The sequence below is a fragment of the Pongo pygmaeus genome, chromosome 9 (genome assembly GCF_028885625.2).
Source record: "Pongo pygmaeus isolate AG05252 chromosome 9, NHGRI_mPonPyg2-v2.0_pri, whole genome shotgun sequence".
Lineage (NCBI taxonomy): Eukaryota > Metazoa > Chordata > Mammalia > Primates > Hominidae > Pongo > Pongo pygmaeus.
This window is the reverse complement of record NC_072382.2, coordinates 62,402,440-62,546,618: the sequence shown is the minus strand read 5'-3', so window position 1 is coordinate 62,546,618 and position 144,179 is coordinate 62,402,440. Positions and strand designations below refer to the sequence as shown.

Genomic DNA, 144,179 nt, shown 5'->3' with positions numbered 1-144,179 from the left:
TCCTCCCGCCTCAGCCTCCTGAGTAGCTGGGACTACAGGTGTGCACCACCATGACAGGCTAATTTTTTGTGGTAGACACAGGGTTTTCCCATGCTACCCAGGCTGATCTCGAACTCCTTGGCCTCCCAAAGTGCTGGAATTACAGGCATGAGCCACAGTGCTTGGCCACTTTGGCATTAATCTTAAAGTTCAATTTTCAGTTAGAAAACTCTCACATATGTTCATAATCCTTTTTTTCCAAAAAGAAAAAGAGAATACCTGTGAATCCATCAAATATAACACTTTTAAAGTAGAATGATAAACTGAGCCCCTGTAGTATGTCCGCCCATCTCTTCATTGTGAAACTTAAGTTATCTACACTGGTCACTTCTTTCTGACCCAGATAAAGTGTTTCTTTAATTGTTGAAGGTGGCTTCCTTACCTCACTATGCAGACAGTTCTTGCCAAGGACTCCTGTGTTGCCACATCCAATGATCAGTTTTCCTTTGACCCATGTAACCTTTGCACTTTATTAGACACAATTGCCTGCTCCCTACTTTGTGAACTCCCCTCCACAGCTTCTCTGGGATCACGCCACCTGGATCTTCTACTTCTGACCACCTGGTCTCTGTTTTCTCCAGTACTCTCTTCTCTCCCTCCACCACACTCCAGGCACATGCCCTAGGCTACCCTAGTCCTTGCTCACAGGTTTCACAACCATTCCTACCCTGACCTTATCTTCTCACCCAGGCTCACACCTCCTCCTTCCTACAGGACAAATCTATTTGGACATCACTTCACCTCAAATACAGTATGTCCAGTATGGACTCTCTTGACACTCCAAACCAATTTTCTTTTAACTTCATTTCTTAGTGGTAACACCCATTTCCCAAGGTCATTAGATTTCAGCATCTGCCCCCTGCTTATGCCCTGTATTCAATCAGTTGCCATGAAGTCCTGGCCAGGTGCAGTGGCTCATGCCTATAATGTCAGCACTTTGGGAGACCAAGGCCGGTGGATCATTTGAGGTCAGGAGTTCGAGACCAGCCTGGCCAACATGGTGAAACCCCATCTCTATTAAAAATACAAAAAGTAGTCAGGCATGGTGGCAGACACCTATAGTCTCAGCTACTCAGGAAGCTGAGGCAGGAAGATCACCTGAGCCCAGGAGGCGGAAGTTGCAGTGAGCTGACAGCGCGCCACTGCACTCCAGCCTGGGCAGCAGAGGAAGACTTTGTCTCTAAATAAATAAGTAAATAAATAAATAAAGTCCCACAGATATTTTTTGACAGAATTCTCAAACCAATTTATTCATCTTCATTTCACTTCTACCACTTCTTCACTTGTTTATGAAGCTTCTTGTGCGTGAGGTCAAGGGTAGCATGGTAAGAGCTCTAATCTAACAGACATGCACCAACCTAGAAGGCAAGTTGGACCCTAAAAACTGGGTCAGATAAAATAAGCTGTTGATCAATGTTGAGGGTCATTTTCAGATGATATCAGGAAGAACTGATGCAACTGTTACCTCATGATTGTTTTTCTACAAGTCCCCAACATGTCCCCCTGATAGCCTATGATACTACCATGTTTGGCTCACACACACTTCTGTACTTTTATTTATTTGGTTAGTCTGGCTTAGTGGTACTAGTTTAGGATTATCACATTTAAAAGTGCTAATTAATGTAAAGCTTTGGTGTCATGGTCAAAGCAAGAATGTGGTCAAGCACATCCCTAGGTTGGTTTCCATGTGAACCAGCAGGTGGACAGGCACAAAAAGTTATAATTCTTAAGACCACAGACTCAACAAGATTGTTTCAGAAACTGGAGTTGACATGGAGTTTTCCAGAAATACAGGGGACGAAAGCCAACAGACAAACTTTGGCAGGAGTTTTTCTAAACTTTCTGGCAGCTATAAAACAATTCTTTACACTGAGTCAGTCCTATCTGAACTTTCCTTGTCTTTGACGTCTAACAGGACTCAGTATTCCCTGCATATGAGTAGCTATCACTTATATAGCACTTTCCATGGGCTAGTGTATTTATCACAGATTTTCTATTTTATGATGTTTTGACTTCTTGTGGGGAGGCTAGCTTGGCAGAAAGAGACTGCCCCTCCCAGGGTCAGCTAACTTTTAGAGATAATAAACAACTGGCCTGCACACATATGTCTCATTTTCAGACCACCAATACCAAGTCCATATCCCCAACCTCCTCCTTCATCTAACTGATACACGAAGCCAATATTTCCCGCCCCAAATCACCCAGAGCCAGGTACTAGACAACCAGAGATCATCCTATAACCCACAGCCCACAAGCATTATTCAAAGTAACCCATTCTAACTTGTATCCTCTGCCTTGCCTTGTTTTCCCATTGAAAACCCAGGAAAGGCTCTGGGCCAGGCTTTCCCGTTGCTCCTTTCTGACTCTTCATTGACACTGATGCTTCCCCATGTGGTCCTGCATGGTAGGGCATGCTCCCTCCTCTAGCAAGTAAATAAAATCCTCCTTCAGTGAGATTATCTTTTGTTTGTGTTTACTCAATCACTTCCGTAACTTAACATCCTATAAGTATAACTGAGACAGCTAGGAACCATTATAAATACCTTGGATAGATAAACTCCTTTAATTTTCAGAACAACTCTCTGAGGCATGTACTACTATATCCTCATTCTGACAAGGAGGACATGAAGGTACAGAGAGGTTAAGGAAGTTGTTCCAGGCCCTATGAATGAATGGAGAACTAGGATGCAAACCCATTTAGCCTGTTGTCAGCCAGTCTGTGATTTAACAACTGACTATACTGTCCTCTTGAGGAAGCTGAGGTGTGTTATGTGCTCAAGATGCAAATCGCTAGCATTCTCTTCACCATTGCAGGTCTCTTGCAAGAATCGCCCTTTTTGTTTGAAATTCCGCTTTAACTTAGTCATCAGAATGAGGAACAGACATATCTGAGGCCAAAAAGAATCATTGTTCCTATTCCAATTGGTTGACTTGGGATGAATAAAGAAAAGAACATCTAGATACAATTACCTAGAAGACTATTGTCTTCTAGACAATCTTACTCTGTCCCTTGGATTTATCTTTTGATAAGAATGTAGTACCAGTAATGAACACATAAGAGCACAGTTCTTTGAGCTGCCCTAGAAGTGAACCAAATGCCATGTGTAAGCCAACTACAAGCCATCCAGTATCTCTAGGGCATAAAGTGCCAGAGAGCCCTGGTGCTAGATGAGGCCAGAGAGATCCACAGGAGCCAGGCCAGGGATGGGCCACAGGACTTGCCAAGAGCCTTGTAGGGAATAGGAAGCTAAGTTCCCTCCCTCTCTCATGCTTTAGGAATAGGGATCTCTTAGTGATTGCCCAGTGGCTACTACATAAACAATCATTTAGATTACCCAACATATAGAGAAAACTTTTTTATGACACTAATAAAAGTTAATATCCACATTTGACAAGCATTACTATTTTATTTTCAATTACTGCCTTGGGCCAATTCCCAGAATAAGATTGAGTCAAAGAAAATTATTATTGATTGTCCTCATTACTTTTAATCTTTTTAACTTCCAAATTGCTTTCACCAAGCCCATCACTGTACATAATATACACAGACCTGCCAGCATTGTTATGCCCTGTATATTTATGCTGTTACCCTATGTTCTCTGAAAATCATGTTCACCCTTCTCCATCTTCAAATCCTCAACATCCCATTCCCTTTTCTTACTCTCAACTGATCATCATGTAACTGCCCATCACAAATCTACCCAGCCAAATCTACCAAGCCTCTAGCATTTACATTCGTTTAACTCTATTGTCCCTTGGATTACAATGAATGGAATTGCCATTCTCTTATCTATGGACAAATCCTTACTTGTGCATCCTTCTCTTCTCCTCTGCTCAGAACTCTGCTCCCCTCTCTTTTCTGAATGTCTCATGACTTTAGTGAGCTTGCAGGTCTCCCCTGAGCTTAAAGCTTTACTTAATATATCTAACTTATTTTTTAATTTCTCCACTTGCATGTCTGACAGGCATTTCAAATGTAGCATATCCAGAGCAAGACTCTCTTTCCTCCATCTCCCAAATCTGCTTCTCCTCCAGCCTTCCTCATCTCAGATAATGCCACAGTCATTTATTCAGTTGTTCAGACCCCAGACTTGAAGTTATCCTTGATCCTTTCTTTTTAAATTTTTTAAAAAATATTTGTGGGTACAGAGTAGATGTATATATTTATGGGGTACATGAGATGTTTTGGTGCAGGCATGCAATGTGAAATAAGCATGTCATGGAGAATGCGGTATCCATCCCCTCAAACACTTATCTTTTAAGTTATAAATAATCCAATTGTATTCTTTAAGTTATTTAAAAATATACAATTCAGTTATTATTGACTATAGTCACTCTATTGTGCTATCAAATAGTAGGTCATATTTATTTTATTTTTTTGTAACCATTAACCATTCCCACCTTTCCCTCAACTCTCCACCAACCTTCTCAGCCTCTGGTAACCATCCTTTTACTTTCTATCTCCATGAGTTCAATTGATTTTGTTTTTTATTACACAAATAAGTGAGAATATGCTGCTTGTCTTTTTGTGCCTGGCTTATTCCACTTAACATAATGATCTCCAGTTCTATCCGTTTTGTTGCAAATGACTGGATCTCACTCTTTTATGGCTGAATAGTACTCCATTGTGTATATGTACCATATTTTCTTCATCCATTCATCTGTCGAGGGACACTTAGGTTGCTTCCAAATCTTAGCTATTATAAACAGTGCTGCAATAAACACAGAAGTGCAGATTATCTCTTTGATATACTGATTTCCTTTCCTTTGGGTATATACCCAGTAGTGGGATTTCTGGATCATGTGGTAGCTCAATTTTTAGTTTTTCTGAGGAAACTCTGAACTATTCTCCATAGTGGTTGTACTAATTAACATGCCCACCAACAGTGTATGAGGGCTCCCTTTTCTCCATATCCTTGCCAGCGTTTCTTATTGCCTGTCTTTTGGATAAAAGCTGTTTTAACTGGAATAAGATGATATCTCATTGTAGTTTTGATTTGCACTTCTCTGATGATCAGTGATGTTGTGCACCTTTTCATACAGATGCCTGTTTGTCATCTGTATGTCTTCTTTTGAGAAATGTCTATTCAAATCTTTTGCCCATTTTTTGATCAGATTATTAGATCAATTAGATTATTAGATTATTCCTGTAGAGTTATTTGAGCTCCTTATATATTCTGGCTATTAATCCCTTGTCAGAGGGGTAGTTTGCAAATATGTTCTCCCATGCTGTCACTTGTGTCTTCACTTTGTTGATTGCCTCCTTTGTTGTGCAGAAACTTTTTAACTTGATGTGATCCTATTTGTCTGTTTGCTTTGGTTGCCTATGCTTATGGGATGTTGCTCAAGAAGTCTTTGCCCAGAACAATGTCCTGGATATTAGATTTTCCCCAGAGTTTCATAATTTGGGGTTTTAAAGTGTTTAATTCATTTTGATGTGACTTTTGTATATGGCAAAAGACCGGGGTCTAATTTTATTCTTCTGCATATGGATATCCAGTTTTCCCAGCACCATTTGTTGAAGAGACAGTCTTTTCCCCAATGTATGTTCTTGGCACCTTTATGGAAAATGAGTAGGTGTGTGGATTTGTTTCTGGATTCTGTATTCTGTTCCACTGGTCTATGTGTCTGTTTTCATGCCAGTACCATGCTGTTTTGTTACTAAAGCTCTGTAGTATAACTTGAAGTCAGGTAATGTGATTCTTCCAGTTTTGTTGTTTTGCTTAGGATAGCTTTGGCTATTCTGGGTCTTTTGTTGTTCCATATAAATTGTAGGATTGTTTTCTTCTCTGTTTCTGTGAAGAATGTCATTGGTATTTTTTGATTCTTTTATGCTCTCATGTCCTACATCTAATCTATGTGCAATTTCTGCTGCCTCTAACATCAGAATATATTCCAAATCCAGGCATTCCTCACCTTCTCCCCCACTGTCATCTCAGCCCTAGCCACCCTCATTCCACATCTGACTGTTGTAATAACCACCTACCTAATCATTCTGCTTTCACCCTTACCTTCTATATAGTGGCCAAAGTATTTCATAAAATAAATCAGATCATATAACTGCCTTTATCTTAGAGCTCAAATGACTTGCCATCTCCCTACATTATCTGCCCTCTGATTGCCTCTCCAGCCTTGCCTCCTCCACCTCTTTCTCTTCTTACTCCACTCCAGCCACAGCATTCCTGCTGGTCTTCAATACATCAAGCTTGTTCCCATCTCATAGTATTTGTGCCTGCTGGGTTTCCTCTCCCAGAAATGCTTCCAGTCGGGTCACATGACCTGCTATCTCACTTCAGCCCAGTCTTCATTGATCACCTCCTTAGAATGGCCTTCCCTGTCCATCTTATCTAAATAACCTCTTGCCCCTCTTCATTCTGTAATCGCTCACTCAGCTCTATCTGTGTTTTTGTTTATTCATTTATTTTCTGCACCCTTACCCCCACCTTCCTGAGCCTAGAACATAAGTGCAATGAGAAAAGGGATTTAATTTGTTCACTTCTATAGCCAATGCCAGGAACATAATATTTGTTAAGTTATGGGTAAATAATTTAATAAAAGGAATCAACAAGGTAGTTTGCATTTTTAAGAAATATAATAGGATGTATTGATAGAAATGTAATCTTGGAGAGTTCAGATTCTGTTCATGAGTGGCGTTACCCTCCAGCCCATTTGCAAGAGGTGTGTGGCCAGATGAATTAGGATCGTCATCTTCCCACATATGTCTAGTTGTATCTGCAATTTAAGAGAGGCATAAAGATATTGAAAGATGGCTGATGGACCAGAGTAGGCCTGACTGAGGTCTAAATAAAGGATAGGGGGACAATGCCTGTAAAAATATACTCCCCATGAGAACCAAAGTTGTATGGATCAGAGGGTCAGCTTTCACATTGAGGCTAGAGGGGAGCATTCCTTACAGAGACTGTTTCTACCTTACACACTGAAGCTGTGGGTTGTTAGGTGAAAAATTGTTTTTATGTGTGAATTGAAAGAGCTGTACCACTCAAGAAATGTACCATGTGGAACTAAGGCTGTTTCTGTCATGGGAGATTGTGTCAGAGATTGTTACTTGTCCCCAGTAGCCCTTCTTTCTTTTTTCTAAAGCAAGTTCAGCAAACTTTTTCTGTAAAGGGCCAGATAGTAGTTATTTTTGGCTTTGAGGGCCATGTAATACATAAACAAATGGGCAGGCTCTGTTCCAATAACTTCATTTACAAAAATAGGTGCTAGTGGAAGTTGGCCTCTAGCCATAGTATGGCAACCCTTGTTATAGATAACAGTAAAATTTTTAGCTGAGTACATGGCTGCCTAGCTAAAGGCTATGTTTTACAGCCTTTGAAATCAGAGTTTCTTTCTTTTTGAATCAGTTTCTTTCTTTTTTTTTTTTTTTTTTTGTTTAACACAGAGTCTCACTCTGTCGCCCAGGCTAGAGTGCGGTGGTGCAATCTCACTGCAGCGTCAACCTCCTGGGCTCAAGTGATTCTCCCACCTTGGCCTCCCAAGTAGCTGGGACTACAGTCACATGCCAGTACCCATAACTAATTTTTGTATTTTTTGTAGAGACAGGGTTTTGCCATGTTGCCCAGTCTGGTCTTGAACTCCTGAGCTCAAGTGATCTCCCCACCTTAACCTCCCAAAATGCTAGGTTTATAGGCATGAGCCACTGAGCCTGGCCTAGACAAGGTTTCTTAATTTTCAATACTATTGACATTTTAGGCCGTATAATTCTTATTTTATTTTTATTGATATATATTTATACTATTAAAAATTTACTATTTTAAAGTCTACAGTTCAGTGGCTTTTTAGTATTTTCACAAAGTTGTGTTCAAGAATCACTATTATCTATTTCAGAACGTTTTTCTCACCCCAGAAAGAAACCCTGTAACCATTAGCAGCCATTCCTCATTCCTGTTCCCACCCACAAGCCCCTGGCAGCCACTTACCTACTTGCCTATTCTGGACATTTCATATAAATGGAATCATACAGTATGTGCCCTTTTGTCTCTGGCTTCTTTCACTTAGTGTAATGTTTTCAATGTTCATCCATGTTGTAGCATGTATCAACAGTCCATTCTTTTTTCATGGGTGAATAAATAATATGCCATTGTATAACTATATCACATTTTGTTTACCCATGCATCAGCTGATGAACATTTGAGTTTTTTCCACTTTTTGGCTACTATGAAAAATACTTTTGTGAACATCACGTACTAGCTGGCCATATGCTAACTCTATGTTTAACCTTTGAAAAATTGCCAAACTGTTTTCCAAAGTAGCTGCACCACTTTACATTCTCTCTAGTAATGCATGAGGGTTCCAAATTCTTTACATCCTTACCAACACTTGTTTACATTTGCTTTTTGATTATAGCCATGCTAGTGGATATGAAATGGTATCTCATTATGACTTTGATCTGGAAATACTGAAATTCATTTATCCATTCTACTACAATAGCTTTTGAGTAATAGTTGGTTTGAGCTATAATGAATAATGCTCTGTGAACATTCTGTTACATGTCTTCTGATATGCATATTCATTCATTTCCTATATAAAGAACTGAAATTAGTTGCACCATTATGCATTTCCACTAGCAGTGTTTTGAGAGATACAGTTGCTTTGCAATTTCCCAGTAATGGCATTTTCACTGTTTTTTAGTTTTAGTTGTTCTGGTGAGTGTAAAGTGGTATTGCAGTGTGATTTTACTTTGTATTTCTCTAATAACTGTGCACCTTTTCAAATGTTCATTGGCCACTTGATATCCTCTTGAGAAATGCCTGATCAACTCTCTTGCCCATTTCTTAAACTGGGTTTTCAGTTTTTTTCTTCTTGATTTATAGGCATTCTTTATGGATTCTAGGCATAAGGCTTTGATTAGATTTAGTAATTTATGCATAGAAAGACACATATAGTAATATCTTCTCAAAGCTTTTTCTCTCTCTTTTTTTCTCAAGCCAAACTGTATCCAGCTTTATTAAAGATACTTTCCAAAAACAATCATGGTGTTTCAGGCAGGACATGGGCAGAAATTGTTAACAGTGTACAGCAACTTTCAAACTCCTTTCTTCAATGGACTACCAAAAATTAGAAAGCCACTATGAAACTAAATAAAGTCTTCATCTGATGCTCTGAACAGGGGAAGTTTAGAATGAGGGTTGACATTTCATATTTAGCATGTTGTTTAACAACTTTTCACGAGCTGGCCCTGACTCTCAGGAACTGAAAAAAAAATGGCAGAATTTATCTGAAGATCCACAATCTAGAAACAGAACCACTGCTGTTTTGAAGGGCACCATCTCAGTAGCATCACTGGGAAGTCCAGATTGCCTCACGCACTGGTAACCAATGACTGGGGGTCAGTCCCAACAGGTGTCTGGATTTAAGGGAGTTAATTCTATGTTGAAAGGTGGAAAGGGAGAAGATTACATAAAAAATGAATTTGTTTTTTCATACCACAAAGTTTTTGTGCCAAGGTGGCCATGTGTCTCAAAGTCATGGAATCCCTCCTCCTGGGAGCCAAGAGGAAGTCTCTCAAAACTAGAAGGGAAAGGTGTTTCCTCCACATCAATCCAACTTTGGAGACATTCTATTAGTGACATATGTCCCTTCCCCCCAAAACAAGTGTTCTGTGTGCTAACAGCGTAACTTAAAAGTAAAACAGAATTCTGCATTTTTGTAAAACATGATAAAAATAATATTTCAAACTGTATAGTCACCAGGAGTGCACAGTTATCAAAAATGCACATACTTCACTTGGCATCTCCAGCGCCTTCAACTTTCTGTGCCTGGTCTGTTTTGGCCTCTCCATTTTCTGCAGGGTTATTCCCCTCCTTGCCAGCATCAGCTTTTCCCTTTTTCCCTTTGAGTACCTTCTCTCCATTCTTTGCAGGGCCCTTTTTAGGCTTGGACCCTGGCTTTGGAGGAGCAGGTTTAGCAGTCAACCTCACAGATCTTCTCTGTGGTTTGTCCTTCACCTTGGCTTTAACTCTTTTAGCATCCCCTTTAGCCTTTCTTCTAGGGCATGGTGTCGGAGATCGTGGCGGGTGGTAGGTGCTGGGCGTGGGATGCAGTGGCCGCAGGATGCAGTGGCTGTGGTTGGTCCAGGAGCCATTCTCACCTCTTCTTCACTCTAAAGCTTTTCCTCCTAATGATGTCTTTTCATGAACTATATTTCTTAGTTTTAACCTAATTCAATTTATCAAATATTTTTGTATATTCTAAAATCATGATAATATTCTCTGTAATACTGTCAAGGCTTTATAGGTTACTAGTTTCCACATTATACCTACAATCTATTTGGAGTTTATTTTGTGCTCAATGTATGGTAGAGATCAAGCTATATCTACATATTATTTATTGATATTTAATTAACTTAGCACCATTTATTGATCTTCAGTAAAACCTTCATCATAAATCAAGTATCTACATTCCTTGGGTCTATCTGGATCTTCTATTCTGTTCTTTGGTCTATTCGTCTACCTTTTGACAATTCCACACTGTCTAAATTACTGTAACTTTATAAGAAGTTTTGCTGTTTTACAGAGTAAGAACTTTGTTCTTTTATAAAAGTATGGTGCTACTCCTAGCTCTTTGTTTTTCCAAATAAATTTTTAAGTCAGTTTGTCAGTTTCCACATATACAAAAGTACCTACTGGCATATTGATTAAAATGACACTAAATCTAGGAAAAATTTGGGTAAGAACTGATATTTTTATAATATTCAGTTTTATAACATGCGTAATTGTATCTCTTTAACTTCTTTCAATAATGTTTTGTGATTTTCTTTTTTTTTTCTTTCTTTGTTTTTTATGAGATAGAGTCTCACTTTGTTGCCCAAGTTAGAGTGCAGTGGCACGATCTTGGCTCACTGCAACCTCTGCCTCCTGGGTTCATGCGATTCTCCTGCCTCAGCCTCCCTGAGTAGCTTGGACTACAGGCATGTGCCACTATGCCCAGCTAATTTTTGTGTGTATTTTTAGTATAGACAAGGTTTCACCATGTTGGCCAAGCTGGTCTGGAACTCTTGGCCTCAGGTGATCTGCCTGCCTCGGCCTCCCAAAGTGCTGGGATTATAGGTGTGAGCCACTGCACCCAGCCATATGTGATTTTCTATGTAGAGGTCTTGTGCATCGTTTGCTAGATTTATTCCTAAGTATTTATGGGTTTAAATTTTTTTTAATTCTAAGAGAAACTATCCCATCTGAGGAGTTGTCCTAAAATACTGCTACTAGTAGTAATATTATAATAACTAACATTTATTGAGTGCTTACCATGTTCCAGGCACTGTGGTAGATGCTTTTAAAACACATACTAACTCATAACAAGCTTATGATATGGGCACATTTATTATCTCCATTTTACAGGTGAATAAATGGAAGTTCAGAGAGAATACCATAGACACATGGTCATGGCAGGACAAGATTTCAGCCTTTGCAGTCTGATTCCACAACCTATAATTTTAACCAGATGTGTGCTCTCTCTCTCTTTCTCTCTCTCTTTGAATCTGAACCCTAGTCGTGGGCAATCCCAATCCACAGACTGACTATAACCTATGACATTGTTTGCTGTGATGCTGTGAAAATATGAGCTTGGATAATCAGATTTCCACTCTCACATCTTTGAATCAACAAATAGTAAGAAACAGAAGCATATTATTAGTGGGAGCTAAAGGAGAAAGTTTTCGATACAGACAGAATCTGTCAAAACCATGCTAGGCCATGTGTAAAGTAAAGACAAGAGAAATTTAAAAACTATGAATAAGCCAAAGTCATGAGGCACACAAACGGCAAAATGAGAGTAGAAGAGGAGGAAGTCATCAGTAAAGAAATGGGCATATGAAGAAAATAGCTGACTTTTATTGATGACAGAGTATTAAAGTGAGGATCAATAAACTCCTGTGCTGAGGTCTGAAGGACTGCCTTGGCTCCAATTTCTGCTCCTGGGAAGCTTGGCTGTACTACAGCTCCTGCTCTTCTCATAGTCTGATTGACTCTTCCTGGGTTCCCAAAGCACATGAAGGCTTAGTATAAATGTGCTTTGTCAGTCATGATCCAGCTAATTAATTAAATGGGTTATGGAAGCACTGAGAAGCCAAATAGGATATGATAAGTAAAATCAGAGATTAACGATAGCAGGGATCTACTACCATGTCTAGGGCCAGAGGACAAAGGAAAGAAGTGGAATTGCAAGAGCCCAAAAATGTTGCCCAGAGGGAGCTGGGACCACAGAGAGAGGAGCTATCTATCAGGAACTGGAACCAGAGACACTGCCTGAGATAGAGCAAGACATGGAGAAAAATCTAAGTTTCCCCCCTCATCTTCTGAACTCCAATTTCTCCTAAGGCCTCCCATTGGCTGAACCTACCTGGAAGGCAGCTGGCAAGGAAACTTGGGACATAGAGCTCCCTACAATACAAAGTAAGGAATAGATTGCAGTGCAAACAGCAAAAGACCAGCATATCCTCTATTATTTGAGTTAAACCGAGGCTGTTTCTTATCCCCAAAGAGTATAATTTACAAAATTTTGTTATCCTAGTGTTCTCCCCTCATAGATGATGAATGTCTTGTTAGCTATTGTGTGCATTATCTAGAGGCACAAGATATGACCCACACCTTGGAAAACATAAACTGCTCTGTGGTGACTATGCAATGGATAGCCCAGGAATGTAAGCATCAGGAGTTCCTATAAGGCTAGTTCTGGGGAGGAAATCAGATTTCATTTAATAATTATATTATGATTATTCATTCTACATCCCTTCTTACCCCCACCTTGAAAAATTATTATCATAAATTGTTTAAAACTGCTAGTGTTGCATGGACTGAAGGACCTAAATATGTATATTGGGAAAGTCATCTTCTATTGGTGGTCTCCTACAGTTGGATATAATTTTTTTTCTAACCTGAAGGCCTGTCTTTGTGAAAACATGAGCCCCTCTGAGTTGGTTTGCTAAATTGGAAATATGTGGGAGTTGGCATTGGGTCATTTTATCACCACATTAAGGACTGACAGTCTTAGAAGAACTGTTGCTTACAATGTTTAATTTTTCTAAAGACGACAGTACTCTTTGTGGGCATAATTAAGAACCTAATAAATGCCTATATACATTTATGTTTATAATGTCCCAGAGGAAATGAACCTCTGGCTGTAAGTAGGAATGTTTTATTTTATTTATTTACACATTAACCAAAATTTTGTAAACATCTGCTACATGCTAGCCACTGAGAAGATTGGAGTGGTCAAGACTGTCTTCATCCATTTCATTTTGCTGTAACACAATACCACAGCCTGAGTAATTTATAAAGAAAAGACACATATTTGGCCCACAGTTCTGGAGGTTGGGAAGTCCAAGAGCATCTGCTTGACATCTGACAAGGACCTTCTTGCTTCTTCAAAACATGGCAGAAGGCATCACATGGTGAGAGGGCAAGAGCAAGAGAGCCAGAGAGAGCTCACATTTATTATAAAGCCATTCCTGTGATGATGAACCCACTTTGGTGATAGTGCCATTAATCCATTCATGAGAGAACTCTTATTATTCATGAGAGCAGAGGGATTAACTTTCCAACACATAATCTTGTAGGGGACACACTTAAACTGTAACAAAAACCAATACAGTTTTTTCCTTCATGCTGTATATAGGAATTCAGGTTCTAATAATACAGCTGTAATTGCAGTGGAAGAGACTCTTCCACATCCAACTGTGAGGACATGAAGCTCAGTATCAGTTTTAGGGTTTTTACCAAATACAGCCAAAGACAAACAGGAAACATGTTCAGTGGATGAGGATAAGTTGCCTGGAATATATAGTCCATAACAAGTTCTATTTGGGCTGTCTCATAGTATCTATCCTTATTCAACATGTTTAACAGATCCCTTTGCAGGAAATACAGACAGGCCAAGTAATTTTTGAGGATGGTCTTCATTGGTAAATTGTATGATAAATTATAATATTTTTAGGTTTTATATTTTCAGAGATAACTTAATTTGTACTTTGGTTGATTCTCTGTGATTAACGCATTTACATGGAGAACTTAACAAATGATGACGTTATAACCCATAATTTTTTTCTTTCCAACTTTTATTTTAGGGTCAGGGAGTACATGTGCAGTTTTGTTACATGGGTAAATTGCATGTTACAGGGGTTTGGTATACAGATTATTTCATCACCCAGTTAATGAGCATAGTAGCTGAGAGGTAGTTTTTTGATTTTCACCCTCCTTCTACCCTCCAACCTCAAGCAGGCCCTGGTTTCTATTGTTTCCTTCTTTGCATCTATATGTACTCAGTGTTTAGCTCCCACTTATAAGTGAGAACATGCAATGTTTGACCTTCTGTTCCTGCATTAATTTGCTTAGGATAATGGCCTCCAGCTATATCTATGTTCCTGAAAAGGACATAATTTCTTTCTTTTTTATGACTGTGTAGTATTCCATTATATATATATATATATATATATATATATATATATATATATATACACCACATTTTAAAAATACAATCCACTATTGATGGGCACCTAGGTTGTTTCCATGTTTTGCTATTGTGAATAGCATTGCAATAAACATATGAGTGAAGGTGTCTTTTTGGTAGAACAATTTATTTTCCTTTGGATATATATCCAGTAATGGGATTGCTGGGACATGTGGTTGTTCTATTTTTAGTTCTTTGAGAAATATCCAAACTACTTTCCACAATAGCTGAATTAATTTAGATTCCCAGCAGCAGTGTATAAAAATTCCCTTTTCTCTGTACCCTCATGAACATCTGCTTTTTTTTTTTTTTTGGTTTTTTTTCTTGACTTTTTAGTAATAGCCATTCTGACTAATGTGAGATAGACTCTCATTGTGGTTTTGATTTGCATTTCTCTTATGATTAGTGATGTAGAGCATTTTTTATAAGCTTGTTTTATAGGCTTGTTGGCTGTGCATATGTCTTCTTTTGAGAAGTGTCTGTTCATGTCCTTTGCCCATTTTTTAGTAGGGTTGCTTGTTTTTTGCTTGTTAATTTGTTTAAGTCCCATATAGATTCTGGATATTAGACCTTTGTCAGATGCATAGTTGGCAAATATTTTATCTGATACTATAGGTTGTCTGTTTACTCTGTTGATAGTTTCTTTTGCTGTGCAGAAGCTCTTTATTTTTTTTATTATTATTATACTTTAAGTTTTAGGGTACATGTGCACAATGTGCAGGTTAGTTACATATGTATACATGTGCCATGCTGGTGTGCTGCACCCATTAACTCACCATTTAGCATTAGGTATATCTCCTAATGCTATCCCTCCCCCCTGCCCCCACCCCACAACAATCCCCAGAGTATGATGTTCCCCTTCCTGTGTCCATGTGTTCTCATTGTTCAATTGCCATCTATGAGTGAGAACATGCGGTGTTTGGTTTTTTGTCCTTGCGATAGTTTACTGAGAATGATGATTTCCAATTTCATCCATGTCCCTACAAAGGACATGAACTCATCATTTTTTATGGCTGCATAGTATTCCATGGTGTATATGTGCCACATTTTCTTAATCCAGTCTATCACTGTTGGACATTTGGGTTGGTTCCAAGTCTTTGCTATTGTGAATAGTGCCACAATAAACATACGTGTGCATGTGTCTTTATAGCAGCATGATTTATAGTCCTTTGGGTATATACCCAGTAATGGGATGGCTGGGTCAAATGGTATTTCTAGTTCTAGATCCCTGAGGAATCACCACACCAACTTCCACAATGGTTGAACTAGTTTACAGTCCCACCAACAGTGTAAAAGTGTTCCTATTTCTCCACATCCTCTCCAGCACCTGTTGTTTCCTGACTTTTTAATGATTGCCATTCTAACTGGTATGAGATGGTATCTCATGTGGTTTTGATTTGCATTTCTCTGATGGCCAGAAGCTCTTTATTTAACTAAGTCCCATTGGTCAACTTTTGTTTTTGTTGCAATTTCTTCTGGAGTCTTCATCATGAAATCTTTGCCAGGTCTTATGTCCAGGATGATCTTTTCTAGTTTTTCTTCCTGGGCTTTTATAGTTTTAGGTTTTACATTTAAGTCTTTAATCAATCCTGAGTTAATTTTTATATGTGGTGAAAGGAAGGAGTCCAGTTTCAATCTTCTTCATATGCCTAGTCAGTTATCCCAGGACCATTTATTGAATAGACAATCCTTTCTCTATTACTTGTTTTTATTGACTTTGTCAGAGATCAGATGGTTGTAGGTGTGCAGTTTTATTTCTGGGTTCTCTAATTTGTTTCATTGTTCTATGTGTTTTTGTACCAGTACCATCCTATTTTGGTTACTGTAGCCTTGTAGTATAAGTCTGGTCAGGTAGTGTTATGCTCCCAGCTTTGCTCTTTTTGCTCAGGATTTCTTTGGCTATTCAAGCTGTTTTTTTGGTTCTACATGAATTTTAGAATAGTTTTTTCCTAATTCTATGAAAAATGTCTGGCAGTTTGATAGAAATAGCATTGAATTTGTACATTGCCTTGGGCGGTATGGCCATTTTAACAATATTGATTCTTCTAATTCATGAGCCTGGAATGTTTTTCCATTTGTTTGTGTAGTCTGTTATTTCTTTCTGCAGTGTTTTGTAATTCTTTTTGCAGAGATATTTCACCTCCCTAGTTAATTGTATTCCTAGGTGTTTTATTTTTCTGTGTGTGGCTACTGTGAATGGGATTGCATTCCTGATTTAGCTCTAAGCTTGGAAGTTATTGGTGTATAGAAATTTTATATTAATATTTGTAATTGATTTTGTATTCTGAAATTTTGCCGAAGTTGTTTATCAGCTCTAGGAGCCTTTGGGCAGAGACTATGGAGTTTTCTAGGTATGGGATCATACTGTTTGTGGAGAGAGACAGTTTGACTTCCTTTCTTCCTATTTGGATGCCTTTTATCTCTTTCTCTTGCCTGATTGCTCTGGCTAGGATTTCCAGTATTATGTTGAATAGAAGTGAGAGTGGACATCCTTATCTTGTTCAAGTTCTCAAGAGGAATGCTTCCAGCTTTCACCTGTTCAGTATGATGTTGGCTGTAGGTTTGTCATAAATGGCTCTTATTATTTTGTGATATGTTCCTTCAATGCCTAGTTTGTTGAAGAGCTTTAACAGGAAGGGATGTTAAATTTTATTGTAAGCCTTTTCTGCATCTATTGAGATAATCATGTAATTTTTGCTTTTTGTTCTGTTGAAACAATGAATCACATTTATTAATTTGCATATGTTAAACCAACTTCACATCCCAGTGATAAAGCCTACTTGATCATGGTGGATTAGCTTTTTGATGTGCTGCTGAAATCAGTTTGCTTGTATTTTGTTGAGCATTTTTACATCTATGTTCATCAGGGATATTAGCCTGAAGTTTTCTTTTTTCATTGTATCTTTGCCAGGTTTTGATATCATAGTGATGCTGGTGTTATAGAATGAGTTAAGGAGTCTCTCCTCCTCAATTTTTTGGAATAGTTTCAGTAGGATTAGTACCAGCTCTTCTGTATATGTCTAGTAGAATTTGGCTGTGAATAAATCTGGTCAGTACTTTTTCTGGTTGGTAGATTTTTCATTATTTATTCAAATTTGAACCTTGTTATTGGCTTATTCGGGTTTCATTTTCTTCCTGATTCAATCTTGGGAGACTATATATTTCCAGAAATTTGTCCACTTTTCTAGATTTTCTAGTTTGTGTGTATAGAGGTGTTTAAAATATCCTCTGAAGGTTTTATGTATTTCTATGGGGTTTGTGGTAATGTCCCCCTTTCTCAATTCCAATTGGGTTTATTTGGATCCTCTTTTTTTCTTTATTAGTCTAGCTATGGATCTATCAATCTTATTTATTCCCTCAAACAACCAAATTTTTGTTTCATTGGTCTTTTGTGTGGTTTTTCATGTCTCAATTTCATTCAGTTCAGTTCTGATTTTGGTTATTTATTTTCTTATGCTAGTTTTGAGGTTAGTTTCCTCTTGATTTTCTAGTTCCTCTAGATGTGATGTTAGGTTGTTAATTTAATATCTTTCCAACTTTTTGATTTGGGTATTTAGTGCTATAAAATTTCCTCTTAACACTGTGTTAACTGTGCCCCAGAGATTCTGGCATGTTGTATCTTTGTTTTCATTACTTTCAAGGAATTTCTTCATTTCTGCCTTAATTTCATTATTTACCCAAAAGTCATTCAGGAGCATGTTGTTTAATATCCATGTAATTGTATGGTTTTGCAAGATCTTAGTATTGATTTCTATTTTTATTGTGCTTGGTCTGAGAATGTGGTTGGTATGATTTGGGGTTTTTTGAATTTGTTGAGAATTGCTTTACAGCTGTGTATGTGGTGGATTTTAGAGTATCTGCCATTTGCAAATGAAAAGAATGTATATTCTGTTATTGTTGGATGGAGCGTTCTGTAGATATCTGTTAGGTCCATTTGATCAAGTGTTGAATTAGGTCCTGAATATGTTTGTTTGTTTTCTGCCTCAATGATCTGTCTAATACTGCCAGTGGGGGTGTTAACATCTATCATTTTTATTGTGTGGTTATCTAAGTCTCTTCTCAGGTCTCTAAGAACTTGTTTTATGAATCTGGGTGCTCCAGTGTTGAGTGCATATATATTTAGGATAGTTAAGTCTTCTTGTTGAATTGAACCCTTTATCGTTATGTAGTATCCTTCTTTGTTCTTTTTGATCCTTGTTGGTTTAAAGCCTATTTTGTCCAGTCTACAGACATACCACCCTGAATGCTCCCTATCTTGTCTGATCTTGGAAGCTAAGTAGGGTTGGGCCTGTTACTACTTGGATGAGACAAACTCTATTTTGTCTGAAATTAGAATATTAACTCTTGGCCTTTTTTTATTTTCCCTTTGCTTGGTAGATCTTTCTCCATCCCTTTACTTTCAGCCTATGGGTGTCACTGCATGTGAAATGGGTCTCTTTAAGATACCATACAGTTGGGTCTTCCTTCTTTATCCAACTTGCCACTCTGGGACTTTTAAATGGAGCATTTAGCCCATTTACATTCAAGGTTAATATCAACATCTGTAATTTCATCCTGTCATTGTGTTGTTAGCTGGTTGTTATGTAGACTTGATTGTATAGGTACTTTATAGTGTCAATGGTCTATGTACCTAAGTGTGTTTTTGTTGGGGCTGGTAACGGTTTTTCATTTCCATATTTAGCACTTCCTTAAGAACCTCTTATAAGGCATGTCTGGTGGTAATAAATTCCTTTAGCATTTGCTTGTCTGAAATGGATTTTATTTCTCCTTTGCTTGTGAACTTTGTTTGGCTAGATATGAAATTCTCAATTGGAATTTCTTTTCTTTAAGAATGTTGAATATACACCCCCAATCTCTTCTGGCTTGTAGAGTTTCTGCTGAAAGTTCCACTGTTAGTCTGATGGGGTTCCCTTTGTAGGTGACCTGCCCCTTCTCTCTAGTTGCCTTTAATATGCTCTCCTTCACATTGACTTTAGAGAATCTGGTGAGTAGGTCTTTTGGGGATGGTCATCTTGTATAGTATGCCACTGGGGTTCTCTGAATTTCCTGAATTTGAATATGACCTCACTAGCAAGGTTGGAGAAATTTTTGTGGACAGTATCTCCAAATATATTTTCCAAGTTGCTTGCTCTCCCTCTCTTTCAGGGACACCAATGAGTTGTAAATTTGGTCTTTCCATCTAATCCCGTATCTCTCAGAGGTTTCGTCCATTCTTTTTCATTCTTTTTAAATTATTTTTTTCTGAGTTGATTCAAAGAACTAGTCTTTGTGCTCTGCTATTCTTTCCTCAATTTGGTCTTTTCTCCTATTAATACTTTCAATTATATTATGAAATTCCTGTAGTGAGTTTTCCAGCTCTATCAAATCAGTTCGGCAGTTTGGTTCTTTCTTAAAATGGTTATTTCATCTTTCATCTCTTGTATCATTTTACTGTATTCCTTAGATTCCTTGGATTGGAAAGTTTCAATTTTCTCCGAAATCTTGATAATCTCCATTTCCATCCAGATTCAGAATTCTAAGTCTGTCATTTCACACATTTCGGCCTGATTAAGAACCGTTGCCGGCTGGGCGCGGTGGCTCACGCCTGTAATCCCAGCACTTTGGGAGGCCAAGGTAGGTGGATTACCAGGTCAGGAGTTCGAGACCAGCCTGACCAACATGGTGAAACCCCATCTCTACTAAAACTACAAAAAGTAGCCAAGTGTGGTGGCGCCACCTGTAATCCCAGCTACTCAGGAGGCTGGGGCAGGAGAATCACTTGAACCTGGGAACCAGAAGTTGCAGTGAGCCAAGATCGTGCCATTGCACTCCAGCCTGGGCAACAGAGTGAGACTCCGTCTCAAAAAAAAAAAAACCATTGCTGGGGAGCTAGGTCAATCATTTGGAGATTTGGAGGTAGAAATACACTCTTGGTTTTTGAGCTGCCAGTTCTTGCACTGCTTTTTCTCATCTGTGTGGGCTGATGTTCCTTTAATCTTTGAAGTTGCTGTCCTTTGGGGAGGGGTTTTTGCTTTAATATTCTTTGATGCCCTCGAGGGTTTGACTATGGTGTAATTTGGGTTCAGTTGACTGGCTTCATTTCTGAATGATTTTAGGGTGCCTAACCTCATCTCAGCACTCCTGGGCTATGTGCTGTGACCACAGGGGCCTGGGACCAGGCCACAGCTTTGTTCTCTGGCCCCCAAAGTTAAGCACCTGCTGTGCTAGAGAGGTCAAGATGTTTCCAGTCTGCTGGCAACAAAACTCTGATGGTGGGTGCCAGCTAAAGTGCTTCATCAGGATGGTGGCAACGAGGTCTATGTTCATGTGCTGGCAGTGGCATGGCAGGGTCTGCATGCACATATGCCAATGGTGGCAGTGCAGCAGGGTCCCTGTACACCAGTAGCAACAGAGTGGCAACACAGTGAGGTCCACACACGTGTCAGCAGCAGCAGGGCAGTGAAGTCCATACACATAACACATACACACACATGGAAACCAATAGGGATAGGCTGTGGCCAGGTACGTGCAGGCACAGTGGTAGGGGGAAGCTGCTGGTGGGTGCACATTGGCAGGGATCCATCTGCTGAAGCTCTCCAATGTTATACAGGGTTTGCTGATGAAGGAGCTGTGGTGGCAGCCACCAGGAAGTACCCTGGTTGGGCCTCCAAGGCTGAGCTGCAAGCAGGCATGGCTGTGGAGGGACCCCAGGAGAGACTGGTAGACAGGGCGATGCTCAGATCAGACTGGCCCCATCCCATGGACAAGATAGCCCTGTTCTGACCAGGTCTAACAGTCAACAAAGGCCAAAGCCATCTAAATAAGCATGGTGAACCATGGGGAATGGGTGTCCCTGGCCATCCTTCACTTCAGTTGTTTCCACACCAAACCCTCTGGGCCCCACACAGGCTGGAGTCCTGTCCCTGCCACTTCTCCAAGCAGCTCTCCCTTCCAGCTCAAATGTCTGTGGGGGGTCATGGGGTCTCCTGCAGTTAGGATTCTGGAGGTTCGTGGTAAGAGTGGGCCACTCTTTGCCTATTTAATTCACACCTTTTTCAGGAGCCAGTAGGGGCCAGGAACAAGTCCTGGTGCTTGGCAGCTCCATACAGGGTTCCCAGCTTCCTACCCCTTCATCCTAGGGTCTGCATCCACTCTCAAAGCCTTCCTTCTGAAGATCTGTTCAGATTGTGCCAGTCTTCTTCATGGTCTGGTCTCTCAGTTGGAGACACTTCCTGGCTGCATCTAGTTAGCCATCTTGGCTCAACTTGCCCATAATTTTAAAATAATTAAATGTAAGTCTTAGATTTAAGTAAGTGGAATTTTTTTCTTTTTCTCACTCTTGCCTCTGGAATCAGAAAGTGCAAACCCTTCTTTAATGGTGTTAATTTTAAATGTAATGATATTTTCACCTTGAAGAAGAAAGGGGCCTTAAAAAGGGAGAAAACAATCTCATGGTCTTTTGCTTATTAACATACAGTGCAGCGAGATATATATGTTTTTTATATATATATTTCTCACATTTACTCTCTATGTGAGATATATAACATAGTAGTGTCTTTAAGAAAATATACTGATGTATTATATGCTTTAATATATTAAAATAAAGACACTAATATATTAATAAAGAGCTAACATTTATTGAGGGCTTAATATGTGCTAGATGCTGTTCTAAGAAACATTTGTTTCCTTCTTTCACTGCCTAACATTTCTAAATATTGGGCACATTTTTTAAATTTTATTATTATTATACTTTAAGTTTTAGGGTACATGTGCACAATGTGCAGGTTAGTTACAGATGTATACATGTGCCGTGCTGGTGTGCTGCACCCATTAACTCATCATTTACCATTAGGTATATCTCCTAAAGCTATCCCTCCCCCCTCCCCCCACCCCACAACAGTCCCCAGAGTGTGATGTTCCCCTTCCTGTGTCCATGTGTTCTCATTGTTCAGTTACCACCTATGAGTGAGAACATGCGGTGTTTGGTTTTTTTGTAATTGGGCACTTTTCTTAAGCCATTTTACTGAGGCAAGGAGAAGTTAAGTAATTTTTCCAAGCCTACATATTTGTTAAGGTGTGGAACTCACCTTTGAATCAACGCAATCTCACCCAACAATCCCCATCTTATTTACATTCTGCTACTGCATCACTTGAACACATAATTCTCAAAAACATGTTTTGGGTATATGAGAGAGACTGATATATTTTAGTTATGTCAATGAACCTGTGAGATAGGAATGGCTGTATTGATAGAAATGATTCAGCTGGTGATTGCAGAGCAGTTTTTCTGCCATGATCTGCAAAACATGGGCATAATCCTTGGCAGATTACTCTAATAGGCAAAATATAAAGAATAAAGCTGTACTGGTTTAAAATTAGTTTCTCTGGGACAAATCTGTCCCAAGTCTTTTGGCAGCTCTTCTCCTGAGGATTTTATGTTATTGAGTTGATCTCTTTCACACTTTTCTCTTTTGAATTGTTTTGATCTTGTTAGTACTTTTCGGTTTATAATGCTTTTCTCAGCAACCCAGTGAGGTAGGCAAGGCAAGTATCCTTATTCTTATTTTACAAATCAGTTAAGTGTTTTGCCTAGGTCACACAACTAGAAAGTGGCAGAGTCAAACTTAGCCTATGTTATTGACTCCAGATCCTGTACTTTTTCCCATTGTGTCATAATTAGCATTCTAAAACACCACTGCCACCTCTCTTTTTTGCAATTACCCTTTTTGCTTTTTAATTTGTTCTCCTTGCCCCCTACCCATAGTTTATTATACTAAATAATTATATGCAGCAACAACAGCCCTTCCATATATAGCATCTGTGTCTATATTATTAGAAACTTTGATGACCCAATTCAAGGATTTTTTTTTTTTTTTTTTGAGATGGAGTTTTGCTGTTGTTGCCCAGGCTAGTGTGCAATGGCGTGATCTCGGCTCACTGCAGCCTCCGCTACCCGGGTTCAAGTGATTGTCCTGCCTCAGCCTCCCTACTTGCTGGGATTACAGGCACCCGCCAACATGCCCAGCTAATTTTTATATTTTTAGTAGAGAGGGTTTCACCATGTTGGCCAGGCCTGTCTCAAACTCCTGACCTCAGGTGATCCACTCGCCTCAGCCTCCCAAGGTGCTGGGATTACAGGCATGAGCCACTGCACCAGGCCCAGTTCAAGGATTTTTGCAAGAGTATTCTTCCCTGATAATTTTTCAGGTTTTAGATGTTTGGAAAAACTTTTCTAATGAATTTTCAGTATAACTAAATAATTAATTCAAGTGTTTTTTTTCTTTTTTTCTTTTTTTTTTTGAGACAGTCTCACTGTCACCCAGGCTGGAGTACAATGACATGGTCTCAGCTCACTGCAACCTCTGCCTTCTTTTTTTTTTCTTTTTTTTTATTTTATTATTATTAAACTTTAAGTTTTAGGGTACATGTACACAATGTGCAGGTTTCTTATATGTGTATACATGTGCCATGTTGGTGTGTTGCACCCATTAACTCATCATTTAGCATTAGGTATACCTCCTAATACTATCCCTCCCCCGCCCCCACCCCACAACAGTCCCTGGAGTGTGATGTTCCCCTTCCTGTGTCCAAGTGTTCTCATTGTTCAATTCCCACCTATGAGTGAGAGCATGCCGTATTTGGTTTTTTGTCCTTGCGAGAGTTTGCTGAGAATGATGGTTTCCAGTTTCATCCATGTCCCTACAAAGGACATGAACTCATCATTTTTTATGGTTGCATAGTATTCCATGGTATATATGCGCCACATTTTCTTAATCCAGTCTGTCGTTGTTGGACATTTGGGTTGGTTCCAAGTCTTTGCTATTGTGAATACTGCCGCAATAAACATACGTGTGCATGTGTCTTTACAGCAGCATGATTTATAATCCTTTGGGTATATACCCAGTAATGGGATGGCTGAGTCAAATGGTATTTCTAGTTCTAGATCCCTGAGGAATTGCCACACTGTCTTCCACAATGGTTGAACTAGTTTACAGTCCCACCAACAGTGTAAAAGTGTTCCTATTTCTCCACATCCTCTCCAGCACCTGTTGTTTCCTGACTTTTTAATGATCACCATTCTAACTGGTGTGAGATGGTGTCTCATTGTGGTTTTGATTTGCATTTCTCTGATGGCCAGTGATGATGAGCATTTTTTCATGTGTTTTTTGGCTGCATAAATGTCTTCTTTTGAGAAGTGTCTGTTCATCTCCTTCGCCCACTTTTTGATGGGGTTGTTTGTTTTCTTCTTGTAAATTTGTTTGAGTTCATTGTAGATTCTAGATATTAGCCCTTTGTCAGATGAGTAGGTTGCGAAAATTTTCTCCCATTTTGTCAGTTCCCTGTTCACTCTGATGGGAGTTTCTTTTGCTGTGCAGAAGCTCTTTAGTTTAATTAGATCCCACTTGTCAATTTTGGCTTTTGTTGCCATTGCTTTTGGTGTTTTAGACATGAAGTCCTTGCCCATGCCTATGTCCTGAATGGTATTGCCTAGGTTTTCTTCTAGGGTTTTTATGGTTTTAGGTCTAACATTCAAGTCTTTAATCCATCTTGAATTAATTTTTGTATAAGGTGTAAGGAAGGGATCCAGTTTCAGCTTTCTACATATGGCTAGCCAGTTATCCCAGCACCATTTATTAAATAGGGAATCCTTTCCCCATTGCTTGTTTTTCTCAGGTTTGTCAAAGATCAGATGGTTGTAGATATGCGGCATTATTTCTGACGGCTCTGTTCTGTTCCATTGATCTATATCTCTGTTTTGGTACCAGTACCATGCTGTTTTGGTTACTTAGCCTTGTAGTATAGTTTGAAGTCAGGTAGCATGATGCCTCCAGCTTTGTTCTTTTGGCTTAGGATTGACTTGGCGATGCAGGCTCTTTTTTGGTTCCATATGAACTTTAAAGTAGTTTTTTCCAATTCTGTGAAGAAAGTCATTTGTAGCTTGATGGGGATGGCATTGAATCTATAAATTACCTTGGGCAGTATGGCCATTTTCATGATATTGATTCTTCCTACCCATGAGCATGGAATGTTCTTCCATTTTTTTGTATCCTCTTTTTTTTCATTGAGCAGTGGTTTGTAGTTCTCCTTGAAGAGGTCCTTCACATCCCTTGTAAGTTGGATTCCTAGGTATTTTATTCTCTTTGAAGCAATTGTGAATGGGAGTTCACTGATGATTTGGCTCTCTGTTTGTCTGTTATTGGTGTATAAGAATGCTTGTGATTTTTGCACATTGATTTTGTATCCTGAGACTTTGCTGTAGTTGCTTATCAGCTTAAGGAGATTTTGGGCTGAGACAGTGGGGTTTTCTAGATATACAATCATGTCATCTGCAATCAGGGACAATTTGACTTCCTCTTTTCCTAATTGAATACCCTTTATTTCCTTCTCCTGCCTAATTGCCCTGGCCAGAACTTCCAACACTATGTTGAATAGGAGTGGTGAGAGGGGGCATCCCTGTCTTGTGCCAGTTTTCAAAGGGAATGCTTCCAGTTTTTGCCCATTCAGTATGATATTGGCTGTGGGTTTGTCATAAATAGCTCTTATTATTTTGAGATACGTCCCATCAATACCTAACTTATTGAGAGTTTTTAGCATGAAGCACTGTTGAATTTTGTCTTTGTCAAAGGCCTTTTCTGCATGTATTGAGATAATCATGTGGTTTTTGTCTTTGGTTCTGTTTATATGCTGGATTACATTTATTGATTTGCATATGTTGAACCAGCCTTGCATCCCAGGGATGAAGCCCCCTTCATCATGGTGGATAAGCATTTTGATCTGCTGCTGGATTTGGTTTGCTAGTATTTTACTGAGGATTATTGCATCAATGTTCATCAAGGATATTGGTCTAAAATTCTCTTTTTTTGTTGTGTCTCTGCCCGGCTTTGGTATCAGGATGATGCTGGCCTCATAAAATGAGTTAGGGATGATTCCCTCTTTTTCTATTGATTGGAATAGTTTCAGAAGGAATGGTTCCAGCTCCTTCTTGTACCTCTGGTAGAATCCGACTGTGAGTCCAACTGGTCCTGGACTTTTTCTGGTTGGTAAGCTATTGATTATTGCCACAATTTCAGAGCCTGTTATTGGTCTATTCAGAGATTCAACTTCTTCCTGGTTTAGTCTTGGGAGAGTGTATGTGTCGAGGAATTTCTCCATTTCTTCTAGATTTTATAGTTTATTTGCGTAGAGCTGTTTGTAGTATTCTCTGATGGTACTTTGTATTTCTGTGGGATCGGTGGTGATATCCCCTTTATCATTTTTTTTTTTTTTTTTAAACCAGAAAACCACTTGTAATCTCATTTATTTCTTTTTTTTTTTTTTTTCTTTTTTTTTATTATTATTATTATTATTATTATTATACTTTAGGTTTTATGGTACATGTGTGCAATGTGCAGGTAAGTTACATATGTATACATGTGCCATGCTGGTGCGCTGCACCCACCAACTCGTCATCTAGCATTAGGTATATCTCCCAATGCTATCCCTCCCCCCTCCCCCCACCCCACAACAGTCCCCAGAGTGTGATGTTCCCCTTCCTGTGTCCATGTGTTCTCATTGTTCAATTCCCACCTATGAGTGAGAATATGCGGTGTTTGGTTTTTTGTTCTTGCGATAGTTTACTGAGAATGATGATTTCCAATTTCATCCATGTCCCTACAAAGGACGTGAACTCATCATTTTTTATGGCTGCATAGTATTCCATGGTGTATATGTGCCACATTTTCTTAATCCAGTCTATCATTGTTGGACATTTGGGTTGGTTCCAAGTCTTTGCTATTGTGAATAATGCCGCAATAAACATACGTGTGCATGTGTCTTTATAGCAGCATGATTTATAGTCCTTTGGGTATATACCCAGTAATGGGATGGCTGGGTCGAATGGAATTTCTAGTTCTAAATCCCTGAGGAATCGCCACACTGACTTCCACAAGGGTTGAACTAGTTTACAGTCCCACCAACAGTGTAAAAGTGTTCCTATTTCTCCACATCCTCTCCAGCACCTGTTGTTTCCTGACTTTTTAATGATTGCCATTCTAACTGGTGTGAGATGGTATCTCATTGTGGTTTTGATTTGCATTTCTCTGATGGCCAGTGATGGTGAGCATTTTTTCATGTGTTTTTTGGCTGCATAAATGTCTTCTTTTGAGAAGTGTCTGTTCATGTCCTTCGCCCACTTTTTGATGGGGTTGTTTGTTTTTTTCTTGTAAATTTGTTGGAGTTCATTGTAGATTCTGGATATTAGCCCTTTGTCAGATGAGTAGGTTGCGAAAATTTTCTCCCATTTTGTAGGTTGCCTGTTCACTCTGATGGTAGTTTCTTTTGCTGTGCAGAAGCTCTTTAGTTTAATTAGATCCCATTTGTCAATTTTGGCTTTTGTTGCCATTGCTTTTGGTGTTTTAGACATGAAGTCCTTGCCCATGCCTATGTCCTGAATGGTAATGCCTAGGTTTTCTTCTAGGGTTTTTATGGTTTTAGGTCTAACATTTAAGTCTTTAATCCATCTTGAATTGATTTTTGTATAAGGTGTAAGGAAGGGATCCAGTTTCAGCTTTCTACATATGGCTAACCAGTTTTCCCAGCACCATTTATTAAATAGGGAATCCTTTCCCCATTTCTTGTTTTTGTCAGGTTTGTCAAAGATCAGATAGTTGTAGATATGTGGCATTATTTCTGACGGCTCTGTTCTGTTCCATTGATCTATATCTCTGTTTTGGTACCAGTACCATGCTGTTTTGGTTACTGTAGCCTTGTAGTATAGTTTGAAGTCAGGTAGTGTGATGCCTCCAGCTTTGTTCTTTTGGCTTAGGATTGACTTGGCGATGCGGGCTCTTTTTTGGTTCCATATGAACTTTAAAGTAGTTTTTTCCAATTCTTTGAAGAAAGTCATTGGTAGCTTGATGGGGATGGCATTGAATCTGTAAATTACCTTGGGAAGGATGGCCATTTTCATGATATTGATTCTTCCTACCCATGAGCATGGAATGTTCTTCCATTTGTTTGTATCCTCTTTTATTTCCTTGAGCAGTGGTTTGTAGTTCTCCTTGAAGAGGTCTTTCACATCCCTTGTAAGTTGGATTCCTAGGTATTTTATTCTCTTTGAAGCAATTGTGAATGGGAGTTCACTCATGATTTGGCTCTCTGTTTGTCTGTTATTGATGTATAAGAATGCTTGTGATTTTTGCACATTGATTTTGTATCCTGAGACTTTGCTGAAGTTGCTTATCAGCTTAAGGAGATTTTGGGCTGAGACAATGGGGTTTTCTAGATATACTATCATGTCATCTGCAAACAGGGACAATTTGACTTCCTCTTTTCCTAATTGAATACCCTTGATTTCCTTCTCCTGCCTAATTGCCCTGGCCAGAACTTCCAACACTATGTTGAATAGAAGTGGTGAGAGAGGGCATCCCTGTCTTGTGGCAGTTTTCAAAGGGAATGCTTCCAGTTTTTGGCCATTCAGTATGATATTGGCTGTGGGTTTGTCATAAATAGCTCTCATTATTTTGAGATATGTCCCATCAATTCCTAATTTATTGAGAGTTTTTAGCATGAAGGGTTGTTGAATTTTGTCAAAGGCCTTTTCTGCATCTATTGAGATAATCATGTGGTTTTTGTCTTTGGTTCTGTTTATATGCTGGATTACATTTATTGATTTGCGTATATTGAACCAGCCTTGCATCCCAGGGATGAAGCCCACTTGATCATGGTGGATAAGCTTTTTGATGTGCTGCTGGATTCTGTTTGCCAGTATTTTATTGAGGATTTTTGCATCAATGTTCATCAAGGATATTGGTCTAAAATTCTCTTTTTTTGTTGTGTCTCTGCCAGGCTTTGGTATCAGGATGATGCTGGCCTCATAAAATGAGTTAGGGAGGATTCCCTCTTTTTCTATTGATTGGAATAGTTTCAGAAGGAATGGTACCAGCTCCTCCTTGTACCTCTGGTAGAATTCGGCTGTGAATCCATCTGGACCTGGACTTTTTTTGGTTGGTAAGCTATTGATTATTGCCACAATTTCAGCTCCTGTTATTGGTCTATTCAGAGATTCAACTTCTTCCTGGTTTAGTCTTGGGAGGGTGTATGTGTTGAGGAATTTATCCATTTCTTCTAGATTTTCTAGTTTATTTGCATAGAGGTGTTTGTAATATTCTCTGATGGTAGTTTGTATTTCTGTGGGATCGGTGGTGATATCCCCTTTATCATTTTTTATTGCATCTATTTGATTCTTCTCTCTTTTTTTCTTTATTAATCTTGCTAGCGGTCTATCAATTTTGTTGATCCTTTCAAAAAACCAGCTCCTGGATTCATTTATTTTTTGAAGGGTTTTTTGTGTCTCTATTTCCTTCAGTTCTGCTCTGATTTTAGTTATTTCTTGCCTTCTGCTAGCTTTTGAATGTGTTTGCTCTTGCTTTTCTAGTTCTTTTAATTGTGATGTTAGGGTGTCAATTTTGGATCTTTCCTGCTTTCTCTTGTGGGCATTTAGTGCTATAAATTTCCCTCTACACACTGCTTTGAATGCATCCCAGAGATTCTGGTATGTTGTGTCTTGGTTCTCGTTGGTTTCAAAGAACATCTTTATTTCTGCCTTCATTTCGTTATGTACCCAGTAGTCATTCAGGAGCAGGTTGTTCAGTTTCCACGTAGTTGAGCGGTTTTGAGTGAGATTCTTAATCTTGAGTTCTAGCTTGATTGCACTGTGATCTGAGAGACAGTTTGTTATAATTTCTGTTCTTTTACATTTATTGAGGAGAGCTTTACTTCCAAGTATATGGTCAATTTTGGAATAGGTGTGGTGTGGTGCTGAAAAAAATGTATATTCTGTTGATTTGGGGTGGAGAGTTCTGTAGATGTCTATTAGGTCTGCTTGGTGCAGAGCTGAGTTCAATTCCTGGGTATCCTTGTTGACTTTCTGTCTCGTTGATCTGTCTAATGTTGATAGTGGGGTGTTAAAGTCTCCCATTATTAATGTGTGGGAGTCTAAGTCTCTTTGTAGGTCACTCAGGACTTGCTTTATGAATCTGGGTGCTCCTGTATTGGGTGCATATATATTTAGGATAGTTAGCTCTTCTTGTTGAATTAATCCCTTTACCATTATGTAATGGCCTTCTTTGTCTCTTTTGATCTTTGTTGGTTTAAAGTCTGTTTTATCAGAGACTAGGATTGCAACCCCTGCCTTTTTTTGTTTTCCATTTGCTTGGTAGATCTTCCTCCATCCTTCTATTTTGAGCCTATGTGTGTCTCTGCACGTGAGATGGGTTTCCTGAATACAGCACACTGATGGGTCTTGAGTCTTTATCCAGTTTGCCAGTCTGTGTCTTTTAATTGGAGCATTTAGTCCATTTACATTTAAAGTTAATATTGTTATGTGTGAATTTGATCCTGTCATTATGATGTTAGCTGGATATTTTGCTCGTTAGTTGATGCAGTCTCTTCCTAGTCTTGATGTTCTTTACATTTCGGTATGATTTTGCAGTGGCTGGTACCGGTTGTGCCTTTCCATGTTTAGCGCTTCCTTCAGGAGCTCTTTTAGGGCAGGCCTGGTGGTGACAAAATCTCTCAGCATTTGCTTGTCTGTAAAGTATTTTATTTCTCCTTCACTTATGAAGCTTAGTTTGGCAGGATATGAAATTCTGGGTTGAAAATTCTTTTCTTTAAGAATGTTGAATATTGGCCCCCACTCTCTTCTGGCTTGTAGGGTTTCTGCCGAGAGATCCGCTGTTAGTCTGATAGGCTTCCCTTTGATGGTAACCCGACCTTTCTGTCTGGCTGCCCTTAACATTTTTTCCTTCATTTCAACTTTGGTGAATCTGACAATTATGTGTCTTGGAGTTGCTCTTCTTGAGGAGTATCTTTGTGGCGTTCTCTGTATTTCCTGAATCTGAATGTTGGCCTGCCTTGCTAGATTGGGGAAGTTCTCCTGGATAATATCCTGCAGAGTGTTTTCCAACTTGTTTCCATTCTCCCCGTCACTTTCAGGTACACCAATCAGACGTAGATTTGGTCTTTTCACATAGTCCCACATTTCTTGGAGGCTTTGCTCGTTTCTTTTTATTCTTTTTTCTCTAAACTTCCCTTCTCGCTTCATTTCATTCATTTCATCTTCCAGGGCTGATACCCTTTCTTCCATTTGATCGCATCGGCTCCTGAGGCTTCTGCATTCTTCACGTAGTTCTCGAGCCTTGGTTTTCAGCTCCATCAGCTCCTTTAAGCACTTCTCTGTATTGGTTATTCTAGTTATACATTCTTCTAAATTTTTTTCAAAGTTTTCAACTTCTTTGCCTTTGGTTTGAATATCCTCCCGTAGCTCGGAGTAATTTGATCGTCTGAAGCCTTCTTCTCTCAGCTCGTCAAAGTCATTCTCCGTCCAGCTTTGTTCCGTTGCTGGTGAGGAACTGCGTTCCTTTGGAGGAGGAGAGGTACTCTGGTTTTTAGAGTTTCCAGTTTTTCTGCTCTGTTTTTTCCCCATCTTTGTGGTTTTATCTACTTTTGGTCTTTGATGATGGTGATGTACAGATGGGTTTTTGGTGTGGATGTCCTTTCTGTTAGTTTTCCTTCTAACAGACAGAACCCTCAGCTGCAGGTCTGTTGGAGTACCTGGCCGGCCGTGTGAGGTGTCAGTCTGCCCCTGCTGGGGGGTGCCTCCCAGTTAGGCTGCTCGGGGGTCAGGGGTCAGGGACCCACTTGAGGAGGCAGTCAGCCCGTTCTCAGATCTCCAGCTGCGTGCTGGGAGAACCACTGCTCTCCTCACAGCTGTCAGACAGGGACATTTAAGTCTGCAGAGGTTACTGCTGTCTTTTTGTTTGTCTGTGTCCTGCCCCCAGAGGTGGAGCCTACAGAGGCAGGCAGGCCTCCTTGAGCTGTGGTGGGCTCCACCCAGATCAAGCTTCCAGGCTGCTTTGTTTACCTAAGCGAGCCTGGGCAATGGCGGGCGCCCCTCCCCCAGCCTCGCTGCCGACTTGCTGTTTGATCTCAGACTGCTGTGCTAGCAATCAGCGAGACTCCGTGGGCGTAGGACCCTCTGAGCCAGGTGCGGGCTATACTCTCCTGGGGGCACCGTTTCCTAAGCCCGTCGGAAAAGCACAGTATTTGGGTGGGAGTGGCCCGATTTTCCAGGTGCTGTCTGTCACCCCTGGAAGGGGAACTCCCTGACCCCTTGCGCTTCCCGAGTGAGGCAATGCCTCGCCCCTGCTTCGGCTGGCGCACGGTGCGCTCACCCACTGACCTGCGCCCACTGTCTGGCACTCCCTAGTGAGATGAACACGGTACCTCAGATGGAAATGCAGAAATCACCCGTCTTCTGCGTCGCTCGCGCTGGGAGCTGTAGACCGGAGCTGTTCCTATTCGGCCATCTTGGCTCCTCCCCCTTTATCATTTTTTATTGTGTCTATTTGATTCTTCTCTCTTTTCTTCTTTATTCGTCTTGCTAGCAGTCTGTCAATTTTGTTGATCTTTTCAAAAAACCAGCTCCTGGATTCATTAATTTTTTGAAGGGTTTTTTGTGTCTCTATGTCCTTTAGTTCTGCTCTGATTTTAGTTATTTCTTGCCTTCTGCTAGCTTTTGAATGTGTTTGCTCTTGCTTTTCTAGTTCTTTTAATTGTGATGTTAGGGTGTGAATTTTGGATCTTTCCTGCTTTCTCTTGTGGGCATTTAGTGCTATAAATTTCCCTCTACACACTGCTTTGAATGTGTTCCAGAGATTCTGGTATCTTGTGCCTTTGTTCTCATTGGTTTCAAAGAACATCTTTATTTCTGCCTTCATTTCGTTCTGTACCCAGTAGTCATTCAGGAGCAGGTTGTTCAGTTTCCATGTAGTTGAGCGGTTTTGAGTGAGTTTCTTAATCCTGAGTTCTAGTTTGATTGCACTGTGGTCTGAGAGACAGTTGGTTATAATTTCTGTTTTTTACATTTGCTGAGGAGTGCTTTACTTCCAACTATGTGGTCAATTTTGGAATAGGTGTGGTGTGGTGCTGAAAAAAATGTATATTCTGTTGATTTGGGGTGGAGAGTTCTGTAGATGTCTATTAGGTCTGCTTGGTGCAGAGCTGAGTTCAATTCCTGGGAATCCTTGTTAACTTTCTGTCTCATTGATCTGTCTAATGTTGACAGTGGGGTGTTAAAGTCTCCCATTATTATTGTGTGGGAGTCTAAGTCTCTTTGTAGGTCACTAAGGACTTGCTTTATGAATCTGGGTGCTCCTGTATTGGGTACATATATATTCAGGGTAGTTAGCTCTTCTTGTTGAATTGATCCCTTTACCATTATGTAATGGCCTTCTTTGTCTGTTTTGATCTTTGTTGGTTTAAAGTCTGTTTTATCAGAGACTAGGATTGCAACCCCTGCCTATTTTTGTTTTCCGTTTGCTTGGTAGATCTTCCTCCATCCCTTTATTTTGAGCCTATGTGTGTCTCTGCCTGTGAGATGGGTTTCCTGAATACAGCACACTGATGGGTCTTGACTCTTTATCCAATTTGCCAGTCTGTGTCTTTTAATTGGAGCATCTAGCCCATTTACATTTAAAGTTAATATTGTTATGTGTGAATTTGATCCTGTCATTATGATGTTAGCTGGTTATTTTGCTCGTTAGTTGTTGCAGTTTCTTCCTAGCCTCGATGGTCTTTACAATTTGGCATGTTTTTGCAGTGGCTGGTACCAGTTGTTCCTTTCCATGTTTAGTGCTTCCTTCTGCAGCTCTTTTAGGACAGGCCTGGTGGTGACAAAATCTCTCAGCATTTGTTTGTCTGTAAAGTATTTTATTTCTCCTTCACTTATGAAGCTTAGTTTGGCTGGATATGAAATTCTGGTTTGAAAATTATTTTCTTTAAGAATGTTAAATATTGGCCCCCACTCTCTTCTGGCTTGTAGAGTTTCTGCCGAGAGATCCGCTGTTAGTCTGATGGGCTTCCCTTTGTGGGAAACCCGACCTTTCTTTCTGGCTTCCCTTAACATTTTTTCCTTCATTTCAACTTTGGTGAATCTGACAATTATGTGTCTTGGAGTTGCTCTTCTCCAGGAATATCTTTGTGGCGTTCTCTGTATTTTCTGAATCTGAATGTTGGCCTGCCTTGCTAGATTGGGGAATTTCTCCTGGATAATATGCTGCAGAGTGTTTTCCAGCTTGGTTCCATTCTCCCCATCACTTTCAGGTACACCAATCAGACGTAGATTTGGTCTTTTCACATAGTCCCATATTTCTTGGAGGCTTTGTTCATTTCTTTTTATTCTTTTTTCTTTAAACTTCCCTTCTCACTTCATTTCATTCATTTCATCTTCCATCACTGATACCCTTTCTTCCAGTTGATTGCATCGGCTCCTGAGGCTTCTGCATTCTTCACGTAGTTCTCGATCCTTGGCTTTCAGCTCCATCGGCTCCTTTAAGGACTTCTCTGTATTGGTTATTCTAGTTATCCATTCGTCTAATTTTTTTTCAAAGTTTTTAACTACTTTGCCATTGGTTTGAATTTCCTCCTGTAGCTCGGAGTAGTTTGATCATCTGAAGCCTTCTTCTCTCAACTCGTCAAAGTCATTCTCCTTCCAGCTTTCTTCCATTGCTGGTGAGGAGCTGCGTTCCTTTGGAGGAGGAGAGGAGCTCTGCTTTTTAGAGTTTCCAGTTTTTCTGCTCTGTTTTTTCCCCATCTTTGAGGTTTTATCTTTTGATCTTTGATGATGGTGATGTACAGATGGGTTTTTGGTGTGGATGTCCTTTCTGTTTGTTAGTTTTCCTTTTAACACACAGGACCCTCAGCTGCAGGTCTGTTGGAGTTTGCTAGAGGTCCACTCCAGACCCTGTTTGCCTGGGTATCAGCAGCGGTGGCTGCAGAACAGCGGTGGCTGTAGAACAGCAGATATTGGTGATCCGCAAATGCTGCTGCCTGATCATTCCTCTGGAAGTTTTGTCTCAGAGGAGTACCCGGCCGTGTGAAGTGTCAGTCTGCCCCTACTGGGGGTTGCCTCCCAGTTAGGCTGCTCGGGGGTCAAGGACCCACTTGAGGAGGCAGTCTGCCCAATCTCAGATCTCCAGCTGCGTGCTGGGAGAACCACTACTCTCTTCAAAGCTGTCAGGCAAGGACATTTAAGTCTGCAGAGATTACTGCTGTCTTTTTGTTTGTCTGTGCCCTGCCCCCAGAGGTGGAGCCTACAGAGGCAGGCAGGCCTCCTTGAGCTGTGGTGGGCTCCACCCAGTTCAAGCTTCTCGGCTGCTTTGCTTACCTAATCAAGCCTGGGCAATGGCAGGTGCCCCTCCCTCAGCCTGGCTGCTGCCTTGCAGTTTGATCTCAGACTGCTGTGCTAGCAATCAGTGAGATTCCATGGGCGTAGGACTCTCCGAGCCAGGTGCTCTCCTGGTGTGCCGTTTTTTTAAGCCCGTCGGAAAAGCGCAGTATTAGGGTGGGAGTGACCCGATTTTCCAGCTGCCGTCTGTCACCCCTTTCTTTGACTAGGAAAGGGAACTCCCTGACCCCTTGTGCTTCCCAAGTGAGGCAATGCCTGGCCCTGCTTCGGCTTGCACCCAGTGCGCTGCACCCACTGTCCTGCACCCACCGTATGGCACTCCCTAGTGAGATGAACCCAGTACCTCAGATGGAAATGCAGAAATCACCCATCTTCTGCATCACTCACGCTGGGAGCTATAGACCGGAGCTGTTCCTGTTTGGCCATCTTGCAACCTCTGCCCTCTGGGTTCAAGTCATTCTGACACCTCAGCCTCCTGAGTAGCTGGGACCACAGGTGCATGCCACCATAACCAGCTAATTTTTGTATTTTTTTTGGTAGAGATGGGGTTTCACCATCTTGGCCAGGCTGGTCTCAATCTCCTGACCTCAAGTGATCTGCCTGCCTCAGCCTCCCAACGTGTTGGGATTATGGGCATGAGCCACTTGGCCCAGCCATATGTTCACCATTTAAATCTTGGTTTTTGAATCTAATTTTTCTTGTTTTATTATTATCATCATCCCTCCATGTAAAATATATTTTAGATAAGGCTAAAATTCTCTTCGATTACCATCAATAATCTGGATTCTTCTGCTTTCACCATAAGTAACTACTGATATTACTTAAACTTTTGACCTTCTAGACTTCTTTCTCTGCATTTATATACATTCATCCATACATTTCCATGGGGAATAAATAATTTTGTAGGTTAGTTTAAATTTTATATAAATGAAGAATGTTCTGAAACATGGTTTTTCTCATTCAATATTATATGTTAGAGATGTTTCCATATTAACATTGTTTATTTTAAGATTACATAGTATTTTATGGTGTGGCTCTACCACAATTTATTTCCCCACACTCCTTAGTCTACTTCTTATTTTTGCCTACACAATGCTACAACGAACATCTTTGCATGTGCATCTTTGTTCACTTATATTGATATTTCTTTTGAGCAAATATGGAGAAGTAGAATTGCTGAATCACAGGGTGTATATGTTTTAAAGTTTTATTAGTTTACTGCCAAATTGCCCTCCAAAATGACTGCAATTTACTATTGGCAGTGTATGAGATCATCTTTTTCCCACCCTTAGCTACCCTTGATATTTTTAAACTCTTTCAATTTTGCAAATCTACTACTATCTAATTGATAATTTGCATCTTCCTGTTTTCTAGTGAGATTCAGTCTCTTTTCATATCTTTCTGGGCTACTGAGTTGTCTTTATATCACCTACCCTTTTTCTAGACAGGCCATCTTTTTCACACTGTTATTGTCTTGTAACTGAAAAAAAGTTTTACAGATTGATGAAGCAATTTATGACTTTTGATTTTTTTTTTTTTTGAGACAGGGTCCTTCTCTCTCTCCCAGGCTGGAATGCAGTGGCATGATCTTGGCTCACTGCAGCCTCCACCTCCTGGGCTCAAGTAATCCTCCTGCCTCAGCCTCCCCAGAAGCTGGGACTACAGGTGAGCCACCATGCCTTGCTAATTTTTGTATTTTTTGTAGAAACAGGGTTTTGCCATATTGCCCAGGCTGGTCTCAAACTCCTGGGCTCAAACCATTCTCCCACCTTGACCTCCCAAAGTGCTGGAATTACAGGTGTGCACCACCACACTAAGCCAATTTTTAAAAATTGAGGTAAAATTTACATTAAAAAATCTACCTTTGGACCCATTTAAAAAATATACAATTCAGTGATTTTAATATGTTCACAATGTTGTGCAACCATTATCACTAATTCCAGAACATTTTCATCACCCAAATGAGAAAGCCCCTAGCCATTAGGGTTTCGTTCCACATTCCACCCTAAACCTCGTCCTCAGCCTCTGACAACCAGTAACCAGCTTGTGTCTCTGTGGATTTTCCTGTACTGGACATGTCATACAAATGGAGTCAAACAATATGTGGCTTTTTGTGTCTGGGTTCTTTCACTAGCGTAATGTTTTCAAGGCTCATCCATATTGTAGTATGTATCAGTACTTCATTTCTTTTTATTGCTGAATAATATTTTATTATATGGATATACCACATTTTGTTTAATTCATTCATCAGTCATGAGCATTAAATTGTTTCTACCTCTTGGCTATCATGAATAATGCTGCTATGAATATTCCTATACAAGTTTTTGTCTGAACAATTTGTTTACAATTCTCTTGTGTGTATACTTAGAAGTAGAATTGTTGGGTCTTATGGTAGTAAGTTTTGAAGTCTGGAATTGTGAATCCTCCAACTTTTTAATTTTTTTCAAGATCATTTTGGCTATTGTGGGTCCCTTGTTCTTCTATATGAATTTTAGGACCAGCTTGTCCATTTCCACAAAATGGGAAGTTGGAATTTTGATAGGGATTGCATTAAATCTGTAGATAAATTTGGGGAAGATTGCCATCTTAATAATAGTAAGTCTTCCACATGACTAGAGGAAGGTTCACTTATTCATAAGGTCTTCTTTAAAGACAGTATTACAAACAGCAGTTTGTAGTCTTTAGTGTACCAATTTTGCATGCCCTGAGTTAAATTTACTCCTATTTTATTATTGTTGATGATAATATAAACAGAATTGTTTTCTGCCACAGCCTCCCAACTAGCTGGTACTACAGGCATGCACCACCATGCCTGGCTAATTTTTGTATTTTTGGTAGAGACGGGGTTTCGCCATGTTGTCCAGGCTGGTCTCGAACTCCTGACCTCAGTTGATCCACCCACCTCAGCCTCCGAAAATGCTGGGATAATAGACATGAGCCACCTCGCCCAGCCTTATTGTGATTTTTTTTGTCTGGCTTTGGTATTGGGTGATACCAGATCATAGAATGAGTTAGGGAGTTTTCATTTTCTCTTCCACTTTTTGGAAGAGTTTGAGAAGAACTGGTGATAATTCTTTAAATGTTTGATAAAATTCTTACTGAGTCATCTGATCCTAGGCTTTTCTTTTTTGAAGGTTTTAAAATAACTGATTCAATCTCTTTACTTGGTATAATCCTATTCAGGTTTTTTATTTCTTCTTCCATCAGTTTTGGCAGCTTGTGTATATCTAGAAATTTATTCATTTCATTGAAGTTATCTAATTTGTTGGTGTATAACTGTTCATACTATTCTCTTATAAACCTTTTTATTTATATAAGATCTATAGTGAGATGATCTAGGGAGGGAAGATATATAGAGAAAGAGGCTGGGCATTGAGCCCTGGTGGACTCCAACAAATGTTGAGGACAAATCAACAATGGAACCTTTGAAGGAGCAGACTATGAGGTAGAAGGAAAAAATCAAAAGCATGTAATGTCATGGAAGCCAAGTGAAGAAATATTTCAATGAAAAGTAAGTGGTCAACTGTGTCGAACACAGCTGAAAGATTAATAAAATGAAACTGAGGAATAACCATTGAATTTGGAAACATGAACGTTGATAACTTTGCCAAAGTTGTTGGAACAAAAGCCTGATTGAGTGGATTTTAAGGGAATTGAAGGATTGGAAATAAAATAGAATAGATGGCTCTTTTGAGAAACGTTGCAATAAAGTGGGACTGTGAAAAAAGCAACATTTGTAGGGAGAAGTGAGGTAAAGAAGCATTTTTTGTTGTTGTTAAGATGGGATGCACTAAATGGCATGGCTCTGAGAATCTTCTATTTAGTTGACCCGATATTATATCACTCCACAACCTCCCTAATACACTCTTTGGATGTCTTAAGCAAGATACTCAACCTGTTCGCTGAACTTTTTCCCATTTATGTGAATCAAACCCATGTACACCAAGTTGGGCTGAGAGTAGAGCAGGTCAAATCCAAACCCCTGATTCTTCTCCTTCATGGTGAACTCATCAACAGATACTCTGGTTTCACTGACATCCTTCCCAGGGATTCTCAAAGTAGAATCACTTCTGGTCTTAATGATGGAGATATCTTGCCTCAACTCAGGCCTATGGATCAGAATCTCTTCAAGACTACATGAGTTTGAAAACTGCTCCTTCTTACTCTTCCTCATTGCTGGTTCTCCTTGCTTCTTCTGTTCTGAACCTAGATTCCTTCCTAATACCTGCCTCTGGCACTTTTAACTATGGAAAAGCCTAGGTCAACTTCAGGTACAACTTTAATATTCACTATTTGGCTCTAGGATCTTTGACAGCATGCAAAGGATACTCCATCTCTTGCCTCATAGCCTCCCAGTTCAGGGAATTAGATAACAGCCTTAAACCTATTTGAGTTAACGTGGAAGACAGCTGGACAGAAAGCTTTGTGTTTATCACACAAATGTGTTATAGTGCAGTAGAAATTGAGTTAAATATGCCACTTAAACTTTTAATATGTAAAAAATAATGGCATAGTGGAGTCATCTAAGAAAGTGTCATCTCTTAAAGAAGAAAGTCAAAAACATTTTAAAAAGTGATCAATTTTTCTCAAAAGCAGAGTTGGAGTTGGCTAAGGAGGTATTATTTCAGGTCATGGAGAAAGGCTCTTCAGACATATAGTTATGATTAAGCAAAGATTAAAAACAAAACAAACAAATTTTTTAAAAACCCATGTGTTAGTCTGTTCTCACATTGCCATAAAGAAATACTTGAGACTGGATAATTTATAAAGAAAAGAGGTTTAATTGTCTCACGGTTCTGCAGGCTGTACAGGAAGCATGGTGGCATAGCTTCTGGGGAGGCCTCAAGGAATGTACAATCATGGTAGAAGGTGAAGGAGAAGCAGGCATGTCTTACATGGCCAGAGCAGGAGAAAGAGCAAGAGTGGGGAGATGCTACACACTTTTAAACAACCACATCTCATGAGAACTCTATCATGAGAACAGCACTAAGGGGACCGTTCATGAAGGATCCACCCCCATGATCCAATCACATCCCACCAGACCCACCTCCAACATCGGGGATTACAATTCAACATGAGATTTGGGCAGAAATGTAGATCAAACCAAATCAACCCACAAAAGCAAAAATCTTGTTAGAGGGGAGGTAAAAGGAAAGGAATTGTGAAACCTTTTCCATCCTTTGGCTTTTGTCTGTTAACTTGTCATTTGTTTAAACTTAAACACAAAGCAAAGTAAAAGAAAACAAACTGCAAACTACTGTCCTGTTGAAAGTGGTTCTAAACCAGAGGTGTCCATTTAACAATTCATCCCACTTGCTTTTTTCTTCCTGCCTGCACAAAGAAAACCCGAAGGACCAAATGGAGGGCTACATTCCTAGTGCTAGAAAACCAATCACCTCAGTCCTGTCAAACGACTTGATGCTTGTAAAGCCCCATTCCCATTTTGTGAATTCCCTTCTTTCACTTACTCTGCTCTAATCTCCAGACAGTGGTCCTTTCTCTGCTATATTCTGCAGTAAATACACAGTATACTAATTAGAAGCAGAAACTCCAAGGAAGAATTTGGCTTGCTTCTTGCATCACTGTTTATGGAAGAATAGGGACCCATGCTAACTCTTAGAATACAGTGTTTTTCTCGCACCAGTTAGAATGGCAATCATTAAAAAGTCAGGAAACAACAGGTGCTGGAGAGGATGTGGAGAAATAGGAACACTTTTACACTGTTGGTGGGACTGTAAACTAGTTCAACCATTGTGGAAGTCAGTGTGGCGATTCCTCAGGGATCTAGAACTAGAAATACCATTTGACCCAGCCATTCCATTACTGAGTGTATACCCAAAGGACCATAAATCATGCTGCTATAAAGACACATGCACACGTATGTTTATTACTGCACTATTCACAATAGCAAAGACTTGGAACCAACCCAAATGTCCAACAATGATAGACTGGATTAAGAAAATGTGGCATGTATACACCATGGAATACTATGCAGCCATAAAAAATGATGAGTTCATGTCCTTTGTAGGGACGTGGATGAAATTGGAAATCATCATTCTCAGTAAACTATCGCAAGAACAGAAAACCAAACACCGCATATTCTCACTCATAGATGGGAATTGAACAATGAAAACACATGGACACAGGAAGGGGAACATCACACTCCGGGGACTGTTGTGGGGTGGGGGGAGGTGGGAGGGATAGCATTAGGAGATATACCTAATGGTAAATGACGAGTTAATGGATGCAGCACACCAGCATGGCACATGTATACATATGTAACTAACCTGCACATTATGCACATGTACCCTAAAACTTAAAGTATAATAATAATAAAATAAAATAAAATAAAAAGAATACAGTGTTTTTCTCTGTGTCTGCAATACTAAGCTTAATGTTATGGTTGTGACATAATATTAGATACCAGAGAGAGCCATTGAAATACTTGACATGTTCTCAGCCCTATCCATGCTCATGCTGACCAGTAACCTTGTTTTACATTATGTGATCACCTCACCCTAACTGGAGCCAGAGAGGGCTCTGACTGCAGAACAACCAGCACATGACCTGGTCCATGTCTGTACAGTAGGATGGCATGAAATGCTTTGCATTAACTGAGGTAGGGGTTTGGATGCTAAAGACTAAACTTGAAAAAAAAAAAAAAAGGTAGATAAAGGAAAAGTTTCATTTTATATGTTGCAAGCACTTTCTGCCATCCAGGATGGAAAAACAGCTTGCTTTACAAGAAGAACCTTCTTTGTGTGTTGGGAAGTATCATTTTCACATGGCTTTTTAGTTACACGGATACAAGTTAAACATCTGGCAATTTTTCTTTGGGAAAATAATGAAAATACCCAAATTGGGTGGGTTTAAGTTGAAAAATTTTAAAAATTTAGAAAAATAAACTGGTCTTTTAGCAGACCCATATTTCTGAAAAATGATATGAAAAACATTTTCCCCTAATCTGAAACTAGAATAGCCTATATCTCAAAATCACTGTTTTGAAGAAATGGATGTGAATTTGTCCAAACAATTAAAAATAGAATATTAGACCTGGAGATAAACCATAATAGTTCAAAATGAACTTAAGTTGGGAGCCTATATGTGATATTATTAAAAATCAAATTATTCAAATTTTAGAAAATGCACCACTTATTATTTTCAGAGGAACCTTCTGGTGAGAGCTTAAGGTAAGAAATGACAGACTTGAGGGTGGAAATGAAGAGAATTTGTGGCTCCTACCTTCAGTCATGGTAGGATAAGACAAATTTTCAAGCATTAAAGTGAGGACTCTGGAGGAAAATATAAAAGTAATTTCCCTCCCATTGAGCCTTGGAATTTGAGGAATGCACCTTAGGAAGGAGAAATTTGTGGAAAGGTACTTTGACAAGAATTCGGCTGGCCCTTAGCATAAGGAGAAATTTGTGGAAGGGTACTCTAGCAAGAATTTGGCTGGCCCTTAGCATGTGGATAGAATAAGGGATAGCTTCCCAAACACCGGGCTGAGGCAGCCAGGGCCAGCAGGGTGAAGCAAGTGAGGTGTCCAGGGTGGGACCTTTAAGGAGGTGCTTTCTCTCAGGGCTGTTCAGTTATAGGGTAAGCACCACAGACTGAGTGACTTTGGAAATGTTGAGCCCTGGTGCCTTGCTTCCTTTACCCTAGCGGTGGCCTGGTGTGGTATTCTGGATTTTAGGGGAATGAGCTTGGCAAAGTCTGAATTTCAGAATACTGAAAGTTCCAGTAAGTGAGAGATGACAGTAGAAGCTCAGAAATCCAAAGAAGAGGCTCTCAGGTGTGATGGCATTTAGAACATGCCACCCAAAATAGGCTCTTTTGGCAAATTCATTACTTTGAGCTGCAGATGTTTGAGAAACAGCAGATGCAGGAAGGGCTCTCTGACTTCCCTGTTTCTACCTACAAGCAGATCATAAACTTTTCCATGAGAACAATGCCCTCCATGGACCAGGAAGATAACATTTTTATCACCAGAGAATGGAAGTCAATGCTGCAATGGATCTATACAAATAAACCTACCAAAATAACCTTTATCTTCCTTTAGCTTCTCTATATTTTCTAGTCACTTTCTAGAAATTTCTTCACAATTTGCCACTCCTAGAAGTGGTAAATTTCCTATTAATAGTAGAAATCCTGTTCTGTCTTGCCACTTCTCTGCAAATTTATTGTTCTTTATTTTTAAACAAGTATATAAGCTCTCAGTCCTAATTGCTTCTTCAGGTCTTCATTTTTTCCTATGAAGGCTCTTATTAAATAAAATATGCACATTTTTCTCCTGGTAATCTATTGTATACCAGTTTAATTCTCAGGTCCAGCCACAGAACCTAAGAGGGTAGAAGAAAGGTTTTCCTTCCCTAAGGCATCATGAGTGTGTTGAAGAGAATAACTGAAAGTTTGAGTGTACAGAAACAGTGAGCTAGAGAAAAGATAAAAGGTGAAGAAATTGATTGGTGATAGAGACACAGATTCGGAGAGCAGCAATTAGGCAAAGAGTAGCTGACCATGTCACACTGGAGAAATGGTTCTGAATTTCTCCTGCTGAGGACCTGGGGGCTGCTTTGGATTCTGCATGATCATCCAGTCTCACCAGACCCAGCCCTACCAGAGTTCCTGCCATTCATGAGTGAATCCTTTTGTGGCAAACCACAGAAAATGGCTCTAACTTAGGCAGAGGAGGATTTATGTAAAGGAATTAGGAATAGAACCAAATTGACAAGAGCCAGGAGAATCAGGCTTAGGAACTGGTGAGAACCAAGACAGCTCTGGAGACAATAGCCATCTCATGGCAGGAACGGTTTGGTCAGGGTGCTGCTATGCAGACTGAGGGGAACCTTTAGTTTCTTTATCCCTGTGCCAGAGATTCAAATTCTAGGGAGAACTTACATAGTTGCCCTAGCTTGGGTCACAGACCTGCTCCCAAACAATAACAAGTCAAGTCCCAAACAATAACAAGTCAAGTCCCAAACAATAGTTTTACTAATTAAAGTGGACAAGGCAATGGAAAAAAATGGAAATTGGGGTGCTGAGAAGGGGAAAAAGAGAAAAAGATGAATATTGGAAAGCTAAAGCTAGAACTGTCCACTGCCAAGCAACATGGCTTATTGTCCTTTCCTGATTTGCCATAGGCCTTCTCACATGATTGACATTTCTGTCTTTGTTCCTATGAGTATCTTACACCAGCTATCCCATAACTGTTACTTGACGATTCTCAATGTCTTGCAACCAAAACAGCTGAGTCAGACCACTGAGGAAAAGGGTGCTGCTCTGTTTTTCTTTGTATATTTTCGACAGCAATGATTATGGCCTCTCAAAAAAGACTCCAACTTTCTTCTGGGAGTATTTGGTTCTGCTGGATTCTCTTAACTTGTCTTTTCTGTCAGCTTTCTCTTGGGGCATTTTTCATGTGGGAAAGGAAGGGGTCATAATATTATAGTTATTTCCTTTCCCAGTTAATGCTTTAGGCTAGTATGGCTCAGAAGACCAGCCCAAACAAGGGCAATACCATGACTCTCACACTCCCTCATTCTTTTTTTTAACTGAGATATAATTCACATGCCATAAAATTTACCCTTTTAAGGAATAAATTTCAGTAGTTGTTAATATATTCATAAACTTGTGCAAACATCACCACTGTATAATTCCAGAATGTTTCCATCAGTTACTTCCTATTCTCCCCTCACTCTACTCTTGGCAACTACTAATCTACTTTCTGTCTCTATGTATTTTCTTATTCTGAACATTTCACATAAATTGAATCACATAATATGCAGCTTTTTGTGCCTGTCTTCTTCTACTTAGCATAATGTTTTTAAGGCTCATCCATATTATAGTGTGTGTCAGCACTTTATTTCTTTTAATGGCTAAACAATATTCTGTTGTATCATTATACCACAATATATTTAGCCATTCATTGATATTTGGGTTATTCCCACTTTTGGCTACTGTAAACAATGATGCTATGAACATCATGTACAAGTTTTTGTGTAGACATGTTTTCAATTATTTTTGGGTATATACCTAGGAGTGGAATTATCGTAATTCTATGTTGAACATTTTGAGGAATTGCCAAACTGTTTTCCGTAGTGGCTGTGCCATTTTACATTCTCGAAAGCAATACATTGGGGGTTCCACTCCACATCATCAACACTTGTGTGTCTAAATTTTACAGATGCTTGTCTGAATGTTAACCATCCTAGGGGGTGTGAAATTGTATCTCATTGTGTTTTGATTTGCATTTCCCTAATGGCTAATGATGTTGAGCATTTTTCTCATGTGCTTATTGGCCATGTGTGTAACTTCTTTGTAGAAATGTCTATTCAAATTTTTTACCCATATTTTAATTGGATTGTCTTTTCATGGTTTAGTTGAAAGGATGAAAGTATCTTTTACATATTCTGAATATTAGTCTTATCTGATAAATGATTTGCAAATATTTTCTCCTATTCTGTGGTTTGTTAATTTTTTTTTTCATTTTTGAGACAGAGTCTCTCTGTGTTGCCCAACCTGGAGGGCAATGGTGCAATCATGGCTCATTGCAGCCTTGACCTCCTGGGCTGAAGCAATCTTCTCACCTCAGCCTCCTAAGCAGCTAGGACTACAGTCACACGCCACCACACTTGGACTTCTATTCTCTGGTTTGTTATCTTACTTTTCTGACATTGAAGTACAAACATTTCTAATTATAATGAAGTTCAATCTATCTATTTTTTCTTTGGTTACTTGTGCTTTTGGTGGCATATCTAAGAAACCATTGCCTGATCCAAGATAACAAAAACTCACACCTGTTTTCTTCTGAAAGTTTTATAGTTTTAGTGCTTATATTTAGGTCTTTTGTCCATTTTTAGTTTATTTTTGTGTGTGGTGTGAGGTAGGGGATCCAAATTCACCCTTTCGCTTCTAGATATTCCATTGTCTCAGCATCATGTGTTGAAGAGATTTTTCTTTTTCCCATGAATTAATTGCTTGGCACCCTTGTTTAAAATCAAATGACTATAAATGTAAGCATTTATTTCTGGACTCTCAATTCAATTCTATTAATTCATATTTCTATCCTTATACTAGTACCATGCTGTCTTGATTACCAGGCTTTGCAACTAGTTTTAAAATCAAAAAATTTGTGTCCTCAACCTTGAATCTTTTTCACGATTATTTTTGCTATTCTGAGTCTCTTGCTATTCCATGTGAATTTTAGGATTAGCTTGTTCAATTTCTGCAAAAGCTAAGCAGCTGGGATTTTGATAAGGATTACACTGAATCTGTGGATTAATTTGGGAGTACTACCATCTTAATAATATGTCTTCCAATCCATGAACGTAAGATGTCTTTGCATTTACTTAGATCTTTAATTTCCTTCAAATTTTTAAATAAGTTTTGTTAAATTTCTTTCTAAGTGTTTAACTTTTTTGATGCCATTATAAATGGAATTTTCTTAATTTTATTTTCTGGCTGTTTATTGCTGCCGCATATGAATACAATGGTATTTGTATATTGATCTAGTATCCTGCAAAACCTTGGCAAATTAATTCATTTGTTAATTTTAGTGGTTTTAATGGATTCCTTAGGATATTCTATGTACAAGAGTATGGCATTTGCAAGTAGAAGTAGTTTTACTTCTTCTTTTCTAATACAGATGCTTTTTAAATGTCTGTTTCTTGCCTAATTGCCCTGACTATACTGTCCAGTACAATGTGGAATAGAAGTCGAGTGGCAGAAGCAAGCATCCTTGTCTTATTCCTGATCTTATGGAGAACGCTTTAAGTCTTTCATCATTAAGTATGATATTAGCTGTGGTTTTTCATATGTGCCCTGTATAAGATTGAGGAAGTTTCCTTCAATTCCTAGTTTGTTGAATGTTTTTATCAGAAATATTGAGATGATCATATAGCTTTTTACAAATTTTATTCTATCAATATGGTTGATATTAAACCAACCTTGCATTCTTGGGATAAATCTCACTTGGTCATAATATATTCCTTTGTATATTCAGCTGAATTTGGTTTGCATATATAAAACTATGCTCTCGTATTTTGCTGAGGATTTTTGTGACTATCTTCATAAGGAATATTGGTCTGTAGTTTTTTTTCTTTATTTGTGATGTCTTTGTCTGGTTTTGGTATCAGAGTAGTACTGGCCTCATAGAGTGAGTTAAAATGTGTTCCCTCCTTTTATTTTTCAAAGAGTCTGAGAAGACCTATAGTTTCACAACTTAAGACCAAGAAAATGATAGATTCTGCTTTGTCTACTCTTCTGGGTTAAAAGGATACAAAAGTATTACAAAGATACTCTTTTGAACAAGATACAATAATTTAAGCTATATCATAAATGTATTTTTATAATGATTGTATCTATGAAAATAGAAATATAGCATATTCTTGGATAAGCATTCAATCAACAGAATGACATATTAATGAGAACATAAAAAAAAGTCAAAGTCCTACTACCTAGCAATAATCATTGAAAGTATTTGGTAAATACCATTTCCGACCATGCTTTGTATCACAGCTGTTTAATTCTATATTTAAATGTATTCATTATTTACCACCAATCTTTTTTCTTACTTTGTCTACACTCAAATCACATGGATATATGGATTTTATTGAAAGTAGTTTTGTTCTAGAACTTCTGGGTACTGTAGTTTCCGAGTTCTTGGATGCTTAGGAATGTAAATAGGCTTCTTTTACATGCAACAACTTGGCTATGAAATATTCTCATATCACATTTTAACCTTCCAGATTTTGCTCTGTTATCTTCTGGCATTGAATATTGCTGAGGAGGATTAGAGGATAATCTGATTTTCCCCTCTTATTTTTCTGTATGGATGCCTGAAGAACATTCTTTAATCCTCAAAATTTAACTTGATTTGATGTGTCATCTCAGCTCAATCACTTTTTTTTTTTTCTGGAACAAGATGGCCCCTTTAATTTTCAGATTTTGGGGTTTTTTAACACCTTTTTGTTCTGCTGCATGTTTTAGGCTTGCTCTTTCAGGAACAGTTATTAGTTTTATGCTGTATGTTTGTCTTTTACATTGACTAATTTATCTCCAATTGATTTAACCTTGATTTGCTTTTCCTTCACCATTGTAGTGAGTAAGCAGGCTTGCTTTTGTGTTAGAAATCTCATTTCAGTTGTGTCCATTCCATTTCATGTTACTTTATTAACTGACAGTTGTTACTTTGATCCTTGAATTGTTTTCTTAAATCTGCTATTCCCCTTTCCATCTTCTGTTGTTGTTTTATCTGATATTTGAGTTCTTGCTTTATTGAATTGCTATTCTTATTAAATTTTCCTAGGTAAAGCACTCATTTACATTTTCTCCTGTTCCTTAGTACTGAATATGCACAGTATTTGAAGTTATGTTTCTTTTTATTTTCTTTGTTTATGTTTACTCTAATCCCATTACAGATTAATACTTTTTTTTCAAAGACAGAATTTTAATACTTTGCCCAGGATGGCCTCTAACTCCTGGGCTCAAGAGATCGTCCACCTCAGCATCCTGAGTAGCGAGGACTACAGCTATAGGCATTCACCACCACACCCAGTTTTGTTTCTTTTTAAACACCTCACACCTCTCTACACTTGTACCATTTGGGTATTTTTCAGAGAGTGGCAGAATTCTTAATATAGATCCCTAGTCATATTATGTTTTAATCCTATCTGTTACAGTGCTTTGGGCTGCAAATGACAGAATCTCTATCTAACAGTTTAAACAATAAAGACATTCTCATATATCTAATATCTAAAGGTAGTCAGTTCCAAGGTTGATTCAGCAATCTAACTATGTATGTCATTAAGGACCTGGGCTGTTCTTATCTTTCTGCTCTGCCATACCTCAGAATCAGAAGATAGTGGCCACAGCTCTAATAATTCAGTCCATCAGCCTCCACGGCAGCAAGAAAGAAGAAGAGACTAAAAGGACTTTGTCTTTTTTTTAGTTTGTTGTTTTTTTTGTTTTTTTTTTTCCAGAAAGGAACATCTTCCTCAGAATTCTTTTCCTTCCTCCCCCAGCCCCTAAACAGATTTTCTCTTTCATCATCCAGAACTGGATCATATGCCCTTCCCTATATAAGTGCCTTATGAAAGGGCAGGGGGAAACCAGTGAGGTTCCCCACTATTTTTTTTTTGCCCTTCTTCAAAAACACAGCAAGAAGGCACCTTCTAAGAGGGCATCTCTTAGAGGCAGAGAGCCCTCAGCAGACACCAAATCTACTGACAGATTGATCTGGAACTTCTCAGCCTCCAGAAATGTGAGAAATAAATTTCTATTATTTATAAATTATCCATTCTTAGATTTTTTTTATAGCAGATCAAATGGACTAAAATAAGCGCTAAGAGTTTTCACCATTTTTCATAGTGAGATGGGAACTAGACATTTCTGTGGGAATTCACTGTGTTTTTGTTACAGTTTGATGTATGCATTAGCCAGAGTTCCCAGAGATCTCTAAACAGAACCAATAGGAGATTGTGTGTGTGTGTGCACATGTAGTTGTCCCTTGGTATACACAGTGGGTTGGTTCCAAGACTCCCCTCATAAACCAAAATCCTCATGAGTTTTGGGGAATTGTTTCTAAATACAATTCTACTGTAAAAAGACACAGGAGATAGCCTGAAAGAGTTCTCAATGGCCAAAGCCGGAACAATTAGAACAACAAAATAATGATGGTATTCTATTATAAACCAAAGAATAAAAAATATATACAAGAGCCTGTATTGATATAAATAAATGATAAATATATAGGTAAGTGCAGGAAAAGCAGAAAATTTTCTGTACAGAAGAATTTTAAATGTATTTGTAGATATTTGTTCCTCCGGGAGGTAGTGCTTAATTTCCCCCACCTTAATTGTGGACTGAACTGAGTGACTTCCTTCTAAAGAATAGAATATGGGAGAAAAAAAATAGTAACTTTTCAGTGACAAAAACTGGCAGATATTACTCAAAACAAGTAGATAAGGTTAACATCATCAGTGATAATTCATGTTGATAGCATGTACTCCCTGATATGGTATGATGTTATGAAAAAGGCACTTCACCTTTGTGGTAATTTTCTCCAATACTCATAACTCTAATATAATCATGAGAAAAACATCAGAACAAACAAAACTGAAAGATACTCTACAAAATATCTGACCAGAGAACCCCTCAAAACTGTCAAAGCCATGAAAAACAGGAGAGATTGAGAAACCATCAAAGATTAGAAGAGATTAAGGAAACATATCGACTAAATGCAATGTAGGATTTTGAATAGGATCCTCAAACAGAAAAAGGACATTAGTGAAACAACTGACAAAATCTGAATAAAGTCCATAGTTACTTGTATTGCAGCAATGTTAATTTCTTAGTTTTAACAACTGCACCATGATTGTATAAGATGTGGACATTAGGGGAAGCTGGGTGAAAGGTATATGGAAACTTTATAGACTATCTTTACAACTGTTTAGTAAATCTAAAATTATTTCAAAAGTAATATAAAAATGTTTAAGCAAGTTCAGAAAAGCAAATTCTGGCAGTGTCTAGTATAAGAAAAGTATTATTTTGTAGGTCAGGAATATTTCCGCAGGCCTCTGCATGAGTTGTCTGAAAAATGCCTCAAGTCTAGCTATCTCCTTTGGCTAGAATTCCTTGCTTAACCAGCAAATTTTGGAATTCAGCAAACACGGGACTGTGGTCCTGAGAAAAGGAATGCATCAAACATGAGCATCCTGTTACTAGGAAGATATATCCTGTATTAGTCAGGGTTCTCTAGAGAGACAGAATAATAGGGTAGATACCTATAAAGGGGAGTTTATTAACTATTAACTCACATGATCATAGGATCCCACAACAGGCGGTCTGCAAGCTGAGGAGTAAGGAGAGCCAGCCTGAGTCCCAAAACTGAAGAACTTGGAGTCTGATGTTCAAGGGCAGGAAGCATCCAGAATAAGACAAAGATGTAGGCTGGGAGGCTAGGCCAGTCTCTCTTTTCACATTTTTCTGCCTGCTTTATATTCTAGCTTTTCTGGCAGCTGATTAGATTGTGCCCACCCAGATTAAGGGTGGATCTGCCTTTCCCAGTCCACTGACTCAAATGTTAATCTCCTTTGGCAACACCCTCACAGACACACTCAGAATCAATACTTTGCATCCTTCAATCCAATCAAGTTGACACTCAGTATTAACCATCACATATCCTCAAATTGTAAATCAATTAACTGGCATTCAAGACAACTGCATCAACCTCAGAAAATCTAATTACTGAGTCTCTCTCATCCTAGGATCTAAAGTCTGCTTTCTGGACCACCAAGGCTCAAAATGAGGCCCTGCAAACTGTTGGGCTACATTAGTCCGATCTCACATTGCTATAAAGAACTACCTGAGACTGGGTAATTTAAAAAGAAAAAAGGTTTAATTGGCTCACAGTTTCACAGGCTGTACAGGAAGCATGACTGTGGAGGGCTCAGGAAACTTACAATCATGGCAGAAGGCAAAAATGAAGGAGGCAGGTCTTTCATGGCTGGAGCAGGAGGAAGAGGGGAAAGGGGGAGGTGCTACACACTTTTAAACAACCAGATCTCATGAGAACTCACCATCAAAGGAACAGCAAGGGGGTCATCCGCCCTCGTGATCCAATCAGCTCCCACCAGGCCCCTCCTCCAACGTTGGGGATTACAATTCGACATGAGATTTGGATGGGGACACAAATCCAAACCCTGTCATGGGCTTCCCCTACACACACACCCCTAGTCACCTCCCTACTCTCTTACGCCTTCACTCTTTTATCCTTGTTGCTGTTCTAGCCCATTTGTCCTGGTAGCCAGCTCTCTCAGGAATAGCCCCAGCAACACCAAAGCTGCTACATGCAATCAAGCCTATTTCTGATACTTTGGCATTTCTTTTACTTTCTTAAATAATAAGAACACTAGGTGTCATCCCTCTCTCTCTTGCCATTTTTATTAATTAAAAGCTTTGGCTGTGTTGTGGAAAATACAGAATAATAATCAATGGCCCTAGAATCCAGTCTCAACTAGGTTTTTACCGTGTTAAAAGAAAAATACTTGATTCACTCCCTCTTGTGTAATGAATTTTTCTTTAATCTCTGTGTACTTTCCTTGTGCTTTTAATCATTATGTGTTCGAAGGCCCGTGTAACCTGAATTGCCACTTTTCTTTTCAGAGATAAAGAGAAAAATACACATTTCATTTGTATTTCAAATATTAGGTCCTTCCTCTTTATCACTTTATTTTTTATAGCTTCTAAGACTTTGCCTTGAACTTCAAGTTCTTCTGGCCAACATGACTGTAACGTGGTTGTCAATAATTTTTAGTACTTACTGTAACTGAGAGCTTTTCTTTCCCACTCAAAGATCACCAAATGCTATGCTGTATTGTCAACTAGAATGTGTCAGTGAGTCAAGCATAAGGCATGCAGGATATCTTCTTAGGTAAGCCAGAATGAAAACCAAAGTTACTGAATATTTGTTTCCTCTTCATTGTTCAAATCTTATTGCACATAACTTATTTTGATGATTCCTCATTCCACAGTAGACAGGCCTATGCAAACCTATCCCTAAGAATTCAAGGAAGCAGAGAAGCTGAAGAAAGAGGCTGACGTATTCAGCTTCTCAGAAAGAAACCGTGTCTATATCTCAGGTAGTTGTGAGGCAAGATGGTGGCTCCATCACTGCCCAGACCCAGGGCTTATATACCACAGAGAAGGAATGTGTGGGACAACTATAGGGAAAGGCAAGAATGCTATAGGAGTAGCATAAGGGCAGGATGTATGGTCAAGGTTGTTCTGACCTAAGAACAGGATTTAAAGTAAGTACGTGTTCTTACAGAAGGAACCATCCATAAAATAGAAATCTTAGAGCTATTCCTGGAACTACAGTTAATCCAAAATCAAAATGGCAGATTAGTATTTAAGATGGAGTTGCTTTGGCCTCCACACTCCACCTCGCTAACCTGGCTCTTATCATCTCATGCACCTCCCTCTTCTGTGATGGTCCCTGAGCTTTTAGAGAGAGTGGTTAATATGGTACAGCTTTAGCAGCAGTGCACGGGCAACGGAAAACAGATCAGGCCCAGTGGGATTCCAAATGAGGGAGATTAACAGGCTCTGTTGAATCATCTCTTGTCTTTGAAATACCATGGCTTCAGTTTTCTTTGAAAAAGTAAAACAATGAGATACAAAACATTAATAATTGGAATAGTAAAAATATGATGCACACAATGATTACGTCAAAAGAGAATTTGTATGTCAGAACAATAACAAAAAGAACCTATTCCATTAGAAAGCCACCACAGGAAGAAAATTAAAACCCTATTCTCCTTTAGAGACTTCTTGCAGCCAGGAAATAATTTGGGTACAAAATAATTTCAAGCTATAAATAGCTTAAAACAAAAAGGTTTTCTTTCTTTTTTTTTGTTTTTGTTTTTGTTTGTTTGTTTGTTTTTGAGATGCAGTGTTGCTCTTGTCACCCAGGCTGAAGTGTAATGGCGTAATCTCCACTCACTGCAACCTCTGCCTCCTGGGTTCAAGTGATTCTCCTGCCTCAGCCTCCAGAGTAGTTGGGATTACAGGCGCCTGCCACCATGCTTGGCTAATTTTTGTATTTTTAGTAAAGATGGGGTTTCACCATGTTGGCCAGGCTTGTCTCAGACTCCTGACCTCAGGTGATCTGCCCACCTTGGCCTCCCAATGTGCTGGGATAACAAGCGTAAGCCACCTTGCCTGGCCGAAAAAGGTTTTCTTGACTCTTCTTCAATCAGAGTGGCAGACTTCCAAACAAGATGTTGTTTTTTCACTTAGAACTGCCATCCACAAACCAAGCAGCTCTTTGTCAGTCAGGTGAGAGCTGTTTATCAGTCTCCCTAGAATCCAGCAGCTCCTCACACAGTTGCAGAGTTAGTCCTATGGGAAAAAGAGGTTCCCTGCTCATGAGTATCTCTGCATGCTGTAGGTAGCAAAACACTATATAAACCATTTCAACTTCATCATGGAACTCTTTTGGGCACTGCTATCCCCATGAAAGTGGTTCCCTGATATCACCCCATGATTCCCAATAAATGTTCCACTAAGGGCCATCGAGTGGAGAATTTGTCCTTACCAGCACTCCAGCTTCTACTCTACACTGTGTGGGCTTGGGCAACCTTACCAGTTCACATTTAGCATGCCCAATTAATATTGCTCAAAGAGCAGAATTACATGCTTCTCTTTTGAAGTACTAGGTAGGGAAAACATTCCCCATTTAAACATAAGATTCATTTTCATAAAACATTTAGGTAAAAGATACACCACTACTTTACATAAAGCTTTTTTAAACTTTTCAACTTTCATAATGATGTCAACCTTTACATTTTCTGTTCTGGTCCCAGAAACTTCATATTTCCACCTTCATGACATTTTACCCTCTCTTGTGAAAAACGATTTGAGTTCCCAGCACAGGGTGGAGCCTTTTGGCCCATATTTGCTCCAAGTAACTCACCTCAACATTGCCCCAGGCAATTGGTCAGCTTTCTCATTGTAACCTTTGCCTTCCAATATTTTTTTTCAATCTGGAGTAGATACAGAAAACTCATTTGGGGCTCTCTTTGGTTCACTCACCTTTTGATAGTGTTGTATTAAAATCTTTGCTCTAATGTCATCAATTTCTATTTTACTCATTTCATTTCTTAATAACCATCTACAGATTTCCACCCTGTTGGAATGAGTCCCGTGACTTTTTTCTTTTAGTTTCACCCCATCAATGTTTTCTTTCCTTTTTTTTCTTTTTTCTTTTTTTTTTTTTTTTAAGACAGAGTCTCACTCTGTTGCTCAGACTGGAGTGCAGTGGTGTGATCTTGGCTGACTACAACCTCCGCCTCCCAGGTTCGAGCGATTCTCGTGCCTCAGCCTCCCAAGTAGCTGGGACTACAGGCACATGCCACCATGCCTGGCTAATTGTTACATTTTTAGTAGAGATGGGGTTTCACCATGTTGGCCAAGCTGGTCTTGAACTCTTGGGCTCAAGTGATCCTCCTGCCTTGGCCTCCCAAAGTGCTGATATTACAGGCGTGGGCCACTGCATCCAATCCAGTGTTTTCTTTATTCACCTTATTGCTTAGTTACTTTTCAAAAATTCTCACCTTCATGAGATAATTCTTTTGACTCTTCCCTCTACTCTTCACCATTTTCTTGTTAATTGAATGTTTTTATTACCATCTGTAAGACCCATGAGAGAAAGCCGTGATAGCACATTTGATAAGGTTCCTGGAACCAAACCATTGTTGGATTTGCAGAAGTAATGGCATCACATGGGATGCCCATGTAGAAGGGGTCTCCTAAGCCACAGCATTTATCATGACCTGGGTAATGGACATTTTGAATGGCCATTTGAATGGCCCTGTGCTCACAAAGCCAGTCCCACATGGTTTGCATATGAAACATATCAGCTTCTTCATCTGGTGATATGGTTTGAATTTGTGTCCCCACCCAAATCTCATATAGAATTGTAATCCCCAGTGTTGGAGGAGGGGCCTGGTGAGGTGATTGGGTCATGCAGGCAGACTTCCCCCTTGCTGTTCTTGTGATAGTGAGTGAGTTCTCACAAGATCTGGTTGTTTAAGTGTGTAGCACCTCTCTCTTCACCCTCTTCCTCCTGCTGTGGCCATGTAAGATGTGCCTGCTTCCCCTGTGCCTTCTGCCGTGATTTAATGTTTCCTGAGGCCTCCTTAGCAGTGCTTTCTGTACAGCCTGTGGAACCATAAGCCAATTAAACCTCTTTTCTTTATAAATTACCCAGTCTCAAGTAGTTCTTTATAGCAATGTAAGAACAAACTAATGCAGCTGGGGTACTTCACTTGGCATTTATAGGGGGCGTTGGGCAGGCCCCCTCCTCCGGGTAAACATATCTTACAGTGGCTTTTATCTAGTCCACCAGACTGGCTGTTCCTTCAGGTATAACCTATTGTGTATCTGGATCATGTATAGCTATCTGCTATACATTGTTCAATACTGAGCTTTGGGTCCTGCATCAGCCCAAACATGCTCTCTCACTCTGCAGCATTTAAAACCAAAGATACTGCCCCTAAATTAGTTACTCTCACAATCCACTTTATTAAAGGCTACTCAGGGAGCTGATGATACCTGTCTACAAAATGGAGCGCTTTATTCACACTGTATCCTCTGGTTTCAATAATTAACTTGGTTTTTCCTTTCACCCACATTGACTATCTTCTTGGTGACCACAGGTCTTAAAGTTACTTTCTGTTGCCCTGGCATAATTTTGCTCCTCATGGGTAGTTTTGAGGCTAGTGACCTGAGCTCAGACAGACCACATCTGAGCTTGGTCCAGCCTCAAGGGCTAATCCAGCACTCTCTTTTACTTTCATTTTAGCTATTATAGATAACAATAACCAAGGGATTGAATATTTTGCTTTTTCCCTATTAGTTTGCATTTCCTTATGCATCCAGTGAACATTCCCCCAGGAGTTGAATCCATCTCTGAATTCCACTGGTAACTTTTACCTTCAGTAACTGAGTGCAGCATAGCTGCAGTTCTATACCATGGATGGTGACCACATGGCCACCTGGGAATGAAAAGTTCCTCATCCCCACCCTTTTATCCTTTCTCTCTCTCTCTCTCTTTATATAAACACACACACATATACACACATATGTGTATATACATATGTGTATATATGTATACACATGTGTGTATATATGTATACATGTGTATATATGTATACACATGTGTATATATGTATACATGTGTATATATGTATGTGTAATATGTATATGTATGTAATATTTGAATGTATATGTATTCATAAATGAACATATATTCATAATGTGTTCATTATATATATAATATATATTCATATATACATTAACTCAAGACAGGGTCTCACTCTATCACCCAAGCTGGAGTGCAGTGGCATGACCACAGCTCACTGTAGCCTTGACCTACTGGGATCAAGTGATCCTCCCACCTCAGCCTCCTGCCTCAGCCACCTGAGTAGCTGAGACTACAGGGCTGGTCTCAGATTCCTGGTTTCAAGTGACTCTTCTGCCTTGGCTTCCCAATGTTTTGGGATTACAGATATTTGCCGCCACACCTGGCCTATCCTTTATTTTCTGTCAGTTTAATTTTACCTATACTATCCTTCTCTTCCTCCTCCTCCTCCTCCTCCTTCTGTCTTGCTCTGAGCCCAGGCTGGAGTGCAGTCATATCTCACTGTAACCTGAAACTCCTGGGCTCAAGCACTGCTCCCATCTCAGGCTTCTGAGTAGCAAGGACTACAGACATGTGTCACCATGCCTGACTAATTTTGCTTATGTGTTTGTTTGTTTTGTTAGAGATGGGGTCTTGCTTTGTTACCTAGAGTAGTCTCAAACTCGGGCCTTAAGCAATCCTCCCGCCTTGACCTCCCCAAAAGCTGAGATTACAAGTGTGAGCCACCACACCCAGTCTTTTCCTTCATTTTGAAACAACCTTTAACTAACATCTAAACTAGACAAAAATCACTTCTTCTTTAGCAAAAACCACATCTTTATGTCTTTTTTATAAACTTCCCTACCAAAAACACATCTTTCTTTACATACTCTCTGTATAGAATTGTTTCTCTTATATATAGTAGTTTTAATTACACATACTAACTACTATTTAAACTCCTAGTAACCCTAATTTCCAGTGAAAAATCTAGGATTGCTTAATTTAACGTAACATGACTTTAAAATTTTAAATTACTGAAGAAAATGTTGAAACAAGTTTTATTTATCAAAGACCACTAAAGTCATGTGAACTAAAAGGCATTTGAGTTGGTTTTTATTTTTGTATAAGTGCTACTTTTTCTTTAAGCCAATTAATTAGAGTTCCTTCATATAACTTGGTAGTAAATATCAAATACACATGACACATATGAGACATACAGAGACATAGACAGAAGTTGATCTTATAGATTTATAACATTCTTCATTTGCCAGTTTTCAAATAGTTTCTCTACCCCTGTTAGAGACTATCAGTCATTTCCAGAGACATGACTTTTAGGTAAAACAAGGTAGAAAAGTTACATTTCAGGTTGCTTCCAAGATGGCTGAATAGGAACAGCTCCAGTCTATAGCTCCCAGCAAGATCAACGCACAAGACGGGTATTTTCTGCATTTCCAACTGAGTTACCTGGTTCATCTCACTGGGACTGGTTGGACAGTGGGTGCAGCCCATGGAGGGTTAGCCGAAGCAGGGCAGGGAGTCGCCTCACATGGGAAGTGCAAGGGGTTGGGGGATTTCCCTTTCTTAGCCAAGGGAAGCTGTGAGTGAATGTACCTGGAGGAATGGTACATTTCTGCCAAAATACTGCAGTTTTTCCCCTGGTATTTGCAACTGGCAGACCAGGAGATTCCCTCCCGTGCCTGGCTCAGCAAGTCTCACGCCCATGGAGGCTTGCTTGCTGCTAGCATCGCAGTCTGAGATTGACCTGGGATGGTGGGGCTTGGCTGGGGGAGGGGCGTCTGCCATTGCTGAGGCTTGAGTAAGTGGTTCTATGCTCACAGTGTAAACAAAGCAGCAGGGAACCTCGAACTGGGCAGAGCCCACCACAGCTCAGCAAGGCCTACTGCCTTTCTAGATGCCACCTCTAGGGGCAGGGCATATGTGAACAAAAGGCAGCAGACAGCTTCTGCAGACTTAAACGTCCCTGCCTGACAGCTCTGAAGAGAGTGGTGGTTCTCCCAGCACAGCCTTCAAGCTCCGATAATGGACAGACTGCCTCCTCAAGTGGGTCCCTGACCCCCGTGTAGCCTGACTGGGAGACACCTCCCAGTAGGCACTGACAAACACCTCATACAAGCAGTTGCCCCTCTGGGATGAAGCTTCCAGAGGAAGGATCAGGCAGCAATATTTGCTGTTCTGCAGCCTCCACTGGTGATACCCAGGCAAACAGGGTCTGGAGTGGACCTCCAGCAAACTTCAACAGACCTGCAGCTGAGGGGCCTGTTAGAAGGAAAACTAACAAACAGAAAGGAATAGCATCAACATCAACAAAAAGAACATCCACACCAAAACCCCATCTGTAGGTCAACAACATCAAAGGCCAAAGGTAGATAAAACAAGAAAGATGGGGAGAACCCATAGCAGAAAGGCTGAAAATTCCAAAAACCAGAATGCCTCTTCTCCTTCAAAGGAACAGAATACCTTGCCAGCAAGGGAACAAAACTGGACGGAGAATGAGTTTGACGAGATAACAGAAGAAGGCTTCAGAAGGGCAGTAATAACAAACTTCTCTGAGCTAAAGGAGCATGTTCTAACCATTTGCAAGGAAGCTAAAAACCTTGAAAAAATGTTAGATAAATGGCTATCTAGAATAACCAGTGTACAGAAGAGCTTAAATGACCTGATGGAGCTGAAAACTATAGTACAAGAACTTCATGAAGCATACACAAGCTTCAATAGCCAATTTGATCAAGCAGAAGAAAGGATATCAGTGATTGAAGATAAAATTAATGAAATAAAGTGAGAAGACAATATTAGAGAAAAAAGAGTGAAAAGAAACAAACAAAGCCTCCAAGAAATATGGGACTATGTGAAAAGACCAAATCTACATTTGATTGGTGTACTTGAAAGTGACAGGGAGAATGGAACCAAGTTAGAAAACACTCTTCAGGATACTATCCAGGAGAACTTCCCCAACCTAGCAAGACAGACCAACATTCAAATTCAGGAAATATCAAGAACATCACAAAGATATTCCTCCAGAAGAGCAACCCCAAGACACATGATTGTCAGATTCACCAAGGTTGAAATGAAGGAAAAAATGTTAAGGGCAGCCAGAGAGAAAGGTCGGGTTACCCACAAAGGGAAGCCCATTAGACTAACAGCGGATCTCTCAGCAGAAACCCTAAAAGCCAGAAGAGAGTGGGGACAAATATTCAACATTCTTAAAGAAAAGAATTTTCAACCCAGAATTTCATATCCAGCCAAACTAAGATTCATAAGCGAAGGAGAAATAAAATCCTTTACAGATAAGCAAATGCTAAGAGATTTTGTCACCACTAGGCCTGTCTTACAAGAGCTCCTGAAGGAAGCAGGAAACATGGAAAGGAACAACTGGTACCAGCCACTGCAAAAACATGCCAAATTGTAAAGACCATCAATGCTAGGAAAAACTGCATCAATTAACAGGTGAAATACCCAGGTAACATAATGATGACAGGATCAAATTCACACATAACAATATTAACCTTAAGTGTAAATGGGCTAAATGCCCCAATTAAAAGACACAGACTGGCAAATTGGATAAAGAGTCAAGACCCATTGGTGTGCGGTTTTCAGGAGACCCATCTCACTTGCAGAGCCACACATAGGCTCAAACTAAAGGGATGGAGGAAGATCTACCAAGCAAATGGAAAGCAAAAAAAGAGGATGGGTTACAATCCTGGTCTTTAAACAGACTTTAAACCAACAAAGATCAAAAGAGACAAAGAAGGCCATTACATAATGATAAAGGGATCAATTCAATGAGAAGAGCTAACTATCCTAAATACATATGCACCCAATACAGGAGCACCCAGATTCATAAAGCAAGTTCTTAGAGACTACAAAGAGACTTAGACTCCCACACAAAAATAATGGGAGAATTTAACACCCCACTGTCAATATTATCAGCAAAACAGAAAGACCCACAAGACAGAAACTTAACAAGGATATCAAGGACTTGAACTCAGCTCTGGAACAAGCAGACCTAATAGACATCTACAGAACTCTCTACCCCAAATCAACAGAATAGATATTCTTCTCAGCACCACATCACACTTATTCTAAAATTGACCACATAATTGGCAGTAAAACACTCCTCAGCAAATGTAAAAGAAGAAAAATCTCAACAAACAGCCTCTCAGACCACAGTGCAATCAAATTAGAACTCAGGATTAACAAACTCACTCGAAACCACACAACTACATGAAAACTGAACAACCTGCTCCTGAATGACTACTGTATAACTAATGAAATGAGGGCAGAGATAAAGATGTTCTTTGAAACCAATGAGAACAAAGACACGATGTACCAGCATCTCTGGGACACATTTAAAGCAGTGTGTAGAGGGAAATTTATAGCACTAAATGCCCACAAGAGAAAGCAGGAGTGGACTAAAATCGACATCCTAACATCACAATTAAAAGAACTAGAGAAGCAAGAGCAAGCAAATTCAAAAGCTAGCGGAAGACAATAGATAACTAAGATCAGAGCAGAACTGAAGGAGATAGAGACACAAAAATCCCTTAAAAAAATAAATGAATCCAGGAGCTGGTGTTTTGAAAAGATCACCAAAATAGACTGCTAGCAAGACTAATAAAAAAGAAAAGAGAGAAGAATCAAATTGATGCAATAAAAAATGATAAAGGGGATATCATCACTGATCCCACAGAAATAGAAACTACCATCAGAGAATACTATAGACACCTCTAGGCAAATAACCTAGAAAATCTAGAAGAAATGGATAAATTCCTGGACACATACACCCTCCCAAGACTAAACCAAGAAGAAGTTGAATCTCTGAATAGACCAATAACAGGTTCTGAAATTGAGGCAATAATTAATAGCCTACCAACCAGAAAAAGTCCAGGACCAGACGAATTCACAGCCGAATTCTACCAGAGGTACAAAGAGGAGCTGGTACCTTTCCTTCTGAAACTATTCCAATCAATAGAAAAAGAGGGAATCCTCCCTAACTCATTTTATGCAGCATCATCCTGATACCAAAGCCTGGCAGAGACAAAACAAAAAAAGAGAATTTTAGGCCAATATCCCTGATGAACATCAGTGCAAAAATCCTCAATAAAATACTGGCAAACTGAATCCAGCAGCACATCAAAAAGCTTATCCACCACGATCAAGTCAGCTTTATCCTGGGATGCAAGGCTGGTTCAACATATGCAAATCAATAAACGTAATCCATAACATAAACAGAACCAACAACAAAAAACACATGATTATCTCAATACATGCAGAAAAGGCCTTCGACAAAATTCAACAGCCTTTTATGCTAAAAACTCTCAATAAACTAGGTATTGTTGGAACGTATCTCAAAATAGTAAGAGCTATTTATGACAAATCCACAGCCAATATCATACTGAATGGGCAAAAACTGGAAGCATTCCCTTTGAAAACTGGCACAAGACAAGGATGCCCTCTTTCACCACTCCTATTCAATATAGTGTTGGAAGTTCTGGCCAGGGCAATCAGGAAAGAGAAAGAAATAAAGGGTATTCAATTAGGAAAAGAGGAAGTCAAATTGTCTCTGTTTGCAGATGACATGATCGTATATTTAGCAAACCCCATCGTCTCAGCCCCAAATCTCCTTAAACTGATAAGCAACTTCAGCAAAGTCTCAGGATACAAAATCAATGTGCAAAAATCACAAGTATTCCTATACACCAAGAACAGACAAACAGAGAGCCAAATGACTGAACTCCCATTCACAATTACTACAAAGAGAATAAAATACCTAGGAATACAACTTACAAGGGATGTGAAGGACCTCTTCAAGGAGAACTACAAACCACTGCTCATCAAAATAAAAGAGGACACAAACAAATGGAAGAACATTCCATGCTCATGATAGGAAGAATCAATATCGTGAAAATGGCCATACTGCCCAAGGTAATTTATAGATTCAATGCTATCCCCATCAAGCTACCACTGACTTTCTTCACAGAATTGGAAAAAACTACTTTAAAGTTCATATGGCACCAAAAAAGAGCCCACATAGCCAAGACAATCCTAAGCAAAAAGAACAAAGCTGGAGGCATTACAGTACCTGACTTCAAACTATACTACAAGTCTACAGTAACCAAAACGCGTGGTACTGGTGCCAAAACAAACATATAAACCAATGGAACAGAACAGAGGCCTCATAAATAACACCACACATCTACAACCATCTAATCTTTGACAAACCTGACAAAAACAAGAAGTGGGGAAAGGATTCCCTATTTAATAAATGGTGCTGGGAAAACTGGCTAGCCATATGTAGAGAGCTCAAACTAGATCACTTCCTCACATTTTATACAAAAATTAACTCAAGATGGTTTAAAGACTTAAATGTAAGACCTAAAACCATAAAAACCCTAGAAGAAAACCTAGGCAATACCATTCAGGACATAGGCATGGGCAAAGACTTCATGACTAAAACACCAAAAGCAATGGCAACAAAAGCCAAAAATAAACAAATGGGATCTAATTAAACTAAAGAACTTCTGCACAGCAAAAGAAACTATCATCAGAGTGAACAGGCAACCTACAGAATGGGGGAATATTTTTGTAATTTATCCATCTGACAAAGGGCTAATATCCAGCATCTACAAAGAACTTAAACAAATTTACAAGAGAAAAACAGACAGCCCCATCACAAAGTGGGCAAAGCGTATGAATAGACACGTCTCAAAGGAAGACATTTATGCAGCCAACAGACATATGACAAAATGCTCATGATCACTGGTTATCAGAGAAATGCAAATCAAAACCACAATGAGATACCAGTTAGATTGGCAGTTAGAATGGCAATCATTAAAAAGTCAGGAAACAACAGATGCTGAAGAGGATGTGGAGAAATAGGTATGCTTTTACACTGTTGGTGGGAGTGTAAATTAGTTCAACCATTGTGGAATACAGTGTGGCATTTCCTCAAGGATCTAGAACTAGAAATACCATTTGACCCCGCAATCCCATTACTGGGTATATACCCAAAGGATTAGAAATCATGCTACTATAAAGACACATGCACATGCATGTATTTTGCAGCACTATTCACAATGGGAAGATGTGGAACCAACCCAAATGTCTATCAATAATAGACTGGATAAAGAAAATGTGGCACATATACACCATGGAATACTATGCAGCCATAAAAATAGATGAGTTCATGTCCTTTGCAGGGACATGGATGAAGCTGGAAACCATCATTCTCAGCAAAATATCACAAGGACAGACAACCAAACACCACATATTCTCACTCATAAGTGGGAGTTGAACAATGAGAACACATGGACACAGGGAAGGGAACATCACAAACTGGGACCTGTTGGGGAGTGGGGGGCTCGCAGAGGGATAGCATTAGGAGAAATACCTAATGTAAATGACGAGTTGATGGGTGCAGCAAACCAACATGCCACATGTATACCTATGTAACAAACATGCACATTATGCACACGTACCCTGGAACTTTAAGTATTAAAAAAAAGAAAAGAAAAGTTTAATTTCGAAGGTGCAGAACTTAGACCTAACATCATTATCTGAAGATAAGATTGATAGAAAGTGTCTTCTTTTTAACTTAGCTTCTTAATTAGATTACCAGCTTCAGGGTGAAGCCCTTTGTATTAACCTGTTTTCATGCTGCCAATAGAGACATACCTGAGACTGGATAATTTTTACAGGAAAATGCTTTAATAGACTTACAGTTCCATGTCGCCGAGGAGGCATCACAATCATAAGGGAAGGCAAGGAGGATGGTGGGAGGCAAAGAGAGAATTTGTGCAGAGAAACCCGTTTTTAAAACCACCAGATCTCATGAGACTTATTCACTATCACGAGAACAGAACAGGAAAGACCCACCCTTGATTCACTTATCTCTCACTGGATCCCTCCCACAACACATGGGAATTATGGGAGCTACAAGATGAGATTTGGGTGGGGACACAGAGCCAAACCATATGACCCTTCAACGAACAGAGGACAGAAAGCATGCAGTTTTTAGGGCCTAATGTTTACTGAAAGGCAGAAGACTTAGATCCCACAAAATCAAGGATTCCATTTTACACTGAATCCTGGATCCTCAAAAAGAAAAACCATGAACTGGTTAATGCAATGCTACCACAGTGCACCTCCTGTAAGACCATTTCCCTGAGGCTGGTGGGCAACCCAATGCCAATCAGCCAATTCAGTGATCAGCCCATCCCCCATGGAGTTTTACCTCTCAGTGTCAAGAGTTTCTGTATCCTCTAGGTACATAAACCAAAGAAAAACAGGTAGCTCCTTGTGGAAATAACTAGTGTAAGCAACTGTCATCAGTCACCTCTAACACTGTAGCTCTTGCCCATGACTGCCAGTCATTATACACACTGATGTTAAGTCCTCTCATAGTACAAAGTAACCTCTGGTGTCCCCCCATACCCAAAGAGATCAGATAAAACGATACAAAAGAGAGCAATTTTAAACCTGAGTGGAATCTATCCATTTACAACTTTTAGGGTTCCATGAGGAAAAACAGAGATTCCTTTCCAAAAAAGGAGTCTTTGTCACCTTTCCCTGTTTTTCCCAGGGATCTCAGGTGACATGGTTTGGATCTGTGTCCCTGCCTAAATGTCATGTTGAAATTTAATTCCCAATGCTGGAGGTGGGGCCTGGTGGGAGGTGACTGGATCATGGGAGTGGTTTCTCATGAATGGTTTAGTACCATCCACCTAGTGCTGTTCTCATGATAGAGTTCTCACAAGATCTGATTATTTTAAAATGTGTGGCACTTCACTCCATCTCTCTCCTTCTACTCCAGCCATGGGAAGTGCTGGCTCCTCCTTCACCTTCTGCCATGATTGTAAGTTTCCTGAGGCATCCCTAGAAGCAGAAGCCACTGTATAGGCTTCCTGTATAGGCTTCCTGTACAGCCAGCAAAATCATGAACCAGTTCCACCTTTTTTTCTTATAAACTACCCAGTCTCAAATATTACTTTATAGCAGTGTGAGAATGAACTAATACAGAAAATTGGTACTGAGGAGTGATGCAGTGCTACAAAGAAATGTGGAAGTAGTTTTGGAAATGTGGAAGTACCTGGAAATGTGGAAGTAGTTTTGGAACCAAGTAACAGGCAGAGGTTGGAAGAGTTTGGAGGGCTCAGAAGAAGATAGAAAGATGAGGAAAAGTTTGGAGCTTCCTAGGGACTTGTTGAATAGTTGTGACCAAAGCACAGATTGTGATATGGACAGTGAAGTCCAGGCTGATGAGGTCTCAGATGGAGATAAGGAACTTATTGGGAACTGGAGCATAGGTCACTTTTGTTACCTCTTGGCAAAGAAGCTGGCTGCACTATTGCCTCTGGCCCTATGGATCTGTGAAAGAACTTTAGAGTGATAATATAGGGTATCTGATGGAAGAAATTTCTAAGCAGCCAAGTGTTCAAGATGTGGCCTGGCTGCTTCTAACAACCTATGCTCATATGTGTGAGCAAAGAAATGATGTAAAACTCAAACTTATATTTAAAAGGGAAGCAGAGTATAAAAGTTTGGAAAACTTGCAGCCTGACTATGTGTTAGAAAAGAAAAGCCCATTTTCTGGGGAGGAATTCAAACCAGCTGCAGAAATTTGCATAACTAAAAGGAAGGCAAGTACTGATAGCCAAGAAAATGGGGAAAATGCTTCGAAGGCACTTCAGAGACCCTCATGGCAGCCCTTCCCATCACAGGCCCAGAGCCCTAGGAAAACAATAGTTTTGTGAACCATGCCCAGGGCCCTGCAGCACTGTGCAGCCTCAAGACACTGATCCCTGCATACCAGTCACTCCAGCTCCAGCTGTGGCTAAAAGGAGCCCAGGTACAGCTTGGGACACTGCTTCAGATGGTGTGCAGCCATAAACCTTGGTGGCCTCCACATGGTGTTAAGGCTAGGAGTGTGCAGAATTCAAGATTTGGGGTTTGAGAGCCTCTGTCTAGATTTTAGAGAATGTATGGAAAAGCCTGGATGTCCAGGCAGAAGCCTGCTGCAGGGGCAGAGCCCTCATGGAGAACTTCTATAAGGGTAGTGTGGAAGGGAAATGTGGGGTTGGAGCCCCCATACAGAGTCCCCACTGCAGCACTGACTAGTGGATTTGTGGGAAGAGGGCCACTATCCTCCAGACCCCAGAATGGTAGAGCCACCAACAGCTTACAACATGCACTTGGAAAGCCATAAGCACTCAATATCAGCCCATGAGAGCAGCCTTGGGGGCAGAGTTGCCCGAGGCCTTGGGTGCCCACCCCTTGCACCAGTGTGTCCTGGATGTGAGACATGAAGTCAAAGATTATTTTGGAGCTTTAAGATTGAATGGCTGCCCTGCTGTGTTTCAGTCTTGCATGGTGGCTGTGGCCCCTTTCTTTTGGCTGATGTCTCCCTTTTGGAACAGGAGTACTTACCCAATGCCTATACCCTCATTGTATCTTAGAAGTAAATAACTTGTTTTTTATTTTACAGGATCATAGGCGTAAGGAATTTGCCTTATCTCAGATGACACTTTGGACATCTGAGTTAATGCTGAAATGAGTTAAGATTTGGGGGGACTGTTGGGAAGGCATGATTGTATGTTGCAATGTGAGAAGGACATGAGATTTGGGAGGGATGAGGAGCAGAATGATATAATTTGGATCTGTGTCCCCACCCAATTTCATGTTGAATTGTAATCCCCAATGCTGTAGGTGGGGCCCCATGGGAGGTGATTGGATCATGGGGGTAGTTTCTCATGAATGGTTTAGCACCTTCCCCCTAGTGCTGTTCTCAAGATAGAGTTCTCATGAGATGTGGTTGCTTAAAAGTGTGTGGCACTTTCTGCCCCACTTATGCTCCAGCCATGCAAAGTGCTGGCTCCCACTTTGTCTCCTGCCATGATTGTAAATTGCCTGAGGCCTCGCTAGAGGCAGAAGCTGATATGCTTCCTGTACAGCCTGCAGAACTTGAGCCAATTCAACCTATTTTCTTATAAATTACCCAGTCCCAGGTATTTTTTTTATAGCAGTGTTAGAATGGACTAACACACCAAGCTATTTGAAATTCTCTTTTTCAGGTCCCTCATGTGATATCAAGGGCGTCAAGAGAAAGGAGGGACAGACAGATAGAAAAACAGAATTCAGTTAACTGAGAAGTTTTACAGAGAGAACAAAGGTCTTAAAACAGTATATATGTACTTTTGACTATAGAGCTCTTTAAAAAACACTTTTTAAAAGTGTTTCCTCAAGCCATCTTACTTTGCTTCAGCTGGTAGCTGGGCTTCCATTGTCAAATGGACAACCCACAGAAGCACCATCTGACTGCATCAGCTACTCAGCACCCTTCCTTACAGCAGTGTGATGTGTGACAGACGGCTCACAGTTAACGATTGCTCTAAACCCATCAGCATTTTCAGGGTATTTCTGGATTTGCTTTGTGGCCCACCAATGTCTAACAGGTAAGCCACACCACTACACATTGAAGTGGCTGGCCAGCTTCGGATTTCCCCCATGGATGCTTTATTTCCTTTGCCCATTCCTTGGTCTCTCAGCTCCTGCCTGGCTTGCCACATTTCTGCGGTGGGCAGGTCTATGCAAATCTACCCCCAGAAGTCCAAGGGAGCTGAGAGGCTGAAGAAAGAGGCCGAAAAACTAAGTTTCTCAAAAACAAAACAAAAAACCATTTAATAGGGACTTACAAATGGAAGCCATGTCTGTGTTTTGGGCAGCAGCAAGACAAGAAGGTGGATCCCCCATAACATTACCTCCTGGACACAGGGCTTATACACCATAGGGAGGGAATGTGTAGGGCAATTGTAGGAAAAGCCAAAAATGTTACGTGAATATACCTAGGGCCTGATTTATGGTCAAGGTTGTTTTGACCTAAGGACAGGATTTAAGGTAGGTACATGCTCTTACACAAGGAACAGTACATAAAATAGAAATCTTCTTTTTTTTTTTTTTTTTTTCAGACAGAGTCTCTCTCTGTTGCCCAGGCTGGAGTGCGATGGCACGATCTCAGTTCACTGTGATGTCCACCTCCTGGGTTTAAGCAATTCTTCCGCCACAGCTTCCCAAGTAATTGGGATTACAGGCATGTGCCACCAGGCCCGGCTAATTTTTTTTTTTTTTTTTTGTAATTTTAGTAGAGATGGGTTTCACCATATTGGCCAGGCTGGTCTTGAACTCCTGACCTCAAGTGATCCACCCACCTTAGCCTCCCAAAGTGCTAGGATTACAGGCACTGTGCCTCATGCCTGATCTCTAGTAAATGTTTTAAACTGAATCACACAACGTTATGACATTGTCACCGGCAGCCCATTAAGCACCAATACCCTACTACCTGGCACCCATATGGGCCTTCAGTAAATATTTGTTGAATGAACAGAAGGAAATTGTCACTCCAGCCTAGCCTATGACCTAGTGGGAACACTTCTGGGCATCTCTCTTAATTCTTCTCTTTCCTTTACTTCTCCTACATGAGTTACCAGTTTTCGTCAATTCTACTTCTGAGGTACCTTTTGTGGCCCTGTCCTCTGCATTCTCACTACCATTGCCCAAAATTATAGCCATTTAAACTTCCTATCTTTGTTTCCTATTCTCCCACCCCAAGTCTTTTCCCCTCTTTAGTTCAACTTCCATGTGTCCACTGGAGTTATCTTTCTAAAGCTCAAGAAACATCAATCCTTTTTATTAAAAATATCAATGGTGTGTTGCTTTCATGACTTTTCATATCTTGCTTTAATCTATTTTTCCAACTTCATTTCTTACTACTTTTCAGCGAGCACCCTGCCCTCTATGCCAAACTTGAGAAACAGCAAGCTATTTTTAACATTTCAACTTACTAGTCACTCTTTCATGTTTATGTAACATTCTACATGCTCATCTTCTGCCTGGGAAATACTTATCAATATCCTTACTCACTCATTGGGATTCAAGTCATACATTACCTCCTCTGTGATGCCTTCCTAGAATCTCCTACACAGCTGTTCCTCTGTGTGCCCACAATACTTTCTATTGACTTTTCCTATAGCAGTTATATTTTATTATGTTTATCTTTTTTGCCTTTTTTTTTTTTTTTGAGACTGAATCTTGCTCTATTGTCCAGGCTGGAGTGCACCAGCACTATCTTGGCTCAGTGCAACCTCCGTCTCCTGGATTCAGGTGATTCTTGTGCCGTAGCCTCCAGAGTAGCTGGGATTACAGGTGCCTGCCACCATACCCGGCTAATTTTTGTATTTTTAGTAGAGACAAGGTTTCACTATGTTGGCCAGGCTGGTCTTGAACTCTTGACCTCAAGTGATCCACCCGCCTTGGTCTCCCAGAGTGCTGGGATTACAGGAGTGAGCCACCACACCCGGCCTTTTTTGCTGTCTTGACAAATGCTGTCCAACAGGAAGATAATACAAGCCACATATAATTTATTTTTATTGTTTTTTAGAAAACCTCTGTTCCCCAGGTTGGAATGCAGTAGTGTGATCATAGCTCACTGTAAGCTCAAACTCCTGGGCTCAAGTGATCCTCCTGCCTCAGCCTCCCAAGTAGCTGGGATTATAGGCATATGCTACCATTCCTGGCTAACGGCCACATATAATTTTAACTTTTCTAGTAGCCACATTAAAAAAAACGTAAAAAAAGGAACAGATGAAAATAATTTTAAATCTATAAATAACTGGCTGCTCTAAGAAATACCGTAACAGAATGATTGAATGGCTTTGTTTATGGAGAAACTGTAATCTGTGCACTGTTCTCTACTTTGGATAACTGGAGATTAGCAAATGAGTCAAATGTTTTATTTCCTTAAGAGTCATACGTTTGTAGACACTGACAAGCTTTTTTACACATAGGTGTGGTTGGCTGTGTGAAGTTCTCCCAGTTTAGGCCTTTGTTTGCAAATATATCCAGGAGGAGGCCTTACCTTAGAAGCCCAAGAGTGTGCTGGTAGTGACTTTAGAGACTTTAGGTACTATTCTCAAGAAGCACCACCCAAAGAACAGGGCAAGTCAGAGTCTGGGGCTTACACCTTGGACATGCTATGACCTTAGATAAAAGATGTCGAATTAGTCATTCTCATTTCTGGGCATCTGTGGCAGCTCTGTTCTGACTCATGTGCAAAGGGAGTAAATCCCTAAGAAAGAAAGAAAAAGAAGACAGGAAAAAGAAGAATAATTTCCAGAGTTCTATACAGTTACTATTGCTCCCAAATGAGCTCCAAACCATGGCAATGCTACCCACAAAAGACAGGCAGAACAATGACCATCTAATGAGATGTGGAAATAAATTGGTCAACAAGATGCTTTCTTTTCACAATGATGCTTGGGAAATTGACAACAGATGGTATCTAAAACATGTTACAAATACTGTGCCTCTTCTTTCCAAGACCTGGGAGCTCAGTAATACCAGGGCACTTTTATCAATAAACAACGTCTAGAGGAGACAGTCGACAACCAGAAAGTCAATAGTCAAGACATAAAGAATAATTTAGAAGATCAAGGGACATAGCAGCTCCATTTTTGTTCCACTTAGATTAAACTTGTGGAATATCTGAGGGTCAGAGCATTCCCCTCCAGATGAAAACCAAACTTATTTCACAGATCTCTGAAACACCCAGAACAGATACTGAGGAAATGAAGCCACAGGAACCTGTGTGTACTTGCCTAGACAGGCAATCAATGTACTGGTGGAAATGTTAAAACCTTAATAGGATTTTTTTGTTTTTGTTTTTACTAACGGGCTTTAAAAATATTTTTAAAGCAGACCTATTCTGGAAGTCATGATTGGGTGCAGGGCAAGGCAGATATCATAAAATGAACTACACAGAATACTGCTCTCATTAAAATTTAGTTCACTTGGGAAAAGTTGCCTGTAACTCTTTCTATGCTGAGTGAACATCTCTGGTGCATTCTAGACAGCTATGATGGGTTTTCCACAGCATCTACAAAGAAAGTTGTATTCTCATTAGTTTTATCAAAACAAATATTTTTAATGTGCTACAGTTACTTTTAAATAGTTTATACTTTCTATTGTCATGCAATCTGTAAAGTAAAGCATGGTGAAAAGGATTAATTCGGTGAGTTCCATGAGGGGTGTGTATATAAGATGCTGGGCCAGGCATAGTGGCTTACGCCTGTAATACCAGCACTTTGGGAGGCCAAGGTGGGTGGATCATGAGGTCAGAAGTTCGAGACCAGCTTGGCCAGCATGGTGAAAACCCTGTCTCTACTAAAAATACAAAAATTAGCCGGGCATGGTGGCAGGTGCCTCTAATTCCAGCTACTCGGGAGGCTGAGGCAGGAGAATCGCTTGAACCCAGGAAGGCAGAGGTTACAGTGAGCCAAGATTGTGTCACTGCACTCCAGCCTGAGCAACAGAACAAGACTCCGTCTCAAAAAAAAAAAAAAAAAAATGCTGAAGGCTGGACACGGTGGCTCACACCTGTAATCCTAGCACTTTGGGAGTCCAAGGCGGGCAGATCACAGGGCCAAGAGATTGAGACCACCCTGGCCAACATGGTGAAACCCCATCTCTACTAAAAGTACAAAAAAAAACTTAGCTGGGCGTGGTGGTGCACACCTGTAGTCCCAGCTACTCGGGAGGCTGAGGCAGGAGAATGGCGTGAACCCAAGAGGCAGAGCTTGCAGTGAGCCAAGATTGCACCACTGCACTCCAGCCTGGGTGACAGAGCGAGACTCCGTCTCAAAAAAAAGACTCTGTACTACTTATTGTGAGGAATACAAAGATGTATAATGACAAGACATAATGACTTGGTCTGGTTTTGGAAGAGGCACAATGTAGCATGAGTAGGAAGATAATGGGGCTTGCCATCAAATCTATCTAGATTTTAATCCTACTTCTGCCACCTAACAGCTATGTGTCTTTAGACAAGTTACTTGCCTCACTGAGCCTCAAGTTCGTCTTCTACAGAATTTAGATGAATAGATGAATACTTGCATAGGGTTGCTGTGAGGATAAAATGAAGACTTCATCAGAACTATACTGAATAAGACATTCCCACAAAAAAAAAGTGTTAGAAAATGACACATGCCAGAAGAAAACTGTTTCCTCAGAGCAGTATTTGCATAAAAATGCTTGAACTTGTTTTTTGTTTCTAAAAATGTTATGAAATTCTGAGAGTCATAATAGCCACATTATGGCCAATATGCTAACCACGTTAAGGGTAGCATATTCGTTTTGGTCTTTATTCCTATATATTTTCTCGATATATAGTATCTCCCTTTAGGCTAGAAACTATAATAGTACATTTTTGGCTTGGTGTAATTTACCTTCATTTACAAAATATTGTTTCTATAGCATGGATCAAAAGGATGTAGAGTTGTTTCATGTTTGAATAAAATTATAATGCAGTTGATACCAATATATGGCAGCCCAATTTTCAGGGATCTTGCTGAATAAAGATGGGAAAGGCAGATGAATGAATGATTGATGTCATTACATTTTTCTAGTTTAAACTCTGGTGCAAAATCTTTCACTGCCTTTTATTTAATTACTTTTTGTAGATTTATTAATTCTCCTAATTCATTTAAGAATGATAGTATATTACAGAAGATTCGAGTCATACAACATGTTCTACCCATGAAATTGTACCGTTTTGGAGAGTGATCTATTGTTTTTTAAAGTCTTCCTCCAGAAAGCACTCTGTCCATTTGTGGGGGTCTGCCGGAGGCACACATTTCATACACATTGACTTGAATCAAATGAGATCCCTTTATGCTCTCAAGTGTACGGCTATTTTTGAGAATCATTTATTAAGTGATTACTTAATAATGACATCATGTTTCCCTCAGAACTAAGCACTACTTTGCTTTTGTACTTATATCAGTTTTTTAAATTAAGACATATGCACAAACAACAAAAAGTTTATTAAGTATTTTCTGGAAATAGTGTCTATTTCCTATAGTGATATTACCCTATCAGTATACTGATAAACCTTAGCAGTGGTTAACTTAGCTACACATGTTTTAAGATGCTCCTGAATCCCCCATGCTGGGTTACATCCTCTTTCTACGTATTCCCTCATCCTGTATTACACTGGCATTGTTTATGTTTGTCTCTCCATTAAACCCTATGTTCTGTGGAATACTGTCATATCCAAGTTTATATGCCTAGTGTAGTGACAAGCACTTTAAATAAAGGCATTTACCTGATTTAAACAACTTAATGACTAAATTAATAAATATGAATACTGTAATCTTTGTTTTGTTGCTTGTGTTCTTTTACAGATTAGAATTTGGTCCATAGTTCTTGCGTTTGTTTTGGGAGAATATTTTGACCTACTTCTAAGAAGTGTTTCACCTGATCCTGGCTATTTATGAAAATGGCTATTGGACTGGATGGGTTCCAGGCATACACTGTCTTGCCTAAAGTAGCAGAATGCGACATCCCTGAGGGTAAGCAAGTGTGTTAGCTTTGTGTTCTGTGCCCTCCTCCAGAAATGACAGTACTTGCTGCAAGACTGTGAGCTCATCGAGGCAGAAGCCATGGCATTCAAATTAGTTTCCTGAGCTAGAACTTAACATCTGCCACAAAGTAGGCAGTTCAGTGAGCTTTTGTAGTTTCCAACTGGATGCAGCACTATGACTGCTTTTAGCTACTAACAGGGCCAGGCACTGAAACAAGCTCTAAATCCCCACAGAAAAATCACTCTGAGCCATCCTGGCCCATCCCTAAATACCAACCTGTGCATGCTATTCACCGTGCCAAGAGCTTCACTCATTTTTGCTTCTCACAAATCCTTTTTTTTCTTCCTATGGCTTGCATGTTTTGAATGACAGCTAAATCCTAATGCGGACTGTTTATACAATGGAGTCCCACGGAGCCCAAAGGTTGTGGCAATATTATTACAGAATTCTCATGATCTTTTTATTATTTTTTTAAAATGAGCCGTATGAGTGCTGTAATACTATTAAGTGTCCCGCTCGATGAATTTTTCCGTGTGTACACAGCCCGGAACGACCACCAGGATCAAGACGCAATGTTTCCAGCTTTCCATAGGTTCCCTCGTGCCCCACCCCTCAGAAGTAAACGTTATTCTAACTCCTGTCACTACCGATAAGTTTTGTACGGAATTATTTTGGAGGAAGTGGAAGGTGGAATGAATGGGCCCACAGCCCCTTGGGGCTGGGCGAGACCCGTGGAGGCTCCAGGGGTCCATAGAGCTCTCCGCTCTCACCGACCTGGGCCACACCCGCCAAGCTGGTAGTTCTCCGAATGGATCCCTCACGCCCAGCAATGGCCAGAGGGCCCCCGGGCCCCACCATAATAGCGTTTAGCACGCCACAATGGCAGCCCCGCCGTCTCCCGCGCGGGCCTCGCTGAGTGCTCCTAACCTTGGGAGTTAGCGCCCCTCCCGCGCGACGGACAGCCGGGCGTGGCCCTGGGCGCGACCCGACAGGACGCCAGCAGCCGGTGGGGGCGCTCCAGGACTCCGGATGTGGGGCGCAGGCCCATTGGCTGAGCATTCCCCCGCGAGCCTCCCGGCCGCAGGGCCCACCTCCCGGCCCTCTCTCCGCGCCCCCATTGGCCGTTCGCGTTCCGCTGGCGTCCGCTCCCGCCCCACTCCCGCCCGGAGGGGAACCGGGTTGGGGGTGGGAGGCTAAAGCAGGGAGGAGGATGAGTGGTCCTTCGGGTAAGGGTGTGCGCGAGAGCCAATCAGAAGCGGATGTCGAAAAGAGGCGCCGCGCCAGCCAGTCACGTCGCGAGGTGCGGTCGGGGCCGGCTGACGCGAGTGCGGGCCTCAGCCAATGGGCGTGCCACTGCCCGTCCGCTCTTCAGCAGCCGGTCGGGGGCGGTGAAAAAGCGAGTGAAGAGAGCGCGACGGCGGCGGTGGCGGCGCAGCTATTGCTGGACGGCCAGTGGGAGAGCGAGGCCTGAGCCTCTGCGTCTAGGTGAGATGTGGGTGCGCCAGGGGGAGCGGCCGTGCTGCCGGCTCCTCCTCGCCTGGCTCGGGCAGCGGTTGCGGGAGCCCGGGTTGCAGGCCTGGCCGAGGCTGGGGCGCCGACCAGCCGTCCCGCCCCCGCCCCCGCCCGGGTACGCCCAGAAGTGAGGGCGCCCGCCTCACCCCGGGTGGTCTCTGCGCCTCTTGGCCCCTCCGCCGCCCTTCACAGGGCCAGGACCGCGAGGGGGACGTACAGTGGGGCCTGGTTTGCAGCCGCGGAGCCCGGGGGGCCGCCTGGGGTGGGAGGCCGCGTAGAGGTGGCGAAGGTCCGGGGCGGGGTGGTTAACCGAGCAGCGGGCTCCGCATGCTCGCGGGAGGGTAGCGGCAAAGGAAGGCCTAGTGATTGCAGGATTCTGGGTCTGGGGAGGAAGAAAGTGGTGGGAAATAGGTGATGCTCAGAAAAGGGTGCTCAGGGAGAAGGCTCGGGGCCGGAGAGTGTGGTTGGCCTCTTAGAAGTAAGGACTGATAGGGCTTGGGGGGAGATCAGCTGGGAGTGAAGGGAGGACGGGCTTGGGGTTTGAAGGTGAAGGTCTCTGGAGAACTGGGGACACGTGGATCTGGAGTAAGAGGCACCTACTGAAACCGGAAGGTGGCTGAGAGGAGGTTTTGTGTGAGGTGTGGACGGGAGGCTGTTGGACTAGAAGGCATTAGTTGGTCTGTTAGGACAAAGTATACAAGCAGCAAACGCGGTAGATTTATGTGTGGTAGGTGAAGGTTGTGAATCTTTTATGAGTAGTTGAGCAAGAACAGTTGTCTGATTCTGCAGTGTCGGAGAGTGGAGGGTCTCAGGTAGTGTCTTGGTCAGGTTTGAAGGTTAATTTACTGCTAGTGGAGGGCCAAATACTCAAGAGTTTTTAATTCTCACTACTGGGGCTGATCCTCCTCCTACACTCCACCCCTCTTGCCATGCCTGTGACAGTTCATCTCGTTTTGCCTCAGCAGCACAAAAACTCACTCCCTCCGAAGTAATGGCATACATATTGTTTGCTTTTGACTGAATGGCAGTCAGGAATCCCTTAATTCTTTATGTTAAAAAAAAAAAAAGTGTTGGTTTAAAGACAACATCAGAAGATACTCTCAGAAAATCTGCCCTCCAGGGAAGTTTCTCAGCTGTCATGTTGGGCATGTGTAATATAGCATAAAAATGATGCAAGATCTCTTACAGTAACACAAGTGAGAATTAACGTATAAGTACAATCCTGATGTCTTTTTTTCAAATTAATTAAAAAAGTAAACAGAGACAGGGTTTGCTGTCGCCCAGGCTGGAGTGCAGTGGCGAGACCATAGCTCGTTCCAGCCTCAATCTCCTCGGCCCAAGAGATCTTCCCACCGTGGCCTCTCAAAGGCTTGAGATTACAGGGGTGAGCCACCCCACCCAGGCCCTGTTATTCCATACATTTTCCATAAAATTATTTTATGATTTTTGTTTTTTATTTTTTTTCATTTTATAAATTTGTGTGTGTGTGTGACAGAGTCTCGCTTTGTTGCCCAGGCTGGAGTGCAGTGACGCGATCTTGGCTCACTGCAACCTCCACCTCCCAGGTTCAAGTGATCAGCTCTTGCCTCAGCCTCTCAAGTAGTTGGGACCACAGACACATGCCACCGCACTGGCTAATTTTTGTATTTTTAGTAGAGGCGGGGTTTCACCATATTGGCCAGGCTGGTCTCGAACCCCTGACTTCAAGTGATCCATTCGCCTCGGCCTCCCAAAGTGCTGGGATTACAGGCGTTAGCCACCGTGCCGGCCAAAATTATTCCATAAATTTATCCATAAAAATTCCACATAAATTTTCTGGAGTTTGATTATGTATTAGGCTTGTTGGGAAATTTATCACACTTGTGAAGAATTTTGTAGCTAAGTAGATTCAGTTTTTTTTTTTTCCTTCACTCAAGAAAGACATGGTATGTATGCATCACTGGTATTCTATGTGAAGCTTTTGGAATTTTTATTTATGGGGTGTGGATAGAGGCTGGAGGCAGAGACTGAGGTCAGAGAAGAGGTAGTAGAAAAGAAGGTGGCCCACTACCATATTTCCAGTGTATTTAAATGGGAGATAGAGTTTCTGTTTGAGGATGGGACAAAAGGTTTATGAAGAGTTACAGAGTCAAGGACAGAAGCCAAAGAGAGCATTTGCTGTGTAACATGTTTGCTTGTTAACCAGATCAGCAAAGCATTTTAACTAATGGACCATTATTTATGATCTAGAAACAATTTTGTGAAAGCGATTTCTTAGTGATGCTATTTACTGTGATCACATTTGCCCTTAGTATAACAATACCTAAGTGCTGAGGCGACTTGCAGTAGAGAAGTAATCTGAGTGGTGTGGAGTGAATCAGGGAAGTTTTCCTGAAAGAGGTGAGTTTTGAGCCGTCATGTGAACTAGAGGTTGGGATATGGGTTATTACAAGACATGAAGATGACATTCCAGTAGTTTGTACTTGGTATAAGCAACTGTGGACAAGAGTGACAAATTAAAAATGGTTTTTAAGGATAATTGAAGATTCGAATGAAGATTTAGGGGTTTGGAAATCAACCAAGTCTATGTTGCAGCTTAGCTGATAAATAATTTTTTATGTTGGTTAGGAGAGAAAATTAACAGTTGATAATGGATTGGAGATAGGTAATAAAGGAAAGAGCATAAAAATATTATTTGATAGTTATAGGAGAATGAAGTGAAAGTAGGGTTATTGAGAGATAGGTTTAACAGCCAACCATATATCATAAGTCGGAAACATTGTTGAGTCCTGTGGTAGAGTATATTGATAATAATAGCAAAATTTATTGGGTGCTACTTTGTGGCAGACACTGTTTTGAACCTTCCAAATATTATCTCATCTTCTGATTATCTGTATTTTATAGATGAGGGAGATGAGACTCAGAGAAATATAACTTGCCCAAGGTCACACAGCTAGGAGGGGACAGGTCAGGATTGGCAGAATCAGTCAGTAAATGTTAATTGAGCATCTGCTTGATGCCAGGCACTGTACTAAGTGCTGGGTGTTCAACATTGACAAGAAAATTCAAGTCAGACCTCATCTACTTTCTAGAGATTGTCAGTTTATGGAAGAAGAGCCAGTGAAGAAAGAAAAAGATTAGTTGGAGAGATTTCTGTAGATGCTGAGGAATACACTATTTAGAGAAACCTGGGATAGAGTTTTAAAGAGGTGGTGGTTAGCAACAAAATATATAGCTAAGAGACTCAGAATGATTGAGAAGAAACCATTGAGTTAAGTAAGTAAAAAAGTAATGTGAATTTAGTCACAAGAAAGCTGGAATGAAGATATTAATGTTTGGGCTGGTAGTTAATTGTGTTTACTGGCAGGTACTCTATACAAATATAAATATTTTCACAGTTATGGTCAGATTCATAGGAAAGATGATGGTGTGGCCCCTTGTAATATTTTAATCTTTGGCTGGAAAGATCATGGATGCTTTAAAATGCTTGCACTTTTTAGTGTTTTTTCAAATTTAAAAAAATGAGCAGGCAGACTGCCTGAGCTCAAGAGGTCAAGAGCAGCCTGGGCAACATGGCAAAACCCCTTTTCTACCCAAAAAAAAAAAAAAAAAAAAATCGTTGGGCAAGGTGGTGTGCGCACCTGTAATCCCAGCTACTTGGGGGGCTGAGGTGGGAGCCCGGGAGGTTGAGGCTGCAGTGAACCTTGATCACGCCACTGTATTCCAGCCTAAGTGACAAAGTGAGACCCTGTCTCAAAAAAAAAAAAAAGTGAGCATTATTTTTATAATTAGTGGGGACAAGCATCCAACTGAATTGAGCTAATACTCAGGAAAATGTGGGTAGGCTAGTCTGAACTTGGGGTGGGAAAGAAGATAGTCTTATTTCAGTCCCTACTCCGTAAGAGCCACCTTGGTAGGTGTGTTCCCATCTTGGAAATGACTGGATTGTCACTGATGGAAACTGAAACTGTATGTACTGAAAGGTGGTATTTGCTTAACCTGAAGGATCCAGTTACTAACCCACCCTGAATGGTGGAGATACAGTCTTTGTTTTCCTGAACGTTTGTTTTCTTAGAGTTTAATACATGAATTTAAGGTTTAAAAGAGCCCAACAAACCACTGATAGAATTGTGTCATTTTAACTGCTTCTTTTGGCTTTATATCCTTCTTTTTCCTACACATTGGTTCTATAGTTCCTCTCATTAATGGGTTTGTAACAGGCTTAGAGTTTCAGTTCAGTAAGACAAAATGGAAGTGCTGGATTTAGGTATAGCTGATCAACTTAAACACTTATAAATTCACCATTGTTTTCGGTTCCCACTTTGAAGAGTGGAGACAGACGTCAAGAAAATAAGCTTTTCTTATTCAAAGAATGATTCCCAAACTAGTAGGATTTGCCCTAGGATCAGTACAGACTTATTACAGTCTCCTAAACAGAGAGGAAATTCATCTAGCTTTTAGTTTAATTTCACTTAGCCCATAGGGGTTCTGAGAGGAAACGATATTAATGTGATTCCTATTTCATCTAGGCACTGTACCATAATCCTTCAGTAAATTACCACATTTGATTCTCATATAATTCTCTAAAATGTGCATACCATATTATAGATGAGAAGAGTGAGACTCAGAGAAGTTAGTAACTTTCCAAGGTTGGAGAGCTAAGTGACAGAGCTGGGATTCAAACCTTTCTTTGTCTAACTCCAAAACTCATGCTTGTGAAACTAATAGCAAGGAGGACTGATTTATACCTTCAATTGAAAAAAAATGCCACAAGCCTTAGGTATTTAGTAACTATTTGTTACCTTAGAAGATGAGACTCTTGGTCTGAGTGTTTGTGCTCTGTGACACTGCCTCTAAATAAATGACAGTGATTTTTTAGTGTCTTATAGGATACCTTATATTTTCTTGCTTTAGAGATGTATGTTTTCATATTTTAGAATTTTTTGAAGATGTGTATTGTCTATATTTACTTCAAAATGTTTGTGAAATGGTTACTGTGTCTTAAATGTATCTCAAAATTGATGAAGCATGGCATATGCCTGTAGTTTTCACACATAAGTATCTTACCAATTTGTTGTGCACTTTTTCTTCCCAGCCTTCCCCATTTTATCCTATTATTTTTTAAAATATGATTTAATAAATAATTGAAATATATACTACCAATAAAATAACTCATTGTGTTTCATTAGTTAACACTACAGTGTAGAGAAAAGCATTATGATGTAGAAAATTCAAACTGGGCCGGGTGTGGTGGCTCACGCCTGTAATCCCAGCACTTTGGGAGGCCAAGGTGGGTGGATCATGAGGTCAGGAGTTCGATACCAGCCTGGCAATATGGTGAAAACCCCATCTAGTAAAACTACAAAAATTAGCCAGGTGTGGTGGCGCCCACCTATAGTCCCAGCTACTTGGGAGGCTAAGGCAGAAGAATTGCTTGAACGCGGGAGGCAGAGGTTGCAGTGAGCCAAGATAGCGCCACTGCACTCCAGCCTGGACAACAGAGCAAGACTCTGTCTCAAAGAAAAAAAAAAAAGAAAGAAAGAAAATTCAAATTGAACTGTGAATCAGCAGATCTGAGCTTTAATTTTGGTTTTGTCGGCTACTTGATGTGTAACTTGCTAGGCAAGTCACTTCCCCTCTATGGGTTTTAGTTTCCTCATCTGTAAAATGGAGGGGGAGGAGAAATTTTAAACCCGTCTTCCTTGAATAGGTTGTATGCCTTCTTTCTAATTAAAGACATAGATGCCTTAGATGCCTTTCTTAAAAACTGTATTACTGCATTTTACAATATTTTCTTTTCATCTTTCTTCTTTCCCTTCTTAATTTATTAGAGAGGGTAAATTATTTTTGGTATCCTACATTTACCAGGACAGCATATCTTAGGAAGTAGGGAGCCAGAAAATAATGAATGAGTGAATATATGTTTTATTTGAGCTAATGAAAAATTTTTTAAATAAAGTACCATCAAAAAGATGTTGAAGTTTCGTTGAAAAGTAGTTCTACCTGAAGAATGAAACGTGTTTAGTAAAGTTCAATTCGTCTGCTCTGTATTGGATAGATGTACAAAGAAGAAAACTCTTGAACTTGTCTTTAAGAAGCCCTCTTACTAGTAGGAGAGGCAAACTTCTAAACTTTGTATTATGGAAAATTGACAGCAATAATACACACATCACCAACTTTAAAAGTTACCAACTTGTGGTCAGTCTTGCTTCATCCATACCTCCATCCACTTCCTTCTTTATTTTGAAGCAAATCCCTAGACTTTTTTTTTTTACCACTTGTTACCATGCAGTGTGATAAGTATAATAATAGACATGTTAATCCAAGTGAGGTGCAAATTTGTTCATATAAATATATTTTGAGACTTGAGCATTATACTGTTCTGGGCACGAGAAATTAGATATAGTAAGCTACTGTAGGGCAGGGATAATATAATTGAAGAGACTATGTACATATGTGAAACAGAATGTAGCAACACTGAATCATGTGCCAAAATTGGTGGTAGAGACTCTTAAGTGGGAACTGACATTATTTTAGAATGAAAGTAGAACTTAAACAAGTGGCAATAGAGAGAAAGAACATTCAGGGATAAGGTGAGGGTAATCACATGGATAAAGCATGCAGTTAGAAAATCTAATTTTGACTTCATAGAATAAGTTATATCTAAATCTGTATCTCTCTGTCTTTATCTTTTAGACTACTACAACATGTAATTGGCATAGTGTAGATGTTATATCAGAACTTGAACAAAGCCAATTGCTGTAGTAGAAATTAGGACACACTACTTTGTGAATATATCACTGTTCGTGGTTAATTTTTTGGCACATTCTGTTAAAAAGCCTTCTAAATATCTTAATACCACATGTATTAATGGATCCATTCTTGTTAGAATGTTTGTGGGTTTGTGCCATCAGCTTTGGTGTGCAGTTGTGTGTGTGTGTGTTTAACTTAAATGTTAACTATTTGACAATTTTAAGATTATTTTGAAATATCTAGTTTAGATCATTCTTGTCTTGCATGAAATTTTTTCCAGAAATGTTGGCATAATTCATGAGAAATCCTTGAATTTAGGGAATTGTTGCCATTATAGCTTATTTTGAAGTATTCTGAGAATAAAATCTTAAAGTATATTCCCTAATGCAGAAATTGCTTGTCAAAGGTCATGAGCTTCTCTGAGCATCTCCTCAAAGTGTTGTGCTATCTCATCAGAAAAATGTACATTCAAATATCCTTGGGGGATGTCTGTGGATTCTGGCTTAATAATTTATTCTTTAATGTGTAGGCAGAAAGCATACTGCTAAAATTCAACTCAATTATCTTTCTGTGTGTTATGCTTGCCTTTTACAAACAAGTGTTTTTAATTATTAAGAGTGATAAAATGATAAAGCTTATTATTGCAAATGCCTAATTAAAAAATTAGACTAATTCTTAATTGAATTCTTGGGGAAAAACAAGCTGTAGCCAGTTTAATAAATAGGAATTATTTCACTGAAGATTTTGGAATAAGTGTGTGGTACTTTATTTATGGCTCCTGTCTATCCTGGATTAACAAGAGGTAGAATATATGACATACGAATGAATAAATGCATAAATACCTTTTTTTCCCCCAGAAGTAAAAACTTTGACTTACTGTGTCCTTAGGCAGTTAAGATCTGTGGAGGAAAGGATCTGCTAAAGTATTTTGAGGTTGACATCTGTGTTGAAACAACCGGAAGTAATGCAGGAGCTTAGAAACTGTTTTTGGCTGACAAAGGATTGATTCTCAGTGGAGCCCTGAGATGCAAGTGCTCATCGTTCACTTAGTTTGAGGAATGGTCCTAAATGAGTTTCTTAGAAATAGGTGGTTTTAAAAACTTGTGGATTGTAATTAAAATGTAATTATGATAATGATTATTAGCCTAAGCAGAATTCTCAGGAGATAGGAACAGGTGAATTAGCTGGTAATGGGACATTTGACCCCGCAGAACTGTGCACAGACTGTTCGAAGTTCAGTGAATATTAGGTGAATTGCTTTAAAGTGATACCCTTGTGACCTGTTGGAGTTAATAATTTTTCAAGTACCTAATCTACTAGTAGGAAGCAACTTATTCCAATACATAGTAATAAAAATACAGACTGTGAAAGCCAGAAGAGATTTTAACAATCAGTGATCTGGCCTCTCCTTCAATGAATTTAAAGAGCGATCAGAGAGGTTGACTTGCCTAAGATCTGTTGGTTATGGCAATCCCGACAGCGTTGTTTCTCATTATCTGATTTTTGGTAAGTCTGTTGTGCTTATTTATTTCTTTTAATTCTGGATCTCAGTATTTGGAGAAGGAAGTATATTAACATTAGGATTTTTAGCGTGGTAACTAAATTATTGGTAAATTGGCTAAGAATTCCCTGAACTGTTATACCATAATGTTTTTACTTTGCCATCATATACTCCTTCCATCTTTAACATAATAACCCATAGTTACAAGATTTATTAGGGTAGGCGTGTTTTAGGAGCTTAATTCCATTCCACAGTTGGAAACAGAAATTAAGAATCCACAATTCTTAAAACATTTTCCTCATGCTTTTTTATACCTTTCTGGGACGATCTTTGCCTAACAGCATTTAGTTGCAAGCTGTGTCTATGAACCTGGCAAAGTTTTAAAAATAAACTAGGAAAAGATTTTTGAGAAGAGAGTTTGTTATGGGATTTAGTCATTTAAATACATTCCTAAAAGCTGTTTTTTCCCCGCTCAAAACTAGACACTGGAAGTGTCATTCATCCAGGTTCAAAGAAGTTACTACTTACATGACTGATCCCAATTCTGAGTTCTTTTGCCGTATTTGGTTCATGTGGAAAGGTTGGCTGGGGCTAAGACTTGCCCGTACATTAGTGGCATCATAGCCAGAGTGAGGACCCTTACAACAGTGCCTGTCAAGCTTTTTTAGTCCTAGCCTTTTAGCTGAGTCATTCTTTAGCTCAATAATTTCTACTTTCTAATGAAATAATAACAATTGTGAAGGTATAAGCATTTTTTGGGAAGAGCTATATGGATGGTTCCTAATTGAATCACAAAAAATATACTTGTCATAAAGTCTAGACTAATTAGAAAACTGCAGGCCTCAAATCCTAGTGATGGAATTGTATCAATATATTCTCTACAGTTATAATAAAATAACCAAAAACTAAATTGATAATGATGAGCCAAACCTAATGGTAATTTAATTAAAAGGCAAGAATAATAACAATTGAAAACGAAGATCAACTAAAGACAACACAGTTTCACTGATGGCAAGTGCCCCTCTTGAAAGTTACGGACTTCCACGTTTTGAGTATGCATATGTGGTAGGAGCTTGCAGCATTGCCAGTTGCAGCAACTGGATATACTAGTGGAATACAAATTGAAGTTTTTGGTACATTCTAGTAAAGTCTTCATTTCTGCAACTCTTGATAACTAGCTTAATAGTTTATTCATAAGTAGCTTTATGGATTAAAGGAAGGTCATGTTTTCTTTGTTTTTTTTTTTTTTGAGACTGAGTCTCTCTGTCACCCAGGCTGGAGTGCAGTGGTGCGATTTCCGCTCACTGCAAGCTCCGCTTCCTGGGTTCATGCCATTCTCCTGCCTTAGCCTCCTGAGTAACTGGGACTACCGGCGCCCGCCACCATGCCCAGCTAATTTTTTGTACTTTTAGTAGAGACGGGGTTTCACCGTGTTAGCCAGGATGGTCTCCATCTCCTGACCTTGTGATCCACCCACCTCGGCCTCCCAAAGTGCTGGGGTTACAGGCATGGCCACGAAGGTCATGCTTTCTAAATCACTTATAGTCCATCAGGAGGCTTGGCCCTTTCTTGGAAATCATTACTTTTGAAGGCTGGTTTAGTAATCCTTGAGCTTCTCATTAGCATTGTTTCCCTAGCTGTGTTGGGAAATTTATGAAGAGCAGGGCTTAGATAGAATTTAGTGGGGTTTTTTTTTTTTTTTTTTAACCTCAGGACATTTGTAATCTTTGATATGCTAATATACATTTTTAATCTGTTTGGGATAAAGCATATAGTTTCCTAGCGCCATTTACCACAAATGCTGCTTTGGAGGACTGAGTCCTGTTTTTAGGTTCAGCCTTGAGAACAGATTCAGAAGGCAGCAATAAGAAAGTGACACAAGAAAAATAGAGAGAAAATACAGCATATATATGAAGCATATATAATTTACCTTTGTTAATTTTGGGTAAAGCTGTATGTAGTGTATATGTAGTGTTCAGGGTAAATATGGTATGTTTTCCTGTAACATCAGTTTTACTCAGTAATTTGAAATATTTTATATAAATCTTTAGGTATATTGTGAAGTCAAATTTTATAAATTTTTGTAGCAAAAAAGATATTGCAATTCTGTTATAAAAGTTTGAAAAGCTCTGTCTTTGGTAGTACACTTTTAAAATATTAGTATATCTTTGTATATTGGAATACTGTGTTTCACTTCTCTGAGTCTGAAAGTATTAGGATTAAAATTTCATGTCTTAATATGAAAACATTATTATTAAGGTAAAAAGTGATCAAGCACAATAGTTTACCTAAAAAAAGAGTCATGTATGACTTACGGGAATTACTTTATTTAAAAAAACTGTTTTCTTCCCCTAGAAGGAAATTGAATACATGTTTTTGCAAGCAGCAGACTGTTTTTTCCCCCTCCAATTTCACTAACTTAACTAATTGTTAGAACTATTTACTTTTTTGTTATTTTGGGTGCTTCTTCCTGTTTATTATTCAGTGTTATCAAGCTGTGTGTTAACAAGAACACAGCCCACCTTCTGTAGGCTTTATAGTGGAGAAGTTACCCTACTGGTTCTGGCCTTAAGGACAGGAACAGAAACAAAGGAAAATGTATATTATTGAAAAATTTGTTTTCTGATCAGCAGATAGTTTTAGTGCTGCAAAACTGACATTTCCTCTCTGATAGAGTAGAATTTGACTTTTTAAAGATGTCTTTATGTTTGATTTTTACATCACTCAGAGGAATTCTGAATCTTATTTTTCTCAATGTGTAACATTTCCCAGGATAGTAAGATCCTAGAAGCATTTTAACTCTTGTCAAAGTGCCATGCTTATGGAACAGCATCATTATATGAAACAGTTGCATAGTGGCCTAAGAATTAATGAACGTCTTTAGATTCCTTACTACCGAGAAGTACCTTGGGGGGGAAGTATTGGGGAAAATAGGATATAGACAGTTAAATATTGGTAAATCAGTGCTTGTGTAGGCAAACAGAGTGGCCATTATGTCTGCTTCAATGGGTACTTACCACAGGGTTGGACACTAGCATCTTTTATTGAAAAAAGAAATGTTAACCAGGATGCTACAGCTGATCTTTATTTGTGGAAAATGCTCAATAAGCCTTAATTTTTGAAAAAGGAAAAAGGAACCCACTGTTATTATGAGCTTGACTACACTAAATAGTTTGTACACTTTGGGTTTGCATTCTGGCTCTTTTTTTGTTGCTTATAGATTTCTTTCAGGTGAGGTTTTCTTTTTTGAGATAGGTTCTCACCCTGTTGCATAGGCTGGACTCAAACTCTTCGCATCATGCTATTCTTCTGCCTCAGCCTCCCAAGTAGCTGGGCACACAGTTGTGTACCACTGTGCCTGGCTCAGAGGATGTTTTCTTTGATGTTGAGTCTGTCTTAGTCCATTTGTATTGATATAAAGGAATACCTGAAACTGTGTAATTTATAAAGAAAAGAGGTTTATATGGCTCACAGTTTTGCAGGCTGTACAAGAAGCACGGCATCAGAATCTGCTTCTGGTGAGAGCCTCAGGAGGCTTCCACTCCTGGTGTAAGGTGAAGGGGAGCAGGCATCACACAGTGAGAGAGGAAGCAAGAGAGAAAGAGGAAGAGCTGCCAGGCTCTTTTCAACAGCCAGTTCTTGTGGCTGAGAACTGAGCCAGTTCTCACTATGAGTGAGAACGCTTAGTGGCACCAAGCCATTAATGAGGACTCTGCCTGCATGACCCAAACACCTCCCACCAGGCCCCACCTCCAACATTGGGAATCAAATTTCAACATGAGACTCGGTGGGACCAAACAAACCATATCTAAACCATAGCAGTCTTAATCAAAATATTAAGTGATGATTGCAGTTACCAAAATATAGTAAAAAAACACTGGATCATTGGTTTTCAATGCTTCAGGATGGGAATCTATCAGAAAATCTTAATGGATATTCTTAGCTCGAGGCTTCTTCATAGTCTAACTTCTGTAAAACAAGTTGTCTTGCTTTTGACTAGAGGTGTGTCAACTCCAGATGGTAATGCTGCAGAACTTTGCTCCTTAGTTCAGCTAAAACCAGGCTCAGGAGTTCATAGTTAGTTGAACATGGGAAAGTTAATTGAACATGAGAATGTGAAATTCTTGTTCAGTAGATGAGGTTATTGGGTAGACAGAATATTTCAAAGTGTGAGGTCCATGAGTCCATATTTTTAAAATGGGTTTTGAGTGGCTAAAAAAATAGGTAGTGAGAAACAACTCTTCGTTGTACCGTAGTCCTGTGAAATAGGTCCAACATGGGTTGGTGGTTGACAGTCTCAGGAGTAACAGGCGGTTACTTTACTTGATGCTGTTTGTGACAGGCTGTATTTTGTAAGGATTGTTGCAACAATATTTTCCATCGCACATGTGTGAGCTTGTACAGACCCTAACTGTTCTCTCATTCTGAGGTGGGATTTAAGTCCCTTGAATTTGGGCAGTCTTGTAAATCACTTGTAGCCAATAGAATGTGGCAGAAAATTACACTGTATGACTTCCAAGGCTAGGTCAGAAAAGGCGAGAGTGCTTTTGCCTAGCTCACAAGAATACTGGTCTTTAAGCCATTAGCAGCTTTGTAAGCATCTGACTGTTCTGAGGTCCCCATGCTATAAGGAAGCCCAAACTATCTCATGGGGAAAATCGAAGAGGCTAAAGTCCGGAGCTAGAACTGCTCAGCCAGAATTGCTTAGCTGAGCCCTCTACAAATTCCTAACTCATAAAAATTGTGGAAGAAAATAAAATGATGGTTGTTTTAAAACACTAAGTTTTAGAGTGATTTTGTTACGTAGTGATAGGTAGCCAGAATACTGCATTCCATACTACTTTTCCATCCATACTTTTAAATTCTGTGCTTTTTTTTTTTTTATTATTGTATGAAGTTTTTGAACAAAGTAGTGGGCAAGAGTTTCTCTGAGTCTGTGACAGGATTATGTTATGTGCTCTTCTTCACTTGAAGTCTTTTCTGCAAAATAATACAGCCCAAGCCTCATCCCTGCATATCTTAATGGGCTTTCCTTTTAGAAATACAGATTTTAAAAAATATATATCTTGAAAAAGGCTATAGGTCATGTCATCCTTTTGCATTCAGCCTCTGGTATATCTGTATTTCTGAAGCCTGGCATTAATGTGTTGTTTTGTTTATGAAGATATTATTGTATCAAACAAGCATTTATTGCCCATTTTACAGTGTGTGAGTAACAATAGTAGTAGTGAAATCATAGACAACGAATATTTAGACTGTACTGCTTTCCCATTGATGTCTTTCTCATTTATACTTCATTTTTCTGACTGTTTGTGGAATATTGGAAATCATTGTTTAAAACAGAGGTTGGCAAACTATGACCTGCAAACTGTCTTCCTGTTTTTTTAAAGTTTTATTGGAACACAGCCACACCCATTCATTTATTTATTATCCATGGCTGCTTTTCTGGTACAGTGGCAGAGCTGAGAAGTTGTTGCTGAGATTGTATGGTTTGCAAAGTGGAAAATACTTGTTACTTGGCCCTTTACAGAAACCTTTGCCAGCTCTTGGTTTAGACTATTTCTTAGTTGATTATCCTTTTTACTTTTTTAGTTTTTTACTTTTGAGGCAGGGTCTCACTCTGTCACCCAGGCTGGAGTGCAGTGGCGCAATTATGGCTAACTGTAGTCTCAACCTCCTGGGCTCAAGTGATCCTTCCACCTCAGCCTCCCAAGTAGCTAGAATCACAGGTGTGCACCACTACACCTGGCTTATTTTTGTATTTTTTTTTTTCAAGGTGGGGTTTTGCCTTCTTGCCAAGGCTGGTCTCAAACTCACGGGCTCAAGCAATCTGCCCACCTTGGCCTCCCACAGTGCTGGGATTATAGGCATGAGCCACTGCACTCGGCCTTTTCCCCCTTTTAAAGGACATATATTTGAAGTTATTTTTTCTTTTACTTTTAAAGTCATGCAATCTAATGAATATTCAAAGATTATTTAACGTAACTTTCTATCTGCTGCTTGAATTTCTTTCAGTACTCCTTCCATGTGGTCTTCCATCTGAAAGGGATAAGATAATGAGATAAGCAGAATTAATTAAATAATGACAGCCAGGAGTGGTGGCTCACGCCTGTAATCCCAGCACTTTGGGAGGCTAAGGCAGGTGGATTTTTTGAGGTCAGGAGTTCGAGACCAGCCTGGCCAACACGGTGAAACCCCGTCTCTACTAAAAATACAAAAATTAGCTGGACATGGTGGTGGGTGCCTGTAATCCCAGCTACTTGGGTGGTTGAGGCAGGAGAATTGCTTGAACCTGGGAGGTGGAGGTTGCAGTGAGCCGAGATCACGCCACTGCCCTCCAGCCTGGCCGACAGAACAAGACTCCGTCTCAAAAAAAAAAAAAAAAGACAAAGCAGCATTGGATATGGGTGTGTTAAACACAGGAATTGCACCTGATTGGGAGTAAAAAAATAAAAACATAGATGAAATACTAATATTTTGTTATTTGTCCATTTGCTGAAAACCCTATCTCCATTGGTAAGTGTTTTGTTTTTTTTAAACAATTTTTCATAGAGATGGGGTCTAGTGATGTTGCCCAGGCTGGTCTCGAACTCCTGGCCTCAAGTGATCCTCCTGCCTGGGCTCCCAAAGTGCTGGGATCACAGGCGTGAACAACTGTGCTTAGCTTCATTGGTAGGTTTTGACTTGAATTTGTTTACTTGCAGAAGGCATAGAAGAGCCAATTTTAATAGAAAAAACACATAAATGGGCCGGGCTTCCAGGTATAGCTATAGGTGGTAGAAATTTTTAGGTAGCTGGATTTAATGGTTAGATATTCAGTTTGAGACTTTCCATTGCAGTACTTAGTTTCCCTAAATAAATGTGTAGCAGCTAAAACATGGAACTAAGAGTCCTTACAAATATACCTGTTGTGAGTTACTGGGTTTGTACAATAAATGATGATACAGAAAGATGCATACAAGTAGAGCCAGTCTAGACTTGACTGCAGTACTGTATTGGGTATTGTACTATATTTGTATATTCTATGTACTTTATTGCTTTGTGAACATGGTGAACATTGTGAATGAGGTGAATCTCGCAGGAGATGGAAGAAGGTACATCCATTTCCAAGATCAACATTATCTCGAGAGGGAAAATAATTTTTCACATTCCATTCAGGAAATCCATCCTGTTAGTGTCCTGTTAATTATTTGTTTCATACATAAGTAACCATCTAATGTTTTTAATACATTTTCCATCTAATAAAGAAATGGAATGAATTTAAGTAATAAAGATTAGTAAAAGAAGGAAAATATAGGTTGAGCATCACATTAAAAATTTTTAGACTATTTCTGAAATATTACAGATCAGACTGACAGCTGAAGGACCATACTGAGAATCATTACCTTAGAAGTAAAGGGAAGATGCATAAGGAAATGTAATTGTGTGCCCAGTCTTTTGTGTTTATCTTCACAAAAATGCTATAAAGTGGAGTTGGGTGGGTTGGGTGTTTTATCTGTATTAAAGAAACTGCAGACCCAAACAGGTAAGCAAGCTCAACAGCAAGGTAAACAGGTGAGTTTAGATTCTAACCTAAACCTGCTAGACTCGGAGTCCCAGGGATTTCTACTGTGTCTTGGCACCGGGTTATCTGAAAGGCTTGTTTCTATAAAGGGCCTACCTTATTTAGGAAGGAGCAGTTTATAAGCTGGGCCTCATTTCATTCAGTATTGAAAATGTTTTCACTAAACATTTAGTTTCCTAATAGCTCACTAGTCTGTGTATTTTATTGCTTTGTGAACATGGTGACAGTTACAATGTATATTTTCAAACTGAAGTGATCCATAGGATTACCTTGGTATAGGTATTTGTAGAAACATGTTTGAATGTATTATTAGTCTTAAGCAAGACCCCAAATCTTCTTGTTTTCTACCTTACCTTATTAACTCTACTGCCTTGGGGGATTTTTGTTTCTAATATTTCAATAAAAGATTCTATCTAGGTAAGATCTCTCTGTGGGTCAGGTAGGGTGGGGTTGGAAATAAAGCCACTGATCTTTGATATGTGCATCTTAACTGAAAATGATGTCTTTTTATTCAAATTGATAGTGTCAATAATTAAATCCACCTAGAAGATGGTCTTCTGAGTAGTGTTCTAAGGTTGACAATAGACCACTTGTCTTTTCTCCCTCTCGTTTTGGCTGCCTCTGGAAATGGCCCTCAGGGAAATCCTGGTAAAGTCTAATTGCCTTTAGATTTTAACTACCTGATTTTTTTTTTTTTTTTTTGAAATGCAAGGTCTCACATATTTATTATTGAACCCAGCCAACTGGCACCTTCATAGCACATACAGAGAGAAAAAGTATATTCCCAATAAGACGTGTCCAACTGTCCAGATAGTGGTGACATTTTCAGCTTGATATGGTAACATGGTCGTGACCTTGACATAGCATAACTATGTGTGCCATCTCATGTGCAATTCTTTATAGACCCAGTCTGGTTCTTCTTCAGTGTCTCCTTTTGGAGTTGTACCTGATTTTATTACCAGTTTTCATCTAAATCCACTGGGAATAGGACAGTTTTTTGCTTTTGTTTCTTGGCCAGGAAACGCTTAATCCGGAAACTCTTGTGAGAAGACATGGTGAGAAGCCAAGTCCAGCACACACAATGATGGTGGAGAAAGGAAGAGAGAGCCTGAATTTCTTAACAGTAAAATTTCTATACTGAGTTGCTAGTTTGGCCCATCAACTTTTAATGCAATGATGTGGAATTTTTAAGGATTCTCAAGAAGAGTTTGTCTTATTTCATACGTTAAAATTTTCTGTGGAGCAGATTTTTGTCCATTGTATGCAGTTAGTAAAAGCTGAGGCCTTGTAGTGAAGACTGCTGTTGTTTCCTCCTGTCGTGAGTCATACAACTTTAGAACTGGGTAGGACCTTCCAGACGATCTATTTTAACCCTTTCACTTTCTCTGAACTTCTCTTCTAGTGCTGTGCACTCAATTCTCATTCATGATGTGATGCCTTGACCTCACTGAAGGACAAGTAGAAACTTTATGTGCCTTCTCTGAAAGTGGGATTTAGTTAGAAGATTTGGTTCCAATTTCACCCTACCCATACAGACGTGCTGAGGGACCTTAGGCAAGAAAAGTTATTAAGGAGACTTTTGGAAAATAGTATCTGAAGGCATGAGAGAGAGACAGTTTGTGCTAAATAAATTTTTCTTTCCCTTTCTTCTCTTAACTATGTATTTTTCTCATCACTGGTGAGTCTTCTTTAAAACTTCATTGTTATTCTACCTGGCTGGCCCATGGAATTTCCTCTCATTTCCTTTCCGCATACCCCACTTCTTATGTATTTGTTCATATTTGTCTTACTGCTTAGCAAGTATCTGAAATAATCAGCCAATATTATGTTAAAAGTTTTAATTAATTTGAGTTGTTTTAAATTCTAATACAGAAAAAGGAATTCTCATTTCTTGGCACCAAAAAGTTGCCTTTTTTTAAAAAATGGTAATTTTTTGTGCTTTTTAAAAAATGACTAGTCAAGTGCAATAGTGAGAAGAAGGGAGCAAGTAGAACAAAGAGTTCAGTCTATAACTGTGAACAATCAGTTGTGATAACTCACTATCTTCAGACCAGCTTTACACTTTTCTGATTATTGGAATACTGCAATCTCTCCTTTTAATTGCTTTATCTATTTAAAAAAACTCTTTTAAAAAGTTGAAAATGAGAGGATCTTGTCTTTACCCAGAAGTTTCTAAAATTAATGAAACAACATGATTAGCTTTCCATTAATCTTAGGGCATTTATTAACAGAATACAATCGTGTTACGAAAGTGCAGATTTATACTCAGTGGGGTGTTACCTTAGAAGTTCTCTGTGATTCTCCATTTGTGGCCATTTCAGGCTCTTTTGGCCCATGAGACCCGCGTGTTCTTTTGCAAATGAGGAAACAGGTTCAGAGTAGTAGCTTCATCTTAGGATCTCATAGCTGCTAAATGGCAGAGTTTGGACTTGAACTCCTAGCAAGTAAATATATCTCAAGTAGCTTTGTAGTATGTTTCTCTTAATGCACTTATAAATGCAAATATGTGATAATATTTTTTTACAGCCACTGGGAAAACCCACTTTTAAAGTAAGCCTAAGTGAATTCCTTGAAAATAATGGTGATATATGGTACTCAGCATTTTGCTGATCTTCAGAAAGATTTCTGCTTTTTTAACTTGAGTCAGAAGATAAGGTGTGTTTTGAACAAAATATCACCTACGACTGCTAGGTGATATTTCCTAAAGCAGCTCAAGAACAGTGAAAATAAATGTAAATCACCTTTCACAGTCCTGTCGTCCCCTTCCCCAAGTGTGTGGGAATGCTAATGCTGCAGCTTTTCTCATATTGCAGTGGTGCAGCTACTTCTCAACAGATGATAGGCGCTTGTAGATATCTTGCTGTGTAGCAGGAATCTGAACAGCATGCTCTGGAAGCATTGTCAGCATTCCTTTCATGGCTTTTGCTTTTCTAGTTGCTTCTGGCCACTCTGGCAGGACTGTGGAAGATAGGACAAGTCTGAACTTCCCTTAAAAGAACTCTCATTTTTATTGGCTTTGCCGATAAGTTTGTAGGGTGAAGTGTATTGGTTGGATGGGGAAGCCAAGAATACATTTCTTTCAAATTAGTGCGGCTTTCCTTTGAGCCAGAGGCAGAGTTTAAAAATATTTAGTGCTTGTCATATACACCATGGAATACTATGCAGCCATAAAAAATGATGAGTTCATGTCCTTTGTAGGGACATGGATGAAGCTGGAAACCATCATTCTCAGCAAACTATCTCAAGGGCAAAAAACCGAACACCCCATGTTCTCACTCATAGGTGGGAATTGAACAGTGAGAACACATGGACACAGGAAGGGGAACATCACACACCGGGGACTGTTGTGGGGTGGGGGAAGGGGAGAGGGATAGCATTAGGAGATATACCTAATGCTAAATGATGAATTAATGGGTGCAGCACACCAACATGGCACATGTATACATATGTAACAAACCTGCACGTTGTTCACATGTACCCTAAAACTTGAAGTACAATAATAATAAAATTAAAAAAAATTTTGAAAATAAATATCAAAATGCACAATAAAAAAATAAAATAAAATGAGTCTCTTGTTGGCAGCAAAAAAAAAAAAAAATTTTAGTGCTTCTAAAATTTTTGGTGGCATTATGCTAAGTTGTGGGAATTGTTTTTTTTTCCCTAGGAGGAAAACTGTGTAAGTCATTATAGTAGTATAAAATCACTTGTTAATAGCTTTGAAAGAAGCCGCTTCATTCTACAACTCTCTTAGCAAGCAATCTTTATTCTGTTAGGCTTGAGGAGAATTAAGTTTGGTAAAAATTTTCTGCTATTTGGTGGTGACAGATTAGCTGTTTAGGCTTTGGTAGGGCAGATGTGTTGATAACTGAAGGAAATACATCATTCTGGGTTTTTTTTAGGGTTGAACTAATCACAGGCTCTAATTTTTCAATTGTTAGAGGGAAAACTGCTTAATATCTTTCCCTGTCTTACATGCATATGTACACCTATGGAAAACTTTCTGGTGCCTGGTACCTAGTAGGTCCTTAATAAATATTTGTTGAATACATTTTTGCATAAGAAAAAAATAAAGCTCAAAGAATTAGCTGTTCTAGGTATGTTCTCAGTATACTATTTAATATATATTGAGTATGTAATTGTCATTAATACCTACTTGTTAGGAAGTATATTGATGCAGAATTATTCTTCATATCTCCCATATGAGGTTATTGACATCAAACCGTTTTATTTATTTATTTTTTTTAAGAGATGGGGTCTTCTGTGTTGCCCAGGCTGACCTTGAACTCCTGGGCTCAAGTGATCCCTCTGCCTCAGCCTTCAGAGTAGCTGGGACCATTCATTTGAACTTCAATGCTCTGTAGTTTTAATTAGGCTTTTTGTCACTGAAATCTTGAAATAGTCTCAAACCTGAAGTAGATTATAATGAAGGTAACCATATAATTTATTGTGCAAACTGAGACAGTTCTGAGAAATTAATCAAAATTAAGTGGGAGCAGCGTGTATAGACCAGGCTTGTTCCAGGCAAACTAGGACATATGATCACCCTGTTTGTTTTTATTTTTCAAAGTAAATGTTTTATGGAAATATAATAAATTCAGAAAGTCCATATATTGTAAGTGGACAGCTTGATGAATTTTTAAAAAATGAGCCTCCCAGATCAAGAAATAGAACATCGCCAGTATCCCAGAAGTCTCCTTCATGTTACCTTCTGGTCACTCCCTCTCCTTCCCTGCAAGACTTTTGGCCATAGAGAAGTTTTGCCTAGTTTGAACTTTATATAAATGGTATCATATAGTAGTACACACTTTTTTACCTGGCCTTACTAGCTCAATGCTCCCTTTGTGAGATCCCTCCACATTGTGTTTTAGCAATCGTTCCTTCATTTTTATTGTTTTTAAATATTTCATCATATGCATATACCACACTATATATGTTATATTGTTGATGAACACTTGGGTTTTATTTTGGGCCAACAAAAATGGTGCTGTTATAACCATACTTGCTTGTTCTTTTGATGAACATATGTACTCATTTCTATTGGGTATATAATTAAGAGTGGAATAACATATGTGAATGTTCAGCTTTAGCAGGTAGTACCATCTTTCCTAAGTATCATATCAACCTGTACTTCCTCCAGCAGTAAGATGAGAGTTCCGGTTATTGTGCATCCTTCTTCTGAGGGTCAGTGTAGTGAGATCACATAGGGGTTGTAACTTGATAACTAATGAAATTGACCCCCTTTTCATGTGCTGTCATTTCGATCTTTTTTTTTTTTTTTTTTTTTTTTTTTTTGAGGCAGAGTCTTGCTCTGTCGGCCAGGCTGGAGTGCAGTGGCACGATCTTGGCTCACTGCAACCTCCGTCTCCCAGGCTCAAGCAATTCTCCTGCTTCAGCCTCCCAAGTAGCTGGGATTAAAGGCATGTGCCACCACGCCCGACTAATTTTTATATTTTTAGTAGAGACGGGGTTTCACCATGTTGGCCAGGCTCCTGACCTCAGGTAATCCGCCCACCTCAGCCTCCCAAAGTGCTGGAATTCAGGTGTGAATCACCGCGCCTGGCCCAATCCTCTTTTGTAATGCCCATTTGTATACTTTCTTGTTTGTTCAAGCCCTTCTCATTTTTCTATTGGTTTCTCTCTTATTGATTTGGAATTTACATATTTATGTATTCTAGATATTAATGTTTTCATTATATATATATTACAAATATCTTTTACTCTGGTTTGCCTTTTCTCTTTATTGTTAATGTCTTGGGATAAGCTTAATTTTAGTTTTGTCCAGTTTAGCAATATTTTCCTTTTTATGTTCTATTTAAGAAATGACTGCATGAAAGTCATGGAAATGGTCCTCCTCTGTAATCTTGTAGAAACATAATTGTTTTACCTTTCACATTTAGATCTCCAGTTTATCTGAATTTCTGTGTATAGTGTGAGATAGAGTTCAAAATTTCATTTTTTCTATATGGACTTTGCACCATTCTCTTCTTGTCCCAATACCACATTCCTGTAGCTTTATAATACATCTCAATATATGGTAATGTAAGTTCTCCATCTTTGTTATTTATGTTTGTCTTGGCTAATCTTGGCCCTTTGTATTTCCTTTGTATTTCCATAAACATTTTAAAATCTCAGTTTCCATATTAAAAAAACAGCGTAGATTTTGATTGGGATTATATTGACTCTAAGGATGGTAAATTGACATCTTCAGTCTTCCAATCTAGGAATATAGTATATGTCTCCACTTATTTAGGTGTTGTTTAATTTCTGTCAGTATTTAGTAGGTTTTAGAATAGAGGTCTTATATATCTTTTCTATCCTTTTCCAATTCTTGATGGTTTTTTAAAAAATAATTTGTTGAGATGAGATTCACATAATATAAAATAACCATTTGTGTCTGTCTGTTTTGTGCTGCTATAACAAAATATCTTAGGCTGGGTAATCTATCAAGAACAGAAATTTATTTCTCACCATTTGGGAGGCTGGGAAGTTCAAGATCAAAATGTACTGATTGTTTCGGTTGTCTGGTGAGAGCTGCTCCCTGCTTCTAAGATGGCACATTGTTGTTGAACCCTCCAGGGGGAGAGAATGTTGTGTCCTCACCTGGTAGAAGGCAGAAAGAAAAGCAAGAGAGCAAACTAGCACAATGTTGAGTGAAGCCACTTTTATGAGGCCCTTAATCCCATTGATGAGGAAGGAGTCCTCCTGCCCTTATCTCCTCTTAAAGAACCCTCCTCTTAATAGTATCACATTGGCAAAACCTGAGTTTTGGAGGAGACACATTCAAATCATAGCACCATTAAAGTGAGCAATTCAGTGGCATTTAGTACATTCAGTGTTGTGCAACTGCCACCTCTATCTAGTTCCAAAACATTTCATCATTCCGAAGTAAAACTCCTTAAGCAGTTTCTGTATACTCACTATTCCCCTGTGCCACAGGCACAGGCGACTACCAATTTGCATTCTGTCTCTGTATATGTATCTGTTTTGGATATTTCATATGAAAGGAATCATACAGTATGTGACCTTTTGTGCCTCACTTCTTTCACTTGATATGTTTCTGAGGTTCATCCATGTTGTAGTAAGTATCAGAACTTTGTTCTTTTTTATGGCTCAGTAGTATTCCATTGTATATATAAACCACAATTTGTTTATTCATTTGCTGATTGACATGTGGGCTGTTTGTGCCATTTGGCTGTCGTGAGCAGTGCTGCTATAGATTGAGTATCCCTAATCCAAAAAATCTGAAATTCAGAATGCTCCAAAATTCAAAACTTTTGGCTGGGTGTGGTGGCTCATGCCAGTAATCCTAGCACTTTGGGAGGCCAAAGTGGGTGGGTCACTTGAGGTCAGGAGTTCAAGACCAGCCTGGCCAACATGGAGAAACCCCATCTCTACTAAAAATACAAAAATTAGCTGGGCATGGTGGCGGGCACCTGTAGTCCCAGCTACTTGAAGGCTGAGGCAGGAGACTTACTTGAACCCAGGAGGTAAAGGATGCAGTGAGCCGAGATCGCGTCACTGCACTCCAGCCTGGGTGACAGAGTGAGACTTTCTCCAGAAGGAAAAACTTTTAAGCACCAACATGATGCTCAAAGGAAATGCTTCCAGATTTCAGATGTTCAGATTGGGGATGTTCAACCAGTAAGCGTAATGCAAATATTCCAAATTTGAAAAAAATCTGAACGATGAAATGCTTCTGGTCCAAAGCATTTTGGATAGGGGATACTTAACCTTACAAACCTGTGTCAACTTGTTTGAGAACCTGTTTTCAGTTTTTTGGTATGTTTACCTAGGAGTGGAATTGCTGGGTCATATGATAATTCTGTTTAACTTTTTAAGGAACTGCCAAACGTTTTTCCACAGCAGCTGAGCCATTTTACAGTCCCACCAACAGTGTATGATTGTTCTGATTTTTGTATGTCTTCACCAACACTTTTTTTTTTTTTTTTGGTAATTTTGGTGTTTTATAGTGTTTTAAGTGGTATAATTTTGAGTTTAAAATTTTTCACTATTTGTTGTTGGTACATAGAAATACATTTTTTCTCCATATAAACCTTGTAATCAGGTGACATTAAATTCACTTGGGGGCTATTAATTTTAATAGTCTACTTATTTATTGGATTTTGTACTTACACCTGAATTTCCAATTTCTAAATGCTTTCATATTATTTGTTTCCTTTTTTAGTAATTATATTATGGATGCAGCAGTCTTGTGAACAACTTAGAGAATATAAGAATTTAAGTTTTCTTAAAATTTTTCCTTACCTTAGTTTCCTTTGTAGTTCTATTGCTTTTCATTTTGGTCTTTCTTTATTTTGTAGGTATTTTTCAAATATCTGGTGATCTGTGGTTATCTATTTGTATTTATAATGGAATAGGGTGGTTGGTTTTGGTAGCTGATACTGGCTTCGTCTAGTTTTTTGAGGTCTGTTTTCTCAAAAGAACTTTTCCACAGATGGTATGATTGAGAACTCTGCATGAGTTTCCTTTAAGGTGGGGATATCCAAGCTTTTGGCTTCCCTGGGCCACATTGGAAAAAGAATTGTCTTGGGCCACACATAAAATACACTGACACTAACGACAGCTAATGAGCTAAAAAAAAAAAAAAAAAAAAAAAAAATCACAAAAAAACTAATGATGTTTTAAGAAAGTTCATGAATTTGTGTTAGGCTGCATTCAAAGCCATCCTGGGCCATGGGTTGGACAAGCTTGCATTAAGGCCAGCAGCAGATGCTGAGGACCTAAAATGTATTCTGAGCACTATAAATGCTTTTTTCTTTTGTTTGTTTTTGTTTGCTCTCTCCTGATCCACTGCCTCCCCCACCTTCGTTTGTGGATGTTTGGAGCAACCATTAGGCTCAATTCCAGTTCTCTTTTGTCCCTAGTACCCATGCTGGATGCTCTTCTCAATCAGATCTAGATACTAAGCCTGGGAGCCAACGTTTATGCAGAAAGTAAGACTGTCATGAGTAGCTCTGCTGTTCTGTGAGCAATCGTTTAATTATCTTGATTTCCTTATGCTTTAGTTCAGCTTCTGGATCCTGACCTTGATGTTTTCTCCCAGGTTCCATTTAGGGGATTGGTAAAAAGAGCTCTTGCCTCATTATAGTCCTTTCCTGTCCTTGTTTTGCTTGGGTTGCTGTTTCTTCTGGTATGGCTATTCTACCAATTCAGTCTTATATGTTTCTTCTAGAAATTCTTCTGTTTCTTTTCTTTCTTCCTTTTTGTTTGACTTGGTTTAATGGAGCTATTTTTTCCAGGTTGTTATGAACATATTTTTTTTATTATGAAAAATTTGGACATAAATCACATGTATCTACTCCCCAGCTTAAATAAGACATAAATAAAATTCAAGCTCCTTATTCTCTCTTTGGTTGTATTGCACTCCCTCTCATGCATCTATTAATATTTTTCCATCTGTATGCATTTCTAAACAATACAGAGCATTGTTTTGAATGTGTTAGAGCTTTTTGTAGTGACATAATACATGAATTCTTCTGCACCTTGTTTTTATTTTTCCTTTCATTATGGTTGTTTTCTTAATATATCTTTTCTGCTGTTTCAGAGGAATTTGGGTAGAGAGGATAAGTCAGCTCATGTATTTCTTACTCTAACTTTTTAAAAGGGGAGATTTAAGCACCTTTTGGATATACTGTCACTAAGAGACACGTAGTAGAAAGGGCTTGGTGTTACCTCTTCTTGTTTCAATTGGTGTTGATAGGCGAATATGACACCTCCAGTGTTACACAAGCTAGGTAGTTGAGTCTTGCTGCTGACCTGTATTTGGTGTTATAAATCCCTTTGGAGTCAGAGAAACACCATTCATTTGTGTTTAGGGTATAACTGAGGTTGAATGAAGATTTGCGTTCTTATTGCTAGAAGGAATTTTTAGACATCCTTTAGTACAAATTGTACCAAAGAAACTCAGGTCCAGAGAAGGTGAGTGACTTGTCTGAGGTGATCCAAGGGAAAAACACAGGGTTAAAAATAAGCTATAGTTCTCATTCTTCTTTCCACTTTACTATAATGAACTTGAGGTTAGAGTCCTCTCTTGTTAATGTTCTATTTTGACTTTTGCCTGCTTTTTAAAATACTTATTTGAATACCAAGAGATTTTTAGTATGTAAGGATGATGGTGAATCCTTAAACTAATGCTTATTTGCCGTGTTTTTCTTAGGATCAAAATGGTTTCAATCCCAGAATACTATGAAGGCAAGAATGTCCTCCTCACAGGAGCTACCGGTTTTCTAGGGAAGGTGCTTCTGGAAAAGTTGCTGAGGTCTTGTCCTAAGGTGAATTCAGTATATGTTTTGGTGAGGCAGAAAGCTGGACAGACACCACAAGAGCGAGTGGAAGAAGTCCTTAGTGGCAAGGTAAGTATGGAAAATGAGCACTCAGAATGGAGAAAAAAGCGTGTGCTTGTGTATATAATTATTGTAGTCGTCAATAGCTTGGTATATTTCTTCAGTATTCTGAAAAAATTAGTAAAAAAAAAACTTAGTGAGTTCCTACAGGATGCAAGAAACTGGATATGACTTGTGAATCACAAGGAGAAAAAATTTTCCTCTGTGACTGGCAAAAGCTCTAAATTATCTTTATGGTAGGTATTTAAAGTATGTTTTTAGAACATTTGAGGCAGGTTGTTTGTAACTACTAAATCATTTAAATAGTCTTTTGATAATAATAGTAATTAGGTAGTGAGACTACCTACTATTCTGTAAGACACTATGTTTTGATAAAATTTATAAACACCACTTACTCCCCCACAACAGTATTAGGAAGTAGAGAAGTCACATATTCCCATTTGACAGATGACAGAGGGGCCATATAGAATATAATATGTCATATATTTTGAGCCTTTGGAAAAATATTACTAAGAAAAAATGGAAATGAGCTAGAATAAAATTATTTCACGATCATAAGTTTGTGAATTCTCTCAAAATGAATGAATTTATCTGACATTTACTAACAAATAGTAAGTGGAATCGGAAGGCTATAAGCTCAATTTTGGTACACATAAGGAATCTGACTGCAGGCATATCTCAAAAAGGAATTTCAAGTAGAACATTTATTTTATAATTAGAATAACACTCATTTGAATATCTACATTCTTATAGGCCTCTTAAAAAATCCTGAAATTGTAGCAAGCCTCTTCATAGCAACCAACCAGACTTTTGACTTTGAATGAACTTCATATACCTTTATGATAGTTCTTTGGAATTAATTGTCACATCACATTAGCATTTGTTTGACACCATGCAACAGATATTCCTCATTATGTTGGTTTTATTTTTTAATGATGGGATGTAAGATTCTTTCTTAGAAGTTTAAAAATTACTATTATACTTTTAAATTATTCAAATTAGTCTACATTAGTCTCCCTTAATCATTTTTTCTCTCTGATTCTTTGCTGAACCCTTCTGGAATCCTTTGCTTCCCTTAAAACCTACAAGGAAGGAGTCATCAGTGGGGCTATAAAACCACAAGGCTTGTTCTAAGTAAAATGTCTACATGTGTGTTTTGTTGCCGTCTCTGCCCTTTGTTTACTCATCTTTGCATTTTTATTATGAACCACTTGTAATTGGTATGTTTTAATTTTTCTCCTGATACTCCTCTCCCCACAGTGAGGGGTTATTTGTTCTTACTCGCTTTTTATTTTTTAGATAATATTTATTGTGCCTGCTTAGTCCTGGGCACTTGACTTGTTGTAGGGGGTTGAATTCAGGGATAAGTAAGATACGTTCCTGGCCTTTTAGACAGTTTTTAAGAGGGAAGGAAGAGGGAGTGATAGACATGTCAGGAGGAGATAGGAACAGATATTTAAGTTGATGTGCTGGCCAGAATTGGGGGTCTGAGTAAAACATGAAGAAGACTTGGGCGTCTTCTTCGGGGTCTTCAGAGCAGTGCTTCTAAAATTTCTTCCACACTAAGCCTAAGAGAAGGAGTATTTTCTACTTAGAGCCTGAGGTTTCATTGAACTTCCGTGGTTTAGCCTGAACATACAGCTATTATTTTCAATTAAAAAAAGTTTTTTCCCCAAATATTTGACTAAACTTGATACTCCATAAAATTATGTAATTTTATCTTATGCCTTCAGTTACCTCCTGGCACATCCTACCACTTAATCCTAAAGCCATGTATTCTCCATTATGTATAGCATTGCTGGTGAGTCCATAAAAATGAGTCCTTTTTGTGTCAAATAGCAGTGAGTGTACACTTAAAGTTAGTAAGAAATTTTAGGTATGGTCTACTCTGATTTTGAAATAGGTATAAAGAACATAAGGCCAAAAGCACATACCACCATATGGGACATGGACTTATAGCAGGGTTTCTCAGCTTCAGCACCATTGACATTTTGGGCTGGCTAGTTCTTTATTCTGGAGGCCTGTTCTATGCATGGTAGGGTTATCAGCAGCATTCCTGGCCTCACTCACTCTTGTGACAACCAAAAATGTTTTTAGACATCACCAAATGTCTGTTGGGGACCAAAATCACCCCTGGTCAAGTACCATGACTTACGGGAATGTCTCAGGTAACAGAAACTCCATTGGGTGATGAAGATTGAATTAAAATAATTGATCATGGCCTGTCACGGTGGCTCATGCCTATAATCCCAGCACTTTGGGAGGCCAAGGCTGGTGGGTCACTTGAGGCCAGGAGTTCGAGACCAGCCTGACCAATAATGGAGAAACCCCATCTCTACTGAAAAATACAAAAGTTGGCCGGGCGTGGTGGTGCATGCTGTGGTCCCAGCTACTCAGGAGGCTGAGGTGGGAGGATCGCTGGAACCTGGGAGGCGGAGGTTGCAGTGAGCTGAGATTGCGTCACTGCACTCCAGCATGGGTGATGAGTAAGACCCTGTCTCAAAAAAAAAATAAAATGAAGTAGTTGATCTTGAAGTAAATTCAGGAAAGAGAATCAAGGATATTAAAAAGGCATTAGTAAACGCAGTAAAGTAGGAACTAATTGGGTACTAGTGGGTTAAAAGCACCAGAAAAGATGGTATTGAGTAAAGAGATGTTGGCTAGAGAAGGGAAGAGTGTCACATTTAAGATATAGCAAATTTAAGAGCAGCATGATCATGTCCTGGTGGTAGTGGTATAGATAACTGATATTAAAGGGAATTAAAGGTCATCAGCAATTAGGAGAATGAAGAAGTATGAATTCAGGGTGTTAAAAAGTACTTTTTTAGTCATTCCTTAGGTTCCTTTTCCTCTGCTTGACCCATAAGGATTGATATTCTTCAAGTTTCAGGCTTAGGCCTTGATATCTTACTAGGTCCAGTGAGATGGTTACTCAGCCTCCCTCTGTTTATGTGAGATGAATGGATGTCCTTTAAATTAGATTTGGATTTAGTTTCATATAGTTAGGATCTTGGGTACTTATTATTGCTTTTACCTGGATAAACTCTTTTCTACTCCCAGGGCTTCAGTTACTACCCGTTTGTGGTTAATAAAATCTATGTTGATAGTCTAGCTCTCTCCCTGAACTTAGACCCACAAAGCCAGTCACCTCTACTAGACCTGTCTTCTGGGGTGTCATGTAGGCACTTTACACTCGACATTCACAAGACTGAATTTGTATCTCCAAAACAGTACTTCTTTCTCTCCCTGTGTTCCTTAGTCTACTGAATTTATTCACTTAACAAATGTTTAAAGTCTTTATCTTGCCAGGCAAGATCTGCTCTCTTGGACTTGTATGCTGAGCAAAATAGGTATGGACCCTACCCTAATGAAGTTTGCATTCCTTATCTCTCAAATTCAGTCATAAGCCAAAATGACTACATCCTGAATGTTACATCCTGAATCTCATTGCCGTTTTTTTGATTCAGACCAGTAAATATCTTGATATGGGCAACCACAGGAGTGTCCTAAAACTCATTACTGCCAAAGGACTTTTTAAAAATTATGAACATGCTTGTATCACCTCTCTGCTTAAAATCTGTCAACAGCGACCGGCTGTGGTGGCTCACGCCTGTAATCCCAGCGCTTTGGGAGGCCAAGGCGGGGGGATCATGAGGTCAGGAGATCGACACCATCCTGGCTAACATGGTGAAACCCCGTCTTTACTAAAAATACAGAAAAATTAGCCGGGCGTGGTGGCGGGCGCCTGTAGTCCCAGCTACTCTGGAGGCAGAGGCAGGAGAATGGTGTGAACCCGTGAGGCGGAGCTTGCAGTGAGCCGAGATCGCACCACTGCACTCCAGCCTGGGCAACAGAGCAAGACTCTGTCTCAAAAAAAAAAAAAAAATCTTTATCAGTAGTTCACCATGACTCCCAGATAAAATTCATCTTTTTAATGTGGCTTAAAAGATGCAGTTATCTGGCCTTTCTTATCTCCATACAACTCTAGCTGCTTTTCCTGCATACTCTATGTTCCAGGCTGACTGAATTATTTTTAATTTCCCAAGCATATTAATGGCTTCTGATTTCTAAGGGGTTATACATGCTACTTCCTCTGCCTGGAAACACTATTATTCTACTTTGTAATTTCAGGGCCTTCCTCCCTCACTTTTGTCCCTAACACACACACACACACACACCACACACACACACACGTTCTGTTAAATGTCATTTTCTCTGAGAAGCTAGCTTGTGTGTGGTCTTTCAAAGCTGGGTTGTTTCTCCTATGCAGGCCCATAACACTTACCTGTTGTACTAACACTATATTTTAATTGTACATTTACTTGGACCAAAGGCCGTTTCCTTGTGTCTTTAGAATCTAGAAGGTGCCTGCCTGGCTCATATGAAATACTCAGTAAGTTTTTATTAATATAAGAAAACATTAATATTCAAGTCATGTGCTAGGAATGGAAGTAGCAGTAGGAGCTATCAGTAGGAGCGGGAAGACTGTTATATACTAAAGTCATCCAGGAAGGTGGAAGTGAGCACTAATATGTTATATAGACTTTCTTCTTAGGTTAAGAACCCTGCTTAAACTGCAAGTTTGAACTTCAAATGGAGAGTCAAAGTGTGATAGAGCAGTGACCTAGAGGTAGCATCAGCGTTTCTCTGTCCAATCTGGGATAAAAAGTTAAACTTGACTCACAATTGAATATGCCTTTAAACTGTAATCATTTTGTGATCTGATTGTCTAGCAAAATTCCTTTGGGTACACTTAAAGAATGTTGAATTTTCAGCTTAAATCCTATATATGTAATACTTCTGAAGTTTGTTCAGTTTCTAGTTTGCATTTGCTTACCAACTTTTTCCTTTAACATATTGACTTCGTTTTCCTTTTTAAAAATTTGTTCTAAGATTTTAGGTAGAATGTAAATCGTGTTTTTTTCTAATCTACTGAAAGGGAATAAAATAAAAATTAAGTGAAGTGAAAAATTAAGATCTAGATTTTAGAAATCTGAATGATCATTTTAAACATTGTCCTAATGTCTGTATTGCTGAAGTCTATTCTGAGGGGTGATACAATCTAATCAGCCAAGGCATGGACAATTCAAATTCAACTTTGTGAACTACCAGCTTTGTGTACTTAGCAAACTCCTTAACTGCTCTGAGTCTCAGATTCCTTATCTGTGAAATGAGGATAATAGCATGGGCCTCATAGGGTGTTTTCTATACAGAATAATAGCAATTAAGAATAGCAACTTTAGGAATTGTATAGTTTAAGTTTCTAAAAAAAATAGTCATCCTTGGTGGGAAAAAATGGTGATAATGAGTTTTAGAAAGTGGAAAAATACTGCCCTAAAATAAATATTTTTCCCCCTTGATAGCTCTTTGACAGATTGAGAGATGAAAATCCAGATTTTAGAGAGAAAATTATAGCAATCAACAGCGAACTCACCCAACCTAAACTGGCTCTCAGTGAAGAAGATAAAGAGGTGATCATAGAGTCTACCAATATTATATTCCACTGTGCAGCTACAGTAAGGTTTAATGAAAATTTAAGGTAAGTACAGGTAGTTATATAATATTTGAACTTAAGTATAGTTATTAAAAATCTCATTTTAATTCTACTTTTTACTCAAGTTGTTTTGAATGTGATTTGAAACTATTTGCCATATGTTAACTGTGGCTTTCAGTGTCTTACAGAGTGTTAAAAGAATTTTCTTCTTCTTCTCAGTTTAAAAACCTTGGATAACTAATACATGTTTATTGGAAGAAGTTGCCATGAATTTAAACATGCAACAGGGAAGAGGCAAAAAGTGGAGTAGAAGAAAACTTAGTCTTAACAACTAATAGTGTTTGTCTTCTCTTTCTTCAGAAGCCTATACCCCAGCAGCTTTATTCTTCTAATCCACATCATATCCATGTGAAAATAAACAAAATTAGACTCAGGTTTTACAGGATAAGGAAAAATTGCTTATAAATTTAAATCACACCTTTTTCTTTTCAAACTTTTGTGGTAGTGCTAGGGGCAAGGTATGTTGGACATAAATTTAATTTAAAAAATAATTTAGACTTCTTTCAAGATTCCTGTTGCAAGAAAAAGACTCTAAATGTCCACTATTCTTAAAAAATCTAATGAGTATGCATTTCAAATAATGGTTCTGAATTCAGAGCATTCTTTTTGACAGTGTAGCTAAAAATACAGTTTTTATAGTGTTAATCTAATTGTATAGTCTCATGCCAATTAAAATGGTGTAGACTTGGTATAGGTTTCAAAGCTACTTGAAATGTAAAATGTTGTCTTTAAAATGTTTTAAAGATAAATAATTAAAAGGAGGATATTGAATGCTGTAACAAAGAAATGATAAGTGTTTAAGATGATAGATGTGCCAGTCACCCTGATCTAATTACTATACATTGTATGCATCAAAACACCGCTATGTATCTCATAAATATGTACAGTTATGATATGTCAATTTAAAAAATAAAATACATTTTTAAAAGTTTAAAAAATTGAGTTCTGAGGCTGAGGTGGGAGGATCGCTTGAAGCCAGCGTCAGCAACATAATGAGACCCTGTCTCTACAAACAAAATATTTTAATTAAGAATTAAAGAAATTAAAAATTAAGTTCTGATTACAAAAGGTTTGATATTATTCCCATATTGTCTTTATCTGATATGGAAGTATAAACGTCAGTCAACATTATATAAGGTGACAGTTCAGTGCCAAAGCATTACAGTGTGTTCTGCCTGTATTCCAGGTGAGGGCACTGTAATAGTCCCTTAGATCTCTGCAGTAGTCCTTTATGGGTTTTCAGTGTATTTTCTCATTAATTATTTTATTCCATGGTCACCTTACCTACTGTAATATTATAGGCAAATCCATTGTACGCTTGAGGAAGCTGAGGCAGCATTGTAATGGAAGGGCTATGAGCTTTGGAATTACATACATTAGTTCTAATCTTGACCATATCATTCATTTACTGGTGAGTTTGTGTAAGTTATTAACCTCCTTAAGCCTCAGCTTCCTGATTTATAAAATTGAAGTAACATTTCTCAAAAGATTATTTTTTTTTCCTTCAGGAAATTTAAGTGATGTCTCAGTTTGACTGTCCATGGCAGGAAATCTGAATCTGTAGCAGTTGCTTTATTTATTTTTTAGCTCTTTCTATGCAGCTGACAGGTAAAATATTGTGCAGCCATTATGTGTTAATGATTCAAAGGTGACAAAAGTATGTTATTAGGATTATAATATGATCTTATTTTCATAAAATATATGTAGATGTATTTATGTACACGTCTTTCTATATTTGCTGATAATATATTTATCTTTGAATGTTGCAGTTACAGGTAGGTTTTTAGTCTTACGTGTATATTATTTTTTCTACTATGAACATGTATTAGTCTTCAAATAAAGGTGTATACAAATGACTTTTAAAAATTATTTTTAAAAGTAACACCTATAAGAAATCTTAAAGGGACTGATACCCTCATCAACTAACAAATCTCCTTATTTTTTACATTTAAAATTTTCGTTGTGTGTGTATATTTTTGCATATAGGTCTAACTATTTGTTTTTAACTAGCATTTCCAAGATTGTGAATGTGGTCTCTAATTTTTAGTGATTTATCTTTTCCTAAAATTCATTAGTGTGAAACGGTCAGTAAAGTAGATTTTTTCCCCCATAGTTCTGGCTTTTATTATTTCCTTCATAGACAAAAGAAAGAGTTCACACAGCTTTATGAAGCTTAGCATGTTTTCATGAAAAACATATGTAGATATTGGCTAATAGTCCTCATTGACTTAACGGGGAAAGTTATATGCTTTGAAAGGTGAACAGGAAACATTGATTAGGGTAAAACTCATAAAGGGAAGCTTTACAAGGAGGACCAAAGTACAGCACTTTCAGGGAACTTTCTTTCTGTTCCCCTAGGGTAAGCAAGGCTACCATTAATGAAAAGGACATCTTCTCGTTATTATTTTCTTCCTTTACTAGAGATGCCATAGCAGAAGGCATCTTATGTATTACATTGTTTTTCTTTTCCTTTGTCAAAGCATGTATGTTCACTGACCTAGCCCTTGTCATTACATTGAAATTATTTCTGGGAAGCAATTTTAATGGATGTTGACTTCCAAGTGGGGATAGGACATTAGGTTTGAGTCAGACACTCTAATACTCCAGGCAGGCATATAACAACTTCGTATGAAAGAGTTACTGTTGGTTTTTGTTTTTGTTTTTGTTTGAGATAGGGTCTCACCTTTATTGCCCAGGCTGAGAGTGCAGTGACACAATCACGGCTCACTGCAGCCTCGACCTCCTGGGCTCAAGTGATCCTCCCACCTCAGCCTCCCTAGTAGCTGGTACTAGAGGCATATGCCAACACGCCTAATTTTTGTATTTTTTGTAGAGACAGGGTTTCACTAACAGTTACTCTTTATAACTACTTGTTAAGTTAACCCACAAATAAAAAATGGCATGAAGCTTTTACTGTTGGGGGGAAGTTTTCAGATGTTACTACAACATTAAGCCCAATACCTTGGGAGAGAAACCAACATTAAGCCCAGTACCTTGGGAGAGAAACCAACATTAAGCCCAATACCTTGGGAGAGAAACCAAATTGCACACAGATCTTATTTGCAAAGTGCATGTCATCTAGAGGAGATAGGATATGCAAAATAACCATAATGTAGGATAGAAAATAAGAATTTATTAAGGAGCACACATGAAATGCTATTAAGAGTTGAGAGAAGGTAGATGGAGCTCACTTGTTTTCAGATGTGGTGGTTCCTAAATCTTGAGACGGGAGAAAAATAGATAGGCTTAGGATTCATAAGGAAATACTGACAAAAAGTGTGGGGAGGGCTGGGCCTGGTGGCTCACGCCTGTAATCCTAGCACTTTGGGAGGCTGAGACAGGTGGATCACCTGAGGTCAGGAGTTCAAGACCAGCCTGGCCAACATGGTGAAACCTCATCTCTACTAATAATACAAAAATGAGCCAGGCATGGTGGCTCACGCCTATAATCTCAGCTACTTGGGAGGTTGAGACAGAAGAATCACTTGAACCTGGGACGTGGAGGTTGCAGTGAGCCGAGATCATGCCATTGCACTCCAGCCTGGGCGACAAGAGCGAAACTCCGTCTCAAAAAAAAAAAAAAAAAAGTGACAGGAGAAGTGAAGATAATAAATGGAGTAACTTAAGTAGTTCATCATGGGGTCTGGCATAAGGGAAGGTACTAGCTGGTATAAGGGAAGGTACTAGTAAAGAAAGTGCAAATAAGACAGGGTCACTAGAGTTGAGAGTGATGGAGAGGCAAGAAACTGGAGAATGTGAGAACAAAAACCAGGCTGAAGGGAGAGATGGATGGACAAATGATGTGGTTTGCGGAAAATTCATAGTACAAAATTTTAGAAATAGAGCAATTCTCAGTGATAAAACCCAAGGTATGAATATGAAAGATTTTCAGAGAGGAATGGAAGTTAAGATTGATGCTTAGAAAAGATCAAGAAACTGTTGAGTTTGTTGGGCATTGATTATCAAACTTTAGAATGTATTAAGAATTTTAAGAATTACTGGAAAGTGTGTTAAAAATGCATATCCTAGACTGCACTTGCCAAATTTTGACTTTTTAATTTTGGAATCATACTCCAGAGTTGTTCTTTTTAGCAAGAGCCTTAGGTGTTAGTCACTGTTGGACCTTGTTTTGCCCCTTTAGAACCATTGCTGTCAGAATCAGCTTTGGAGACATTTTTTAAATTACAGATGACTGAGCCCCCTACCCTAGATTGACTCATTGTTCCCTAAATATCTGTGTCTATATTTTCATTAAGATTTAAAAAAAAATGGCGGTAGTAGTGATGAGATCTCATCTAGACAGTATTTTCTCAGGGGCAGTAGGGTGGAAAAGAGACTTGTGTCAAAATGGCCTGGAGAACTTATTTAAAATATAGTCTTCCAGACCTCATTTCATGTGTTAAAAGTATCTGACGATGAGGTCCAGGAGTCTGCATTTTTAATAAACTGCTAGGTATATGTTATGCCAGGTATGAGAACCCTGGTTTAAGGTCTTTAGAAGTATTATCAACATAGATTTCTTTGAAAAACCTAAGATGCCTGTAGAAGAAAGACGAACAAGAAAATGTATTGGCACTTCAGGTCGTTGAGCTTTTTTTTCTTTTTAAATTTTTCTTTGAAGTGATTTCCATGTCTTCATTTAGTGAAGGATTTTAATTACAAAGACTTTCTCATTTTGTACCCCTCTCCCAAAAGCCTGTCTTATTGAAGATACATTTATGACTCCATATAACCAAAACAACGAGAACATTATTTTTGTTTAGTACAAAATGACTTCTGATATAACATGTCAGAGTCTCAGTCTGAAGGTCAGTGGAGTAGAAATTGGATTGAGGTAAAACAGAGTTAGGTTAACTAGCCTGGCAGAGAGATACTAGACGTTACTCATATGGGCGCAGAATGGCTTCAGGTTTGGGCTCTCAGGTACAGATGCAAAGGGAAAAAGGCAAGGCATAGAAGTGTTCCTCTCAAATTATCCCTTATTTTTGGTGACCTAGAAACTCTGTCACCATCCTCAGGGACATGTAACAGAATATCCTTTGTATACTTTTCCCAAAACATGGCTCTTCCTGCCCCCATTGTTTTGCAAATGCAAAAGAAAATAGTACATTCCCTTATAGTCTAGTGGACAGTATCCTCTATGTGAAATGTCTTTCTTGTCGGATTTTCACTTGAACAGATTTTCTCCCTCAGTTGAGATAAGGAAGAAAAAAAAATGCATCCATGATTTTAAGAACTCAACCCAATTATTTCATTAAAAAAATTATTTCTAATGTGTTTTCATAGGGTCTTGGATACTATTAAAAGAAAAACTATGGCACAGGACTTTTTTTCTCTCCTGGAGTTATTCCTTGTTCCTGGTGACCCAGAACTTGCCCTGTCCTCAGGAACCTGTAACAGAATATTCTCTGTATTCCTCTCCCAAACAGTACCCTCCCTATCCCCATTGTTTTGCAAATGTGATAGACATCAAAGCACTGCTTTACAGTGAAGTAGACTGGATTCTATCTATGACATCTCCTGGTCTTTTAAAACAATAGTTGGATTTTTTTCTTAAATACTGAAAATATAAGAATTTTAGATAGTACTGAAAACTGTTTTTTTAAAAAAATTTCCTTTGAACATTATTTTTCATTATTATAAACATAGACTTTCTAATTTTACTTTTAAAACTTAATATAGAAAATTTCTGTATTTCTGATTTCTTCCATAGTTATAATTTCAGTGATTTGATGATATTCCATCATGTTGACATACCACAGTTTATGTTATTATTCACTTAGAATAAACTTTAAGGAATTTTAGTTTCTTTTTATTTGAAAAATGAGGATTAGAACAAGTTTTTCCTCTGAGTTAATTTCAACAGGTTAACTAGATTAATAAATATACCATTTCTGTAATTCCTGGTGCTTTGTCCTAATTTCCTTCAAATCATTTGTGTCAGTTTGTAGTATCAACAACAGTGTATTACTTTGCCATTTTTGTCACTGGTATTGAGTATTTAAATGTTTTTGTTTGTTTGTTTTTATTTTTTTAATTGACAAAGATATATTTTTCATTTACAACATGTTTTGAAATATGTATACATTGTAATGGTCAAGTGAGCTAATTAGCATATTCATTATCTCACATACTTTTTGTGGTGAGAATACCTAAAATCCACTCTTTTTGTAATTTTTAAAAATAACAATATATTGATATTAACGGTAGTCTCTATGTTGTACAATAGATCTCTTGGTCAGTTTTTTAAAAGCTGTAAACAGAAGTTTTAATAGCAAATCTATCCACCATCTCATTACCTTAAGGAATATTTGTTGACTGCCTGTTTGGTGACTATGTTAGAAATACTGCTAAATGCTTGCAAGCTATTTGTTTAATTTTATACCAGTCTTAGTAGGTAGGTTTCATTATTGTTCCCATTTCCAGGTAAGAAAACTGAGGCCTGAGTGCTTCAGTTTATGTCCTGATAGGTAGGCCAAGTCAGGATTTGAACACGGGTCTGATTCCAGAGCCTTGTTTTTAATCCTGCTTCAAAAAAATTGTGTGTATTTTTTTGGTATTATTCATACAAATGTTTCATGTTTTTATAGATTTCACATAATTATTTTAGTAGCTATATTCTTTCATTGTGATAAAATACTTTGAGTCATTCCATATTCCATAGTGAATATTTGGGCTCTCTAGGTTTTTATTAATTACATGATGCTTCATTGATAACTTTTCTGCACATATACTTCTGCTTTTGTGGAATTATTTACTTCAAGTAAATTCCAAGAAGGGAATATATAGATTATTTTGGGGTCTTGCATATGCCTTGTAACAAATGTACCAGTTTTATTATAATATCCCTTTGAATTTTGTAGGGTAGCCTTAGAAAAGTGTTTGGATTGATTGCTACAAAGAGGGAAATAAACATATTCTTTCTTCATTGTATGTTAATATAATTTAATGTTTCTGAGTTTTCTCTGGCTGTATCACCCTTATTAGTGACACTCTACCTTAACATTTTAAAATTACTTAACCATTCTATTTTTTTCTCCCTGTGGCACATCCATATTATGCAAGATTATACTTTAAAAAATCAAGATGCAAAATAAGTCTAGCATGACTTAAAAATGTATGCATAGAAGCTAAAGACTGAAATTATCTGTTTGTTCCAGGACAATTATATAATTTTTAAATTTCTACTTTAGTTTTTAAGGGCTACAATGCAGGTTATTTTATAATCAAATTTTTTTAACACAGCTGATAAACATATAGTATGGAAATAAAATACACAAAATCACAGCTAAAGGATAAGTTGTAAAGAAACAAAAATTTCTCTATCTCTCTACTTCTCTAATGAAAATAATATTTTTTAACAGGTAAAATAACATAGCTTCCCAATTTTCTATTGTCACTTTTTCTTTTTAAACAGAGATGCTGTTCAGTTAAATGTGATTGCAACGCGACAGCTTATTCTCCTTGCACAACAAATGAAGAATCTGGAAGTGTTCATGCATGTATCAACAGCATATGCCTACTGTAATCGAAAGCATATTGATGAAGTAGTCTATCCACCACCTGTGGATCCCAAGAAGCTGATTGATTCTTTAGAGTATGTTTGTTTGAAATTTATATACATTTACTTTGATACCAAAAGAGGCCAAGGTGGGCGGATCATGAGGTCAGGAGTTCAAGAGCAGCCTGGCCAACATAGTGAAACCCCATCTCACTAAAAATATGAAAAAAACTAGCCAGGCATGGTGGCAGGCGCCTGTAGTCCCAGCTACTTAGGAGGCTGAGGCAGGAGAGTTGCTTGAATCCGGGAGGTTGCAGTGAGCCGAGATGGTGCCACTGCACTCCAACCTGGGCAACACAGTGAAACTGTCTCAAAAAAACAAAAAAACAACCTTTGAATTCAAGTCCCTCCCGCTTCTCCTCACCCCACCCCATACACACATGCACACACACACACACACACACACACATTTATCTCTTCAAAAATTTTTGCATATCCCCTATATTCTTATTGTATAGATTAATATCTAAATAAATGTTAATGAAGTCAATGTATAGTTTTCACTTTTGACAAAGTATAATGGTAATATTTGGAGGAAGGCTCCTGAACATCTTATTAGTAATATTAGGGGCTCTCTTTTTCAGGGAATCAATCTTAGCAACCAAGAAGTACCAATGGAGACCCATGACTGCCTGTTTAATAGCAAGGCTCTAATTTATCAAAGGATTGCCCTCACCACCCCCCACCCATGGAGTGTATATATATAGAGGGGCCTTTAATTATTAGAGAATCAGAGGAATCATAGTCTTTTAATTCATACCCTTACTTTTTATCATCTTTCTGAGGACTGAGATCCTGTCAGCAATTGTTACATGAAAATTATTTGTGAGTATTGATAGATAGGGATTAAATGAGGGAGTATATACCATGACCTTGTTCTCATTTGCTGCAGCTCAGGCTTTCTCATCAAACAGACAAGGTTCAGACAAGAAAAAGAGATCTTTTTTACTTTTACAATTTATATAAACATTCCAGTATCCACCATATTTTCATGTTTGTTAATCCTTATATAATATCTTTGAATTTTTTCCTCCTTTATTCTTCCCTCTTTTAGTCTCCTTTCTTTCCAGAGATTCTATCCACTTTGACTACTTAGTTAACATCTGCTGCTTTCTCCTAAAATAAGCAGTCTTTTCTTTAAGGCTTTCCTGCTAATATGAGGAAACAGATAGATTGTAAAAAAAAAAAAAGTATGAGAAATTACCAAGACATTTTCATTGTAATTCCCTAATTTCTATTTTCTCACTCATTTTCTTAGATGGTCCCAAATATCTACTTCATTTTCTTCATAGGTCAATAAACAGAAGTGTTTTAATATCTGTGGGAAAAGTTGAGTGTGGAAGTTAATGGAGCATTTTACTTTTACTAACAATATATACAAACATTTGAGAAACTGAAAAAGAACTTGTAAGCTAATGCTGTATCCCCTTTCCTTGCTGCAAAGAGATCTAGCTAACAGATAATTTTAAGATAACTCATGGGTTTGTTCTGTAAACTCGTTCTAGTAATAAGGCATACTGGCTAAAGTTTCTCCTGAGTTTAGGCAGGTTTTTTTTTTTCCTCATGTATCGACTATCCCTTTCATTTTTCAAATCTCATCTCCATGGTGGAATTTTTCCTAAGTTGGGTAGCAATTTCTCTTCAATTTAATTAATGTTCTTTTCCTTTCATATACAAAAAGTACTTCCATATACAGAAGAAAATTTTATCTTGATAATCTCCGTTTTATGCTTTCTTATCAATTAGTATGGGTATCATTAGAGTATGACAATATACTGAGTCTACTTGCATACACAGCATTATCGACAAGAGGGAAAAACAAGTACATAACGTATTAGAATGAGAAGTTTAGGAAAAACCATGGACACCACCTAGTATATCGCCCTCCTTTTACAGATGAACAGAGTAGACCATTTCTTCAAAGAGGATGGGAGTAATTTTTTTATTTCATAGTAGGTGGCTAATTGAATTTTTATAGCATGCTTCAATTTATTTTTATTGTTCATCATAGTATTTGTTTATCTCATTAGAGCATATGATTTGCAGTGCTGCACCTTAAATACTAGGCCTTTTATGCCTTTTATGTTCATTATAAATGTATGTTAATTGTAACTGTATATAATTAACATGTTACTTCATTGGGTTATATACAGATCCGTATTTCCTAACCTTCAAACTTCCAGAAGGTTTCAGATATATTTTGGAATTTATTCGGACTTTAGAGAGGGAATATAATTTACGTACTGTGTAATAAGAAAAAACTTCAACTTGATCTGGGTTAGTATACCTGATCAAATACATATAAAATATATGAATGTTTAAACTAAGTTGTATCAAAAATAGACCATAAGTCAGTGTAGATCAGATTTTGCTATCCCCTGTATGATTTATGAAAGAACTCTTAGTTTTCAGATCTTTTTGGATACAGAAATTGCAGATAAGGGATTGTGGACCTGTAGTTGATGTTTAAGAAAAATAAGACGAAGTTCCATTTTTCAGTAAAAGTTGTCAAATGATTTGAGTCAGAACAACAGATATGTTTGAATGTGCAAAGTTCAATTAAGTAGCTTTTTATTTTATAGTAAAATATCTGGAAATATATTTGTATGCAATTTCTTTACCAGGTGGATGGATGATGGCCTAGTAAATGATATCACGCCAAAATTGATAGGAGACAGACCTAATACATACATATACACAAAAGCATTGGCAGAATATGTTGTACAACAAGAAGGAGCAAAACTAAATGTGGCAATTGTAAGGCCATCGATTGTTGGTGCCAGTTGGAAAGAACCTTTTCCGGTAAGTTGTTAGAAACCTTTATAAATAACTGGAGTTGAGAATTTTAAGTTGTAAGTCTATATAAAAAGAGCTGGCAGTTCTTTAAGAACAGGTATTATTTACTAAAGGTGAATTACCATAGCAAAGCTGTTTTGTGTTCATAGAGTTAATTTTATTGTTACTTTCATTTCTATAATGTGATGCTGGGTATATAGAAATGTAGATCAACATTTTAAAAATCCTAATTGGAAATTAAAAGCTGTGACATTTTCTCAAGTCAGAGGAGATTTGGTTTGTTTCTTAGTACCAAAAAGAGGCAGACCTTCCAAGAGGTAGACCCCTTCCTCTGTAGATCACAAAGTAAAAAAGGGACAGGGTGTTAGGGTATTTGTGAATGCCTGGAATGAGAGAAAGCAGAAATATAAACCAGTTGGGTCAATTGATTTAGGCAAAACCTAGGTCTGTGTAATGGTAATAAGTGATAGCATCTCTTGTTGCTTTGACAATTATTCTATTTTTCTCTGTTTTATTCATAATTTTGAGGAGGATTTACCATTTTCCCTAATCTCAGGATACTGAATTAGTAAATAGCATAAAATCAAACTTGAACAAGCTTAATTTTGCGAAAATATTCAACAATATAAACCCTCTTCTATAAATTTCTCTTTGCAGAGAGTTAATGGAAGAGTAGTAGGTAGCCCTTTGAAAATGATTTTACTCAATCATTTCTGATCTCAGAGGAAGACTGTTTCTGTTTGGGACTGGTAGAAATAGTCTGGCCTGAATCTAGTCTGTTTTTTAGTTTTTAGAAGACAGCTACCAAGTATATATTTGGGGTTGTAGAGTTCAAATAATAAATCTCTAGCTTCATAATGTTTCTAAGCTTCTCCCCCTTTTAAAATTTTTGGTATTAGGGATGGATTGATAACTTTAATGGACCAAGTGGTCTCTTTATTGCGGTAAGTAAACCTTTTGATTTATTTAATATTCTATACATTTTTCTTTTTGTATATCTTTAAATATATATACACAATGGCTTATATATCTTAAGGTGTTGTTTTTAATTTCAACAAAGGCAGGGAAAGGAATTCTTCGAACAATACGTGCCTCCAACAATGCCCTTGCAGATCTTGTTCCTGTAGATGTAGTTGTCAACATGAGTCTTGCGGCAGCCTGGTATTCCGGAGTTAATAGGTATATGAGGTGACAATGTCGCTTATTAAATATATAGTAACTGAAAAGGGAAGACATAGCTATTGAGTAATGTTAATTAATCCCTCTATCCAGATATTGCCAAACCAATATTTAGGCAATATCACTGCCAACTGCAAGTTGGTATTATCACAGACAATAATAGCAAGTGCTCCCATCAGTAGTAATGAAGAATTAATGTTAATGCTCATGTATTACTTACAGGATAGACAAGTTCACTAGAGGTTAAAAATGAAAAAAAAAAACTTGGTGTATATATAAAGACCTGAAATTCACAGAATATGGTTTACATATATTAAACATGGTACACCAGAGCAGCTTTAATCAGCTCGTGAACATCTTTCCTTTAAAAGATAATAGTAGCATTTACAGGTAACAGTTAAACTTTAAACTTCCCAATAACTTTTTTTTACTAGGTAGTAAACTACCCTAATTTTTGATAATCAGTATTTTCTGTCCTAAAAAAAAGAGAGATAGGATTATATGAATATGTTGTTTCTGGCAAAAGGAAACTTAGTTCATAATTTTTTTTCAGCTACCCCTGAAAATGAGACAAGAAGAGATGAGGTTGTTGTTCTCCTCGTGTTTAAAAATAGACATTCCTGCTAATATAAGGAGGAAAAATGTGAAAGAAAAAAAAGTCTGTATTTTTTAAAATAAGTAATTATTTTTGGTAGTGGAAGAAGAAAGGGTAGTTGTAAATAGTCATTAAAGTAAAAACTAATCCTTTAAGGATAATTTAAAAAAAATAATTAGTATAGAAAAGGTGCCCATCGTCCTCATGTCTTCTTGAATACTTTGTAGGATTTATATTGGATATGTTTGGCCTCTTATTATGATTAATTGGTTTCATCTTTGTCTTTGCAGACCAAGAAACATCATGGTGTATAATTGTACAACAGGCAGCACTAATCCTTTCCACTGGGGTGAAGTTGGTATGATTTTACCTGTGTTTTTGAATGTTAGAATAAATCTTAAAGAACCAAGTTCCCTGAAGTTTTAATGTTAGAATACCTGTGAGGCATTAAGGCCACTGAGTTACCAATTTGTTCTTAATTGTCATCTTAGAAGTATTATCTACCAGTACTACCTTGTGGTCCTTAATAATGTTTCACAAATTTAAAAATATCCTGCTGTCTATTCTTACCCACCCACCCTACCCTCGTCTAAGCCTTGCTGTTTTTCTGCTGCCATCTGCAGTAGCCCTCGTAGATACCTATGGCATGGGAACAGTGCTTTTTTTCTCCCTTGTGAGCACCCTCAGTCTTGATGTTGCCTATCCATAGGCAGTATCACTTCTTACAAGAGGTGGTATATCAAGTGGTACCCAGAGTAATAAATGAAGGAGTTAGGAAGTAGGATACAGTTTGCCAAAATATTTTCTATTAACCTTTAATCTATTTAAATTCACAGATTCACAGCAGATATACATGTTCCTAGTTCTATAGGAATAGTATAACTTAAATAGGAATAGTTAAAACCCATTGAAATTGAATCATTTTTAAATTATTGGTTGATGAGTTCAAATTTAAAGTAAAATTTTTTTGGCATTGATTTAGTGATAGGTCTTATTTAACCTCTAATTGATTAATTACCCCTGCAGAACAATTTTGATTTCAATGTAAATTTTTTATGACATTTGTCCTAGGATTTTTCTGTGGCATTTTTATTTCAGTGTAAAATTGACCATTAGAGCATATAAGAAAAAGATAAAATCTAAGGTGATTTTAACTTTATGATAATTATTTTCAGTATTCTTTTAAGAATATTTGAACATTTTTAATGAGTTAGGTTTTTTTGTAATCTTTTATTGTGTTGTAAAGTTTAGTAAAAGCTGAAATTGAGCATTATATTTTAGTGACTATCTCAATATACATTTCCAGTAAAGTATTAATATAGATGATACTAGGTTTGATTGTGTTGACATTACATAGCCTATATAAATTACAACAGAAGTTAATTTTGGGTTGTTTTAAGCCTGTTAATGTATGTTAATTTGAGCATCTTAAGCAAAGGATGATTATTTTCCTTTTCTTTTTTAAGTAAGTACAGTAATAAGAGTCTGGAAAGAGGAACAGAAAGGAAGAAGCTATCATGAGAGGTGAAATATAGAAAGTGACACTGTAAACTGACATAGGTAAACCATTAAAAGGATTTTAAGAGCAAATTTTAGCAAAAATTCATTCATCTAAAATTCATAAATAGCGGCAGTTTTAAAACCACTTGAGTTTAGCAGTCTAATAACCATATTCTGTTAGCTACTAGAGAGTAGAAAAGTTTGTTTTTTAAATGTACGAACTCTGACATCTTTGGTAAAATATTTTGCATTGTAAAAACATGATTTTTTTTTTCAAAACTTCATTACATGGTTATTATCAAAGCTGTTACACAACTTTTCTTCTTCAGAGTACCATGTAATTTCCACTTTCAAGAGGAATCCTCTCGAACAGGCCTTCAGACGGCCCAATGTAAATCTAACCTCCAATCATCTTTTATATCATTACTGGATTGCTGTAAGCCATAAGGCCCCAGCATTCCTGTATGATATCTACCTCAGGATGACTGGAAGAAGCCCAAGGTAATGGTGACTAGCTCTGTCTTATCTGTTCCTCTGTTAAACAACCCATGCTTACACTAAAATGCATATTAACTCTGTATTTGTTTATGCTTATGATAAGGCTTAGTAGCCTTTTGTGAATGAGAAGACTCTTGAATTTAAGACTTTGTCAGAAAAGCAAAGGTAGTGTTGTAAGTCACTCTAATTTGTTTAAAGTTTGGATAAGTTATTGTCATGTATTGAATTCTAGGTCTTACTTTAGGTTTCTTTCTGAATAACAATATTTAAATTGCTTTGACGCTTATTTTTCCTACAGGATATTATGTAAGTCATTCCTTCAAGATGAATCCTTTAAACCAAGTATTCAGGTGCCCCAGTTTTAAGTTTAATTCCAGCAGCCTATCGCATCATTATCGGAAGGGTGTCAGCCATAGAGTGTCTGCATTATTGCTCGATTGCACTCATGTTGACAGGTCAGAAACCGCGGTAAGAAGAATAGCAGTAAATACACTATGTATTGGTAAGGTGGTGGAAGCTTGCTGGAGAGATGAAAAAATCACTAGCATGAGCTTTACCTTTAGATTTACTCACCTGATTAATCACAATCAGAATGCTAGAACATTTCTTAGAAGTTGGAGATCTTTGGGGACACTAACTATGGATCACATCGTATTGGTCGTTCATCCTCCAAAATTCCATAATATAGGAAATGTCTTACATCATGGTTGTCATTGTTATTATAAGCTGAAATTGAGCCCTTCTCTCCCTCTTAAAAACCTAGGGATGAGTTTGTATAGGGGATTAAGGGCAAAAGTTTTGCTTTAAATGGATGGTGCAGTTTTATGTGAAAAATATAGGATGCTTCTAGGAAATTACTTGAAATATCTCAGCTGCCCATTCAGCTTATAATATGGTTATTTCAGTTTTTGACTAATTTTCCAGGTTGGGAATGGCATAGTTATGAAAAAAAAGTTAATAATAAATGGAAAACTTTGTTTTCTTATAGTTGTTATAGCCTTTCTTTTTGGTTTTGGTGAAATCCCACAAACTTAAAGATCTCCTACTGTCTTTACCACACAATTACAGTGGAATATACTATTAAAATACTTAATTTTTTTAAACTACATTGGCATTACAGTGGAGTCGTTGATTGGAGAGTTCAGGATTTGAGTATTTTTGTATAAAGAAGATGCTGATCCCAGAACTTCCATCAACTGCTCAAAAAATAAAAGTGAGGTATCTGCCAGTTACAGTGTATCAGGATCTGAGTTCCTTGTAGGTATTGTCTGTGGATTCACTTTTCCATGATGTTTCTAACCCTATATGTTAGCTAATTGAAATATGTGAGAGGTGTTGAACAACTTTAGAGCAGGTAAAGAAATATTTTCAGACTTTTCTAGAATGATTTGCAAAATGCAATACTTGTCATTGGAAGCATTCTTTCATGGCTAAAAAGCAGATGTAAATTCATGAATGGTGGCAGTGCATGCTTTCTTTATATTAATAAGATTGTTATAATTTAGGGCAGAAAAGTAAAAACTGGGTCAAAAAAAAAAAACAGGTTAAATATATCACATTGCCTTACCCAAAGAAAGGGGACTTAGTAAAATTTTTAAAAAATAAGTGAATAGCTGGTTTACTAAATGCTTCAGAGGAGATGTTGCTGCATAACAAATCATCTCAAACTTAGAAGCTAAAACAGCAACAGTCATTTTATTATTTCTTTCAATTATTTCTGTCAGGATCAGGAATTTGAGAAAGAATCCACTGGGCAGTTTTGGCTTGGAGTCTTTCATGTGTTTGTGATCAGATGAAAGAGGCAGGTGGGCAGAGAGGCAATGGAACAGCAAGGGGAGTGATGTTACTCTTTGTCGTGTCATAAGGATCTCTTCATATAGTTCTTTGCAAGGATTAATGATAGCCTTAGGGGAATTAGACTTCTTATATAGCAGCTGATGGCTTCAAGGGGGAAGTCTTTTAGCAAGTAAGGTGGAAGCTGCGTTGCCTTTTCTGAGCTACCCATAGAAGTCATGCAGCATCACTTTTGCCTCATTCTTCTAGTCACGAGTTACAAATCTTAAATTTTTTTTCATATGTTCATAATTTTATTTTGGTGCCTGACATAGCACAATTTTTTTTAAATACTTTAAGTTCTAGGGTACGTGTGCACAACGTGCAGATTTGTTACATATGTATACTTGTGCCATGTTGGTGTGCTGCACCCATTAACTTGTCATTTACATTAGGTATTTCTCCTAATGGTATCCCTCCCCCCTCCTCCCACCCCACGACAGGCCCCCAGTGTGTGATATTCCCCACCCTGTGTCCAAGTAAGGGGATTTAGAAAGTGGTCAAAATGAAGGGTATTGTTGCCATCATTTTTGGAAAGGACAATCTGCTATAGTCAACCTTCTGGCCAAAACAGTTCATATTTCTTCTACATGGAAAGGACAGTTGCTTCTTCCCCCCTCATCCTGCCTTCCCCCTCACGCCTCCCCACCCCCGCCACCGCCCCAGATCCCTGTGGCATCAGCTGGAAGCCAGGGTTTTGTCATCTAAATCTGGTCAATTGGCGGATGAGGCTCTTTAGGAGTGATTTTGTCAGTATAGCTCCTCAAGTATAGTTCCTCAATAATTGATCTGTGAACTAAAGCAATGAGTTACTGACTGCCCATACGCCCATCATAAATGATGGTAAGCATAGGATAATGGCTTTAGACAGTTTTATTCAAAAAGAGAGAAATTGGGAGGCACCCAGCAAACACTGGTCTATAACATTTCTGAATTCCAGTCAGATAGTGTTGATGATTTCTTGATTAGGAGCTCAGTCTTATTCTCTGGGAGTTCTCTGAGGTTCTTGGCTCTGCCCTCTGAGTCATCCTTCCTTATGTGTAAAAACTGGCCTGTGGGCTCTGTGTGCAACCAAGTAGCCTTCTTATCCTGCTTCGTGCCCGTGAAAGGTTAGGGGATCGGGGCAGGAACTGGCAAGCTTTTCTTATAAATTAGGGCGATATAGTAAATATTTTAGGTTTAGCAGGACATGCGGTTTTTGTTGAAGCTACTCATCTTTGCTGTTAAAAATGAAAGCAGCCACGTAGACAATAGGCAAATGAATGAACATGACTGTGTTCCAGTAAAACTTTATTTACAAAAACAGGTAGTGGGCTGGATTTGGTATATAGGCCCTGGTTTGCTGACCCTTGATATAGCAGTCTCTTCTTTTTTTTTTTTTTGTCTCTCCCTTTACATGTAATCTGACATGATTGCTTAAAAATTGTGTGAGTTTCCGGTGTATCTGTTTTCAAGGAATCCAGCCTATTAGATGAAAGCCATACCCATAAGTCTCTTTGACACAAGCCCTTCTCTATCTTGGGTCCCCTGTGAGGTTGCTATGGGATAACACTTTTAGATCTTAGATGCTTGCCTCTTAGATCCTGCCTTTTGAACAATAAGAGTTTCTGTTACACATTTCTTTAAGATCTGGAGAGTGCCTTTTGTCTGTCTGAAAGTTCTAGAAGGCACTGCCTAGGTCTTTCTAAAGTCTTAGCAAAGGATTCATCTTCCCCTACCCTGCTATGCTCAGAAACTGTTTCTTAAAGAATTCCTGGCTGACATTTTACATTTCCTCCAAATTCCACTCAAATAGTTCATTTTTTTAAGATCATCTTTGTCCTCTTTTGCCCTCTTTCAGCAAATTTCAGCTAGATCATTGAGTTCATTAGTACTCTTTCTATATTCCATATAACCAGAGGTGACAGTTTGTTGTCCTCACTTCAAGCCCTCACCAACAGCTTTCTTAAAACCCTTTAAGGCTTCCATTAATAATGTTTTCCTGGTCCTTTCACATTTCACTACTGATCACCTCACAGGCCTTACAGATTTTGTTTGCCACTTGACCCTGAAGCCAATACCACGTTTTAGGTTTTTATTATAGCAGCCCCTCCCAGTGTTGAGATCTGTGTTGAGATTTGTTAATCTGTTTTACATAACAAGTCACCTCAAACTTAGTGTCATAAAGCAATCATTTTATTTGTGTGTCACAATATCTGTGGGTCAGGAATTCTAGAAGGGTTAGCTTGATGGTAATGGCTCAGGATCTTTCAAATGATTTTAGTCAGACAGGGACTGGAGCAGCTTTGCTGTGGAGGGAGTGGTAAAGGGGGGAAGGGGACAGAGTAGCTGGGGTGGCTGGGCATCTCTCTCTCTCCAGTAGTGTCAGACCCTCTCCATGTGGCCTCTCCATATGGACTAGTTTGAGCTTCCTCGCAGTATGGCAGCCTCAGGGGGAGTTGGACAGCGTACACAGTGACTGAAGGCTTCAAGGGTGAGTATTCAGTGAGCAAGACAAACCTCTACACCTTTTCTGACCTAGCCTCGGAAGTCACATCGTGTCACTTCCACCTATTCTGTTGTTTCTAAGTTATTTTCAACTCTCATTGAGAAGACAGTCAAGGTGACATTGTATTGTAGGTGGGCACGTAGGATGGGAGATAATATCATAGGCACCTTTGGAAATTAATATCTTTCCTAAATAGGAAACGTTAAGGAAACAGTCTTCTTACCTGAGGTTTGTGCCGTGTGAGGCTTTCTAAGTATCAAAGCAGGACAGATTCTTGACCTCCGGGAGCTTATAATCTGAATGCAACAAGGAATATAAAGGTTTTTTTACTTAGACAATTTTATAAATGTTAAATACAAAGTCTTATAATTTATATTATTTCATTTGTTCAGAAATGTATTGAGCACAGTAATAGACTTTACGCCTTATATTGGGGCCTTACTATGATGTCTAATTCTACATTAAACTGATGTCAGTGATGTCATTCATTTCATCCAGTTTACTCGTTTATGTAATAATTCTGAATGTGAGCTAGATAAGCATCTGACCTGACATTTTTTTAAAAATGGCTCCATGATCTATGTTTTGGTTAACTAGCATAACTTTATCTAGCTTAACTTCTCTAAACCAGATATCTATTTTTAATCTGTGTGCTTCTCAACTGGAGACATTTGACAACGTTTGCAGGTATTTTTAGTTATCACAACTGGGGGAGGGCTGCTACCAGCACCTAGAGGCCAGGGATGGTGACAAGCATCTTATAGCATGCAAGATAACCCTCCACATGAGAGAATGATCAGACCCACAATATTTATATTGCCAAGGTTGAGAAACCCTGGACTAGATAATCATTAAGATCTTGCCTTACTCTAAAGGATTGTGATTATTTTTTTTAAGTTGCCATAATAAAGAATAAAAACATATTCAGAACATACCTGGCAATGTAGTCATAAACATCTGTTCTAAGGTGTGTTTAACCAAGGAGTGATGGTGCAAAAGTTTTACATTTCTTATTCCCCAATAGTTTTCAATCCAGTATTTTTGTTGCATGATAAATATTCTATAAATTTCACACACAAATATATGGCCTTTCAAATTTCTTCCCCCTCCCCAATTTTTTATTGCAATTGTTTTTTGAATGGCTGAATTACTGATTGATGTTAGGGTGATTGTGTTACTCGAATGAATCTGAAGATAAGATTAGGTAAGAGAATTATCAGTGAACAAGAGTTAAGAAAAACTTTTTAACAAGGTATATATAGGAAAACCGTGTTAGCTGTGTATGTGTGAGAGACTTAAGTATGCTAAAATGGCGTGATAGTATGTATTGATTTAGTGACAAACTTGTTGTATCTTTTTGTTTAGAAAAAACTAATCACCTAATCTTTTCTAAGAGCAGCATGTGTTTTTCCCCCTCAGATGCTTTTTATCTACAGAACTATCCCTGTCCAGAAATTGTCTTCGATGCTTGATAATTGGTTTTGTGTTTGAGATTTTATTTTGAAATTACTTTATTGGATGAAATATAGTTTTTGTTTACATAGTTTATATTGCTTCATTTTCTTCCAGTATTCTGGATTCAGAGTATATTTCTAAATGTATTGAATGTGTTATCAGAATTGCTTAGCTAATGATACTTTTTGATTTTTTTCTCCTTATTTCTAATGTAATTTCCCTCCATGCCCCTCCCATTTCTAAAACCCCTAATTTTGAGACTGTCTAAACTATATGATACATATAATCCTAATCATTATTATAATATAAATGAAATCTTTAAAAAGTACTTCTCCACAAATTATTTTTCTGTTCACAGAAGTTGGGATTTTTTTGGTGTTTGTTTTGTTTCAAAAAGTTCTTTCTTCCCTTTCCCTACTTATCATAAATATTATTGTATAGATGTTACTGCTCAAGTTAGTGTATGATATCAATGACTTACAGTGAGCCATGATATATAAAATGACAGATTTAAAGATTAAAGCTCCTTGTACTTTTAAAAACAAAGAATCACACTCTTTCTTTAAAGACACATTAAAAAGAGTGTCACACTCCTTTATTTCTGTAAGGATGAGTATTGGTGGGGTATGGAGAGGTGAGTGGATATCTATTTCAGATAGTTTTCAGCATGAGGCATTGATTTCACAGCACATCCAGATGATAAAGAGTGGCGCCAATCATTGTTAAAGAAAAGTTGTTTTGTTTTTTTAAATGAATAGAGTTGACTATGTGGCAAACGAATATGTGTGTATTCTTTGCTTCAGCAGTGAAGAGTTGGAATATAAATATAACAGTATGTTATGAATTCACAGGAAATCTTAGTAAATGCAGCTGTGAATTAAAATGTAGTTTAAGGAATAGAAAGCAAGGAAATATTAATTGAATCCATTCATTTGTTTAGTATTTTATGTAGAAAATTTAAGAGTATTGTATACCCTTTGAGAATTAGTTCTGTATATCAGCAGAACTCTGTTTAGGTGGTATTAAATGCATTTGCTGCTGCTTTCAAAAAAAATTTGTTTTCCTTTTGGATTTATAAATTGTTCATCCAAGATGCAGAAATAGTCTTATTCTCTGCTGATTTGGTACACTTAATGATTAAATGTTATAATTTTAATACTAATGTCTATATTATAGGGGGAAACTTGCACCCTGGGTGGTGATAGGATTTTTCCTAATCTATACAAAATATGAATCTGTCAATTTTTCTTACAATACAGGATGATGAAAACAATAACTCGTCTTCACAAAGCTATGGTGTTTCTTGAATATTTCACAAGTAATTCTTGGGTTTGGAATACTGACAATGTCAATATGTTAATGAATCAACTAAACCCTGAAGATAAAAAGGCAAGCAAGTATTTTCTGTTTCATATTAGAAAATACGTAGCATACTAATTACAGAACTATTGGCAACCTGAGAAATATTTTCCACAGCTGTTATGCAACAAGTAAGCCATTATTTATAGTCTCTCATAAAGCTTTAGTCATAATTGTTAGTGGTGAAATAAAATTGCTGTATCTTAACATTTCTAGTGTAAGTATTTTAGAGTGGCAAAGGTATTTTCAAAGCATGATTGAAATTTCTTTTTTTCCCTTAATGTTGGTTTCAGAGAGAATTTTATCTTTATGTGTTTTTCTTTCAAACACTTTGTTTTCTCTTGAGTTTTGAGAAAAAGCTTCTTTAAGAAATTGTTTTTTATAAACTCTTTTACTTTTTGTTATTCCACATTTTGCCCTTTGTTGATTTGGAACTTAAATTCTTTGCGTATGTTCTTTTTGAGCTTACTCTAGATGTTTTAACATGTATATCTAACACAGACTAAGTTAAGCAATATTTATAGCCTCCTTCTTAATAATATTTAGAACCTTAAAATGTTTTAGTTGTGATTACCACTCCCACTCACTTAAAATGGTTGTATTAATACATTACTTCAGTTCTCTAATTTTTTTTCTTTTTCCTTTTTCCTTTTTTTTTTTTTTTTTTTTTTGAGATGGAGTTTCATTCTGTGCCCAGGCTAGAGTGCAATGGCACAATCTTGGCTCACTGCAACCTCTGCCTCCCAGGTTCAAGCGATTCTCCTGCCTCAGCCTCCCAAGGGCTGGGATTACAGGCACATGCCACCACACCCAGCTAATTTTTGTATTTTTAGTAGAGACGGGGTTTCACCATGTTAGCCAGGCTGGTCTGGAACTCCTGACCTCAGGTGATCTGCTCTCCTCAGCCTCCCCAAGTGCTGGGATTACAGGCATGAGCCACCACACCTGGCGCAGTTCTCTATTTAAACCCCATGTTGAGATACTCTTTTGTTCATTTAGTTTTTATTTAGATTTCTCCCTCTCTCTCTCTCTCTATATATATACACACACACACACACACACACACATATATGTATATATGTATATAAAATGTATATATGTATGCCAGTGTCTGTGCTTTCAGATTTTCTCCTTATGATCTTCTTTCTGCCTGAAATATATTCAGCATACCTAGAATATATTTTACTAGGGAATCCGTTCTGTAGTGAATTCTGAGTTTTTGATTGTCTGATATGTGTGTTGTTTCACCCTTGGTTTTGGAACATGATTTCAGCACGTTAAAGAACTTTTTTGCTGGGCATAGTAGCTCATGCCTGTATCCCAATACTTTGGAGGCTGAGGTGGAAGGATGGCTTGAGGCCAGGAGTTCGAGACCAGCCTGGGCAACATAGCAAGACCCATCTCCACAAAAATTAAAAAAAAAATGAGACAGGCATGGTGGTATGTGCCTGTAGTCCCAGCTACTCAGGAGGCTGAGGTGGGAGGATCACTTGAGCCCAGGAGGTCAAGGCTGCAGTGAGATGTGATCACGTCATTGCACTCCAGCTTGAACAATAGAGTGAGAGTCTCTCAAAAAAAAAAAACCACTTTTTTATTTATATTCTGTCTACGTTTTTGCTGTTGAAAAGTCGGTAGTTGGCTCTTGCTTTATAGGTGATCTGTTATTCCTGGCTCGTCTTCCATTTTCTCTTTATGTTTGCCGCTTGGCAGTTTCACTATGAAAGTGGGTGTAATTTTGAAAAATTTACCTAGAGTGGATTGGGCTTTCTGAATCTGAGGTTTGGTGTCTAAGCAATTCAGAGAAATACTTAGCCAGTGTTTCTTCAAATATTGCCTCTTCACTATTCTTATATCGTCTTCCAAAATTCCTAGTGTATGTTAGATTATTCTGTCCTCCAAATCTTTTAATCTTAATTTCATATTTTGTATCTCTGTGTTTCTGGGCTAAACTCTAGATAATTTAAGATTCTGTGACAGTCTGCCAGCTGTGTCTAAACTATGCAATTGAATTTAGAGTTTTAGTTGTTTTATTTTCAGTTTTAGAAAGTATAATTTATTTTTCAGATCTTATAAATGTTTCTTAAACAGTCTCTAGAATTTTTTCTTGAAACATATTAAATATAATTGTTTTACATTCTGCTTCTGATAATTTAAACTTCCAGATGATTTGCAGCATCTGATTCTGCCATCTATTGCTTGAGCTAGGTCTCACCCATGGCACCTAATTTTAAAAAAAAAATTTGTTTGACTATAAATTTATATTCTTTGAGGATTTCTGTGAGAATTTGAGGCCAGGATTGAAATTGCAGTTTTCTGATAAGGATTTGCCTTTGCTTCTACCAGTAGCCTAGTTAATTAGCTAGCTGGCATTTATAAGCCAGGGCCCCTTTAAAATATCTGATTAGGTTTTTAGCACAACTCAGATTAATGTAGGCCTTAAATAGACAGTAGGGGCCAGGCGTGGTGGCTCACACCTGTAATCCCAGCACTTTGGGAGGCCAGCGGATAACTTGAGCTCAGTAGTTCAAGACCAGGCTGGGCAACAAAGTGAGACCCTCTCTCTACAAGAAAAAAAAAAAAAAATTAGCCAGGCGTGGTGGCGCATGCCTGTAGTCCCAACTACTTGGGAGGCTGAGGTGGGAGGATGGATTGAGCCTAGGAGGCAGAGGTTGCAGGGAGCCGAGATTGTGTCACTGCACTCCAGCCTGGGCAACAGAACGAGACTCTGCCTCAATAAAAAAAAAAAGACTGTAGATTTGGTTCATTACAGTTTCTCAAGAGTTTCTTTTTTCATCCAGTGCCAGCTTCCTTTCTCTTCCCACTTACTTTTTAATTTTCATAATGTTTTATTTAACCTAATATATAATCAAAAATATTGTTTGAACATATCAAAAACCTAAAAATTATTTAAAGGATATTTTACTTTCTATTTTTTCATACTAAGCCTTCAAAACCCAGAGTGTATTTTATACTCCACTGCATGTCTCAGTTTGGACTAGCCATATTAAAAGTGCCCAAGAGGCACAGGTGGGTACAGAAGCAGAAGCCTGTACTGCCTGCAGAACCGTGAGCCAATTAAACCTTTTTATCTTTACAAATTACCCATTCTCAGGTAGTTCTTTGTAGGGTTGCGAGAATAGACTAATGCACCTAATCACTACCTCCTCTGTCTTCCCAGAGGGAACAACTCTTGAATTCTAGCACTAAATATTAGTTTTACCTGTTTTTGACTTTACATAAATGTATTATACAGTATTTTTTCATTCTTCCGTTGATAAGACATTTGAGTTATTTCCAGTTTCTGGCTATTAGGAATAATTATCCTATGAACATTCTTTATGTCTATATGTACACATTTGTGTAGGGTATATACCTAGAAATAGGATAGCATAGGGCATTCATATGTTCAGTTTAGCAGGTAATGGCAGTTTTCGAAAGTGGTTGTATCAGTTTACATTCCAAAGGACAGTGTATGAGAGTTCCTGTTAATCCACGTCCTCCATAACACTTGGCCTTTTAATTTTGATTTTTAATTTTAGCCACATAGGTGATATATAGTGGTATAACAAAATGATTTTAGTATATATTCCCTAGTACATAAAATGCTTATTTTAAAATAGTAAAAAAGAAAAGTAATTAATCCTATTGGAAAGTAGATTAGAGAGATGAACAGTTTACAGAAAATGATTCCCAAGTATTTGAAAAGATACTTGGCTTTACTCAGTGGAAATGCAGACTAAAGTTAGACTGGGATATTATTTACTATTTATCAAATTTACAAAAATGCAGACTTGGACAATGTACTCTGGTGAGTCCCTGGACAAATCAGCATCCTTACATATTGCTGGTAGAACTATATGGTGTATGTTTCTCCATTCTTTTATTTTCAATCATTTTGTATCTTACCTTTTAGATATGTCTTTTGTAAGCAGCATATAGTTAGTTCTAAGCAGCATATAGTTGTTAGTTTTTATTTTCAGTCTGACAATTTTTGACCTTTAATTGGAGAACTTAACCCCTATGTAATTCCTGTCATTTTAGATTTAGTCTGACTAGTAGTGCTTTGTATTTGTCACTCTGGTTTTAAGTTTTTTCTTTTTTTTTTGCCGCCCTTTAGATTATATTTTGAATAATTTAATATTTTCCCATCTATATGTGTTGCATAGAATTATGTTCCTTTTTGGTTTAGTAGGTTACTCTAGAGATTACAATGTCCTTTAATTTAGCAAGGTCTAATATAAATTGATACTTTATCCTTCTCTGATAGTAAAGGATGTTATTGTTATTATGTTATTGTTATTATGTTGTTATTATGTTATTATGTTATGTTATTGTTATGTTGTTATGTTGTTATGTTATGTTATTGTTATTATGTTATTGTTATTGTTATGTTATTGTTATGTTATTATGTTATTGTTATGTTATGTTATTGTTATGTTATTGTTATTAGGTTGGTGCAAAAGTAATTGCGGTTTTGGCCATAATGCATGTTTTAATTCTATATATATATCAAGCCACACAAGCCAGTATTTTTATTGCGGCTTATGCAATAAATATTCATACAGATTTACCAGCGTAAACTGTCCTTTTATTGCTCTTTATTTCTTCCTCCATCCCCAGACATAAATCTAGAATCATTCTCCTTCTGCCTAAAGAATATCCTTAAGTTTACTTTCTCTAACATGGGTTTTCTGCTGATGTCAGATTGTCTCAGGTTTTATTCTCTGGAAATATCTTTATTTCACCCTTTGTTTTTCAAGGATATTTACACTGGCATAGAGTTATTTTCATTGAGTACTTGGAAAACATCTCTGTCTTTTGGCTTTCACTGTTTCTGTTGAGAAGTCAACTTACAGTCTAATAGTTGTTCTTTTGGAGGTAATCTATAGGACCTTTTTCTGACTCTCATATGCCTAGATGTGTGTGGGGGCAGGGATGGGGGGAGTGGGAGTTGTATTTGTGTTTTGAATTCGTGACTTGGTTTCTTATTTTTGGAAAATTTCCAGGCATTGTCTTCTCAGATACTGCTTCTCTTCCATTTTTTTTTTTTAATAACTGTTCTTATGGGATTCCCAATAACATACACATATACCTTCTCAAAATGTTTCATAAGTCTTCATTTTAATGCAGAGTTACTGCATTTTTATATTTTACTGAATTTTTTATAGTAGCTTTCCCTTCCTACAATTGGCTATTTTTAGATAAGTGATGGTATATACTGAATAATATCTTTGTAACTCCAAAAAGTTATCTTATTATATGCTAAGGAGCACTGAGCAATGCATAGCCCTCTTACTTTGCCATAACATTTCTGAAGGCTTTCTTTTCTGGATTTACCTATCCTTTTCATCAAATAATCCAATTACTGTTATCCAAACTCCTTAGCCAGCTTTCATAACATATCTTGATGTCAGAGATGTTTTCATAATGCCTCTTGATGTCAGAAATATTCTCTAGGAAAATTAGTCTGTTCAGTAGGCATGATGTACAGGAAGAGAGAAGAGACTGCAGATAGAAAGGAACTGGAAATGTATCAGTACATGCATAAAGTAGTGAGGAATACATAGATCTATTTGGACAATATAATTTTGTCTTTTTTTTCTTTGTTTAGCAAAATGGTACAGGCTTTTTTCTTCTTATATTTAACCTACTCTTTAAATGCTGACATTAGTTTCCAGATTATCTTCTCAAATGTTTCCATGTTTAATGGATGGTATGAACTAGGAATACAAACTTTTCTGTGACTAGCGGTAAGATTTCAGAAGTTAATTCTGTATTTAAGAATTTTGTAATTTTGTCACTTGGAACTGGCCTTTAGAAAAAGTGTGAATTTCTGACTGGTTGTGAGAAAAATTAGTCAAGAAAATAATCAGTAATCTTTTTGTTAACGTAGACCTTCAATATTGATGTACGGCAGTTACATTGGGCAGAATATATAGAGAACTACTGCTTGGGAACTAAGAAGTACGTATTGAACGAAGAAATGTCTGGCCTCCCTGCAGCCAGAAAACATCTGAACAAGTGAGTTTGATGCATGGATTTGATTGCTTCTTGTCTTCCTTATGAAATACTCCACAATTTTTTTGGTAAACTGGTATATTGAATAAAAGATATTGCTAATAATCTGTTATATTTAGGAAAAGTACTTACCTTTGGACTGGAACTATGGTAGTATTACTTTAGCCTAAGATTGTTGAAACTTAACTGTCTTCATCAGTTTATATCTTTCTTAGTATGAAGTTCAGGTGGAATTGAGTTTCAGAAATTACTATTATCTTTCTTTATATTGCTACTTAAAATAAAGATATTAGAAGAAAGATAGTTCAGATGATCTATTTTAAAGGTTTGTGTTTTTATTTTAATCCTCAATAATCTTTGGAGGAAGAGAAGAGAATACATTATTCGGCGTAGAATATTTTTTCTTATATAAAATAGAGCTATATCTTTATCTCTTTATACAAGTAACACACTGGTTTAATACTCAGAAAATAGAGGAAAAATCGCTGGTAATCTATCATTCAAAGATGCAGATAATTTTTAATGGTAATCTTTTATATTTGTAGTGCTTTTTAATATGATTTTTATGACACTTTTTAAGACTTTCACATTATTATCCCTCTCATGCCTCATAACTCTATGAGATTTTGCAGGGCAGCCAGTTCTATAGATGAGGAAATTGAGGCTTAGGAAAGTTGTATTTGCCTAAGCCATATTGTATTGAGTGGAAAAGCAAACTAGAATATTGATCTTTGACTCCATATTCGAAGCTCTTTTCTCTACATCATTTTTCTTACATTGCAGTCCTATCTTGCACTGCCTGCTGAAGTCAGTATAATTTATGTAACATTATTACATATCTAAAGGTTTGTATTTCTTTCAAACACCATCAGAAACATCAAAATTTTTTGAAACATGAGCTGAAACATGAGAGTAACATATTGTTACTCTTTGAGAAAAGGGAAGATCCTCCTTTATCAAGTTAATGCCATGTTTTATGCTTGGATGAGGGCTTGTCCACTTAGCCTTTGATCTTGTGACTGTCAGCTGTAACTGAAAGAGTAAGTTACTTGTCTGACAACTTGTAAGCAACTACAGATGTCAAAAAAAAAGTTTGCTGTATTTTTTCTGTACTGTGATGTATGTAATGAATGAACCTTTTTAGATTAGATGGGAAGCTCTAGTAATTCAAGGTACATATCTGTTTTACCTACAGTATACTTAATGCCTATCATAAGTTTCAAATTAATATGGATTTGAGCTTTGATTAAAAACTCAGTATTAATTAGCTGCCATCTAACAATATTTTATTCTAGAAAGTACCGTCTAACATCTCTTGATTTGCTTTCCAGGTTGCGGAATATACGTTATGGTTTTAATACTATCCTTGTGATCCTCATCTGGCGCATTTTTATTGCAAGATCACAAATGGCAAGAAATATCTGGTACTTTGTGGTTAGTCTGTGTTACAAGTTTCTGTCATACTTCCGAGCATCCAGCACTATGAGATACTGAAGACCAAGAATTCAGCATTAGAACATCTATACATACGGTGATCTAAATGTACAAAATGTAAAATGCACTTAAGTCATCTCACTTTTTGTCAAGACATTAAACGATCTTAGATCGGAGTGTGAAGTAAATTATGGTATATTTTATGTAACATTTTAATGTTTATGCTCATAAAACTTAGTGAACACACTGTGTTATGCCAGCTCAAATCTACAGTAGCCACCAAAACCATGACTTAATATTTTGAGCCCTAGAAGAAAGGGGTGTGCTAAGGACAACAGTGGGGAAATAGGAACACTGACCAGTATAACTGTGCAATTCTGGAACATATTAATTAAAATATGCCTTAACATATGGTGAATTTCTAATTCTAATGTTCAGTGCAATGGAAGACATTTATTTGGACAGTAATACTAGCTAAGTTGGTAGATATTTGATTCTTCAGCGTTTGTTTTTTTCATTAGTTGAAGTGTGTTTTATTTTTGTTAAAATTATAACCAACCTATTTTCACTTCATTCTGTAAGTTAAATTATATCAAACATGAAAGACATGTTCTCATTTTTCTTTTTCTGATTAAATGTCTGATGCATATCATTTTTCTATAAGCAATCAGTTGCTTTTAAAATCAGAAGGCTATATTATTCTAATGACCCTATTCAATCTAAATGGGTTTGAGAATCCATATCAGCAACATATGTGTTTTTTGACAGAAAGTGAAAACAAATTCAGTAAAACTGTTAGTATCAAAAAGAATAGGAATACAGTTTTCTTGTCCACATTATGATCAAATAAAAATCTTGTGAGATTGTTTATGTTTTGAAGCAGGAGGATTTCTTGAGACTTTGATGGAAGTGGGAGTTGGGAGGGATTCACCATACTTGTGTTCTCCTCCCTTTATAAATTTTATTCCTAGGACTTTTAAAAGGCTTGTGCTATCTTTCCAATGAAAACTGAAAGTGCATTATTATGGAAGAATGTATTTGCAGGTAGTAATAACATTAAAAAAATGTACTCGTGTGTAAACACATACTAATTTTGACCTTGAAAGATGAATTCCTTCAAGAAAAATAAAATAATGCTTAAGATAATGTGTATGAAATTAAATAAAGGACTTTATTTACATACCACATAAGGTAGCAAACTGTTGAATGAGTTTGAAGGTATCATTTATTTTTTATGCATGTGGTTTTAGCTTTAGAAAGAAATGCATTATAGAAACAAGTAATAGCAAGAAAATTGATGTATAGTTTAATGATACATTAAAATTCCCTTTTAATCATAATAGTTTACTTACTGTTTTAACATACATTTGATTTAACAAATTGTTCAGCATAACACTTCTAATTAAGTTTATCAAGTTGTACTGTATTAAATAATCAGCAGTGTATCTGGAGTATGTTTAAAGAGAACAGTTCGCAATACAAAAAGTTACATGGAGCTTTACATCTTAACTTTGTCAATTTAAATGCAATGTATAAAAAGTTTATTTTGCTATTATGAAAAACTAAATGTAAAGGAAATCACCTACTTTCATGCAGGTGTATAATCTTGAAAAGGAAAAATGCTTCCATGTTGAAGCCAGATTTTCTGTAGTAAAACTTTTAAATATTATTTTAAAAGAAATATGTATATAAATATCTCTATATTCTTTGGAGTGATACTAAAGTCTGTGGTCTAGGACTGTACCTTATATAAAGGTATAAGAGACCATGACAATGTCTGAAAATGGAATAGATAATGATGCCTTTTATTTAAAGTGGCCCACATAATATCCATTGAGTACTCCATCTCTCCAAATGTATTTCCATAATGTGTTGAAAACATGCTAACATTTGTATGATTTTTATACTTCTGCCGAATAGACTTAGAATCAGATGAATTGTCTGTGTGTCTTGCAAAACAGTTGGGGACAACTTGGGCAGGCCTATGAAGTGCATAGGGAGTGTATGTCTTCTGAACGGTTTTATTGTTCTTGTAATCTAGCTTAAAGAAATGTTAACTGGGAGGGTGCTGAGGCCACTGCATTAATTTTGTGTGTTTAGAGTTCTGTTGTCAAAAGAAAACTAATGAATAAATTAGTTTGTCATTCTAGAATTTAAAGTTCTAAGATTAGTATAAAGAGTATATAGATTGTTAATCCCCACCAACTAGACTTTGAACTTAAGTCAGACTTAAAGATTTGAGAAATTATTTGTGTCATTTACTAGACGTGATTTTTACTTCTGTTTGATATTTCCTACACAAACTTCTTATTTAACAGGATAGCCTACTAAATTAAATGTTTCTTATTTCATTTAACTCATTTGATTAAACTGTATTCTAAAACATTTGGGGTTTTTTCCCCTATTCAGTTTTAATCTTGGAATATGCATTTGTAAATTGTGATGTCATTGAGACTATATTTATATTTGACTTGGCAACATTAACATGTCCTAAGACTTAGTGCAGAGAAGCTTGGCAGTATGTTCTTTGACTTAAGGATGGCATAAAATAATCATTTTTGAACCTGTGTAATAAAGCTTGAAAGCAGGGAAAAGAATTTCCTTTTCCCCCTTTTTTGTGTTGTCTGTAGGAATTAACTTGGGATTTTTTGTTTTGTGGGTTTTTTGTTTTAAATGTAAATTGAGAATCTTTTATAAGAAGTAAATAAAAGCATTATTGGGTGCCTTTGTTTGTAAACCAAAAAGTAATAAATGAATCCCTATATTTCCATTATAGTATTTATTGTATTTTTATGTTCTGAAAATTACCCATGGAACAGTATGGTTAGGATTACAGGAAGCAGTCCTTACTTACACTTCCTGTCTGTTTCAGGTGTACTTGTTAATTCTTATGTCCTAATTTTATTTAATTCTGAGTTGCTCATACAGCATTTTAGGGAAAGCATACAGGCAGGATGAACACTTTGTATTAAAGTGTTATTTTTATGTATTACCTGGAATGAGGCAGGTTTTTTTCTGTTTTCTAAAAAGAGTAAGCAAGATACCTCCAGGGTATCATTAGGTTCCAGCTGCTCTCCTCCACGTTGAATGATATCTTGTTAATTTATAGGCACATTTATAGTAATTTATATGTCTATTGAGTAAGTATAAGAGCTAATTCATTAGTAATAGGAATTAACTGACCCCTTTTGGACGGGGGAGAGCATCAGGCTGGGGTCAGGTAAGTGTAAATGGCCTTCTGAGCATGCTCTTCTAGGCTGACTCCCAGCCCTGACTTGAAACCATTAGCGCTAACTTGCTCTGTTTTGAGAAAAACTTTCCAAACTTCTGCATGAGAAACTAGAAAAAGGAATGTATGCCACGTAACTGGATTACAGAAATGAGTTAATAGTCTCTGTGATAAAAAAAAAAAGAAATATTTTCTTATTGAATTAATATTTTTGTCTTGAAGCATTTTTCTAGTGATAGAATGTATTTGTCTTTTTCCTGGTGGTACCCTCTTAGCATATATCTTTGCTATCCTTAAGATCCTAAACAAATCATCTTTGTCAGTTAAGTATAGTTGCGCAAAAATTGTTAAATCCTTTGTCTTTATTAAAGAAAAATTTGAGTAACATTAAGTTTGATGTGCTCCTTTGCAAGTTGATGTCTCTAAAATTCATTTATTTAGAAAAACATGAAATGGTAAGCATAAGTTTAATGTCTTTACCGTGGGCCTGAACTCAGAGAAATAAGGATATAATTGTTTTTTGGCCAGAGATCACAGATGATAGCTATGATACCTGTAATTTTATACAAGGGGGAAGAGAGACAATCAAGATTTTTCTGAATTCATTTATTTAAAACAAAGTTAACATTCCTAGTTATTGTCTTCAAAATACTTTTCTAGACATTTGATTTTCATTTTTAAAGTTCCATGAAGTTGAATTAGGTGTCTTCCAAAGATGCTTTGGAGGCAGAATTCTTTATTTTCTGCTGTTGTACAGTAAACCTAATTCTTTCTCTCTCATATAAATCTAGAGAGCTTCCTTTCACTTGTTTTGAGCAAGGTGTAACTAGAAAGTGTTAGGTTGAGCCATATAAAAATGCTAATATGTCTTTGACCTGTAAGAAATTTCATATGGCTCAGTCTAGTATTATAGCTGCCTTTTTTTCTTTTGTTTTCTAACAAACACACCTGAACCTAAACAGATGGGTGTAGTTTTATTAAAGTAGTCATCCAGATTGTTTATCAGTATTTAGTTGTTTGACATTTAATACCTAACTTTCTGCTTTATGTCACATCTTTAACAGGTTCTTGTCATTTCCCCTAACTTCTCCCAAGTTGGTTGTTGGTTTCTTGAGAGCGAAACCAGCATTGCACATTTTATGTTATAAAAACAACACTAATAACATTTGTTAAGTTCTTAAAATGTGCCAAGCACTACTATAAGCATTTTACATGTAATAACCCACTTATGCCTTCTGTGTTTGTACATGTATGTCTTTGACCTGTAAGAAATTTCATATGGCTCAGTCTAGTATTATAGCTGCCTTTTTTTCTTTTGTTTTCTAACAAACACACCTGAACCTAAACAGATGGGTGTAGTTTTATTAAAGTAGTCATCCAGATTGTTTATCAGTATTTAGTTGTTTGACATTTAATACCTAACTTTCTGCTTTATGTCACATCTTTAACAGGTTCTTGTCATTTCCCCTAACTTCTCCCAAGTTGGTTGTTGGTTTCTTGAGAGCGAAACCAGCATTGCACATTTTATGTTATAAAAACAACACTAATAACATTTGTTAAGTTCTTAAAATGTGCCAAGCACTACTATAAGCATTTTACATGTAATAACCCACTTATGCCTTCTGTGTTTGTACATGTGATAACTAAGGTATATGATGTTAATAAAGTACCCCAGGTTACACTGCTAGTAGCAGAGCCGAGACTTGAACTCAGACTAGTTCCAAAGCCCACACTCCAGTCCATTATACTGTACTGTCTTTCACCATAGGAATACAGATATTTCTGGACTATTCAGAGGTTACCTGACTTGTACTAAATGTCTTTGTTGACTTCATTTCAAAAACCCAGCATTCATCCCTTCAACAAATTTTGAGTGCCTGTTATGATTGAGGCACTGTGTCTTATATTGCAGTTATCTGTATCACATACCAAACTAAGCTGCTCAGTGGCCCAGTCCTGAATATGACACACTGCCTTCCCTTAGGATTTTGTGATTTGATATAAATAAGCAGATAATTTTAATATGTAATGACAGGTAAGAACAAAATACTAAGCACAGAGGAGCGATTTCTTGCTTATTTCAAGAAAGCTCATACAAACAGTACTTTTGAATTGTGGTTTTATGTCAGGTTGGTGGAATGCTGGGGTAGGGAAGCATCCAGGTTTCAGGAAGAGCATTTGCAAAGGCTGGGAGGTGTAAGGAACCGAGAGGAAATGTTTTGGTGCTAAAGGAGAGGATGGCTAAAGAAAGATGAGGCTGTAGAGATTGCTGGGCCATCTGAGGGCCTTCAGACGCTCAGAATGCACTATAGGCTGTGGAATGGCTATTACAAAAACACTAAGAAGGTTTTCCTAGCCAAAGCACATGTGTTACTGGAAAAGGGGTCCCAATCCAGACGCCAAGAGAGGGTTCTTGAGTCTCGTACAAGAAAGAATTCTTGGTGAATCCATAAAGTGAAAGCAAGTTTATTAAGAAAGGAATGAAGAATGGTTACTCCATAGGTAGAGCAGCCCCGAGGGCTGCTGGTTACCCATTTTTATGGTTATTTCTTGATTATATGCTAAACAGGGAATGGATTATCCATGCCTCCCTTTCTAGACCATATAGGTTAACTTCCTGATTTTGCCATGACATTCGTAAACTGTCATGGCCCTGGTGGGAGTGTAGCAGTGAGGATGACCAGAGGTCACTCGCATCACCGTCTTGGTTTTGGTAGGTTTTAGCTGACTTCTTTACTGCAACCAGTTTTATCAGCAAGGTCTTTATGACCTGTATCTTGTTCTGACCTCCTGTCTCATCCTGTGACTTAGAATGCCTAATTTGGGAATGCAGCCCAGCAGGTCTCAGCCTTATTTTACCCAGTCCCTATTCAAGATGGAGTTGCTCTGGTTCAGATGTCTCTGACATATCCAATTTCTCTTAAATATGAGTAGATTTTGTACTTTAAATGAACAGACTTTTAAATATATTTTCTAAATGAAAATTTAAGAGAAAAAAAATACTGGTATAGTGTCACTTGTTTTTTGAGAATACAGACCATACCAGTGTTTAAACAACCAGTCTCTTTGTTTTTCAGTTTTCTATGATTCTCAAAGTACAGTCCCCAGACCAGAGAAGTCAGCGTGGGCATCACATGGGAATTCACCGGAAATGCAAATTTTGGACCCCACCCCAGATCTATTGAGTCAGAAACTGGGGTGGAGCTCAGCAATCTATTTTAACAAGTCCTCCAGGTATTTCTGTTGCACAGTAAGATTGGAGAACCACTGGTCTAAGAGTCAGTCTTCATGCCATACCAACACGAACTAGGTGTAATGCTTTCCTGGGATTTTGGGACAGGGTGAAGTAAGCACCATTTAAAAATCAATGTTTAATGCCAGGCGCGGTGGCTCAAGCCTGTAATCCCAGCACTTTGGGAGGCCGAGGTGGGCGGATCATGAGGTCAGGAGTTAGACCAGCCTGGCCAACATGTTGAAACCCCATCTCTACTAAAAATACAAAAAAGATAGCCAGGTATAGTGGCACACACCTGGAATCCCAGCTACTTAGGAGGCTGAGGCAGGAGAATTGCTTGAATCCGGGAGGCAGAGGTTGCAGTGAGCTGAGACAGCACAACTGCACTTTAGCCTGGGTGACAGAGCAAGACTCCATCTCAAAAAAAAAAAAAAACAAAAAAAAAAAAAACGTGTGTACATAGAAAAAGGTCAACTGGCAAGAATAAGGCCAAAATATTAAAGAAGTTAGCGCTATGTGGTGGTTATGAGCCCCTTGTTCTTTTATATTAGTTTTCTGCAGTGACCCTGAATGATTTTTTAACCAAAGCAAAGTTTTTATTTTAAAGTAATGTAAGGATGAGGATGCTTGGATCTAGAAAAATAACAAAAAGTGTAAAAAATGTCTTATTTCCAATAAAAGGTGAGGGTTCATTCATTCTGAATTTTTAGCTTGAGACAATTTTTCTTGTGAGTAGGGAACAACAATTTACTAGGCTGTTATGGCCCTTGAAATTGTCCAGGGTTTTTTTTGTTGTGTATTTGGTTGACTTGGTAAATACTTCCACCCTTACCAGTTTCTAACTTGGTCTTTCTCTGATGACCTTGCCAACCCCCGAGTATACATCCTGTCCATATAATAAGTAATCACTCCTCCAGCTAGCTTAGTTTTCCTTTGTGATTCCCATTATAATGC

At 38.2% G+C, this 144,179-nt stretch overlaps 1 protein-coding gene across 2 annotated transcripts; it reads left to right on the top strand.

Annotated features, from left to right (window-relative positions):
* The first annotated feature begins 75,996 nt into the window (after nucleotides 1–75,996).
* Nucleotides 75,997–139,536, top strand: FAR1 (fatty acyl-CoA reductase 1). 2 transcript variants are annotated; one of them, XM_054438042.2, is made up of 12 exons: nucleotides 75,997–76,303; nucleotides 102,305–102,500; nucleotides 107,855–108,030; nucleotides 115,463–115,642; nucleotides 118,231–118,408; nucleotides 119,302–119,346; nucleotides 119,463–119,581; nucleotides 120,467–120,534; nucleotides 122,006–122,177; nucleotides 129,210–129,339; nucleotides 135,203–135,330; nucleotides 136,659–139,536. In XM_054438042.2, the coding sequence occupies exons 2-12, from the start codon at nucleotides 102,312–102,314 to the stop codon at nucleotides 136,819–136,821; spliced, it is 1,548 nt and encodes a 515-aa protein (XP_054294017.1). In that variant the 5' UTR covers nucleotides 75,997–76,303; nucleotides 102,305–102,311; the 3' UTR covers nucleotides 136,822–139,536. The 2 variants fall into 2 exon arrangements, with proteins under 2 accessions (XP_054294017.1, XP_054294016.1); XM_054438041.2 differs by having other exon boundaries at nucleotides 119,463–119,590.
* The last annotated feature ends 4,643 nt before the right edge of the window (nucleotides 139,537–144,179 follow it).

Bases quoted from the DNA above. Each gene is read 5' to 3' on its own strand.
- FAR1 (XM_054438041.2), top strand. From the start codon at position 102,312: ATGGTTTCAATCCCAGAATACTATGAAGGCAAGAATGTCCTCCTCACA. The intron at 118,409-119,301 runs GTAAGTTGTTAG...TTTTGGTATTAG, and splicing joins GTTGGAAAGAACCTTTTCCG to GGATGGATTGATAACTTTAA. The intron at 135,331-136,658 runs GTGAGTTTGATG...TTTGCTTTCCAG, and splicing joins GCCAGAAAACATCTGAACAA to GTTGCGGAATATACGTTATG.